Source organism: Erithacus rubecula (genome assembly GCF_903797595.1).
Source record: "Erithacus rubecula genome assembly, chromosome: 1".
Classification (NCBI taxonomy): Eukaryota; Metazoa; Chordata; class Aves; order Passeriformes; family Muscicapidae; genus Erithacus; species Erithacus rubecula.
The window spans coordinates 25,244,720-25,355,343 of NC_136658.1; the positions used below are offsets into that span (position 1 = coordinate 25,244,720).

The window sequence follows — 110,624 nt, forward strand, 5'->3', positions numbered from 1 at the left end:
GCATCAGGCAACAGAAGTCCCTCTCAGCTGACCCACAGAAAAGCTCTCAGAAACAATCCCATCTGTGGATTCAAAACACTGGGCTGCAGACTTGGCCAAATGTCTTCTTCTGCAGTCTGTCTCTTTATAGAAGAAAAGGTGCTGAAAGAGTCAGATGTTCCCTGGATAGGAACTGTGTCTTGACCACACCAGCAACCTCCTTATGAAGTCTTATCATTGCTTTTACAGCTGCATTTCTACTACATTTGTAGCATGCAATGGGCATGCTCAGGCACTCCTCTGCCCAGCCCTTGGCTGCATTTTCATGTTGTTGTTTCATTTAGAATGATGCACAATAAGCAGCATCCAGCAGAAATGATCTGCTAGTGCTGATCTCATGTGGGATGTGTGCTTTAGGACAATGCATCTATTTGAGTTGGGGAAAAAATAATCTGAAGACTTCTTAATTTTTTTAATGGCAGATGCTATCTGTCAGCCTTAACCCACCTCAGTAGAACTTCACCCAGTATGCAATAAATGAGGCACTCTAGCAGACCATCTTCTGGAATTTTTGCTGTAGTGTATTGTAAGGCCTCAAAACTATAAAACACTCGCAAAACGTTAACCTGGCCAATACAACTCAGGAAACTCTAAGGCCATTTAATTTTAAGTTACTCAAAATTCCTCTAAGAAGGAATTAGAAGAAGAAAGAAAGACAGAAAAGACATAAGAAAGGACAACTATAGCCACCAGTCCTGGTTCCTGCAGTGCTCCACTGATAGAAATTATAAGAGGACATAGGGTCAAGACACGTCCTTACTGCATATCATGGGTTAAATACCCTTTGGCTTTCGTGGGCCCTTCCCCCACGTGGGCCTTCTGGTTATTTTAGGAGCTGGATTAGGGGTTCCAGAGATGAATGCATTGCCTCTGGTGTGCCAGAGATTGGCAGCCACTGCCAGTCTGGGATACAGGCTCTAGGAACAGAGTGTGCAGGGCAGGGCATTTTCCCCCCAGGCCAAGGCCTGACCTGCCCTTACCCCTCACATACACACACAGAATGTTTCAAACCAGCAATGCTTCTAGCCTCTCACATACTTCAGAGAATGTCACAGCCCATGCAACTTAATTTGTATTTATGTTTGTGCCCTGAACATTTTGCTTTAGCACATAGTGCTTACATTACCTCCAGGAACACTGTGTTGCACTAGTTTGCAGTGTCCTGGTATTGCTGTGTGCACTGACTGTGGTAATATTTATGTCCTGTGCCTGTCAGTGTGCTAAGGAATGAAGCTAAATAAATTCTGTAGTGCTTGCAAACCCACCCTGATTATTTTTGTGCCATTCTTTTCATTTCTGTAACAAGTTGTCAGGTTCACACTTGGAACAGCCTGTACTGTAAGATGAGGTATCTCCTGTCATTGATATTTCCACTACTCTTTCTATGATTTGGATTAGGCTTTTAAATAAAGATACTTCTTCAAAGAGGTACAATATATTTGACCTTTCAAATTTGCAACATTGAACTGGAAGATACAGAGCCTTCTTTTCTCCTGGACTGGAAACCAGAAGTCTACACAGGCTAAGGCCAAAGGAGTGGTAGAGTTGAGAGCCCTGACTTCTGCAGCTCTGGTAGATCTTCTGTTGTTTAATAACATCCCTATGCCAGATAAAAGTTGTGGTTAGGGGCTTGCATGCAGGACACCTGTTCCTTGTATGGCTTCTTTGAATGAGATGTTACACAGTGGCCTTCCCTACCCTAGGAAAATTAATAAGATCCCTGCCCTCCTTCACTGTCTCTTCTAAAGAAGTACATGAGAACTTCCATCACTAAGCTGGTTAAAGCCAGCCAAAGCATTCAAATGTTCGTGGTAAAGCAGGGAATGAAGGAAGGAAGGAAGGGGACAGGAACCACAGCACTGCTGCCTCTGCCACCCACACACACATGCTCTGCAAATGAGCAATCAAAGGGCTCCTGGATCAGAGTGGGACTATGCTGGGAGGGCTCTCCAAGCCCTGTGGTTAGGGCAGTCACCCAAGGAAAAGGCAGCTGCTGGGGGTGGCTGCTGGGTGTTCTGCATCCCAGGCTGCCCATCAGGCCACTTGGATCCTGGTTGATTTCCCACTGATCCCAGTGCATCTCTCCCATTCTCCACTGCTATCACCTCTCTCTGGGAAGCCCCAGCAAAAGTGGCAAATGGCTCAGGGCCTCGTGTCCGTATGTGGGCTGCAGGGAGAGAAGAGCCACTGCTGTGCAGGAGATTCCTGTCACACTTCAAATTCAATGTCCACTTCAAATTCAATGCTCACCTCGTCTTTATGGAGTGGTGTCTTGTCTGGGGTTGTGGCTCACCTGTCTAGTCTGGGGTGGGCTATCTGCTTAGGGGACTATTACCCTTGTGCACCTAAACGAGCACTAAATAAATAATGTTAACAAGTCCTATTATTTCTGATACTGCCCCCCAAACACTGCTCTGCTTTTGCTTTGCACAGTGACTGCCAAGGAAAAAGTGTAATATTTTTTGCCCATTTCAGTATTAGCTCGTTTTTAATCCTCAGAAACTGGCAGTGTAACTTTTCACACTGAATACACTATTTGTGTACTTACAACTTTACATCTTGGAACAGGGGAGCCTGTCTTAGATTTTTTTCCTATATTTTTTCAGTTCTGATGCTGACTATTCTGACCTTGCAGCAACAAAACACTAAGGAATAACTACTATCTATCTAATTAAGTGGTCTCATTTTATATATGTGCACCATAAGAGTTAAATAAATATGTTTATAAATATGGTCCATGAATGCTTACCCTGGGGTCAATATGCTTCATACCAAAAGAAACTTCAATTCATACTGATGCAGTTAGATTTTCTGAAGAATATAGTTGGATCAGGGAAAAAGTACTCAATAACATGAAGGATCACACTGCTGAAGAGGCTGGATGACCATTCCAAAGTGCTTACCCGAGGCATCCTACTAAAATGCATGGAAACTTAGATACCAGTTCTTCACACTAATATTGGAGTTATGTCCTGCATATGTGTTTGCTTTTTTGAACTATTTTTTCAGTGGCAATTTTTTTTTCTTTTTTTTTTGTTTGTTTGTTTAACCCATATGAGATACATGTATTTTGATACAGACAATGGTCTTGATTTTGTTGAGTCTCTTCTTCTAGCTGAAATATAGATCGACTCACATAGAATTGAATTGATTAAATAAGAAAGAGCAATGCAAAGAGCCAGCAGAACGAAATACTAGTTCACACAACATGGTATTAACCTGTAGAAATTGTTGCCATAAAATTGAATTAAACCCAAAAGCAAACATCAAAGCACTGGATGAAGGACATTTCTGAAAGATTCTGAAAGGATTTTAGAAGACTGTAAAACTCCCTGGCTAAGATTAAACCAGTGATTCATTACTAGGAGTAAACAACAGACAACAAGGTGAAGGACAGATTGTCACCATCCATAATCCCCCCTACCCCTTACAGCAGCACCCCAAGACTAGACACAGTAAAAGCCAGAATACAGTCAGACAGACTAGGCAGAGAGCCGGGAATGGCATTGGTATATTTATCTTCCCTTGTAAAAACAAAAATAAAGAAATGCATGTAGAATTGATCTTTAAAGGTCTTTCTACCTTTCTGGTGCTTTTTCAATTCAGGGGATAAAAGTTTATTGACACAGGGAAATCTGCAAACTCTGAAGCCATAACTTACAGCCAGGCCTGGGGGGGCTTGAGCTTCCCCTCAGCTTTCGGTGATAATGTCTCACTCTCATATTAGAAGCATAGGGCAAATCTAAAAACTGAAACAGACCCCTAAATGCCTTTTAAAATTACTTTTAAAGTATAAATAAATTATATTGCTATTTTAAAGTATCATTGACTATACCAACTGTGAAAAATTGTTCTGAAGAGCTTCCTCAATAATCAAAATAACAACTCTATCTGGTTTTGAGATACACTTTCTGTGAAGAAGGCAACTTACAAATTCCAAGGACTCAATTTTTAAAATTTCTTGACAAAACAGAATTTTTATTTTTATTGCAATATTGCCTGGACTTCACAATCTAGCACCACATCTTCACCCCCTCTGTTGTGCAAACACATGTGACAGTATTTTTAAAATGTCTGTCTCTAGAAAACCACTGAGGAAGCATCACAGACAGAGAAGAACACAGAGAGAACAATTGCGAAGATTTATTTAGCGCTTTCTGTGCTTGGCACTTAGAAACAGAGTTCCGTGCATAGGGCAAATCTTTATACAGCTTTTTCTTCATACATATTTTACATACCATTTTTATTGCCCTCTTTTATATTCATAATATTGAATACCCCACTAGGCATATAAATACATTTATCTACAACACCTCAAAACAATTCTCAATAATATTTGTATTCTGTTACTTGGTATTTGCATTTTCACACAACTTAAATGCATAGCTTGCACCAAGCTACAATTGTTTTCTTATTTTTAAAGGATTTGAAGAGAAAAAAGGAAAAAAAAGAAGAAGAGAAAAAAAAAACTGAAAAGAAAAATGTTAAAAGGCAATGATCTAATTGATTAAATAGACACCATGTGGCAGGTAGAAGGTTGGCAAATACTCAACCTCACTGGTTCTGAAATGCTAATGGTTTTCTACAGCAACTCTCGCATGCAAGGTCAGCTGCACTCCCGTAGAGCTCTCTTTTCCCACCACTCTTCCCCATGAACTCAGTCTGGACAGTTCCTTCCCACTGGGATGAGTGCTATGGGAGACATACATTCCCCACGAAGACTGTCATCCATTCGGTTCTGCTGCATTTCTTCCAGTCAAGTCAACAGGAGCTGAGCCCCCTTCCCCCATTCATCTTTCCAAAGTTACATTCCCACTTCTGTCTGAGGCTCATTTGTGAGCTAAAACTTTTCTTTCCTCTGTCTCTCCCATTTCCATCTGCAGGATGGGTGCTGGTGAACTCAACCTTCATAAAGAAACAGCTGGTTGGGCAGAGCCATGGTGAAAATGAGAAACCTCTCCAGAAGAAGCTCCAGCCCAGCAGTGCTGTTCCTGTGCTGCAGGGGAAGACCCACAGGTCTCGCTGGTTTCAGAGATGGGCTGAGCTGCTCCTGCAGTGAGGAGCTCTCTGGGAAAGGGGAGGTCTTTAAAGCCATGGGCAGTGCAGCTTCAGAGGATGAAGCCCTGGGAGACTACCCTTCTTCAATACTTGGAGGAGACAGCACAGGAAGTGGGTCCCTCCACACTGAAAGCTCACACTGCTTAAAGTTAATGCATAAACAGTAAATTCAGCTTCTTCTCTTCAGCTTCTGCTTCTGTGCCCTCTTCTCTGCAATGTCCAGAAAAAACAGATGCCTCATGCTAATCTGGAGGCCCTGGGCTACAAGCTGCAATTGCTGTCAGTTGAGACTCTCTGGAAGGTTCTGGGGCACACACCTAGATGGCTTATGTTCTCGTTTATCATTACAATACTAGTTCCACTATAAGTTTGAAGGCAAAATAGTACTGGGATGGGTTCACCCCTGGGAACGATGAAGGTCTGTCTACCTTTGATGCCAAGGAGAGGCGTGGCTTGTTAGACCATGTGCACAGACATCTGTGAGGAGGAGCCCTGAACCGCTCCATACTGCCTGTTGTCACAGGCGGCGGCCGTCTGCTGGTTGCTGGAGGGAGGGCTGATCATGTGCATCCCGTGATCCATCCCCGTAGAAAGGTATTGCCTCTCTCCAAAGGCCCCACTGGATGGGGAAGAGCAGAGTAAAGTGCTTTGGGAGGTGGTGAGTTTCTCTGGGCTTGCTGCCAGCCTGGGGGAAGCAGGGAAATTGTATCCATAGAGGTTGTAGGGATTGTGCAGGGAGAAGGCATTGTAGGAGCTCTGCTGCATGTGGCCACCACCAAACATGTGGGAAGAGGAGGAGGTGGAAGCAGGGTTGCCTGCTTGCATGACATATTGAAACTGGGAGCCAGGGAAGGATCCCAGCTGGCCACTGTACGCCTCCATCTTGCTGTTGCTGGGCAGGGAGGAGGGAGCCGGCATTCCTGAGATCAAGGAGGGAGTCCTCTGAGGCATGAAGGTTTCGGAGGGCTGGGAGGCAGCGGCAGTGCTGCTCTGTAGCCGGTTGTAGCCCCCGTCGCTCAGCCCTGGGTAGCTCTGCAGTGCTGCCATGTTGCTTCTGGCACAAGGAGGATAATCAGACAGGTTGAGGTTGCAAAGCTGACTCTCCCGGCAGCCAACATTGAAAGTGTTGGGAGCCAGATGGAAGGCTGGAGGAGAGCAGGATGGAGAGAGAAGGTGAGAAGATGCGGATGGTGATGGGGTCCCTGTGCTGGAGGTGGTCGGGGACGTTCCTGTGCTGCCTCCTGCAAAACAAAACACATGGGAGGATGTTCAGCACCCAGAACTACATCTGCAAAATGAGACAACCTCATCAGAAAACAGCTTAGTTCAATAAAGAAGCAAGGGTGGTAAAATGGCCACTGGAAAACTCAGCCTTTCTTGGCAAGGACCCTCAGTTTATTAATAGCATCCATTGGTCTTTCCTTCTGCTTTTTTGCTACGACTTTGTTTTTCAACAGACATTTTATTCCCTTTTAAAATGGGAGAGGGAAGCAAACCTGACACAGACTAACCCAAGACACTGGGAAAAGCTGAGAGGAAAGATGGCTCCATCAGTCCCTTTGCAGGCATGTTTATCTAATTCTTTCTAAGGAAAAAAATAAAGAAAATAAAAGTAAAAAGAAGGTAATTTCTCCCCTTTCCTTGTCTGTAGGAAGACCAGCAGTCAGTGAACTGTATGGTCTCACTGCAAATACTCTTTCTCATCTGCTCAGGATTTGCGGTGGGAAGTGGCTGAAAGCATGTTGGATTCTGCACCATTCAGCATTTTTGTCAGCGGGCTCATGGTGCAGAGGTACTGATTCAAGCCAGAAGTAACACTAAAATGTAGGGACACAGTTTCAAGCTACATCCTGCTCCACAGAGCACAGAAAGGAGATGTGTCAGGATTTTCAATCGTGTGTTTAAACCTTAAAAGGAATTCCATATGTCATACCACTGATGTTGACAAAATACTGATATATATGCATGTCAGTACTATCAGTGCATTGACAATATTTATCCTATGTGTGATGGAATTGACCATTCTGCTCAGCAGGGATGCTCACATGTTCTGACCTGGGAAAATAATACTGTGTAATACTACCAATAATGGTAGCAAACAGAAAGTAAGTGTTACGTAAAAGATGATGGCACAGTTTTGAGCTTAAGAAGACATTATTTATAGGAAACATTCTGAATTGGAGGAAGCTTCTTTGAACAACCAGGAAAATCAGATCTGTGCTTAAAAGAACTCAGTTTCCTGATGTGAAACCTTTTATTTCCATTTGATTATTTTCTTTTTATGAGATTCCCTTTCTGCATTAGGGCAGCCAACACTGGAGACTCTTGTAAAAAGAACAAAGAAGTGCTGAAGAAAAAATTTGACCAGGGAATAAACAGACCCAGAGGAACTGGGAGACAGCATTTCCAACAAGGTAGGAGATTACAGATGAGAGGCAAAGGGATTTGAAAAGATAGTGTTTGAATGGGAAGATAAAAGAGACTGCACACAGAGGATCAAAAATAAGGGACAATTTTTTCTTGTATCACCTTATGGAAAAAAATCCAGCAGGATTTTGAGACCAGTCTAGATCTGCTAAAAAGCCAAACCAAACCAAACCAAACCAAACCAAACTAAACCAAACCAAACCAAACCAAAAAAATAAAAAACAAAAAAATAAAAAACAGGAAAGAGCTTAATGTAATGTTGCTTGAAGAAAAGAGAGTATGTTAGTTGTAAAGAGATGCACTAGAAAGACATATTCTGTGTCAGTATATGATGGTAAGAATGAAAGCAAGATTATATCTGACTTCTTCTGACATATCTAGGGTGAAACAGAATGGGAAGGGAAAACGTAACCTTGAGAAATTAATAATATTTGTTATTTTTAAATTTTTTTAATGTAGATTCAGAAAACAAGAAGAAAAACAGCACTAGGTAAGCATAGTTTGGAGCGGTTGCTGTTCACCCAGACAACACTAACAAAAGGCAAATTTCTGTGTTGCTAAATCAAAGCAGTCATTCCCATTACCAGCCATGGGGAAGAATGCTCACCAGTTATTGCTGAGCCACTGACTCCTTTTGTCATTCATTCAGAAGTGTAAAAGAGAATCATTGCATCAAATTTCCATTAAAGTAAATGAGAGAAATTGGACTCAGTATTCACTTCTTGACAATTCTCCAATACTCAAACTTGCTCATGTGTTTTAGCTCCAGAGTTCAAAGGTTTGTTGTGTAAGTTTCTAATTTAGCATTTATTTTAAAGGCTACATTTCCCTCGTTCATTTAATTCATTTAACCTCAGGCTATTTTGGCTATGGTAAGTAAAGATGGTACCTCTTCCAGCCTTTCTCCCTGTCTCTCTGTTACAGGTTGTCAATACTGCAGTAAGGTCAGCAAAAGGGAAGGTTGGCCTCTACACAAATAGTTCCATTGCTATCTGGTTTTAGTTGAAATTGCCAATAAAGGTGAGATTGAACACAACTACAGACACCATTCTTTTGTTAGCCCTGCTGTAAAAAGCACAACCTCTAACAAGGAGAACAGGCAGACAGCTGAATTCATGTATCATCTTGTAGTTATCCAAATACAGAGGTCAAATAATCACAAAACAAATACAGCATAAAGTAAGATGTATTTAACAGTAATCCTGCTTTTGATTCTTTACACCATTTATTTAATGAACAAACTGCAGAAAGTGACTCCCTTGCTGACAGTGTCTGGAAAGTAAGTAAAATTACATACGTATATATGTATGAGTATTTAATTTCCTGTTTGAAATAAAATACATAGAATAAATTATTAAATACAATGTCTTAATTTTGGTCTTCCTTTGCCCCAGAGCTAAACTTCACCAACTCAGTAGAAGAAAAGTGCACACACCAGTTACCTCAAGACTTTATTAATCTGCTGAGAAGCTACAATTCAGTCGTACCCATAAGTGAGGCTTTGGCTACACAGAGTAAGTTTTGCTTGTTAGTAGTTTCAGTGATTGCTTAATGGTTCTCAAACTGAGAATAGCACATTTAAGGTCACCTCCAAAGAGGGATTGAGCGATTCAGCTTTGAATAATCCCTATTTGCAGGCCAACAGGAAAACCCTGAAGTGGCAATACAACAATTAGGAAGCAGAGTAAAAAATATTTTTCTTTTTCTCTGTAACTTCAAAATGATGAGGAGATAGAGGATCCATTAACAGGAGCAAATGCCAAACCTGACAGCTCTCTTTCAAGAATGCTTTGCTACCAATGCCAACCACAAGCATAGGACACATCACACTTCTGCTGCAACAGAGCATAATGCAGAAGCAGGAAGTTCCTAATCATTTGCAGAGAGTAATCTTTACACCTTAAAAGTGGAACAGGAGATAATACAATGCAAAGCTTGTCTCAGCTCATTCTCTTTGGACCAGCTTTGCTCTGCTCCAAAGGACATTTCTTAGCCATCTTTGCTGGCAGCCCTAAGTATGGGCCATACACAACCTGGACTTTTGTGAAGTTATAATTTGGCCTGCAGTTGATACAAAGTCAGCCAAATACCCCTAGAGATGGCAGCCAGCCCAGCAAATATATCCACACCATACTACAGTCTTGGAAAAACAGATGCGTATGTTATTTTAATGGAAGGCATGGATACAAACCAATATCATTAAACTGATACACAAAACTATGTTAGGTCTAGTTTAAGCCTACCGAGACCACATTTAAGCAAGAACAAAATTAATCTCTAGATAGCTGTCCTCTGTTCCTTTTCTCTACCCACCATTTCCCCTGGAAATAGTTGCCAACACCAAAAGTATTTACCAGCAATGCTGCAGTATCTCTCACCTCTGCACTTACCATGACACCAGAGTGCTTAATTACTACTTTGAGCAGCCCCCAGAAGACAACTTTTTGTCTCTGCAGACGTTGCTTCCACATATGTGGGTCACATTTGTATAAATTGAAGGTTCAGAATTTCAAAGGCCCCTCCTTTGTATCTGAAGCCTGCCTCACATGGCAGGTGAAAGTGTCTGCCCTTACAGCGTCCTGCTATTCTGCCCAGGGTTTAGCCAAACAATGCTGTCATTCTGAAAGGAGCTTGTTCTCACAGCATACAAGTGATAACTAAATTGACCTTATCAAAAGGACAGAAGCATTTTCAATGAGCGAACTGGAGTACGATCAAGTGCAGGAAGTCAAAATTTACCAAGTGGGATTGAGAAGTATAGAAAAAGAAGAATGAAATCATGGTGGAAGACAGGGAGACCATGTGGAAAGGATGGGATACTAAGACAAACCTTCCTCTTCTTTTCAGCATTTCATCTTATGACACCAAATAGAAATGTTGTCTGTGCACCGGTTAATAGATGCCCACAAGGCTTACAGAAGAAATTACAGCTTTTCCTTTGGGCATCAAGAACTGCCATTAAAATATCTTCTCAAGTAGCTTATGACTGATGTTTCCTTCCTGTCACATGTGTCCATCTAATCCTCAGTAATAATGCTGTCTTCCTGTATGTTCCAAATAAATACTTGCTTTTGTTTTTACCAAACTGAGCTTGTGTTAGGGACAATTTCAGGGCAAACTGCAGCCCATTTATATATAATCCATAGACATGTTGTGCCTTAAAATGAGGGGTTGGAGTATTTTGGAAACATTCAGCATGCCAGGGCATCTGAAATGCTACAGAGACCTCTTCCACAGAAGGCAGGTCACATAGAAAATTTCTAACACTGCAGTGTAGATGGAAAACACGTCAGACAGCAGCCAGCATTAGCCAAAGGAGCTTTCTGGCAACAGCAAGATAGTGGGGAGAGCATCAGTGCCAAGGGAGTCTGAAGCAATTGTGCACGGAAAATTTTCTGGGATCTGTCTTGCAAATGACACCATACTATTCACTTGACCCACAACTCATCCCAACCGCCTTTATCTGAAAGGTGCACATAAATCAAACTTGGACTCCACTGCAGCATATTTCCCCGCTAATGTTTCCAGACATTGGATGTTACCATCACCGGCAGTGCCTCCATACAAACTTCTTGGTCCTTGCTCAGTGCAGAGCTGCTGTCAGCACAGCATACCTGAACATGAATGCCATACCCCGTGCAAGGGCAAAGTCTCACCAGACAGACAAGAGCTTTAGAGAAGTTTGGGCAACTTGGTCACAGCCTGCAGTTCTCAGCATGGCTGGTCTCACACTGGGTGACTTGGTATTCACTGTCACACTGCAAACAGATGTGGCTGCGTGTCCTCAGAGTTTGTGCCTTACTTTCCAAAAAGCATGGGAGCAGTAAGGTGGTTCATCTTAAGATATTATGTTTTGATGGGTCAGGCAGCACAAAGTTATTCTTGGAGTACAAATGCTTCTCAGACAGCTTATTCCACTCCCACCTACAAGCTAGTTTAGCTCATGGCCAGACACAAACCACGGGGTAGCATGGCCAGCCCATGGGCTGCAGGCTTTGAAGAGCCCACAGGACAGTGCCCAGCCCACAGCCTAAGCCAGGCCATCTCCTCATACCTCCATATGTGAACATATGCTTGGACTGATAGGTGCATGACCTCACCTATCCATCTCCTGGAGGAGCCATAGTCCCTCTTCTGACACCTGTCCAAAATGTTGGCATCATCTGATAGGCACGTGTCCAAGCACCTGGGGGTGCAGGAAAAAGGGACTGTGGCCACAAGTCATTCACCTGGCTCACAACTCTCCTCCTGGCACTTTACTTTAGTAAATAAGCCCTCCTGAGAGGTGGTTTATATTCACTTGGGCACTGAGCCATGATAATGCAACTCTCCAGCTTTCCAAATGAAGCTGGCCAGAAGCTGGTATGTGTCTGGCCAGCAAAGAGCACAGAGGAGCCTGTCCATGCAGATGTACTCCAAGTAATTTCTGAAAGGTCTGGTTTTTGCAATGGCTCTACAGCCTTGGATATCTATGTACAGGGTCTTTCTAAAGCACAGGAAAGAGCAACTCTTTCCAATGTTTTGCAGCGTCCTATTCTCAGACACAAAAATAAATAAATGTAATGGCATGCATGCATGCAGGAAAAGAAATTTGAACAAAAAGATAAATCCTACTCCCATTCTGTGCACTTGTACACACATGTACACTAAGTATGGCATATGAAATTTACTCTCTGCCTTCCAAGTTACTTCACCTTTGGTCGCAAACAAAAATCAATTTTTTTAATTGCCCAGGAATGGGAATCTGAGGGAGTAATGAGGTCAGGATGGAGGATTTGTGCAGATTGCCAGGTGGTCTGACAGATAGATTAGGAGGCCAGAGTGTGCCACTGTAACTATCTGATCTCATGTCCTTTTGGAACCAGGCATAGTACAAACCTGGATCCATTTCTGCTTCAAGCAGCACATGCCTCAGTCCTGCTTGATGGCTTTAGACATCTAAATGCCACAATATCAGGTGTCACTCCTGCTCTCACCTATCAAGACAACTTCTTCCTTGCAAGTGTAACTGGCAGCCCAAGGTCTCTGTTCCCATTCCTAGCTTTCCAAAACTCAAACCTAAAATCTTCAGGAGGACTGAATGGTTATTCATCACCATTAGTACCCCTCTGAGTTTCCTTTTCACCACCTTGGAAAACTAAATGTCTTTGTTGCCTGTTCCTTGTCTTCTTACCAAGAAAGGGCAGGGCCACCTGGTCTGTGACATGCTGGACTCTCTCTTCACTCCTTCCCTATTTTTAGGAATGAAAACTTCCCATTTTCATGGGAATGAGAGCCATTTCTTTCTTCACAGAATTTTTCTCTCTAGAGCCCATGGCCAATTATCAAATTATGAATCCGCTGGTAAAATCTTTAAAAGGCCCAAATGAAACTCAAAACGGATTGTGTGCCAAGTTGCTGGGTTGTAGAGGAAATATAAAGAGTGCTTTGTAGTTCTTTAGGATACAGCTCACAGAGCACATTTTTTAAAAAGATAATTGCAGCAATAGATTTTAAGAGGAAAAGTATGTACTGTATGGCACAAAAGTGAGGAATGAAAGGAAATTTTCATTAAGGATAGCAAATTACAGAGAAGGACTTTTTAAATATGTTTGCCACAAGAATCAGTGGAATTAATGGTAGATCTACAACAACTCAGAATAATACTTTACTTCCCTTTACATCTTACAGACTTCTGCAAAGCAAATAGAACAGTCAGAAAATTAGGGATAAAACTTGCCTCAGTCATCCTCCAAGATAAAATATTTTCAAGACCTAATGATAAAAAACAATCCTTTTTTCTAATGTGGAAAAAAAGTATGACTTAGGACATGTGATTTCCATTCCCATCCAAGACAGCTGAGGAAAAACATTGAAATACTGTGGCAAGTTCAAGGAACATATAATTTTCTATTCATGAGAAAATTTTGTGCTACTCTTTGGAAACTGTGCAAATCTTCAAAGCATCATTGCCCACCTCTAGTCATTCATGTGAAATCTAATCACCACTCATCAGGTAACAGGGACAGGCTCCAGTCACTGGAAATCAGAGTAAACACCTCTCTGGAGCAACAAGAGCACTTCAGGCTCCTTTCAGGTCATCCGGAACTGGCACAGGCTTTGACTTCCAGCTTCTTGTGTCTCATCTGGGAGAGTATTTCAATTTTCCAGTGAAGCACCAAAACTGTCCCCTCTCTAAAGGTAAACTGTCTGCAGCTCAGCCTAGAAGAAGCTGGAACAGTTTGTTCCCTGGTGCTTTGTTTAAGTGAGACAATCTATGAGCCATTTTAAGTATGCAGCAGAAACCAGCACTTGATCCCAGTAACTGTGGCAACAATCGCTCTGTTTCCAATCTCCTCTTCAAGGTCAAAAGAACCAAGTAGATAATTGAGTCCACACCCAGCTATCTGACCACTGCCAAGAGCCTAGACTGTTTACAATTGATTTCGAAAGGGAAGCAGTATCCAGATTATCCTGGTGGCATTGCTGACAGAACTGATGGCTGCCTTTGGGAGGCAAGAGGCCAATCAGATGAATTTGCTCCCTTGGCGTAAGCAGCTCCACTCTTTTGGGAGTCACTATTTTTGGGATCTGGGATCTCAGATAAAGCCAAAATGATCTTAACAGTTATTTACTTCTTTCTGCCTCCAGGCACCTGCAATGCCTTCAGATGAGGTTCTGGAGGGCTCAGTCTTCCTTCCACTTGACACCAGTACACATTTGTGTATTCAGGATTTTGTTTTCATATGGGTGCAATCAGGGCAGCTCTTTGAGCACCACCCCCCTGGGGGAAGAGTATTATACTGAATAAATTACAGGCAGTACAGACAAACCTTGGCAAGACAGAGGTGATGCTTGCCCAGAAAGGATAATGTTTACAGACAGAGAAGCTGGAAAAGCAGCAACACCTCAGCTTGGGGTATCTGTCTCACATCTGCTGATAGCCTGTGCAGACTTAGGGTCCGTCTGGAAACATCCTTACTACAAGAAAACATTTGTCCTTTACAACAGTAAATGAAACATTTGAATCTGTTCCACACCGAGAAGAGGGAGCCTTTTGTGCATATCCCTGTTGACACAAGACTGCAGAGTTAAGTTGTACCCCTCTCAGAAGGACCTGTACTCAACCAGTTTGTATATGCATACTGCTCTAGAGATAGCACTCACTCTCTTACCAGTGAGGAACAAACCCCTCTTTCCCTCCAATACCCTTGTAAACAATTTTCAGTGCTAAACTCAAGAACCACTAATGCCAATTTTGCAGATCCCCTAAGAAATAGACTCTACCTTCAGTCCAAGATGAATGCAGATGCTCATGTTAATGGGAAAGGGGTTGAATCTACTGTGTCTACCCTTTGGAGTTCCTAGCAAAAGTACTTATTCAAGAAAAGAGCCCATTTGAAAAGAAAGCTGCCTTGAGAGCTGACCAGTTTAAGATGTTTGACTCCTGCGAATTTGGTGTGCATGTGTCAAAATAGTAATTTAATTATGAAGTGAATTTTTATGTACTGCAGTGATAGATCAAATAATGCAACTCTCATATTGGTCCTGAGGAGATACTTCTTCCAACCAGATTCCAGGGTACCTTTGATTTCATTTCTTGATAACTACTCAGCTTTTGTATGAAGGATTAGATACTGATCACTCATCTAATATTGCCCCAGTGCCTTTTTAGTCTCACAAAACTTACAGTCACTGGCAGTGATCTGCTCGTGACAATATCCTGGAAAATCAGTGGGAAACTGGATATCGCAAATGAGCCAGACATAGCTCTTTTTACTCTTAGTGACATAATGCAGAGTTACTGGAACTCTGATTTTCTTTTTTCCTCTCTCTCTCTCGCTTTTTTTTTTATTTTTTTTTTTTTTTTACATTCCCTTTTAAAATCAAGAAACTGAGCCACAAATTTTTAATAATGAGAATCTGGATGAGGTTCAATCTAAATTTTGAAAATATATTCCAATTAAAGACTTTAATAGATTCTTGGCTTTCCACACATCTCACTGCCATATGCATTCAATAAGCCCTTTCTCACTAGCATAAGTAGACTGCAGTGTGGGTGATGCCATTCCCCAGAAGGTCAGCTGCTCCTGGACTGCCATTTCAGAGCATTTAATGCAAAGGTTTATCTCAGGGGGAGTGGGGGTGGGGACTTCTTTGTTTCAAAACTGGCTGCAGATCTACTGTGATTGTGTCCAGCATGGTGCTCACTCTTGTGAGGCTGTGGATACTTTTGGATATGTGCTCCAAAAGAGAGGTTTTGTTCTCAAGCCAGGGGATTTCACTAACAGAACCAGCATCTTCTTTCCCTTGACAGGACAGCATGGTGACCACTCAGGTCACAGACCTGCAGGGACTTGCTGATGTGTTGTCCTTCAATGGCAATATGTGCAACTAAAGCTCATGGACCACAAGATTCAGCTGCACCAGGCATCTGCAGCTGGGAGTGACATCAAACTCTCCAGTTTGCATGGCAGCTGAAATCTATCATTGTGCAGATTAGAAAGTTATTCAATCCCTGCATGAAACAGCTGCATCCAGCACACCAAGTATTGATTTTGGTGTGTCTGTCGCTGTTGCTCCTCATAAAGCTTAGCCCAAACAAATGAGCAAAGCACTAGGATGCAGGTCGAATGGCACAAAGGATAATGTGGAAAAAATTGTAATATATTTAGATAATTGTATCACATGGATGCATCTGGAATATCCTGTGCAGACTTGTTTTAAATAAACAATTAAGAACCTGGAAAGGTTCCCACTAAAAGAGAAATTAAATGATTGGCCCTATTCACTTAGAGAGGCACAGAAAGGGGAAATAAAACCCTGCAAAACAATTAAATGTATGAAGAAGGTGGATGAGGGGAAATTTGTCCTTAGCTCTTAACACCCACAAAAAGGGATGAACACTTGGAGCAGAAAACTTGAAGTCTCTTGAATGAGGCTTGTTTGCATGCTTGCAGGTTACCAAGCAATCTCTATTGCCCTTGCTACCTTTGCTCCTATCACTACTGACCACTACAGGATTTTTGGGATTTGTACCTTTTAGGAACTGCACTAATTTATTTAGCTCTGGATAAATTAATGCTGGAAGCAGAGTCTGCAGAGTAATACTGGGATTGCCCTTACTGGAGGGCATATTTGTAGTTATCAGCTTTGAGATCAGTCAGCTCCTCATTTTATAATACACACTAAATTTTCTAAACTGGCACAAGTGGCAGTAAATTAAACACTCTCCAAAAAATCATCACATCTGTACAGTTATTTTTATTCATCAGATCTCTAACCTGGCCAAGTAATTTGGTTGGATTTGTTAGAAAAAAAAGCATCTTGGAAAAGTCAGATAGCACTTTTATTTCATGAAAAAATTACCAAGTGACAGAAGAAAAGCTAAAAATCTGTAGAAATTCATAGCACAGAAACATTTTGCTTGAAAGCTAGGAAGACACTCTATTTATTCTGCTGGTGCCCCAAATTTTTGCCCCAGAAAATGTAATTTTTCCTATTACAGTAGGATGGATCCATCTTTATAAAATCAAAACCGAATTCCACAGTTCCTACAGGAAACTGCTACAGCACATCCTTAAGCTTCACGTAACTTGAACCTACTGTATTTTTTCCTATCACCACAGATAGTACTATTATCTATTCTCTCTCTCCTCACAGGCTAGACAACTATGGCTTGCTCCTCATCTGTCCTAGGCATGAGGCCACTCTTGTGGCTCTCATCTCGTCTCTCTGCAGTAAGCACTCATTCCTCTTTAGCTGCAGGGGACACATCTACTCCCAAAAGTCTCCTGTAGCCCCCATATGATTTCCCAACAAACATTTCAGGGGATAAAAGGAAAGCTTGCATTTCCTCCAATGTTTACTCAGAATTGTCACATATTCACCCAGCTTTGATAAAAGCAGAGGGATCTAGAATTAAAATATCAGTTTATTTAAAAAAAAACCTAAAAGTTTCTAATTCATAAATATACAATGGTATGAGATGACACCATGCAGCTCGTAGCACTGAAGCTCCAGATGGAGAGAGAAGGAAACACTGGGCAAGTGACAGCCATGTAAAGTCTCGGAGGATCTGAGGTTCAATAGCTTATGCTGATGTCAGCTCTTAAACAGCAGTGATTTACTCACCTGTCACCCAGTTCATATGCTTGAAAGCAAGGAGACAAAGAGGTGTAGGCACAATATATCCTGGTTGTCTTATATTTGGAGGGAGGAATCACATGTGGCTTAAAGCCATTTCAGCAATTTTTGCTCCTTCTGCCAGCAATTCCAAGGACTCCATACCAGCATATTTGTCCTTGCCTTTAGGGGCTATCCCAGCAACCAGAAATTAAAATACATAATGTTTGTACTTTTTGCACCTATTTTTGAGACCAGGGATCAGCTTGTTACAGCAATTGCTGGAGAGAAGAGCACTGTGGAGATGGGAATATTTCTGGTTTATTATTTCACATGGCTAAATGCAGAGCTCAAAAACGCTTTTGTAATGAGTTGTTAGGTTTTGAGACCAACCTGTGAACACAACTTCAGTTAAGGGCTGTCCTAGGCTTTATTGTCTCTGGTGCACTGGTGGTGGTCTGCACTGGGCTTGCAGGTTACAGGGTACTGGCTCGCTTCCTGGTTTTTCAGCTGCCAAACTATATTATAACAAGCTAAAAATACATTAAATATTTTCCTTTCCTAATATTACCTTACCACGTAAGCAATAGTTGGACCTGCCTCTAGGACGTTATCTGATAACTGAGGGGAGGGAGGCAGGCAAGCCCGAATAGGGGGTGAGACATTGGAGAGAGGCTGCTCCAGTGACTGTGACCAGGAGGAGAGGCTGCTATGTTTCTATTTAGGTGGGTGATAAAAATATTTCTAAATCCCTGCTTTAACCCATCTCTGACCACGTGCCCCCACCACAAGTGCTCCTCAACACAAGCCCCTGAGCTTGTGCAAGATCTCTCCTGCCCCATGCTGTTCTATTCAAGAAGAGTTGGATGGCCAGGTAAAGACCATGCATGGGGAGTCTAACAGAGCTGACTCGAGTGTGCTCTGTCCTACTTCTGTCCTATGCCATCAGAAAAATTATTTAGCACGTGACCTGGGCCCTGGGCTGCTGCATGTGGAACTGGCAGCAAGCAAGAAGAGATTCCTCTGCTGGATCCCTTCTGATTCTGCCTTGGTGATGGGCAGCCCCAACAGCCACCACTTCTTCCCTGCATCTGAAGGAGAACACACCATCCCCAGATGGATTCACCATCTGGAGGAAAGTTTGGGCGGTGATGTCAAACTTGAATATGAGAGGCTGGAGAATCTACAGAGGGCAGGCATTTGGTTTTGATTGTTTAACTTCGCTGATGTCACATTTGAACATCATTTTGAATTGTTTCTTTTCTTGCATGTACATTGGGATTTAAAAATAAAAAAATAATCAGGCTGCTGCCTTGATATCTCTTTCTCAATGATCACTGTTTTTGACTAGAAATAGCTGCACTAAAGTGAATGGGAAAGACCTACCACTGCAAAAAGCAAAATAGCAACATGGCCTGAAAGTGGAGATGAAAGTCCTACTTAACAAATTAGATATGTAAAGGGCAGAAGCTATGAAAAAAACACAGCATGAACACTTGGCCTATCCAATAATTCCTCCCAGATTCTTACTAGCAGAAAATGTCTCCAGCAAGGCCACTGTGTTTTAAAATCAAGGTAGCATGACCCCGAAGGGAGACATATTCTTGGTCCCCTAAAATTTCCAGGAGGTAACTGCCCCTGAGCTATGTTTGCATACAAACAGCAAATGAAAACTATAAATGGAGATAAATGTGTCTGACACAGTTGAGTATTTCCTTAGTCTTTCTGTGCTCTCTTCATGTTTAACTCATGCTATGTAATTGGGCTGGTTTGCCCAGCCCTACAATCCTTCCTGCTCCTCCTTCTAACTCTTAGGTCTCTGGCTCTAGTGAGACCAGGGAACCCAAGTAGTTCCATTACACCTCATAAGGCCTTGTCTGTCCTCTGTTTCCATCCCCCTCTCTGCTCTGTGTCCTCTCACTTCAGCCAAAAACTCAACAACATGTGTGACATCCCCAATGGACATGCAGCAAGGTGCATTGCTGCTTTTATGCCCTCTTCTCCTGCTCTTTCTACAGCTCTTTGCAATCCCTTTGTCCACTCACCTTGCTGCTTCTGCATGGTGGTGAAATCCTCAAAGGTGAGAGTGCGCACGGGGGGCCTCCAGAAGGCATAGGTCTCCATGATGGCCTCCAGCCCCGTTCTGTGCAAAGAAAAGGAAACAAGGAGCAAAAAAGTCAATCAGCTGGGGATACAGGCACTGAATAAAGAAGGCCCTGACATTGCTTGCCAGTCTGCCAGCAGCCACTGAAAGGTCCCTTGGCACCTGTGAATTTCTTGAGTGAGTCTTCCCGCACAGGTTCTGACCACGAGAGTACAATAGAATTTCCCCAACTCAGCATTTAAAAAGCTCCTAAGAGACTTTTAATGCCTTTTTCCTTTCTAGCAAGAATCTCAAGCCTTCTGCCTGCTTTCCAAGGGACACACGACTGTCAGCTCCTCTAGGCATACTCAATTTATCATTGAGTGACCCTCCATAATTTTTGGATATAAGCTGTCATGTAAATAAAGGAGGACTGGATTCAGACTATGGAAGCAGAGAGATTTTGTAAATTGTCTTTCCCCTCCACTTTGCAGTTCTGGATACTGTTCCAAAGTGTGACGAGAAGCCATCAAAAAGGGAATTGTCTTGGTTTTGGACTGACTGGAAATGCATAAGATGCTCTTTCTAAAAGATCTGTGGAATATCTGCTTTGAGTCCCTAACTCACCACAAAGACATAGCAAAAAGAAAAACCCAAAAATTGAGTGAGAATTTTTCTTCTTGAATGGCTGGAGTCTCAGATTTGTTCTTGTCACCACAAACTCCTAGCTCTGCTGGAAGTCTCTTAGTGCCACAGGCTCAGTGAGGACATAAGTGTATTATCAAACACACTAGAGTGTCTTCCTAGGAAAAGTTCTCCTCAGTGGAAGCTGCACACCTCTCTCTTCCTCATTCCTCAACTTCCCCAGCCTGTTTTCCCACAGAAGGTTACAGCCCTTGCACTGACTGAATACCAGCAGAGATTCTTTATCAAATGCGAGAACATATCCCCTTTCAATGCAAAAGGCACAACATCCCCAGAGCCTCTCATCAGATGTTGAGCTGACACTGGAGCTGCCTTTTGCTTCTGAAAATGTCTTTCTGCACATGCCCCACTCACTCAGTTAACTTTCCAAAGTCTCCCCGGAAGCTTGGATGCTTTAAATACATTGGAGTTGGCAAACCAAACTCTGTATTTTAAGAGGAGGTTTAGAAGAGAGGTTGTTGCATGGTGTTTATTAGCTGCTAAGCTGTTAGAAGTAGAAACAGAAGACATCTCTGCATAGCAGTCTCACACTAGTGCTGAGCACATTACAACAAAACTATTTGATTAATACAGTGGCCTCTGCCAGCTCATGGAGCTCAGAAGCAACAAGGACAGAATTTGAACCCATCCGCTAAGCTGGGCTCTGTGTGCAAAAGCTGCCCTTTGACTACTGGTACCACCCCCAGGATTTCCTCTGCTCCCTAGGTGTGAAAGTCACACATGTTCAGACTCCATCTGCTTCTTGACACACACAGCCAGGAAGAGAGTGGTACCTTTTTTGCAGCCTCATGAAATGATCCCCAGCCCAAACACTGAGGGAAGACTTGCTGGTACTGTACACCCAGGGGGCACAAAATGCCCTAAGCAAGTTGCAATGCAACCAGACCTGTTGTCGAAAGGACCTGCCTTGATGATTAGAACCACGTAATATATCAGAAATGCATATTGAAAGTTTCAGCTGTGCTACTCCAGCTGCTCTGTGTCTGCCACAGGATCGTGTGGGGAAGCAGGGAGGCCAGCTTACTGAAAGCAGGGGACACACAGTCTGGCTCAGTCATTAGATTCCCAGGTACACAACCCCACTCTGTACCAGCACTGGGCTTCTAGCTCTGGTCTAACAACTCCCTTCCAGTAAAATCCAGTCCCCAAGGGGAGGTGCTTATGGAGACACTAAAATCAAATGAAAGGTGTTACCCCTGCCTCTCTCTCATTATCAGCTCAGCAACTGACTCATGATTCACAGTTTCTAATTCTCCATCTAATACTTTCTGCTGTATCAATACAATTCTCACAGGCACCATATAATTTCTACTTCTAACAGAAAAGGAACAGAAAGAGAATAGCCAGAACATAATAAATCTGGAGTAATATACTGCTTTCAAGGGTTGGACTTAACTGTGTCTGTGTGCTGATAGACAGTAAATGGCAGCACTGAGAGTGCCAGAGCAGCTTGTAAAGCTGTTTTATTCCTGCCCTGTATGTCAGGGAAAGGAAAAATGCCTACACCAACAGGGACCTGCCTCCTCCTGCTCCAGGGGAGTAGTTCTACAACAGCCCCTGTGCTGTGAACACAGCTCCTGTCACCCTTCCCTTTCCACACTGTGACTGCTGGCAGCAACAGTCCAGCCTTGTCCTGCAATGCTGAGGGCAGCCTGGTGTCACAAGTACATGAAGAATGAATGTCAAAACTTCACAGCTGGGTCTTCCTGCCCCGAGTGTGAGTCCTTTACTCCCCACAAGTTTGCATATGTTGAACATGTGTGTAAAACATCCTCTCTGACCACGTGGGTGACAGAGCTCAAGCTTATGTCCACTTCTCCTATGCACAAATTTAAGCCTCTGTATACTAGACCAATTTTTTCCCCATTAGTTTGTGGGTTTCCTTTTTTTTTTACTCTTTCTTTTCTGGGTTTTGGGGCTGTTTTTCTCCATGCAGAAAAGAATGCTGTCGGTGCTTTTGGAATAGCTTGTAAGCAGAACACATATTTACTGAATTTTCACATCCTTCCAGGCATCAGACAAGATCCATGAGACAGCAGCTTTTTGTGCTAACCTGCTAGGCACCTAGCACACTACATATGGAGTTTTGCAGAGGAAAAAGATGCAGTCATACTAAAAATGGCTCATGGTGGGAAGGCACACAACCTTTGTGTACTGATTTTACAACCCTATCTCCAGTCTCTCTTCTGTCAGAGATATATTCCTACTTTTGAAAGAAAATGTTGAGGTGATGAGGTGGGAATCAAGAAATTTAATCCCTGTCAACTTTAATAACTGTCTCCCCAATAGCATTTTATGACATTGGTGTGCTCTCCTAGTCAGCAGAAATACTGGAGTGCTATTCTGTGTGTGTGTTCTACCTCCTAACAAGGAAAAGAATCCCCACCTGGCCAATGAAGAGATATTTTGGGACAATAATGAATGCTGACAAAAAAAACAATTGTTTTCAGTGTTTCTGAAATGTCAGGAAATTTGGAGGGCCTTTGCTCAGGGTTGCTGATACCAAGTGTGCTGAACATTATCCATGTGGCATCTACTTTCTCTTCCAAAGAACTGCACTGAAAAATTAACTTCAAACTATCTATCACGTCATAAACCCTTCCCTCTCACACCATCTTTATGAAGGAAGTTTAAAAAAAAAAAAAGTATCAGAAGAGGTCTCACTGCCAGCATTTTTTTTTAATAAGGTCAGTCCTTTAAAAGATATCCAAAATTTGCTCTCTCTTTTTCATTCTTGCTTTTATTTTTAGTGCTATAAACTTTTAATAATAGGCAATAAATGAAACAGTTCCATTGTCTGAAAAATGAAATGAGCTATCTGTGCACCTCCATAATCCATCCCATATGGCTGATCTTGCCATTCCCAGTGCATGTAGGATTCAGGACATCATTTCATTGTTTGCTGGGGAAGCCAAACTATTGGCCTAAGTTTGTGCCTTCCTGGCTCTCTTATCCTAGACAAAGCTCAAAGAGCATTTTCAGCACAAAAAACTTTTATTTACCTCAGCTGCCCACATCTGAAAGGAAAGTGCTGTTTTTTGTTTCAGCCTAGAGTTTTTTTTTTCCATTACCCTGTTGAGTTTCCAGGCTGTTTTCCTTTCTAGCTTCCTCCTGGATAAGGAGCTCCTGCAAGCATCCCACTGTCAGATGAACTTTACCCATTCTCTAAAAATAGTCTCTGTGGCATTAAACCTGCACCCTCACTACCCAAATATTTGGCTAGCTGAGCTCCATATGTCAAAAACTGGTTTCTCAATCTCTTGAAGTTCAGGAAAGCAATCAAGTAACAACCTGCCTTATTCATACATTATGTGGGTATCCTTTCACCACCAGGAAACTTCTCTTTCAACATCAGGAACTTCTCTTATTACATTTCTATAGATACTTTATGTGCTTCTGTAAAACATGAAGAATGCCCAAAAACCAGGTAGAGGGAATCTCTAATAAACAGGAACTAAGGCTTGGCCATCAAACACAGGCTGCCTCTGCAATTCAACAAGGCTTATGGTTAGATTCCTGAACACCATTATTTAACATGGTTTGAGTGCTCAAAGACTGCAAAACATCAGCAAGCAGCAGGGTTTAGCAGTCTCTTGCATTGATGGGGACCACAGTCATAAGGAAATAAAGGGGGAGGCTGCAAGCTGATGGAAGTGAAAAATCTGAAATGGAAGCTTATTTTAAAATCAACAGTCACCTCCATAATTTCTGCAGCAGGAGACAACAGTGGAACAACAACAATAAATAAGTGGAGGGAAAATATCCATCTCCATTTAATAGAAGAGCCTCAACATAAAGCAGAAAAAATATGTCCTAGGAAAGAAGTGGCTTGAATTGCTTTTCTTTCACCATGCTCTGCTTTTCCCCTGGGAGTTCTTTCCTCCATCATATGCTAGCAAACTATAACCAATGTCTGACTCAGTATCCAATGCCACTGGAATAGTATGTCCTGGAGCTGCCTCAGAATTCTGTTTCTCTTGCTGCTGCTACACCTTTATTTTTCTTTTAAGACCTTATGCATGAAACCTCTCGAATATATACTACTGACTTGCTGATTCACAAATGGCCCTTCTTCAAATTACCCTATTTCTTTTTCAAAGGAGACCTACATTTTCAGTGGCGCCTTCTCCAGCCACAGTCTGATGCACTCCAGTAGATTGAAGCTGTGGCAAGGACATGGGAAGTTGCAGAGTATCATAATTGTTTTTTGACCAGTGATCCTAATGAGATCACAAATTCACAAAGTAGAGAAAAGCCATCCAGCACAGTTAAGAAAAGTCCCATATGGAGAGTTCTTTCACACACAGCTTAGACTTTAACATTTTTCTCCCTGGGAATATCTGTGTATGTGTCCTTTGGGAAGGAGGCAGCTGAGCACACGTATCCTCCCCTAGCTGACAACAGCAGTGCAACTGCAGCCAGACCCCTGCTTGTGAGGCAGACGCCTGACTTCTATATATGCTTGCAAATACCTTTGCCTGGTTTTTTCTTCCTAAAGCCTCAGGCTGCTCCCTTTGATGTGTAATACCTTAAAGATTTTAATTCCTCTTTACATCAGCAGAGAGCCTTACTGAGCCCTCCCCACAGCTGCAGCCATGTAGCAATTTCCTGCCCTTTCTTAAATCAATGAGCTACAAAGATCAGTAATTCCCAACCTTTTCAGGAAACTGTCCAAATTCACTGAGCTAGGACCTTATTAATGCCTTCCACATTAATACAGCCCACCATGTACCTGGATGCAGTTGGGTCTCCCCAGCCCAGCCCCCAGTGCAGCTTCCCCTGCCCATGGGGAAGATCTCGTACTCAGGACACACACTGCTTTCCCCACGCACCAGAGGAGAGCAGAATAAAAGTCACTTATGCCTCAAGGAGAGCTGATTATCACAGCGGGGGCAAATGAGAGTAGCAACATTTTTACACACACTTTCAGTAAGATGAGAGCAGAGGAGCTGAGCTATGAAGTCTCTAGGTCAGTTAAATGTCTTTGTGACCATAGAGAGCATAGCACTAAAGTGAGTGGTGGAAAACACAGGGCAGTTGCCCATTCATGAACACTGACCTTAGCAAACCTCCTCACAAGGGAGGCAGCAGTCCTGGTAAACACACACAACAGGAGCATGCAAGTAAAACTGAATTACAGTGCCCATGGGCACAGCAAATGAGGGCTATGCACACAACCTTTACTCTACTCTACACACTCAGAGCTTTGCTTTACAACCCTAGGCTTCTTGTAATGTAGTCATATGTCTAATTGTATAATTAAGGTTTAAAGCCTTTTTTACACTGATTTAAAGGATACCTACATCATTCAGACATGAAATATTTAAATCTGCTGCACATTCTGCTGCAAGACTCACGAATGGCAGAAAAAGCTGAACCACTTTGGATTTTCTTACTCTTTTTTCCTAACTCTGTAATATCTTTTACTAATACAATGGGGAGATTGATTAAAGCTTCATTTTAACTACTGTGAGATTAAAATATTATTTCTTCTAAATAATATTTAAGGTGTTTTACTTAATTTTTCCATAAAAATCATGACAAAATTAAGCAACACAGTCAAAGTGAAACAATTGGCAATTTCTGGAGAAAAAATGAAATTATTTGAAACAAGTACTTTTTTTGCACTTTTATCCTGCATACCTATGAGAAACTCTTTTTCTTGTAACGTAAAACAAGCATTTGAACTCCAAGTTTTGGCATTTCCTGTGAAAATTAAAATTCAAAAATGCCTTCCACCAACTCTACATGTAATAAAGACTAATTATTTTGCACAGGGTTAGGCTGTGACCTATTTGTCTGTTTTACAATCTGCAATCCCCCATTTTTCTATCTATTTATCTTCGTTCTTCACTTTAATTTAAAAAAAAAAAAAAAAAAAAAAAAAAACCTTTTTCAGCCTTAGTCATATGCCTTGTGCACTCATCAGGGAAAGGAAGGAAGAGATCAGTGAGGAAACACAAAAAGGCTTATGTTACCTGTTTCTCCCAGAATCTCTGAAACCTTTGGCAAAGGGGTTTCTGTCAATTTTTAATCTGGTGATCTGAAAGCAAGAATAAGAGAATTAGTTAATATCTTCAATTTTTTTCTTTCAACAAATGAAAATTATGGATGATTAATTACCATGATTAATTACTATTCTTGCCTAAACCACCTGGACAATGACCTTTCATACTTACTTCCCCAGACCTCTGTTAAATTTACCCTTCCTTTATCCATTAACAGATAATCTGCTTATCAAAAAATGGCACCAGGGACAGAAATCTCTGTAGCATTTAGAAACCTGGCACAATGCTGGGGCTGAAAAGTTGTTCCTGAAGTAGAAGCACACCAGGTGCAAAACCCCAGGAGCTGTAATTTATCAATGGCCATGTGGTTTGGGAAGCAGGCACTCTGCTCAAGTTTGGCTGCTGAGTTAGCTCAACCCCAGATATCCAGCAGCTGGATGCAACTCATGAACCTTCAAACAATGCTGAAGAGAAAAGGCCAAAGCACAGGCTACAGCCACCAAAGACGTCAGGTGGCCACCCAGTCACACATACAAGTTGCTCTTGTTCTGGTCAATGTCTGTCTTCAAGAGTTTTCTGATCTGGAATTTTTTTTTTGTCCTCCTCTAAATAAAGGAGGTAGCAGTCAGATGGAGTGCTTTGGGGAAATCTTCCTTCCTGCTTTTTTTTAAAGCATGAATTCCATGTTGATAAATAAAGAATATAACACAGCCTTGACCTTGCAGCCCGTGGCATTATACTCCCTGTTGGTTATTTCACAACCTGGTGTGGCACAAGGGCTTCCCTCTGCCAGCCCCAGCTTGTCCTAGAGATTCTATGTTTGTAATAAGAGTGAGATCTCCAGATCCAACCAAATTTGAGGTGGTTTTGCTGAAACTGCTCAGAAGGAACTAGTTTAATACAGTCTGATCTGAAGGGGATTTGCAGGTGTTTTGCTTCTGTCAGAACCAAGCCCTTACTCTGAATATTAACCTCAGATCTGGAATGCAGCTCCTATTTTTGCAGAAGCTTAATTTGTGAACTTAATTTCCGCTAGCCTGACTTTGCAGCTGTCCTGGGACTTGTGTGTACAGAGACAGATATGTTCTGTGGAGGATGGAATTACAGCAGAGGGAATCCCTGTGGTGGATTTGCTAACATTTTACAATTGTTTCCAGAGACGCTTCTCCCAGTAAGGCAAAGTTCTGCAGCCACTGGAGGACATGCAGGCAGATTCAGGGGATTTAAATTTGGTTTTAATGAAAAGGCTTCTTCAGCCCACCAGAATCTCCTTACTGGTGTTATAAAAATGTGATTGTGCCCCTCAAGTTATTTTGAACAAAATACCCAGACATTTGCAATTCAGAGAGACAAATGTCAGTGTTTCTTTACTGTGAGGCAGCTCATAGTACCAGTCCCTGACAGGATCCCTCCCTTAGCACCTCCCTCCCTGTGCAATTATGTCTTATAAGTCTGATGATTAAGGAAGAATGACAGGCTTATTTCCTTTAATTTCTTCTCCTTTCCCTATCCTCTTTCCTTGTCTCATCTTCAGTAAAGATTTGTGGAGTATCTGCATTTGGGCAAGAGGAAAGAAAATTTTCCGTACTGCAATGATAGCAAACCCAGTAGTGTGTTGCAGTATTTTTGATCCATTTTGGATCCTTACTTAAATCAGTTCAAGGGGACCAGACTGAGAAAAAAAAGTTGGGAGTCATAGGAAGAAAAAGAAGCAGTCATGGGAGAATTGTCTGCACATGTGCTCTCTTCTGCATTGCAAAATAAAAAAAAACTATAACTTTTCAGTAAATTGTTAGAATTCACAATTATTAAAAATTGGTTAAATATTGTGATCCTTCTGCAGCAACATCTTTTCCTCATGGTATCTAAAGTCAATACTAAGTCTCATCACTGGGAACTATGCAAGACCCGAATCAAACACAAATTATCATAAAATCACAGAATGGTTTGGGTTGAAAGGGGCCAAAAAGATCCCGTTTTTGTCAAACCCACCTGCCATGAGCAGAGGCACCCTCTAGATCAGGTTGCTCAAAACCCCATCCAACCTGGCCTTGAACACTGCCAGGCATCCACAGCTTCTCTGGGCAGCTATGCCAATGACTCAAAATTGTCACAGTAAAGAATTCCTTTATAATATCTAGTCTAAACCTACTTTCTTCTACTTTTAAGCCATTCCTCCTTATTCTGTCACTACGTGCCCTTGTAAAAAGTCTGTCCATCTTTCTTGTAGGCTCCCTTCTAGTACTGGAAGGCTGCAATTAGGTCACCCCAAAGCCTTCTCTTCTGATCCTTACTTACAATAGGAAGCATTTTGCTTACCCAGTCTCCATGCTGCTGTCCATCCTCTCAAAATGTAGGAGAGGAGATGACTAATTCATTTGAGGACTAATGCAAAAGAGTTGTTAAGTACCTCAGCCTTCTCATCAGTTGTTACCAGCTTTCCAGCATTTTTTATCAGGGGGAGGTACACCTTCTTTAATCTTCCTTACCTGTAGAAGCCCTTCTTGTTATTCTTTGCATCCCTTACCAGGTCTAGTTTTGCCATGACCTTCCTCACTCAATCTCTACGCAGGGTACCTGTCTTTGTTTCCACTGCCTGTGCACTTGTCTCTTTCCCTTTCATTTGCACATTAGGTTTCTGTTCAGCCATGCTGGTCTCTTGAATTCCTTGTCTGAATTCTGGCTCCTGGGGGCTGCTGGCTGTTGGCCTGTATAGAAGACTACCTTAAAGATCTTCCAGCTCTGTTCCATACCTTTTTCCTAAGGGCAGGCTCCCAGGAGATCCTATTGACCATCTCCTTGAAGAACTAGTTTACTTTCCTAAATTTCAGATGTATAACTTGATTCCTTACTCCGCCCCTATTCCTCAGGACATCCAAGGATGAGAATTTCAGTTTATGTGTAATATATGCATTCAAAGGCTTATTTTATGAACAAACTGATGAGATTGGACTTCTTCAAAACTTTTTCCTTCACTGCTGAAAAAACCCAACTGCCTTGTCTCTGAGATAACTGATCTGGAGTAGCTGTACTGCCTTCAAATTATAGCGAGGATAGGATACTGTAGTTTTGTACCATGAGTTAGCACAGAAATTTAAACACAACACCTCCTTACAGTTGATCTTAGTTACTTATTTTACAGTAAAAGTTACAGCCATCTTATCTTCAATGTGGTTTTCTGGCTAGATACTTCATGTCTACACAATACCTCAGAGCAAGCATTTTCTTTTCTAGCCTGTAAAGTGTAACTTTTCTATGTTTTTCAGAGAAGTTAGTGTCTCAGTCACAAAGAAGACACTGTTTTTTTATGAATGTACAACATAAAAGGAGCATAAAGGATTTACCTGTTGATTTTGGTAGGCTGTTACTGTGGTGAAAACAGTCTCAGGGAAGTTGAAGGTTTTCACCCCATCTCCTGAAGGAACTGGCTTTGTAGGAGAAAGATCACTGCTGAAATCCTTGCGGATGACATGAACACGGGGCTGATACTTATGCATTGAATGTAAGATTATCTGAAGAGAAAACAAAAGGAAACGGGTTTGTTTGCCCTCAAAGTATTTTACACAACATTCAGATGTACAAGAAAACAGGGATGGAGTAAGAGCAAATAGGGAGAAAACTATCCTTTTCTTACAAGCATGTGTGAGACAAAGTTTGTGCTGTGAGCAAAGAGAAAGGTGCTTTATAGGGTCAGGCGACATTTTGAAGAAAAGCACTGAAATAGCAAAAAAAGCTCCATAAATCTGGAAGCAGACACAGACACGTGTGCCCAACAGGACACAGGAGCATCAAAGCAGCAGCAGTACCCTTTCAAGTCTGAGAGGAGCAAGGCTGGGACAGCAGGCACAAAGATTAACTTCTAACTTACATGGCCTTGATCATCAAGCTCGTTGTTGGTCAGCTTGAGCTTGTCAAAACTGACCACCTGCCTCATCCAGGTGTCTCCAGAAGCCAGGGAGTCAGGGTGGATGTAAACCCTTGGGGGCACTGGGGAGTCAGCGTTGCCAGCCACCATCCACTTGGAGCTGTGATACACATACCTAAAAGAGGAAGGGTAGGTGGTTAAGGAAGGTTGTTACTCACTCACTGCAGGATTATGCCCAGGGTTCCCCCTCCCCTGCCACCCTCATGCACCCCAAGCTCATTTGCAGTCAGGGCAGAATGTCCTTTATTGCAACCTCCTACCTTCTAAATGAAAGCCAGATTACCCCTGAGCCACTTGTTCAGACTTGATTCCTTATTAAAACCACCTTGCAGTTATTTTCCCTGTAAAACTCTGCCACATGTGACTTCTCAGCTCCTTAACCCTCTCTGGGCCAAAGTAAGAGACTGGAAAATATGGGTAAACAAAGTCCTCTTTGAAAATATTAATAATTACCCCGCAATTTCTGGAAATCTGCATTATATGTCATACCAGTCTTTGGAAAACACATGTGGCTTCACCCAGAAAGGGCAATAGCCAATGAATGCCAGTAAAATAATTGATAAAACAGAATTCCTGGTTTGAAATGCTGCAAAACAGGAAATTCCATATAATGTTACATACATTGGATTAGAGGAAAAAATATTTTTGTGTTCCTGGTCTTTTATGATTTTTTGGTGTTCCTAATCTAGCTATCCTACATACATCATAAATTTTTCTATCACAGAAAGAAGACACTTTTTTTGCCTAGACACTTTTTTCTCCTGCCCTGCAGCTCCTTCCCTCTAAAGCATTTCACAAACAGTTCCACTGACAACTCTGACTTCTGTGCTGCGCCTCATTGGGTCTCTACTCAGATCTGCTAAGATGTTCCTGTCTTTACCTACTGTGACTCATTGCCTGTATTTTCACAAGAAATTCAGGGTGGGGGGAAGGAAGAGGGAAAAAAGGAGAAAAAGAAGAGGACTCTTTTCCTTTCCTGTTAGTTTGCCATATGTGTCTGCACAAGCTAACCAGGACAGAAACAAAGGGTAAGAAAATAAATGTATTTTCCATGTCAGTATTGTTAGAATCACACTCCTAGAAAGTGGAAACACGTTCAGCTGAGTATCAAACACTATCTTGCTGCTTCCCTGAAAAAGAATTTTCTTGAGAAAAACTGTACAATTTGGGAGCAAAAATGTGGTATTTAGCCTTTGAAGCAGTTCAATTCTGAATCCTTGAAATGTGGTCCAGTCAAGACTATTTGGAGAAAAGATGTCCTCTCAGGGGTCTTTTAATAAGAATACATGTATCATGTCAGTCAGGAGAGTTTTCTGGGATGCAGAGTATCATGAGTTTTCCAGAATATTTTTCAAGATCAGAAGCCCATTAATATCAGAGAAATCTCTTCTTCCTGTCTTTAGCTCAGCAGTGGAAAGTTTCTCAGTGAATCCATACTGTAGGTAAGGGATCAATATTCACTGAGGCTGCTGTGCTGGACAGTGAGCACTTTTGAAACAGAAATTACCCAATCCCATTCAGGCCAGACCTGAGGAGCCTGGATTAGTTCAGCTGCTTCTAGACTGTTCCTTTCTTGAGGAAGTAGTTTTAGGGGCTGCAGACCCCTCGTTGATAACTCCAGTTATCATTTTCCTCAGACAGCCATTACTAATTGTGTCAATTAGAAAATGCATGACAGAGATCTCCTCAACTAAAAACTGATGCTTGAAAAAAGGAAGGTTTCATCCCAAAAGTGCAAGAGACTGTATTAAAACTCTGTGTCTAAAGATTCTGGTCAAATTACTTCTGTTGGTGTAAAAAAACAGGGTCTCCTCCAGCACACCTTTGCAATGTGTTTAATGGTGGGTGTCTTTCCTACACTATCATTGACAGCAAGCTCTTACAAGATTCCCAGCTGTGCCCATGAAAAGCTTACCTGTATCTCTTGTTATCCACAGGAACAATGTCCATGGCAATATAATACTGCTGGTGGGGATCCAAGCCTGTAATTTTCACCCTCATGGCTGGAAACATTCTCCTAGGAAAATAAGAGTAGAAATAAGGAAGAAAATGGTGAATAAGGAAACTGAAGAGGATCCTTGTACCTTGCTCTGGCACCAGAAACATGCTACTTTACACAGCCTAGTCCTTGGCATGACTCCTCTGGGCTTGGTGTGAGTAGAAAAGACTGTGCTGAGAGTGGTTTGAATCTTCAAATTTTTCCCACTTAGAAAAAGGGGTAACAGGATAATAACCTGCAAGTAATGATAAAATACTCACAGTCAAGCACTCTGTTCCCAGTTCCTAGCAGACAGTTTTGCTGTGCTTCACACAAATTGTCCTCTCTGAGGCATTTCTATAATGGGCAGTGTGCCTTTTACCTTGTGCTTTTCCCACTGGCCTTCCATCTATAATTCTTCTCTCACATTCCATTAAATGCAGAAGCACTTTAGTTCTCTCTTCTTTTTTTTTTTTTTTTTTTTTTTTTTTTGAGACTATCACATTTCAGTATAGAGCTTGACAGTACTGAGGTAACATTTAAAGCAAATACATAATTCTGAAAGTTCCTCTCACTCTCATGTTTATAGTTATTTAAGAAAAAACATCCCTCAAATTAATCTGCTTATTAAGAATGTATTTCACATTCAATAGAAACATTGGTATTATTATCATGGTTTCCTTGAAGTCCTGGTAGTGTTTTGTGCAAACTTTTTAATAGATGTTGTCTTTTCTGTGCCATATGATCCAAATCTATCTTAAACATTTTCTCCTGATAGACAAAGTATGGAATTCTAATCAAAAAGAAGCAATTCCCAGTCTTTTTCTTCTTGTCTGAGCACAAGTTAAGCTCTGCTAAACACAGTCACTGTTGTGGAAGTGTTTGCAGCAATTATTTCAGAAGAAAACAGATCAGAATAATTTTAACCTTAAAGCACATTAGTGTTAGTGTGGCTATCGTATAATTTCTTCTTACAAATTTTATAGTGGCCAGTAGACCAATTTCTATTCTACACCTCCCTCAAAGAGCATGCTGGGGGAATTACTTATGCCATATTATATTTGCAAGTAATGTGGTATTTTTACACCTTCATAAAATCTGAGGAGCTGAACTGAATGAAGTGCAGAAGGAATCGAGCAACACTGAAATTAGAGCAGACAACTGAAAGAAATCCTGTATTGTTTCACTGACTGTTAACTCAGACTGAGCTCTACATGAGGGACTACTCAGCCTTTATCTGAGAGAAACTTAAGCTGAGTTCTATAGGATGATGTTACTCAACTAAATTACTTTTGCCTAGAAAATACAGATCTTTGGTAGGACAAACCCCGAAAGTACTGGATGCTTATACAAAATCATATTCTGCTTCTCTGATAAGTTGACATATCCTTGCAGGATGGAAGTATGTGGATGTAGGGAGGATATTAAAGAGCAATTTTAAAACACGATGCCAAAATAGTACAAAAGCGTACAAGAAATTATTCTAGGAGCCATCCCTACAAACCATTGTGACAGTTTCCCTTTTATTTAGAGAGAAGTGGTGAAATGTCAGAAAGAAGATTTAGTTCTCTTTTCAACATTTTTGTTTCTCAAAGTATTGCTAGTGAACACAGCCTGGAGGAGGAAGAAAACAGAAAAGCTTGTGTCAGTATCTCCAGACATGTCTCTCAAACCTTGCACGACAGGGATGTGACCATGAGAATCTACTTCATTCTTTCCCAGCCAAGCCACATAAAGCCACTTGCAGAAGAGGGTGGGAAGGAGGAGGAGGTTGATGCTCAGCCTTTGCCCTACCCACAGCGCTTTCATTTCAGGCCACACTAAGATAAGATCTGACCTATTAGTCACTGCATCTGCTCTGGAAAGGGGCATTTATCATGGGGGGTGGGGAGAGCACCGCCCCACAGCTGCCACAGCACAGCCAACACGAGTAATGAGAGATGTAAAACTGTCAGAAAAATCGTCTGCAGAACCCTTCAAGGAGAGAGCAATTTGTGCAACTGATGGTGTGAGTTTGCTAGTAGAATGGCTAGAGAGGAGGTGGGGAAGAAATAATGGATTAGTCTTCAGTGGCTTGAGGGCATTACCTTGTTTCTGCCACAATGCCTCATTAAATCTGCCAAGCCAAATGGGTACAGGATGTGGCATTTTACAGTCCAGCTCTCTTTAATTAGAGAGAGGTGACTTGGGAGGAGCTAAAGAGGTAGGTCATGTTTCAGAGGGTTGATGAGAAACCCAGGATTAAATCAGAGTCTCTTTTGGTTTAAGTCGGTGCACTCTGTTGGGAAAATTGAATGTGCTGTGTGTCCCAAGAAGCTCTCTCCAAATCTGCAGCCCTGTACAAATCTGTGTAAAGTTGCAGTATAGACTGTGGGGTTGTTTACTTATGAAATACCTTGTAAAAGATCACCACAGACCATTCAGCAGGCTTAGAGGTTAATCTCTAAAATTATTGGAAAGAGGTCAGCTGATCCCACTACTTTCTCTAAGATTTAAGTGTAGTTTTAAAGTTTTTCAAATTATTGCTCTTTTTCTTTTTTTATGGGTATAAAAGTAACTTAGATTTCTTTGCCATAAAGATGTGGCCAGGAACCATTATAACAGGTCTATGGCAGCACTGCTATGTGGAAAGAGGAAAATTGAAAATGCAGAGGCTAGTACTGGAGACTTAGGGATGTGCTTGTGTATAATACTGGTAAAGTCTCTGCTCTCTGCATTTCCTCTTGGCTGGCTCTTGGTTGCCCAGAGGCACCAGCCTTATACAAAACAAGAGGCTCAAAGGTTTGAAAGAAATTCAGGCCATTTGGATATGGCTGTATTAATAAAGAGTCAAGAATCTTTCATCAAGAAAGGTATCAGCTTCATAGCAGCTACAGACACGAAGGCTGTCTGTTTTCATAGGGAACATGTGATAACATCTAATATATTTTAGGAGGAGGTTTTATATCAGCAGCAGTTTTGGCTTATCGAGTTATTTATATTTTAGCTTTACCACTCAGCAGGAAAACAGTCTTCCTAAACTTAGACTCTGAACTTACACACAGTATCCTTAAGGGGAAATACGTGATACAAAATAAGTTATTAGAACAGCTTTAGGACCACTTAGAAGTGTTTCAAAAAGCATTTTAGTAACAACCATGGCCACAGTCTACTCAATTTCTGTTTTCCTCCATAATGAGACTGAAGTTTATGAACATCAAATGTGAAGAAAACTAATGGCAGATGAATATCCTAGGACTTAGTTAAAAATTACTTGCCAGTGCAGGAGTGTACTCATATTAAGAACCATGTTTAGGAACTTTCAACCAAAAAGAAAGAAGTGTTTGGGTTGTGGCAGCTAATTCCATATCTTTTCATAGTGGTATTTAAGATTTTGTTTTAAAATATAGCTCAATTTTACTTTGTGCAAACTGGTAATAAGAGGAGAATCACAGGTATATCCCCAAACTGGAATATTTTTTCCCAACAGAATAAAGCTTCTGTTTCTTACCCTTAAGTTAGGAACTTAGATAAGAGTAGATTTGTATAAGGGTGACATCAATTAAATGCAAACCCTAAAATGAAGGGATGTTCTCTTCAACTGTAGCAAAAGAAATAGACAGAATAGTCATTCCCCAGGCATGAAAATAATCAAATTGAGAAACTGCAAAACAATCTGATTGAGGTCTGCAGATTAAGTATGCACAGTGTTTTCAAAGTGTGAGTTTACAGGGTAACCTGAAGTTATTCTTGTTATTTCATATCTCATATTTCCTTGCATTTAAGACTGATGCCAAATGTGTGTTTCTTTAGAGAAACAAATGTGTGAGGAGTGAAGAAAAGGAAGGCAAAGCAAGGCAAGGAAAGGAAAGGTGATGGAGGAGTGCCCTACTGTTTCCCTCTGCAGCATGGGATCATGTAGAGATGTGTGTTTTGAGACAAAAAGCCAAGGGCAGGGCTTGATAGCAGTTTATGAAGGAGAGGGAGACCAGCAGATCTTCTCAGTTGCTCCCAAAGGGGACATTCTTCCAGAAGCTGGAGCAAGCAGCTCTAAAAATCAGTTTGGTAGCTGTGGCCTGCCAACCCTTGCTCTGAGAAGTCCTCTCCATGGGCCCCTTCAGCATCAACAGAGCTTCATTACAAAATCTCTGCTGCTCTCTCTGAGGAGCACTTTGGGACCTTCTTTCCACTGGAAAGAAAAAATAACCTGGCAATGTAAACAGCCCTAAGTGCTTTCTACAGACAGCTCAGACTCATGATTTCAGGGAGGCAAAGAGACTGCAAAGTAACACTTGACCTTTCAGGAGGGACAGAGAAGTCAGGAGAGGACAAGGTCAACTGTTTCACTCACTGATGGTTTTTTCAATCTTACTACCAATCCTGGCCATCAGCATTTTGGTTTGAGCCATCCTGCAGCACAGATATGATAACTGTGATGTGACAGATGAGATAATTTCCCCTATTGTTGAGATGAGATCTTGGCTCTGTTACAGGTAGAACCTGTTTTCCCAGAACAAAGCCTCTTGGATGTGATGGTATGCACTCATAAAACCACTTCCATAAACAGTAGACAGCTGTTCCCTTCCAGAGGAGAACTCCGAGCACTCCCTATAGTGCATTCCCCCAGGAATAAGTGTACATTTTTTCTCTACTTTGAGCAGCATTTCTATGCATCAGTTAACAAACAGTTACCCCTGCAGCTCAGGTGACCATGGACATTAGATAGGGATTGTAGGGATGTGGGGTAGGTTTCAAATTCCTCCACTGATGCTGCCAGTATGATAACTGTTAGTAAAGGGGCATAGAGAAAAAGAGTTTAAAATTATTTTAGGACTAGTTGTTCAAGTCAGTATGACCTGGAGCTTAAGATAAACTATCTTGTCCATAGTCCAAGGTTGCCTTTCAAACAAAAAAGAGAGAAAGGTAAATTGCAAGTTTGAATGACTGTGGCTGACAGTCATTTGCATATTTTACACAAAGAACAAAGGTATCTTTTTATAAGCATCTGATTAAAATCTAAATAACAATGTTTTGATGGAAAGGAAGAAGGCAGAGTTATAAGAGGACTGGAGAAAATTTAGGGAAACAGACAACAACAACAAAAAAAGCCATCTATAAAACACAGCATCAAGAAAAGAAAAACAACAAAGCTGAATTAGAAGCAAGTGAAAGTAGGAGTCTGAAAGTCAAAAAGTGCAGTGTGCCTGACACAGGCAGGATATAGCCCCAGAAATATGTTTGAAATGAGAACTTAGGTTAGAAATTAGCATTACACAGCAAGAGCAGAGAGACATTGTGGGGACAGGCAGGAACTAGGCTTTAAAAGTCATAGAAAATTAAGGAAGAGGCTGTAGTTACAGGCAACTCTAGTCTGTAATTATAATGGCTTTCAAAACAAGAAGGCCTTATGAGATTCAGGGTTTCCAAAGAGAAAGCAATAGGAACAAAATCTTCTGTGGGGAAGGAAGCAGATGCAAATTACTCTGTGTGTCTCTAACAATTTGAATAAGTAGTAGGAAATCTTCAGGGAATAACACCAGTTTTGCTATTTATGCCAGAAATAAGAAAACCTAATCTCTGGGATGCACCATGTATCATGCAGGACTGCTGGACTCAGCTCTCACCCATCACAGACACATCTTCTCTGAGAGAAAACTGTTTAACCTGTTGAACTGCTTAACCATTTAATTTGCAAATTCTATCACACCTGAAAGGACTGCCCTCAATGAACAGGTGTATTACCTAAAGAAACTGCCCAGCTCTTCATTATACTTTGCAATGATTAGCCAACAAATGTAGTCAATAGAAAAAGAAAAAGCCAGCAGCCCTCCAATACTGTTAACATCACTTCTGGAGAAGAATATAATCAAGCAGAAGAAAACACATCTATTTAGTAATTACATAGATTTTCTGTGGGCAGTAATGTGACAGTTTGCCATCAGGATTCAAATAATTACAAGAATTTTCTTTCAAGAAGAAAGAATATTATTTTGGACTATAATGAATGTAAGTCATCACCTATGAAAAGAGGATAATAATGATTTTTCTCTGTCTGCTTTAACATCCGCAGAGAAGACGTTGTTGCACAATAGCAAAGGATATAACTCCTGTTACTTTGCCTCTTGCATTTGAGGCAGAAGGTCAAAACCAGCAGCCCGCTTTGTACAGATGAAATATGCTTCCTTTGTTACTGAATTCTAAAACTGGGAGCTAATCTGGCTCTGATAATCTTTTTCAGGGATCATATGGGTTATTTTTCCAGTGTAACTTTCCTTGAATTGTATGGACTTTCTGGGACTAGAGAGCAATAGCGCTCACTTCACAAGAATGTAAAACAACAAGTCGATCTGTTCTGGCAAATTTTGAGCACAAATATGAAACAACACTATAAGCAATAGAGCACCGTGGGTTTTCCCCAAAACTTGGCTAAAATTTCCCTGCCTCATCTCTGCGGCACAGCCGGGACAGCTCCTGGGTCGCCCCCGCTGTTTGCGTGCCTTGACGGGCTCTGTCCGTGGTGCTGATGCCCTCCTTCTCTGCGTCAATTGGAAGTAAAAACCCATTTCGTGGAGGTAAGAAACGGCCTGGTAGTGCAAACGGCCTGTTAAAGCCTAAAAATCCTAATTTGGGACATCTAGAAATATACAACTACCTCTAGGTTGTGCCTGCAAACAGACTCCTAGGCATTTTAAAGTAGTAGTGAATAGCGGTGAAGATCTTCCCCTTGGCTAACCTGTTATGGTGAGGTTTCCTTTTTAAAAAGTCATGCTAATTTGTGGTTCTTTCTAACCTCTGCTGTCGTGTTATCACTGCAACAGCAAAGAAAAACATTAGGCTTGCACATTTTTCATACAGGAAGTAATTAACACTGCATCTATTTAGAGCTGCAGGAAGACATTCATTTGGTGCAAAGGTGAGTTTGAATTTTACTATATTTGAGATTAAATCAATAAGCTCATGAAGTGCTATGGAAACTTGAAAGGAAACTCAAATGGCTTATCCCCAAATTCATAGTTATCTTAAATTCAGTACAGCCAACAGCACAATGATTGTCTCTTGATTTATTTGCTCAAAGGAACAACTATCCTCAATGGTTTCCTGCAGCTGCCAGTTTTCCTTTGGAGCCACTTATTCAAACAGTCATATGAAACTTCACTTGTCTTAAGAAAACTAACAGGAGATACAGCTGAGAAACTCAGCGGTTTAATTTTTCCCGCATATTTTCCCCTCTGGATTATCAAGAAGGAAAAAAACACGTTTCTTTCTAAAAAAAATAAAATTAAATAAAAAATTGTTTGTTTGGACATGATTTCTTTTTTAACTAGACAGAAAGCCAGAGATGTCTTACCTGCCTGCTTTCGTGATGATCATCTCTGTCCCAATGTCATGAAATCTTTTCCAGAGGTCTGCACACTGCAGCTCTACCTGGATCTCTTCCATGGATGAAGGTGGAGGAGGCTGAGGGCCTGAGCCACCAGATGTAAGGTCAGAATGGGAGCCAAATGAGCAGGATGTCCTTTCTGCCAGCACCTCTGTGTCTGACCCAGTGCTCTGTTCTGAGTCTGCAAAGAAAAGAAGCCAGGTAAGATCCCTCAGTTCTTCCTACTGTGAGGGGTAAGAGAAGGGAAGAGGGGGAAAGTCAACACAGGAAGTGCTAAAGAATACCACAATGGCCTTTTAGATGGCATATATATGTATGGGGTTTTGTGATTTATAGCCTGACTTGGAACTTTGTGTTTCCAACATGATATCTGGCTTCTTTTGTAAAATTTCAGAAACAGTGGAAAAAAAGACCCTGAACATAAAATATAAATAGTAGCAGGAAATGGTGGGAGTACAAAGCAAAAATGAAAAACAGAAATGAAAAAAGTTAATTCAACCTGTTGTTTTAAGCTAAGATGGCCTTAGTGGAAAACTGCATTCCATTTAATTGAATATTCTCCTGCAGTACTGTTAAAAGAGTTGGTTATTTCTAAAAAACACACTTTTTATTCCCTTTAATATCTTTGCCATCAAAAAAATTAACTTTTTTATTATTATTTTGCTATTTGGCAACACTATTCTGGAAATGTGTTTTACTTGCTTCTATAAAACTTTTTTTGAACAATGATATTTCCTGGAAAGATATCCATGAAGCTTTTGGTGAGGAAAATGCTCTAGGCTACTAAAGAACAAAAAAAGAAAAAGTTATAGGAAACATATGTAATATATTACCAAGGAAACAACTGAGAAAAGCTGCAGAAAAGATCACATGACACAATTACCTGTACAGGGGAGAAGAAGGAGGTTTGCTAAAAAAATAAACAAACAAACAAAAAAAGTGAGGTTCAACTAGTTTAAAATTCTGGGCTGACATGTTGAGTCAGGTGGCCATTTCTTTGCAAAAATATTTTATGTATTTATTATACATATACTCAGTCCTCATTTTCATACAGAGGGTTAAGCTGAAATTTTGCAAATAGCAGTGTTTCACACCCACATTGCATCAAAATAATTCATTCATTATTGAAATCAACATTCATTCATTAGTTCATCGATGTAAAACAATACATTCTGTAAAGCAATGTGCTGATGTTTTGAACCTTATTTTTAATAAATTTGCACTAGTATTTTGTAGATTATTAGGAAAAGAATAAAAATATGTGAAGCATTCCATCAAATGGCTCAGAAAGAGCTCTGTGGATTTCAAAGCACACACAGAAGCAATATTTTAGAGTGTCCTCATTGATCACATCAGTAAAAGCATTCCAGTGAATGAACAAAACAGCTGCTTACTCTGCACTTGAAGAAAGAAAGAGGTATCACTGTCTCTGCAAAGGAAACCTAAGGAGACAAAAAGTAACAATCTGTGCTAAAAACATGATTAAATCATGGCATATAAAATTCCTTCCTTACCAAGAAAATACCAGAAACTCTTTAACAACCCTGAAGTCGTGTAGACTGAGTCTGAGGTTTACAGTGTTTCTGAGAGACAGTGTCTCCTGGAGCAGCCTGCACATCAGTGCAGAGGGCTACAGTTAGGAAGAAGGAGGCAGTGAAGATACCACTCACAGAACCACCATCCTCACCTCTTGCTACATGGAAACATTTCTGGAAAATCCATTTTGCTGCGGTATAGACATAATGTGTTTGACTGATAGTTTATGAGAAACTTCCAGCCCCAAGTGTCATCAGGAAGCATTTCTCTTTTATAAGAGCCTTAGATGATGTCACTGGGCACCAGACATTTTGTTTGAGGGAGTGTTTTCAGTAAGCTTTGTCAGTTATTTAGACAATCTGCCAGTATAATGTAGAAATTCTGCAGGACATGAGAAAGGGTCAGTTCACTTATTGCTCCCAATCCATTTTGAAGGGAGATTTCTTTACATCTCATACATAGACTTCCCAGTTAGGCTGAAGCAATATTAGGTCCCTCTAAAGGATAGTACAAACTTATGCATAGAGGACTGTTACATGGAGACCAGTCCTACATCCAAAACTAATATCCTACACACAAGGTGATTCAAGATCATTTGGGATAATCTTCTGGGGTTCTGTGGCCACAGGACAAATAATCAATCTGAGAGTACAGAGGGGCTGACACATTTGACCCTACTTCACTACCCCAATGACACAGGAACAAATCTTATCTTCTAGCTCAAATTATTCTTCCTCAAAGCATTGAAGAACTAAGCATGAGTAGGGATCACTATACTTAGGTCTCCCTAGGCACAGCTGATCAATTTGTCCTTCAACAAAAAGAGAGAGGATACTTCACAAATCACAGTAAGATCTGTTTGTATACCTGCTGATGTCCTAAACCATTAACCAGAAGTCTTACATCTTCTTTGAGAACACAGAATCACAGAATCAATTACGCTGGAAAAGACCTCTGAGATCATCAAGTCCAGTCTATGACTGAACACCACCATGGCAACCAGACCATGGCACTAAGTGTCACGTCCAGCCTTTGCTTAAACAGGGACAGTGAGTCCATCACCTCCCTGGGCAGCCCTTTCCAATGTCTAATCACTTTTTCTGTGAATAAATTCTACCCAATGTCCAATTTAAAGATAAACTATGTTGTGAGTCTAAAGGAACTGGATCTAGGGAAAAGTGAAGCCCTCCTTCTGAAATGAGGTACTAAACTGTAGGTATGAATTCAATAAGATGAGACTAGATCACATCATCTGTGCTTGGTTCAGGCACTCAGAAACTCTCCTCTGAGGCAGTATGGTAAATGGCCAACAGATGGCACTTGGCTAGGTGCTGCTACCACTTCATTCCAGCACTTCCTGTACAGCCTTTCAAACTGGGCATGTGGCTGGAGCTTTGGGAATCCCTGCAATTAACTGGAATAGCATGCTGCAAAAAATTAAGTATCAGTGGCTTAAGCCCCTTCTCACTGATTCAGACTGATATAATCCCACTGACTTTACAGATTTTTGGAGGGGTCTTTAATTATGGAAGTCAAAAGAGATCCATAACCTTGCATATAATTTTTCATGCTGGCACAAATCAAAAATTGCAAAAGAAATTCCCTAATTACTGATAAGTCAGTATCTACCCAAACATGTGGTACCACTCAAAGGAGAATAGAACTCTTTTCCCCAAGGATACTACTTTGTGTTCTGAGTTATGAACTATTACTACTCCCAAGTTAGTGCACCTAACAGTAACTATCTCTCCTTCTAATTTTGGAAATGGAGAGTCACTAGTGTTTTTGCTCTTAGTTTAGACTTGATAGGCACTGAGACACGTTTTGTGTTTTCTTCAGCTTTTCCTGAGCTAAATTCATCTGAATGTTGTCATCCAGTTGGAGATGCTTAGTCCAGACCCTGGGAATTCAGGGAAGGTTAAGTGCATCTGACATATGAAATTCAACCCTAGTGACAGCCAGGCCCTGTGACTTTTAACTAGAGTTGTCTCCATGTGCTAGGATTTGTATTTAATCAAGAGACAGGTGTGAACATCTGTAAATTAGCAATCTTTAGAGAGATGCAGGGTGAATCAGTCTCCATGTGTAGTAATTAATTGTGCCAACAGGCAGCTAGCACAGCTCAAGCCACTCTGTGCACATACTTGCTCACAATGAAACAACCAAGAAAAAGATCTGAATATTCTTCTGGCCTTCAAACTGGGAACTTGATTTCTTCACACAGAAGCTTCAGTGGGGTGTAACTTTGCTGAACTCAAAGAAATTACTTTTACTTTAGATTGGTGTGAGCAGAGGGAAAGCAGGCAATAGCTCCTGTGAGCACCCAGAGATGCAGACTGGGGCTGGTACTACATATGTGTATGTATATGTGTACTACATATGTGTATGACTGAAGGACAAACAGAAGGATTTCTGAGGAAGATAAAGCTACATGTAATTTCTTCTAGCTCCAAAGTAAGATAAGAGTATTTGTTTCTTCTTTAAGAGGTGCCTTAGACAAAAGCCCACATTCTCAACTCAAGGTCCCATCAGAGGCAAATGCAGATCCCCCATGACATGGCTTCCTTTCAGAGTTAGGGGAACTACTCAAAATAATGTCCCAGGAATTCTGACTCTCTTGCACTATATCAGGCAGCAATCCTACTGTGTCTGGATATGGCATAGGGATATGGTTCAGGGGTGATTATGGTGGTGATAGTTTGACAGTTGAAGATGATTTTGAAGGTCTCTTTCAACCCTGATGAATCTATAATTCCTGCCACTTTAGGCATAAGTTCAACAAGCAGCAATTAAAGTAGTTTCATAGTTTTCTCTTGCTCGGTTGCAGTCCTTGAGAAATACTTCACAGCCAGCTCATCCAGCACTGACCACTAACAAAAGTGGGAGTAGATGCAACTGAGATTACTAACCCTACAGTATTTCACTGGACTTTCAGTTGGGACTGTCTGAGGTCAAAATGTTCCTTATTGCTTTTACAGGAACCCACAAACTTGCACTTTCTGTTCTTAACTGCTTTTCTTCACAAGATCGTTCCTCTCACCTGTCTTGAAGCAGGGGCCTTCCTCTTGCACCATAGCTGTGGAGGTGAATGTCTCCAAAGCTGCTGCTGACTGTACAGTTAGTTTCAACCTGCCTCCTTAATTTCCCCATTCTTTCAAATCTCTTCTAAAACTATCCATTTCCATTCTTGCTCATTCTTTATGTTCTTTTTTTCTGATGTTTCAACCAATTATTTCTGCTGTTCTATGAAGTGATGTGTAGCCAGAAAAAAACACAAACATTTCAGTCTTTGTGGAGACAGACATTGTAACCACAGAGAAATGTCTATGCTTAGCTCTTCAAAACTAATAGGTTTTTCCCTACAGATAATACAGAGGAATTACTAAAGCACTGTCTCTTGTTACAGGCAACCTGCTGGACAAACAGATTGACCAAGTGGTTTTTTCCATGGGACCTGGACTGATCTGTCAAAGCCAGACAGGCCATTGCAAGAACTGCATTTCAAGGACATTTAAACTATCTAATGGGAAAATATGGTAAATTTTATGGAAAAAAAATTCAGTGTGTTCAAATGTGCAAAAAAATTCTCCAACGCCTGAAGCATAAGTCTCTTTCACTGTCACTGTGCATGCAGTTCCTTTTTCTACTGCCCTGCTGGATGGCCTCCAACCATCCCTTCTTACCACACTGACCATGCATCCAGCTACTTACTGCAGTTTAACAGAATTGGAGGAGAGAAATTCTCTCTTTTTTTTTTTTTTTTTTTTGAGTCTAACCAGACAGAGGGTCACTTTCAAAGCTTCCAGGGATAACTTTGGCCATTTCTGAGTTTAAAGAAGAACATAAAGTAGTTCAGACTTTTTTTCTTTTTTAATGCCTTTTGCATTTCTACTATCTCTGTATCACCCTAGAAATCCTCAACTTATAATTTTTTCTGATCTGCAAATCCCCAGGCTTCTTGTTGTCAGACAGGAAGGAAAACACCATTCTGACAAGCATGGTGACTCTGAGGTCAGCATCTGCACTGAGTGCCCCAAGATGATAGACAATAACCCCAACCAGCACCAGTTTCTAGCACCAGTGTCCTGGGATCAGAGTCGTCCCACACAAATCAGAAAGGTTCTACTGCCTGACTTCTTTCTATGACTCAACTGGCTAGTATTTCTCATGTAAATTTCCTGGGTTTTCATCAGTTTTGTACAAGAGGCAAACTGGTATGTGAGATATTAAAAGACTATTTTCCATGCATCTTGATAGATGAATCTTCAGGAGAATTTTTTCTGCAGTTGGAGCACATCAGGGATACCGCTCCCCTTACTTAACAACAAAAGAAAGAGAACTCAGTTTAGTCCTTGGCCATATCATTCAGCTCATGCACTCAACAATGTTTAACTTCAAACTCTCAAAAATGTAAACTACAGGAGTCGCAACAATGACAAAACACTTACATACATAAAACATCACCTACTCAGAGGAGCCTAACAGACTTATTCCCTTTCTCTCATTATTTTTTTCTTCTTTTTTCAGTCTTTTTTTATTTTTAGGGTTTTTTCCCTGTATGTGTAAATATCTAATGTAGACCCTGTCAGATTCCATTAGCATAAAGATTTCTCTTGGGTGGAATGTGGCAGCTGTTACAAGCTGTTAAGGGTTTGGTCTTTTACTGTTTATTTTTGTTTGCAGGGTTTGTGAATATTTAGTATAACAGGTGGTCTTTCCCTCTCTCCTGCAGTTGATTTGCTGGCCATTAGGACCTGCAGACTACAAAGAAGGTATAAAATATAGGACATGTATAGACCAAGAAAATCTAAGGAACCTTTTTGTTGTTCTTGCTTTTACTTTTTTCCAATGAACTCAGCTGAAATTAGCAGAGTGGACATTTTGCTTTTGCTGCTGGTTGCAGACTGATCTCATGGCTCTTTTTAGATTTATGATTTTCAAACTGGCTACTGCCACCCCACAAAATCAGCAGCCTAAGAACCATGCATAAAGCAGTGTGACATTACTGGAATGTAGAAACAAAATGGCACAACCCCATAACAGTGAAAGAACAGAAACTAACTAAGTTTCTGTTGAACAGAACACAAACAGTTTGTAAGAGTGGAAATTTATCTGGCTGTGGTGTGGCAGCTGCTGGTGCAACTACTTCAGGTACACAACTGTTTTCCCTGATAACAAATACTTGGGGAGAGCTGAACCAAAGCTAAATCAAAGACCTTGGTAACTTCAAAAACACACAAGAAGTCTGGCTGTGACAAAGGCAGCAGGAGCAGCAGAGGTGAAGCAGTCTGGAGTTCAACAGAGACGTTCAAATTAGCACAGTGTATTTTGCACAGCTGATCCGGCAATTGCTCTTGCTGTAGGCAAAGGTTTCTAAACACTTGGTGATTGTAACCATATGGACATACTGCACACAACAAATAACACAAAGATAGTTCTGCAGGTGTTCTTATAGATTATCTTATCCCCCTGAACTTTTCCATTCACTCACAGGCTCCAGTACATTAATTATCCCTTCTTGCAGCATTAGCCCATTATTAACTACACACATCTAGAATTTATAACCTGTTTATTACTGATAACAGAGTCATAGAATGATTTTTTGCTCAAAGGAACCTTTTAAAGTTCATCTAGTGTATCTCTCAAAAATATTTATTATTATTCTGTCTGTGAGTGCAAGTTGCAACCAACATCAGGATTTGCTGACAACAGTACAAACCTGTCCAAACCAAGAACTTCATCTATATTTGTGCTGCATTGCAATCTCAGGCAGCCAAAAGAAGCATTCAAATTGTTCATTTTTAGCCTAAAACCATGAAGTCATAACAAGACAAAATGGCATTCATATCAGCAAGACTCAAAAAGACAAAACTGGAAGATGTTGCAGAGAAATGTGGCACAGACAAATGGAACAACCTGATACTGTCACACGTGGTACCAATAGAGACAAGCTAATTCTGAAGTGAAGAATTCCTCTGGCATTTTAACATCAAAATCTTCTTTATCCTTCTGATATATAGTGCTATAAGGTGTTTTTGTAAGATGACTTGAGCCAACAAAACATGCAAAACCCACTCAAAAAATGCTGCTCTTACCAAAATAGAGTTTAAGGCCAGTACAGTTATCACACATCTATATCCCCATGGCAAAACACAGCTAGTACTAGAATATGAAAATAAATAGAAAGACACAAAAAGATCCACGGTGGCTTTGGCTCTAAATGCGAGTCTTGCATCAATTTGACTGTGCACTGCCAAGAGCTGACTACCTCTGCCGTGTTTTATTCCATGCAAGACTGAACAAAGAGACACAAGACTCAGCAAAGAAAAAACCACCCTGATTCAGAGGTATGCTCCAGCTGCTCTGCTCCACTCCAGCAATGCAAAACAGCTGTAAACCTGGTTTAACCAGAAAGTGAAATTGGGTTTATGACTCCTCAGTATTGGCAAAGAAGTACAAAGCAGCTAGAGTTTACTAGTATACTCAGCCCTGGGGGTTTGCCCTTAAAGGTTAACTTTTGCTCCAGCCAAAAGAAAGAATATCAGCCACAGTTAAACTTTAAAGTGGATTTTTATCTCACAATCTATTGTAATTTTTCAAAGAAAGTTGAGAAAAAGAAAATGAATACACTACACCAACGTTCAGTTTAGGACCAGACATCCAAGACATCAGCTCCAGGTTTGAATTGCATCAGCTGAAGATGGAGATGCTGACCGCTGGGCTCTGAACTCATCCTTGGCAAGTACAAATTCTCATTACAGAAGCATAAGCTACTAGACCAAGATTGTTCTGAGTATTATAACAGCATAGGCTTTTTCCACAGACTTCATAAAAAATCCCATCATATTCTTTGAGTAAACCTGCCTGCAATTCATCATTCCATGCTTTAGACTATCTATCACAACTAAAAATATCTCATCGAATAGATGTCAACCAGAAACCTGTTCTATAAACCTTCCCATCTGTGGATGGTGGTATCTTGTTTGTTTAAAAGAATTTTATATCATAATTTTTCCCAGCAGAGGATTCTGGCAATCATATTTCGTAAGAACAAAATCCTCTGAACTAGCAAAAGTTGGACTCAGGGTTTGATGTTGTATTATTGTCTTCTGAACTAGCAAAAATAGCTTGGGCCTTCAGTATGTCAGACTAGCTTTGAGGAAAATGCAATTTGAAATTTCAGCATAGAAGAAACCAAGAGATTCCTAAAATTCCCTGAGGAGACTCTCTGCAGCTGTCATTCAGATTGGATTTAGGACAAGGAATCACTAGTACAACCTCACAAAAAGACTGCTGAGTAGGGAATATTTATAAAGACCATATTTAAAATGTACAGGGCTTAAAAAAAGCAGGAAAGTAAGATTCAGTTTATTCAGAAGAAAAAATAAAAGAGTATAATATTGAAGAAAATAAAGTAGAATGCAGAGAATGGCAACCCTTAAAAACATGAGAGGTATAACAGAGAAAAGTGGGATGTTGTTAAAAGAAGAGAGAGGTGAAATTGATGACAACTTAAATCTGGCCAAGATCCTGAACTGTACTGACTACAAAGAATTTGTCTGGCCAATGTCCAAGAGTTTGTGTAAAATTAAAGAGTGGAAATGCACTTGAAAGTTAGAGCAAGCTGAAAAAAAAAAAAAGAGACCAAGCATTATAGGCTGTAGTCTGTAAACATAAGAGCCATTATTCTTATAAATAAAGCCATACAACAAATATTTAGAGACCTACTCAAACTAAAATGTTGGCTCTAAATAACCACAAATTGTGCAGGAGTTTGAAACTAGATCCCAGCTCTGTGGCAGCCCTTCCCTGGTAGAAAGGGGCACCAACTCTGGGATAGTCTGTTTCTGGATTCTGCGGTTTGGACTACTCTCTGCCAGACAGGAAAAGAAAAATCCTTAAAAAAAAAAGGAAAACATGACACAAGATTAAGGCTGCAGAGGTATCCATTCTCCCTGAGATCAACGTGAAATCCCTGGGAAATTTAAAATGACTGTGAAGTCCAGAAAATATTAACATTTTTTCTAGGCATAAACACAGCTCAAACAGAAGAAGCTTAACATTTTAAATATTTGCAAACTGGTATTTGTTGGCCTACAAGCCATGGTGTCTTAGTTGCAATATAGAATGTGACCAGAAATGTGTATTCTATCACCATCTGTTGAAGCCAGGTGGGGCAGTGATCCTTAGCTCTGTGGCACATATTATCTGCTAATGGGCCATCTTTAAAACCAGCTGGGGCAATCATCTTTATCTTTTCCACAACCCACCCTCCCTCCATGAAGATATCATCTGCTAATGGGCCACTGAGTCCCACTGTATGACTGATAAAATTACATCATCCCATTGGGAGATGCTCCAGCCTGAGGGAGGAGCCAAGCTTTTCCTACCTAGATAAAAACTGAGATTTTGGACACCAAGGCAACCTTATTTCCACTGGATTCCAGAGGAAAGCTGGACCTATCCACATGATTCCTGGACTTTCGGAGGAAAGCTGCACCCTTCTACAGCACCACTGCTTCAGCTGAACCACATCTGCCACTGCAGGACTGCAGCCACCATTTAATGGGGCTGATACCAACACCCTGACTGACAGGGTGTCAGGTTGTATTCTGACTCTGTCAGTGTTTCTTCTTTGTAATACTGTATTTCTATTTTAATTTTCCTAGTAAAGAACTGTTATTCCTAATTCCCATATCTTTGCCTGAGAGCCCCTTAATTTCAAAATTATAGTAATTTGGACGGAAGGGGTTTACATTCTCCATTTCAAAGAGAAGCTCCTGCCTTTCTTGGCAGACACCTGTCCTCCAAACCAGGACGCACACTATGTATGTTTCCCTATACCATGGTGGTTATCATGACAGTAGTATCAGGGACCAGATGGTATCTTAATAACAAGAAAAGTCCTACATTTCCATTAGTCCTTTTGAACTCTTGGCACTGCTGTCACACAGCAGTGAGTCCCACCATATAACTGTGGGCAGAAGAAGAGAAAGAGTACTTTTTAATTGCCTTTATAGTATGACTGTCCATTTTCTGCAGTGCTGTAATGAGATATATGCCACTCTATGTATTTCCTTTCTAAATGAGACTATTTCAAAAGAAAATCATTAGGAGATTTCCATGGGATCGCTTTCACAAGAAAAATGCAGCTCCATTAAGCTGAAGTTTTAAGTTTTAGTTGTTCTTTTCATTCACAATCTACAATTTTCTTTTGGGAAAACAGTAATTATCAGGCTAGTCCTGTTGAACTCATGTTTGGGTTTGTAATAGTTCAACAAATCATTAAAGTGCATTTTTTTCATCTACGTGCTGCATTAGTCAAGCTGTCTTTCAGACCTCCCACATCCTTTTCTGAGCCAGACTTGGGAAGACTATCTGCTCTTGTACAATTTAGATTGCCCTCTATCTAAACTTCTTGATTGTAATCCAAATCCTTCCAGATTTCATTCATAACAAAGTTTCTCCTTGACTCTAAACACTCCAATTGCTAGCTTGCTCAGTTTGTCCTATTTTTATTACATACATGGGTGCACACACACAAAGACACATTAACATATGTATAGGATTGAGTTACTAAAAATGTATTTGGGGTTTAAATCAGTGATCTGCCAGTGGCTCACACAGAAGAAATTACAATATTTTCAATGGTACTTTCCATTGGGAAGTTTCTTGCAATGTAATGTTCTGTTTGCTGTTTTGATCACCTCTGCAGAGTGACCAGATATTTTCCTAAGCAATTACTCTGGGGAATTTTCACAAATGATAAACATATTCTTGCTATTATTTCCTTCACATACAACTGACTCGCATCCAAACCAGCCAATTTTCTGACTATGTAGCCATGCAGATAGGATTGAGAGAAAAGATTCTCCGGAAGAACCTGAGCACAGTTCTGATTTTAATAGCTTCTAGTGTTTCAAGACCAAGCTAGGAACAAAACTAATTATTTTTAAAGTAACAACATGGGGATGGAGTTGGTATGATTTCATGGGGAACAGAATCATGAGTGACTGAATAGGTTACAGGGCTGTATTACAACAGTGTGGTGCATGGACCTGGAAAAGATGTGTTATGAACTTCAATCAAGCCTTTGTTGTGGAAAGCAACTGTGTCATATAAACACAATTTAATTTGAAATCTGAAATATCACATACACATGCCAAGGCATAAATTGAATTTCCCCTGAGAATTTTTCTAAAATCCCACAGCTCCCATGTACTTCCACGGAGGAAAAGCAGCACAAAACTGGTGACTTAGCCTGAGGGATTAGCCTCAGTGAGTGCATTCTCTCCTTTTCCCTCAACATTCATGCTCCTTAGATGTGTATTTGTGGCTTGGCTTTTTCTCTTTCCTTTTAGCAACTGTCTTTAGCTGAAGCTCCCTAAGTCACATCCTAACACACTCTGCCAACCACAATCCCACATGTCCAAGTCCCCACATGCCATCACACACACTCATTCCAGGAAGTGCTCGCTGCTGTACTTTGTTCTTTCCGCTGAGCCACCCTGATTTACGCCTGCTGAAGCCGTGGTCCCAAGTGTCATAACACCTACACTGCACAGTTGTCTCACATCTATATATCCTATTATCCAAACAACAGATGCACCAGCTTGCATTCACACACATACTGCAACATCTGGTGATCACAGGCTTACTGTAAAAACTCCATGGACTTCATTCATCTTTACAGAACTCACAAACACTTCATCTGTACAACTGAAGAGGTGCATAACTTTTCTCATGTCACTGAAAGAAGTAGGGGCTTCTAAAGTGGCATTTACAGGCACACAGAGGGAAATACAACCAATCACTTGTACTAACTCTAAAAGCACTTATTTAGTCCTGAAAACAGGGCATGAATGGCTCTGTCATAAACACTTTACAGGTGTTGCACACAACAACTAAATATACACCTTTGTATTTCTTAGTCATACCTGCACCTGTGCCTGCATGCCTTACGCATGTGAGGCTCACTTTTCCACTTTCTGGTTAGAAGCTGTGCCAGAATAAAACTGATAAAAGGAAATGGTGAATCATATCCAGATAGCTTAAGCATCGTGCTGCTTACGACTGAAACAGATGATGGCACAATTCAACATTTCTGAATGTTGGAAATTTCCAGTCTGCTTTCCTTTGTTTCTCTCATTCGCATCTAATATAAAAGATACACTCAAGAAGAATGTTGGCAAAACCTTCTGATAGTTTGGTATTTCATGAAAAATATTTTAATTCAGAATGGTCATGCCTGCGTGACTCTCGGTTCAGCACACTAGAAACAATAGGATGCCCAACTGTGATGTCCTCTGGGAAGTGCAGGGTCTGGAAGCACCAAAGTCACAAAGGTCTCAGGTTTGCCTGATTCTCCCACCAGTGATGTCAAAGCATCAGTGGTGACCTCAGAAAGTGGTTGGTTTCTGTGACCTCAGATAGTACCCTTTAGGGATGTCAAAAACAGGGCTAGTAATTTTCTGTGTATGAATACCCACACATTTTCAACCATGCAGAACTAAACTATTTCATAACCCATTCTTTTAAAACCTTTAAAAGCATGTACTACACTTGGAAAATTATATGCATATTTTGAGCTTTCTGAGGGTTTTTCCAACCATCTTTTCTCTAAAATAGTTGGCCTTTTGGCAGTGGAAAGAATTGCTTGCTGTATCTTGCTGCATATGAGTAGAAAAATATGAAACATTCTAATGAATTACTTCATTTAGAAAACAAGGATGAACATTTTCATGTGGAAGGGAAATCTACAAAATTCTCAAAATTTTCAATCTCTGCTGCAACTAAAAATGTAACTATTTCATACATTTTTGAAGTAGAAAACAAGAATTTACATCACCATTAACTTCTACTTTAGTCTCCATGATATGAGTTTAAAATAACATCAACAGATACACAGATAGCACATTGAATTTGCATTCTCCACATGTCCCCCACAAAGCCCTGTTCAACCTCACTGCCACCCAGCTTTAGACCTTTTTCACTGAGACACTCCTCTCTCACTTAGGGGTTTTTGTCATAAACAGGCACAGAGAAAGCTGAAAGTGTGCTACTGCAGAAAATGCAGAGAATGGAAAGTCAAAATCACTCAAACCAAGGCTCACAGATGAAAACACCCCCATGGACACCAATACACCAAGAATTCAGTGCCTGTCAGTCCTACCAGTACTTGTTACTATTTAGCATATTCCCCTAAGGTCTTAATGAAAAAGTGTGTGACTTTTCTGACATACAGATGATTCTTCACATCCTTCCCAGACACTGCTGCAGATTTATCTTACTGCTCAGTTCAAGAAGAACACAGAGCAAAAGCAGAGTTTAATTTGTCTTTGGAGTGGGGCAAAATTGCACAAGCAGCCAGATAGCACATTCCTTATTGGGCTTCTAAACGTGCTATTTCATCACTTAATTTATTATCTCTGGTGCTCTTGTTCATCCTCCCATGCCCTCCTTATTGCTGAAATGCTGCCATCAGTGGCTTAAAACTTCCTTTCAGCCCTTCCCATACTACAGCATGAAGTGGTTGGAGAGAAGCACTGAACTAGTAAGGGATCCACTAGTTCTCATGAGGAAAAAGAGAAGGAAAAGATAGTCTCAGAAGAACATACTTTCCTCCCTCTCTCCCCATCTTCCCTTCAATCATACTCTGTCACCTTCTTCTTGTGTGGCAAAAATTGATGTGAAAAGCAGCCAGGGTTTGTCTCTGATGCTGCTGAGTTTGACCATGTGGCTAAGGGAGGAGGCAGCAATTTCCTCTCCCAGTACAGTTTGGAAGCCCCACAGCGATGCTTCAAAGTGAAACTCTGACCCACCCCTTCCAGCCTGGAGCTCAGCAGGGTCTGAGATGCAGCTGGGCTGCTCTTCAGTGAGATATTCCATGGAAAGCAGAGAGGGAGAGGGAGGGAAAGGACAACGCTAAAACAGAAGTACAACAAATGTACAGGGTAAGAAAGGAGAAGGTAGAGGCTGGGGATTAGGACAGTTTATTGGGTGGAATTGGCTTCTTGGCACCAAATGCTGTAGAGAGAGGATGGTCCAGGAGGCAGTACACCTTCTCACAAATCACCCCAGCAGAAGGAATGCCAGTGAGCCAGGCTAATGTCCTCGATGCCATACCATTCTTCCCTTTCCATTCCACAGCTCATGTCAGTCTGGTTTTGTACTGCTGGCTGCAGGTCTCATCTGCTCAAGCAGATCAGCTCATTTCCTCCTGTGTGCATCAGGTAAGGATGGACTTCCTAACCCATCTCAGCAGCTTTCTTGTCCACAACCATTTCACGATGGAGACAAACATTAACACAGTAGGGAAATGTGGGGTTGCTTCAACAGAACATTCTTTGTTGCATGAAGCACCCAGAATCCTGATTGGCACTCTGACTCCTGAGAGTCTGGTTATTGCATATATTTTATGGCCTTTAGGGGTAAGGAAACTAGTACTAAAATGCTTTCACCCATTTGCACAGATCAGTTGCAGGCAAGTTCCCATGAGGAATAGAGATTTAAAAAAAACAAAAAAACAAACAACCAAACAAAAAAAAATTTAAAAAACACCCAAACAAACAAATAAATAAAGAAATAAAGTAAAGAAAAGAAAATAGAAGCAGCTGGCTGAAATTAAATGGCTATCTTCATGGCTGAATTTCAAGATGTCATTGCAAAATGCCAGTTTTGCAGCCATAGTTACCTTTCTGCTGCTAAAAGCAAATCAGGATATTTAGAGAAAAATAGCCTAATGAAATTTATTGGCCTCACTTGAAAATAGGAACAATGGGCTTTCTCCAGAAGGCAGCAAAGCAAATCTAACACTGCATCTACTACATCCCCTGCCTCTCTATAACTTCCTCTGCAACCAGGACAAGACCCTTATAAGCTCATTATATTGAAAATTTCACAGAAAAACAGCTAACTTGTGAATTTTACTCTAAAAAGTATGCCTTTTTTGACAGGAAGCCAGAGCTTGAGAATAACTAATTCCTCTGTTTACTGAGGGGGAGGAGTTGAGAAAGTCACATCCATGGGACATGTTTGGCTTAATAACTGTGATGTTTCTAAATCCAGAAAGGCATCTCTGTGTCAGCTTATAGGGTTACTCAGCAAACACAACTTTGTGTTTTTTCTTGAATAAAAAAATTCTTCCACCGATTGCCAATCAGAAATATACTCAGTAAGAACCTCTTGTGCCGAGAAGCCCTTGGAGCACAGGGTGAGTGTCCTGTGCCTGCTATTTTTGGGATAACCTATAGTATCCCATTGCCCTCATCACACTCACCCAGCCTCACACCCCCAGAGCTTGTTCTTCTGAGCTCCCTTGTGTTTCCAGCAGCAAAGGCCACGCAGCCCTCTCTGGAGGGACAGGTGGCAGACTGTGCCCCATTCCACAGCATGACCAGGAGGCACCTGCTGTCCCCTGCATTGAAACCTGAGCACAGCAACCCCCTCGTCCTGGAAAGACTGTGACAAAGAGCTTCCCTCATTCTCTCCTGCATGTAGCACAGGGTTCATGCACCAATGCATGCCTCCTGCAACCAGCTGGTTTTGCTGCATCATTGCTGTCATCCTGCTACCCTGCACATAACCCCTCATGCAACAGTGAGAGTTCTCCACTATACAGAGACACAGGGATATGAAAATGGGGTTCAGGTCAGTTCATCACATGTTGTTTCTGCTTCCTCCTCAGGGGTGAAGCCCTTTCCCTACTGTAACATGGGATCCCTCCCATGGAAGACAGTTCCCCACAAACTTCTCTAACATGAGTCCTTCCCACAGGCTGCAGTTCTTCACAAACTGCTTCAGCCTGGGCCCCTTTCCACAGGCTTTCAAGTAAAGACTGCTCCTGCATGGGTCCCCTGTAGGGTCACAAGTCCTGCCAGTAAACCTGCTCCAGCACAGGCTCCATTTTCCATGGGTCCACAGGTCCTTGGCAGGATTTCCTACGGGGTCACAGCCTTCTTCCAGATATCCTCTTGCTCTGACATGGGATTCTCCATTTACTAGAAATGGGTCTTTGCTCCCCTTTACCTCTTAATCTCAGCTCCAGCACCTGTAGCACCTCTTCCCATCTTTCTCCACCAACCCTGGTGTCTGCATAATTGTTTCTCTCTCATATTCTCACTCCTCTCTTCCATGGCCACAATTACTTCTGCACAATATTTTTTCCCCTTCTTAAATACATCACACATTACTAATGATTACTAGACAAGAAGATAATTAAACAATTTCATGCAATGTGAACAAATCCTTTGATTTTTTTATGATAGAGCTGTAAGATTCATCACTACCAGTAGTTATAAGATTTGTCAATATTTCTACATTGTCCGCTTTTTTTTCTGGAATCTAGCACAATTTTGTCACAGTTACATTTTTGAACATTTGCAAGGACAAACTTGGAGTCCCCCACTCTAGCTGTAAGGAGGACTGGCTAGGGCAGTTTGGGAGCTGGCAGGGAACTAAAGAGAAGCTCCAACTGCAAAAAAATCTACATGCAATGAGTACTGCTTCTGTCCCATTTCCACACACCAAATGAGTTCTGCACATTGTCAGTGTAAGGACTGTGTGTTCTCTTTCACCCTCAGAGTGAGAGGGGCATAGCACCCAGCTTGAGGAACTAGAGTGTGTGTACTTCCAGCTATAAAATGTTTGCTTAACTGATATAATGAGCTGCTGGGGCAGAGCAAAACAGCCTTCATGCTGCTTAGCACCTGACGCACTGGTCTTTTCTGATTTTATTGAATCTTTTACAGTATGATTGATATTTCACATTTTATCTATTTCTTTCACAATCCTGAGACAGTCTATGCACTCCTCGTGGTTTACTGCATGTGATTTCCTCTCATTTATTTACACATCAGATTCTTATTTCAAAGGTTTGAAAAGCACTCAAAAGAATATGCCAGAATTGTACATCTTTTGAATAAAAAGTGTATTACAGTTTATACAAATCATTCACACAGGCCAGCACAGTCTGCCTACGAATGCCAAGCTTTTAAAGTTTATAAGGCAGTATGGTTGCCTTAACAGTACAAAACATCAGAAAGCTAAAACCTCTGTGGTAGCACAGACTGTTTTAGTACAGATCCCAATATCCCAATAAATGCTTTGTTTTCCACATTGAATTTAAAGCAATTTCATGCAGAATTTCTGACAGAAAACTATTATATTCCAGTTTTTTCAATGAGCTCAAGCAATTTCTTACTTATTTTAGACCGAGGTTGTTTTGAGGGGATTTACACAAGGGTTACAAGTGTGAAAGAGTGAAGACACACTGATCTACTTACATATAATGTCCTCCACCTCCTGCCAGGAATGTTGCCCTGTGCCTGTGCTCAACTGTGCTAAAAGCATCCTCAGAAGGACTAGGCTGAATCACACTTATGACAATTGCTTAAACCTGACCATTTTCTCATAGAGTCCATGATTAATTCATGGTTGCTATCTCAAAGCAGCAGCAATGCATTAACATTCACCACTGGGCAGGCTCCTTACTGCAAAAACACAAAACCTTCACCCAGAACTGGACTCACTGACAGTGCCTCAGGACTGGCAGCTACAGCAAGAGGAGCTGGTCAGCGAATCTTTTCCCCTTGCCTGTATTCCTTCCTAGTCTTCTATTTTTCGTCACCATAGGCAATGGCTAGTGGTAGCCACTGGCACTCCCTAAGGCTGCACTCTACCTGAGTGCTTGGCAAAGAAAAGACACTGCAGGCAGTTTCCTTTCTCTGCTCCCAAAGTCAGGGCATCCAGCAGAGGACATTACAGGAGAAACACGGGTGAATTTTGGGTTCAATTCAGTGGTTGTCTCAGGAAATGTAATCTTCTGACCTCCTAAGCCAAACACTCTAAGTGTTAATTCTTAACATCATAAAAGCGTGTTTCTTTAGAGCCATAGCTCTCTGCTCCCAGCAGATTAAGATGGAGCAGATAAAATCTGTTAGGGACACTAGGAGCAAGAAGAATGCAAGGAGAAAAAGAGTACAAGAAGAAAAATGAAAATGACCTGGAAGGACACTGAGATGGAAAGACATGATGTGATGAGGTTATGGGGAGAGAAATAATTTATGGAAGCGGAAAGGAAAATAAAAACAATAGGCCAAAGATTTAATGAAATAAAGCAGTAGTGGAAAAATAAAGCAAAAATAAAATCTGCCCATACATACTCAAAATAATTCAGTGTCTGCAGACTTAGTAACCAAGAAATTAAATCACTGAAAACATTCTCAAGAATTTCCTATGTGGCTTGGGAGCTGATGCAAACATTCAGAAGCCACCTCTCCAGTCACAGGGAAGGCTACAATCTTTTTATTTACTAAAATTAAGGCTTTGACTGTAAGTTTCCCTAAAAGGTCTGTTGACTCATATCCACCCATGAAACTCTTCAGCCCATCCTGAGTTCAAATGTCTTCAGAGGAAACAGGTAGAAACTCTGTAGATTACAGTAATGAGAAGGGGGAGGTAGCACAGGAGGAGAATGGGAAACAGCTAAAGAAATCAGTGGGAGAAAAGATTAGGAAACAAAAAGACAGTAAATAAGTATTCCAGCATGGCTTTAAAAAAGCATAGTGCAAGTAATAAAGCAAAATAAACATAAAAACATTAAAAGAACATTAGAAAGGCATAAAAACTTGAAAGAAAAATAAAAAGAGGAAAGAGATTATGGAAAATGCAAGTCAAGCTGAAATTCAGAAATTATTCTGGCATGCTAAAGAGTTTGAACACCTCACCAGGGCTCCCCAGTTATAACTTATATTCCTCTGTGAGATGTCCACATTACATGGAACAGACAACCATATGCAGGTGGGTCCAAAGACACATAAACTGGATTACAGAGGAAGTCTATGAAACTTCTCTAATACTAAATCTTAACCCACTACTGCATTTCTCTGTGTGCTTTAAATTCAGTAAAAATGAATCCCAGCTCCCACCTCAATCTCAACAGTTACATTATCTACTTCAATGGCATTTTCCCTCATTTCCAGCAATACTAGGGATTTTAATTGTTCTCTATTGTGCTCTTCTTCTGCACAGATATAGCTCAAACAGCAAAATGTAGGAGAACAAGCTCTGGAGTGTAATATACTAGAGAAAACACTCCTGCATCTCCATCTCAAATTAGAGTGCTCTTGCTGAGGACCTTGGAATGGACTTACAGACAGCCAGTCTTTCCACACCACTCTGTGGAAGCTCAGATAGAAGCAATTATGGATTGATTGAGAAAACATGCAAAGATTATGTGCAAGATGACAGATGACATCCCATAACCACTATCATATCATTTGGCCCCAAACTTCACTACCAACAGAGGCCTCTGAAATCAGAAAGTACACATAGGAACCCAGGGATTAAAACTGCTGAGCTAGTCCAGTTTTTGCAGCTGTTAATCCAGCAGAGGAACAGGAGGAAACATTTTGCACAACCTTCAAAACTCCCCTGATAGTAGAGAGAGGGCAGGTCCAGATGCCTCACACAAAATGAGTATTAATAACAGAATTTACTGCATTAACAACAGAATTTACTGCATTTATATCCGTGTTGTTTTTCCCATTTCCTCATCCACCAATACCTCTTGATCAAAGGAGGTTGAATGGCTGCCAGCAGAAGACTTGGCTGGGTCCTTTGTTCCTGTAACATCCGTTTCTTGACAAGAAGCTTAAAATCGTGATGCCTTACCAGGATACAGGCAACCAAGACCCCTCCAAAAATGCCACCTTCTTGCACCATACAGGGACTCTCAGCAGCAGAAATATTTAGGAGACTTTGTAAAACACAGGTGGTGACTGAAACATTCAAGATGCCAAAAATTATCCTAATATATCCATACACCTTCAGCACAGTGCTGAGCCATGGACCTGAGGACCACAATGACCCTCTTCACCCTGCACAGCCACCATAACCAACAGTACCAAAGTAACCTTGGAAAGGGCTCTGGCCCCAAGGGGAAATTGTGGGATGAATACCTGACATGCAGTTTCTTCTTTGGCTTTTTGCTCAGCCTGGGCAAGGACTCTGCAGGGGCCAAGCAGCATTCCTCCTGAAGTGCTACTCTGCCAGCCTGGGAGGACACAGGGTGGAAGGTGGACATGAGACCACATGGACCAAGCTCTTGTCATCAACCTAAAGGAGACTGGCTTCAGCCTCAGGGTTGGGTGTGTATTTGTACCTGCAGCTAAGGACCCACCAAGAGGAGGAGGGTTGCAACAGGGCAGGACATTCATAAACACTAATTAAGTAGCACAAGATAAAAGCATTTTTTGACTCTTTGTTGTTCTATTTTACCTGAGAAAATCATGGAAAAATGAAACTATGAAGCTGGTAAAAAATTGCTGATGAAATAATTTTCCTTTAGAAAATGCTATTTTGTGAAAGTAGAAGCATATCCAAGAGGTATTAATATTGTTTCATATCTGAAACTATGTCTAATTCTCTGTTTCATTTTGATTAGAATGTTTTCTATACATTTCCAAAAATTAACATTTGCAAAAATGTCTATATTAAAATGTCAATATATAATTTTCTGAAATGTCTTGCATATTCCCACTAACTGAAATATTTTACCCTCTGCTATGTGCAGTGATGCAGGAAACAGAAAAATAACACAGAGACCTGGCATCTGTAAGAACAGAAGAAGATGGAATGATCCAGCCAATGGAAGAAAAGGTGAGCAGCTCTTGTTCCCTTTCCACAACTCAGTTCTGGAGGTGCCCTGCTCTGCTGCAGGCCCCATGTGGTGTGGGAAGACTGTACAACCCCACACCTCTTACAGTGCAGAATGTCCAGACAAAGCACAACTGCTCTGAAAAACTGAAGGGTCGGCAAGGACACCTTGTGTTGAGCACTCTTCAATCATCTCCGGGTCAGATCCATACAATTTCACCAATGTTTTTGCAAGAAGTCTAACCTTGCAAGCTAGCCTGGGATGTGAAACCTAAAATGAGTACTTCCAAGACGTTCCCTTCTACATTATCCTTTCAATTCTAGCAACACCTTTCTTAATAGAAAGTAATCTCACTATCCTCTAAGACCAGCCCTCCATAAAACAGAGGTATTTGCACAGTGCTCCAAAGATGACAAGTGTTTTTTAATTTTAGCACAGGCTTTTGTTTATTTGTTTGTTTATTTGTGGAGGTGGATTTTATAAGTAGTAGTTTTGCTCTCTGACTAAGATTCAGTCTTAAATGTCAGGACATAACCACAGAAGAAAACAATGTTTTAGAAAGTACTAACTCAATTCTACTAAAACCTGTGCAGCATTATCTTAAGACAGAAAGTATACCCAAATGTAATTCAAAGTCTAAATAAAGCACTTTCTTTGCCATTAAGGATGAAAAACAACATTTCAGTGCCATTCATGGCTGTTTTTTCAGATCCCCTAAGTGTTGAACCCAGCTCCTTAAAACTCCTCCTATGGAGCAAGCAGGCATGAGCCAGCTGAAAGTCATCTGCAGCAATCTTCTGTCCTGCTGACTTATTTTTGTTCAAGTTTCATGAGGCTGGTTTTTTTTAGCATGAGATTTCAACGGAACTGAAAATATCTCGTAGCACAAACTCTGCAGCATGCTGTGAGTAATTTACAGCTGCCAAAACCATCTAAATCAAATCCCATGAGGGATTCTTCTTTCTTCAACCCATTGCACGTTAGAAAACAAAAATGGCCAGCAGCCATTCTCCTCCTCCTCCTCTTTCACTGAGCAGATTCCTGCAGCTGGAACAGTGTCATTAGAAGCTGCACTTATGGACTCCAGGATAGAACAGAAACATGGCACAGTTTACAAAAAGCAGTTAAATTCATAACAACAGCTTCACCTCTTATTTTCTTTTTCTGTTTTTTTCTTTTTTTTTGTGAAGTGAGAGAATTTCAGAGGCAAACACTGTGGTCTGGAATCTGAGCATTGCACAGTGTGGTGGCCATACAATTATTTGTAATTGCAGTTCATCTGACTGCATCCAAAGGCAGTCAGACATAAATTAGGATTTAATATCTAACCAGTGTTTTGCCTGTACAATATTTGAGACTCCCTTTTTTAAGGCAAATACTGAGAGTTCCATAAAACACCATGCAAAGCAAATACACACACAGAGCAATTCAGGTTTTCCTCCAAAAACACCACAGGCAGCATTAAAAATGTATGCCCTGATTTATTCATTGAGGAAGTTGGTTTTGAAGAGGGTTTTTCCCTCATTGTTAGATTTTCAACCTCCAAAGAGAAGCTTCAGGACTATGCATGATGGCTAGAGCATAGAAGGTAGGGAGTTCACCTTTCATAAAATGCTGGAGAACACCTGGATGAAAATCAACAAAAGACACAAAGTGTTGGATTAAATCCTAGAACATACAGAAGACAAAGAAAGGAACTGTTAGCCAGGCTGACAATACACTGCTTGAGATATGTTACCAAATAGAAAGAGAAAATGAGAGCGAGAATTAGCAAAAAGAAACTATACTATGAGAGATATTCAGAAAGGAAAATCTGATTGCAAAGAGACTGGGTGAATTGTAAATGTCATGTTTGGTCGAGCAATGTCACTGGTGCACAAAAATCCCCACCCAGTATCATCACTGACCTTGCTCAGCGCAAAGGAGCCAAAGGGAGGCATGCACCACTCAGAACTGTGTGGGGCCTTGTGGAAATGCAGATGGAGGTGGCAAAGAGGATAAACAGAGACAGTGATGCCCACAGGGTCTGCTCAGATACTGTTTGATATAAAATAAACTATGGGGATTGTGTTGAGAAAATACAAAATAGTTTCCAGGATTTCCTTCCCTCCACTCCTCCTAGCCCACCTCCCTGCCTACTGCTTGACCTGACTGCTAAGACCAGGAACTGAAGTCTGGGTTTAACTGCACATTTAGTTACTATACAGTAGTTATTCCAGACAGCTTTTGTTCCTGTTAAATGCCAATTATAGCTCTTCTGTGAACACTGGCAAAAAGTGTTGTGCTCTGAAAATCTGTGTGGGCAATATACTGCATAGCCTGGCTTATGATTCCTAGTTTCCTATTTTTTCCAGTGTGACAGTGTTTTCCCTAGCTGTAATGCAGTATGCAGGCTCTCCTTTGATTTTTTTTTCCTCTTCTAAAAGACAGAAAGATTTCAGTATTTTACTTGGAAAGCTGAAGGAGTGAAGCTGTCCTCCTCTTGTAGAGCAGTATGTGATAGTCCACTCACTCAACACTTCTTGTCCTGTCCCCCCCAAAACAAAAAAATAAGGGCTCATCTTTCTCTGCACAATGCAAATATGTTAACATGAAATGCTGGCTGGGTTTCTGTGTGGGATAATTCCCATAACCAGGTCCTATGGTCTGCTCCACAACAAAATGCAAACTAGATTGGTTTGGGTTTTTTTAAAGAAACTTCTCATTGTCTTGTGTGTCCTGCAGGCCAAAAGCAATTTTCTCCAACATTCTCTGTACCACTGCCTGCACAGTTTGTGGTAGAAGTTCATATATTTGCATGGTCCTATTCAGAGATATTTTCAGCACACCAGAAAATGAAAAACATTCTAACAGATGAGGAAAAAAATAGCAACATATTAGCTAAAACCTACTTTCAATTTAGAGCCGTCAGAATCCACAGCAATAGTTAGTACAGCAAATGTTTCCAGCTCAAGTTCGGGTTTGCTCAGTAATTCATTTCTACAAAGTCACTGTGACCTGAACTATGCCTTGTTGATGCTTCCCTTAGGCAGAAATAATTTTGCTCTTCAACCTTCCCAACTCCCAGGTTTCCACTATTTTTATGATAACATAATTTTTCTTTCCCTGATGACCTTTTCTTTCACTGTGAAAATTTCTGTACAGTGGTTTTCATGTCTCCTTTATCATGGCAGTTAATTGCCAAGTACATTCTGCAGAATGTCACATTTAACCTCCTCCGTCCAGCTTCATGCAGTCTGGATAGATTCCCATCTTGCTTATATTAGTACCCGTTTTATCACCAGAAGCTTGCCTGGGTGTTGTCTATGTTTCCCTGTGGCTTTAGAAAGATTCTATTAGAAATAACTATTTAATCAATGAAACTAAGTAAGCCAGCACTAAGCCTTACTGCGACTTCTTCAAGCTAGGTAAAGAGTAAATTATTTCACTTTACCTTAAGTAACCTTATTTTTTAAGACACTCTTAAGGAAACTGAAAAAATATCCATGCTACTTTAAAATTGCTACCTTTACAGGAATTCTTCAGGGCACTATCTACACAGGAAAACTATACTAAACCAACAAAGCTGGTAATTTAAAGTGGATTTCCTAAAATGCTATAAGGTACTTAAGGGGCAATCCCTACTCAGAATTAAGATGATGCTGACCTGATTTCACTTACTTCATTTCTAAAAAATAGATACCCAGGATTTTCATATAAATTAGCTAATGCTTTTTCAGTCTTAGAAAATACACTTGTTTCCCTATATTTCACTGTTCTGTGCAAATGCAAATGTTTGTATATTCATATGCCCTGACATATATCCAGCTCAAACCAAAGAATGCAGGAGCAGCTCTGGTACCCATTTTTTCCTTCTCCAGTTCTTGCCCTCTCCTAGAAAAACGGAAATGCTTCTGCATTTTCCCAAGTAACATCCCATGCCACAGTAAAGGAATTGTAAGGCTGGAGTCTGCCCACCAAAGCAGTGAGTTCATGGGACAAGCCTAGAGAAATGTTAAAAGAACATGAGTTGATGTTAATTTGCACCAAATCTGAGTGGAATGGAAATATCCCTCTGCAAATTGTCCAGTTCTTGTTCTAACCTACAGGCCTGAAGGAAAAGAAGGAGAATTCTGTTTTAGGATTAGAGATAATGGTGCTACCTGTTTTATTTATACAATATGATATTTCACACAGTCACATGCCAACATTTTGAACCATAACTCTATTCTGTGTTTTTTGCATGTTTTAATCTTTTTACAACAGACATACCCAGAAATCCTCACTTCATTCGTGATCTCTGCTACATGCACCAGGCATTTTGGTCTTAAATTTTTCTTCCTGGTTTTGTATTGCTAGAACCAAAAGTTCACCTTCAGTCTCCTATTTATTTTTTTGTATTTGACTCTTCTCTCTACACTGAGTAGTTGTAATTTTTCAGTCTCCCAGCCTCTGGACCCTTGTATGTCAAAAATAATTTAGGATGACCAAGTTTGGGGTTTGGGGGTTAGTTGGTTGGTTTGGTTTGGTTTTTTGGGGGGAAGGGGTAAAACAACAACTGAGTAGAAATTAACATGCGTTCCTCAGGTGGTTGTTGGTTGCAAGTGAATGCTCTCCCCTGTTATTTTCTTCTTACACTGACCTGAAGAAAAGTTATTCCCCTTCCATAAAAGTTCAAGTGTATGCAATTGTAGCAGTATCCTGATTCCCAGTTGTGGGGGGGAAGAGCAGGCTGAGGAAAAATTCAAACATATGGAAATTACATTTTGTCCTGTGAACAGAGCAAACACCAGGATCTCCTCCAGAGACTGAAGATGGAGGCAGCACCCTGAAATACAACAGCAGTGGCCTGGTAGCCACCAATTCAGGTTACAGGAGCAAATAGTGAAAGCCCTGTGTCTGCATGAATGACAGCAGGGTCCAGAACGCCTAAAGCAGCTGCAATTCTTATATTACAGCAAACTATTAGCACGCACCAAGGCTTCCTGGGAGCAGGTGGGAGTGCTTCCATAGAGATAATCGCTCTCATAAAAATAGTTTGCTTGGTGGGGGCAGAAGATTAACACTTTTGGTGGGTAACAGTTTAAGGGTCAAATTGTGTTCTCAAACCTGATCCAAAAGCTGATTAAAAGTCCACAGGTATTTGTATTTTGAAACAACCCATTTCAATATCCCAACACGATTTTGGAGTAAGGGTCCATAGGAACACAAAATATGCAGAAAGCAATGGGCAAAGGAGACAATTCTGACAGTTTTAAATTATCTGAATGAGTCAAGCCAAAACCAGCAAGAAAGTCTACATTAGTAAGTGCTAAAAGTATCAGGGATTTACAGGCATAACACTCTTCATCAGAAAACAGCAATAAATATTTGCTTGTAGCCTATAAAACTAAGAATGCCAAATTATCAAGATCAATGCACTAAGATATATTAATATAAATACAAAATAACAATTACTCATGTCTAGGACTCAGAAGTAAGTCAGCAACATGTAAGAAAGCTGAAGAACATTTATGTTTATTAGTAACAGAGGAGGATGCTACATAAATTCAGATCAGCCCCCTAGGAGTAAGCATATTCAACTTGGCAGGCCAAGGCCACTTGTGCATAACAATTCTGAGAGACTTGGCTGAAGAGATCTCTGACCTGCTGTGATGGTCTTGAATGTTTGCTGGAAATGCAAGGGAACACTGAAAGACTAGAACTGTGTCAGTGTTAAGTGAATAGGATGAACAGAGGAGCTCTGCTGACAAGTCTTGATATTTCTTCTGGGCAAGAAAAACACAAAAGTTGGGAAGGGATCCCATTCATTAAAAAAGCCAAATAATAAAGCCATACCATATATTTCAATGGAACATAAATCTTGTTAAACAGGGCATACTAAAGCAGGCAAATGCAAAGTTGTGTATTTAGGAACAAAGACTGGGAGCCAAATCAACAAACTGAGGCTTGTGTTTTGGACAGTGGTGTGCCTGAAAAGGGATAAGGTGCCACAGTGACAAGAATCCCATGTGAACTTCCAGTGTAATGCCCTGGAAAAATCAAGTAACTGTGTTTAAACTGGGGAGTATTGAGTGGGACTTGAGCTATTTAAAATCTAGATTTTCAAAGCTTTTAAAGAAGAGGTACTACTACTGGACTACTGTATATGGTCCTGTGTATGTATTTTCTAAAGGATGGTTAAAAGTTCAGTGGGATAGAGAAAAGAAACAGCAAAATTACTACTGATACTGAGAAAAATGTTTTCAGAGGAAGATGCAAGGAGTTGTGCCTGCTTCATATACCAAAGGAAGGTAGAGTGAGTTTATTACAGTGCAGGAATATGCTTACAGTATAAAACATGAAATATAAGACAATTCTTTAATTTCCTGGAGGAAGGCTTGACAAGAACCAATACAAGAAGACAAAGTTCCTTTCTGAGGGAAAGAAGACACATGTTTCTAGCAGTGGGATATCTCCTGCTGCAGGTGGTGCTGAATTCTGTTTCCAAAACTTTCAGAGGAAGCCTATGTGCTTTTCTAGAGGATATTCTTTAGCTGAATAATAAGTTGACTGAATAAGATGCTGCAATCTCTGGTAGGTGGAAAGGTAATGAGGCAATCTAAGAGTCTCTTTGGTCCTTAAACTCCATATATCTAAACTCCTTATCACAATTCGAAGGTTGGCAGGGCTCCATGGATTTTCATCAAAGTCAGCAAAAATGTTGTTATGCCAAAGACTGTTCCTTTCCCCACACCAAGATACATAAACCTACAGGCATCTCAGGTGATCTCACTAAGACATAACTCTTTTAGTCCTTGCATTGATTGAACTATGAGGCTTTTGTGTTAAAGCATTGAATAAGGAAAGAGCTTTGTCTTTGGATAATGATGATGCTGATGATGACTTCAAGAGGGTTTCACAGTCCCTTTTCTGTGTGACACTCTTAAAATTTAAATAAATAAATAGAAGCTCAATATGTCTTTTCCCTATCATATGATAGCAAATGTAAAAACAGTGAATACCACTTTATATTGTAAAACAAAATACAAGCTGCTAATGTTATTTATTGGTAGTAAACTGTAAAACATTATAGCTAATCAGCATAACATGGAAAAAAACCTACAAATGTCGCTAGGACCCATCAGAAAGATATTTGGTCTGTGCTCCTTGTAGTTTACAGCATATCCCTACTGCTAGTGAAAAAGGTGATCTGCAGTGTTAAAGTACAAATACTTCTGTTTGTATTTGTTTAAAAAAAGTCACTATTGGGAAAAAATGTTATCAAAGCTAGAAAGCCAAAAGCATTTAACTTCCCTCCAAAGTGGATGCAGACATCACAGGAGGGATCAGTTAGTTGCCCTACTCAACTCCTCTGAGCTTCAAAAGCTGAGGCAATTTGAATCAGAAGTAGAGCTGGAAAAAAAAAAAAAAAATGCAGCTTCCTTTTTCTTCAGTGCAGATGGGTCAAATTCCATAATGCCGAATTCCATAACTCCCTTCACCTTCCCTGCCAGTGGCAGGAATGCAGAGGATCTCTGTTGACAGGAGAGATGTTATCAGGAGTACCTTCTGCACTCACTTCCACACTAAACAGCTCTTGAATTTGCAGTAAATTTGCAGCAAGGCCTGTGAGAGGAATCTAATGTTTGCATTAGTTTCCAAATTAGTTTTCTTTGCTATTTCCTTTTGCATCCTGGATTGTTAACTGGCCCATCCTATACTCTCCTCTGTAGGCTCAAAAGGAAAGAACAGGGAGATGTATTTCTGTTTGCACATTAGTCATGCTTTACATCTTGCAATGTTTATGGCTTTGATGTGCCTTGTTAAGGAAAAGCTTATACTGGGCTTTGTGGGGGCAAATTTGCCACATACTCCCACTTCATGATTTCAACCAAACTTACTCCAGAAGTTCTGGTTTTAATATCCTAATGCATTTTTTCAGTTCAGAATCACAGAAAAATCAATACACAGGAAAGCAACACCCTCAGACTATACAGAGTTCCCCTGTTAAATTACCATCTTCAAGCTCTCTTGATCAGGTCTGATTTCCTCTCTAAAGCCCTTTAAAATCTCATATGAGCCCTGGATATCACTGCAGAGCATATCCTGCTTTCAAACATGCTTTCACAACTGCTCCCAGTTTCAAGATACTTAATAACAAACAGTACTTCCCCCGTCTGGGCAGCAGAAATCTCTCCAGCGAGGCAGGGTGCCTTCCTTGCCTTGACTTTCAAAGAGAGCAAAAGCTTTGGGGACACCCAAAGACTTTTGTGCTGCCAAGTTACCCTGGATGGTGAGGCCCCTTCCATATGTAAGAAATAAAACTCCTGGTGATGCCATTGTCTTGGCAGTGGGTGCACACCATGCACAACACCGCCTTGAACAGAACCATCTTGAGCATTGGCACTCAGGTTCAGGCAGTGTTTTAAACCTTGTTCTTCATTTGATTTGAGTGGCTTGCACAGATTGGCAGACAAACAGCTGCTTTTTGTGTAGGCTTTCAGGGATGATAGTAATTAACTCCCCTGGCCAGGCCAGAAGAGTTTTTAAAATAATGATGTCCTCCCTTCCCTGCTCTCCCAGTATCTTTCTCATGCAAATGCCTCCCACTTTAGTAATCAGTGCCTTCTGTTAATGGGTAATTCCTGTTCACTTGAAGTTGCATTTGTGCTCCAAAGGGCACAGGACACAACAGTCCTTCCAGATTCAGAAAGCTAGCAGTAAGTTGTTTAAGATGGAAGAAATTCAGAATTGTTAATGAATGTTAGGGCAGTGGCATAGTATAAAGCACATATCAAGAAGGTAAAGTAGGGTATTATGAAGCCTGAAAAGCTATCTGAAATTTTGAACAATTATCTCCTCTATTAATAAAAGGGGATACTGGCTACTGCAACAGGCAGTAGTGATCTGTTTATGAAAGTATCAGCTAAAAACACTAGAATAAAACCTTGTAAGTTTTACTATTGCAAAAGCAACAGCTGGAAAGCCAAGAGAACAGATTAACCAATTTGAATGATATCTTTAACTGTTAAATGATTGACCAGCTTAGGTCAACAAGTTTTACAAGCAATTAAAAAAATAAAAATCAATAACGCAACTGGCAATTACAAAAAGCCCCTTTGTAGACCAATAATGAAAGCTTCTCTAGCTGCTGTATGAGAATATACACCATTCTGCTTGTCAGGCCAGAAAAAGGGGCAGCAGTTTTATTAGTCAAATACCTCCTTTTCATCTGAAAACTTGCTGTTTGAAGATGGCAGATATATTCTGATCAAAGACTTCTAAAACAGTAACTTGAAAGAGTACCTATTCCATACAGTTCCATGCAAGAACAAGCTTCTTTCATATCACTTCCCCTTTTTTTAAGAATTTTTAATGAAATTTAGGACAGAAAACTGTAGTCAGTCCATGAATCCAGCCCTTGGTAAAGTGATGAGGATTTGCAGATCAGCAGTTAGTTTAAAGCTAATCACCCTGTTAGATGCTGGTAATGTTTAAGAGGTAGTAAGATCTTGACTTGGGGGATGCTCTTACTGTTGTCAACCATGTGATGCAAATTCAGGCACTGATGTGTCTCCTATCAGAGTTATTTGAAAAAAAAACCAGTAAACTCATTGGGATAAGAAACCTCTGCAGGCTGCTTAAAAGGTGAGGATAAAAGGCAAAGGTACTGGTAAAACTTTCCAACTTAAAAAATCAAGAATCAGTGAAGAAAATGCCTGGCGAATCCCTTCAGTCTGAGATAAACAGAAAGTTACTTAAAAGTTTTGTTAAAATATGCATAAATCCACGGGGATTGGACTGGATTTTCTGCAAGTCTATTAAACAGAACCAACCCAAAAATGCATAAACCAAAGTATTATGTAAGGGAAAGATGATGGGCAGGCTTTTGAAAAAGCAGATTATATGTCAGTTTCTCCAAAAGGGACAGCAAAGGACATATGGTAATATGCTAAGAAGAGATGTTGGGTGATTTGAGACCAAAAGATTTTATTTATTGCTCAACTCTCCAAAAGCCAACATCTTTTAAACTTCTTTAGGGGCTTCTTTCCCACAGAACTAAAATGAAAATGTAAATAAATAAATAAATCTATGCATACTCTGAGAATTCTTGAAAAATGCACTTCAAAGGAGGAAGTGAGTATTATAGAAAGTCTGAATATAAACAAGGCAGCAGGAACAGATGGGTTTATGACCAAATACGGTGTCCTTAGACTTATTTATAAAGATCATGCTCAATAAAACAGTATTTTCTCTTTGAGAAATAAACACAGTAAAGTTTTAAAACCCAGAAAATTTCAAAGCCTGAAAATTGTATGTGTTGGACTTCTTACCTCTGGATGTGGAAATAATTAAGCAACAGGACTTTATAATCATGGTAGAAACAATACAATTTTGAAGAAATGTCAAGGACTGGCACTTATGCTCTATAAAGGTCCTACAGCTCATCTGTTTGTGGATTGTTGGATAGAATGTCTTCAAGTGGAAGGCAGTTGATGAGGCCCTGCTGACAGCTGACAGCTGTTCATTTTGGCCATGAGAAATTAAGGAGAATTCTCAAAACTGAGCAAGTGAGGGACAGATCAGAGGCAAGACTTGCAATAACTCAGGGAAACATTGAGTACAGGATGCCTTATACTGCTCAGCTTTCACACTAAAAATTATCAGATAAGAGAATAGGTAGATGTCAGATTTCTGCATTTGCAAAAAAAAAAAAAAAGCTCAGAAAATACTGTGGATTAAAGATTCAATGAAACACCTACATGTCTCAAGTCCTCAGAAACTTTAAGAAATTAAGTAATAACAGAGATTTCTCAGATGGACTAAAAAAAAAAAATGTGAAAAAGAGTATACTCCCTCACATTCTTTTCCTGTTTCACCACATACTTGTGTGTGTACCAGACAGCGCTTTAAAGACTTGAAAAGCTGTTGTCATTAATTTCATCTGGCAATAGACAGAGCCAAAAACAAATAGTTCCATACTATTAAGGCCTCCCACAATGGGAAATCTTACAGGGCTGAAAGGGTAGCACATTGTTACACAGCTCGGCTGAAATAAGAAACTCAACTGAAGGAAGTTTTATACTCGAGGACAAAGCCATATTTGTAGACTAATACAGAATGAGAGTGGTGTGAGGAAATTTCTGAGATGAGTACTGCATGACAAAGATTAAGAAAGAAAAAGAAATTAAAATTACAGTTACTTCTTTACTTGGCCTTCTTTGAGATAATAGGAAAATACTTTTTTCCCTTCATCTTTTTCTCTCTTCCATCTTGGTTAAAAATAAAGAATTCTTCACTCAATCCAATCTATATTTCTCTTTGCATTATGACAGTTGTCATCATGTAGATTAACCCTTTTGGAGGCAGGTATCAAATATTTAAAAATTTGTGGTAATGAATCAAGAAGTCCTCTCTTCTATCAGCAGCAGCAATCAGCAACATTTGTATAAAACTCTCATCTGACCTTTTTGCACTTTTTAGCAACTGATGTGGATGAACTCAAGGAAAAATGGAATAATTTCTAAAACGCATGTCATTTTAAAGAGAAATAGATACCTCAGCATAGGGAATGAGAGAGAGAACACAAATGCTACTCATTTTCCAGGTGTGATTTAGTCAAAACCAATTTTATTAAAATAATGTTTCTATCTACATATCTGTAGCAATTCATTGTATATTCTGTGGGGTGATATTTTCTCCTGGAGAACCTCTTGAGATGCAAGCTGCTTTCCTGTCATCCTGGTTACACCAGGGACCTGGGATGACAGAAATGTTCTGGGTGGACTTGGTCATAGCCCTGGTCCTCATAGCAGCAGATCCTTGGATCTGCTGGGCTGCCCACTGCCTGCCCCTCTTGTGGAGCTCACTTGGAGCAGAAGGAAGAGAGGATATCCCTCTTGCTGTGAGACCCTACGTGTGGAATGATTAAACCTGGAAGATATCAAGTCTCTTCCTTGAACCGCCCTCTCCTTTCCTCCTTAAAGCTTGCTAATTCTGGGACACCTTGCCACCAGATGGACAAGCCCATCAGCCCACATTTCTAGAAATTAGTCAGAAGATGAAAAAGTGTCTTTAAATTTGACTTGTCTTCTTTACTCACACAGAAGGCAGAAATTCAGCAGGGACTAAGCCCAAATTCATAGTCATGATATTTTTTATCAGTAATATTGATTATTTACATATTGCACATGTACTATTTGCATAACTGCTTTTCTTTAAATTTGTTAATAGGCATAATACTTCCATTAAGTGAAATGTATTATGTGAATACATTTGTGAATCTTGAGTATCTTGTTTTGCAATTTCTGCATGTTCTAGCTTCATTTGAGCTGGCATTTTTTAGTTGACTAAACAGAAAATTATCTTTCTTTTTGGTTTGGGGTTGGTATTTTTTTATTTATTTAATGGAAGGTAAATAGCTTAGGAAGTATCTGGCCTTATGATCATATGCCAGACAACATCTGAGGAGAATTATCAGCAGTAGTGTTCCTGTAGACAAGATGGGTTAAAAGAATGAGCATGGTGAGTTTTCTAGCGAAAAGCAAAGAAAAAGGATTCTGAAACAAAAGGGAGAAATTGGATACTTGGCAAAGAGATAGTAAAAAATCAACTGAACAGAAAGAAGCTGAAAGCAGCCAGGAATAAGCAAGAAGGAGCAGGGTTGATGTAATCAAATAAACTGTTATTTTTTTGACTCAGGTAGATACATCCTTGACAGAAAATGTGTCTCAAGGCAGAGACTTTCTTCTGTGCTTTTCATCCCAGTTTATTCTCTGCAAATCCAGAGTGACTGGGAGAAATCCTAGTGTCTTCACAGAACAAGGAATTAAAAGTCTATAGATGTGTGAAATCAAATGCTCTATAGATGTGTGAAATCAAATGCAAGCCTTGAGCCCATGCTTCAAACTCTTGCAGATTACTGACAGGCACACAGCAAAGGTGCAGACCAGTCTGACCTCTGTATGGTTTGCACTGTGCAATTTTTACCTTTATTGAAAAAAAATAAAATGAATTTATCTCAGATTACACAGGTAATGCTTATCTCACTCAAGTTCTGTCTAATTGACTACTGTATTCATACTTCTGTCTTGCTGGGTCAGCCTCATATTGTATCAACAAGGGAAAATTCCCTCAGGACACTGGAACTGATTTATACCTACAAGAATGTGGATTTTGACGTTTTTTCCTCTTTATGCCACTTCCCCTTCACAGTAATTTTTAAAGGCTTTTCCTGTAACGTTCCAGGGTTTCATGTGCCTGATACTGCAAAGGCAGATCCAACTCACTTCAAAGTCAGTCCAACTGCAGTCATGGCTTGCATGGTACAGGTTTGGCCTGCTGAGCTCATGAAAGCAAAGTTTCATCTGTTTTGTGGATTGGGCTCTTGACCTGCCATAAAAATAAATGCTATCTTCTCCTGTTATTAAATGGTAGGCTGTTTCTTGTTACTACTGTGGTATACACGTCTCTTCCATATGCCTGTCATTAAAAATAATAAATTGGGTTCCCTTATCTCATGGAGATCTCTTATTTTGCCCTCCTGTTTTGGTCTCCTGTTCATTTCCATGCAGTCTTGCCGACAGACTCACACAGTTTAGATTAAAACAAAATACACAGCCTTTTCCCCTCTGACAGCAGAGACAGGCAGTTTACACCTTCATCTGATGTTCCACTTAACCAACAGCGCTCTCTGATTGCACAAGGGAAGCAAGACAAAAAATTCTGCACAGTATAAGAGGAAATAAATTTGTGTACAAAGATTGTACTCCCACTACACTTCAACATTGTTGAAACATTAATTGATTGTTTATCATGCTGCCATTTTGTGTTAGTTTTTGTTCATTAATTCTGTGTGCATTTTTCCTGGGCCATGAAGCTGCAAGTGTTTATTTGCACCTTGCAAAAGCTGACCAGGATCTTGAGTATTTTAGAGATTGAACATTTTACTGTTAATGATGTTGCTGTTCTGATGAGTTATCAATTATCACTAATATATTTGCACAATCACTTCACAGACATACTGCTGATACTTAATAACAGTCACAGTCCTCCAGACTGCATTCCTCACGCTTCAGAGAGTCTGATACACTTTATAGTGATTGCACCACAAATTATTTTTCTGCCTAGCTCTTCAGCAGGTAGTTGCATCAAAACCAGCAAACCTGCTTCTGTATGCAAATTAACTGCAGTAATTTTGTTTAGTGAAGGATGAGAATTCACAGGTTTTGTTGCACTAAAGATGCACTTTGTCCTATCCCACTCCAAGCACCTAAACCACGCCACTGATTTTATACTGTTAACATCTATTGCAAATGGTACTCACATTCTTTTTTCTGGATAAGAAATCATATAAAGGCACTTTCTATGTTGAGGATTTGTCCTCTTTTATCCTTTTGTTATGGTTAGCTTTATTTGTTTGTCCTAAATTATTTTTCTGTTGAAATAGGTAATTTTTAAAGCCCTTACTTTCTCTCTGTTACAAAAAGTTCATTATGTTACATTTCAGACTACTCTTTTTACTAAAGCAGCATCAAAATATGAAAAGTAAAGCCTCTTAAGATATACTACTGATCACTGTGATCATCTTTTTCTTCAAACTAGCCACCACAACGGTATCTTCTTGTCAGGAATTACATTGTGTCTGAAGTTCTGCTAGTATAACACATGAAGATGTGCTGATGAACCTGATATGAATACATTAGACATGTGTGTCTTCTGAGATGCTCTCCAAGAATATGTCTCAACCATACCATGGCCATTTAGACTCTTTGAAAAAAACAACAATCAACGGACCAAATTAAATTACACTGCTCAGTGATTTTCGCTTACAATCAACTAAAAAATTTGCCAGACAGCAAAGTCAATGTTTATTCACTACTTTCATTTCCACACATTGTTTTCTTGCTCACAGCTCTACTTGTGTGTGTTTTCAGAGCGTTTCATACATGAACCCTAAGTTCAGTCCTGCTACAATCCAGTGTAAGCACTGCTCCTATTAATTGTAATCCTGCTGCCATTGACTGTAATATGCAGAGAAGCTGGCCTAGTCACAATTACATGGAGAGACATTTGGAAAATGTATAAATTAACTTTATCAGTGGTTTTAGCTCTGTTTATATTGAATTCATCTGCTGAGCATCTCTTTACATTCCCTCCATGGCTTTTCCATGCATTGTTCCAATCTCTCCCCAGTGTTCAGCTAGAAGGACAATGGGAGAAAGTAGTTCCATATTTCCATCTATCTGTACACAAACAGGCTCAGTCTGTGCATTCTTTCTTTTCTTATTTTTACCCCCTCAAAAGATCTCCCAGGGCAGAAAAGGAATGCTGGATCAGGCCTGTCCATAGTTGTGTGTTCCCCAGCATCCCACAGAGGGATATTGTTGCTATTATTTTAACAGCAGATCTCTTCTGTTGTTTCTATTTTAATGGCAGATTTTAAAGCTTCCGCTGACATTGGTACAGACCCTGAAGCTCAGCTAGAGAATCAGAGGTGGTGAGCAGATGGTGATACAAAGGAAGAATATTGTATCTATAAATATTCTGATGAAATTCATATCCAGTGTTCCACACAAGAGCCAACTAACTATACTGAACTCTTATTATGGGGTTTTAATTAGTCTTATTTGGTAAATGGGTTCTTAATCTGAGTTCCCTAATAGGCAAATCTTTACTCAAAGAGTGTAACTATTTATGTCAAGACATTGAAAAAATTATGAAAGGTTAATTGGGTATTAATTATTAATTAATTATATTCATTGATATTATTAAAATATTACCATTTACTAAATAAGGTAACATTTCATTATGAGTTGCAAGGGCTTCTAAAACAGCCCAAGAAAAGGGGCAGTAAGTAGCTGAGGTACAGCAATTAAATGCTCCTGGATAGTTTGGCATAGTCAGAATTAAAGTAATGTTACAGTACATGAGTTGAATGTGCAGCAATTCAAATCTCCTTATGGAAAAATGAAGTGCAACATCCTTTAAACCAAGGTGCCAAACACTACAAACTACCCTATAGATGTCTGTGTGAATCTGCAGTCTCAAAACCAGCAGTTGTGAGGTTCAATATTCTGTTTATACCTGCAGGCTATAATTTGTTTGCTAATGGTGATATACTGATTTTTGTTAGCTACTTCTTTATATGTATTTTGGGAAAGAAGAGGAAATGTTTAAAAGAGCTGTGACAGGAACAAAGCAGCACAGAGAATCAGCATCTCTTAACAGCATATTCACAAGCTTCTTGCAATTTGGGTTTGAAGTGGCACTCAGATCTAAAAGTTGAGGAATTAAGCTATACAAATGACAAAAAAATGTGTGAAAATGTGGAACATTATTTTTTCATCATCTTTTCATAAGCACATAAAATAACTCTAGCCTAAAGCATCTCTTCTGAACATTGTGTTGTAAAGTAAGAGGACAGATTGTCTGTCAACACATCAAACATTTTAGCTGTACTTCTTAGGAATTTGGTCTCACAGAAACAGTTGTGTTTACAGTTGGTAAATCTTCCTTTTTCCCTTAATATTCTCAACGACTGATCCAAACTGACTCACTGGTTAACTTTTAACAACTTTTACAAAAGGACAGCAGAGTCGAATTACAACTCCACACATTTTGGGAAAATCAAAAACAAATTAGCACCTTCACTGAAGAGGTCTCTTGATTACTTGCTCTATGTGTTGAGCCCAGGAGAACATCCTCAGACAGGAGCCAGATGGGGAAAATATTCACCTGCACCTGGGATGCTGTGAGATGTTCAGGGAAATGTATGGGGAGCTGAAAATGTTGGTAAACAACAGAATACAGTCACTGGGGAAGGGGCAAGAAGAACTAACATTTCTGGTGACATCAGAAAATTATGCAAATCATTTGTCCAGCTGCTTGCAAGAGGGCTGTTTCTTTCACAGAAATACCCTTTAAAAGTCTTCAAGAGTTCAGGGCCCAGAAGAAGAGCAAAACGAGGCTATTGTGGTGGAAAATGCTTATAAAATCTTCCTGAAGTGCTGGTATGTGCTTGTTCATATTTTATTTTACAAGATCTAAATAATGACATCTTGCCTGTGCTCTGCAAACAACTTCCAGTAAAATAGCTGCACCAGTGTGCAAGAAGACAGAATGAGAAATAAAGATTACCTCTCTTCTGCATAACTTCCTTGAAAATGAAGTCCAAAACCTGAGTAATAGCAAAACACCTAAAAGAGAGAGAAAAGAAAAGAAAAGAAAAGAAAAGAAAAGAAAAGAAAAGAAAAGAAAAGAAAAGAAAAGAAAAGAAAAGAAAAGAAAAGAAAAAGAAAAGAAAAGAAAAGAAAAGAAAAGAAAAGAAAGAAAAGAAAAGAAAAGAAGAAAAGAAAGAAAAGAAAGAAAGAAAAGAAAAGAAAAGAAAAGAAAAGAAAAGAAAAGAAAAGAAAAGAAAAAAGAAAATTTCTTTCTCACCTAACAGCTGAGTGCTCTATCACTCCCATTCTTCATGTTTGGTCTAACAGCTGTTTGTGCAGTGACTTTGCCAAGCTCTGTAGGGTGACAGCAAGTTTGCTGTCATCCGCCTCTAGCACAAGGTAGAGGCAGCCTCTTAAGGCTAGGCTGGATTTTTCAATGATGGTCATGCACACCAATGCCATATTTTAAAACCTGATGTACATTTGACAGCATGTAAATAATTTAAGCACACTTTTTCTACCACACACATTTTCAAATGCATTTTAGGTTCTTAGGTTCAACTAAATGTCTAAAATGCATCTGATGTATTTTGCAGCTCCCAGTGACTTCAGTGAGACTATTTTTCTGAATAAGGCCATATAAGGAGTCAAAATTAATTTTGTTTAACATACTGTCTTCTGTTGACACTATACAAGGTGGTTTAATAAATACTGCAATTTCTGAATGGACCTACCTAAAGTTCCAACATCAGAACTGCTAAATGTGCAAAGCAAGACCATGCATGAGGGAAATAAAATCAAAGTCCCACTGGAGTTCCATGGCAAGCAACAAAAAGACTTGACAGTTTTACATTGAAATGAAAACATAGGTTGAAAATAAAGAATCTGATTTTTTACCTCACAACTGAAATAATTTCAATATATACTATTTTAATAGATATTTCTGCTTAAAACTACATACTTAGAAGATGAAATACAACATTCCTCTCAGAAGGGACTTACTAAAGTTACACATCACATCTAGCACATCTATAATTGAAGTATTAAAAAATGTACTTTACTCCATAGTCTCTGTTTATTTTGTGCCAGAGACAGAACTTTCTGTAGTTTCCATTTCTCCTATAATTAGGCGCTGCTCCTACAAACACATAAATGTGAGCTCACCTTTCCTGCTGGGAGGGATTTGGATGGGAGACTCACTGCAATAAAGGACATGAATGCATTTTGGCAGGATCAGGGCCTCAGATAGCAAGGAGGAAAGGGGCTAACAGAAACCACCTTTTCAAACATAAAAAAGGGAAGGATCCCATGAACAGAAATTAAACTTTTATACACTTATAAGTGCCAGACAGAGTATTTAAAAAGAGAAGAAACTGAAGGACATCAGAACAGATTTTTTTTTTAATCCAAGTAAAGTGTGTCCCTTTAAGGATTTATGGCATGGCACAGACGAGGGCTTGCTTCATTTGGCATTGACTAAAATAATGTTTTCTTTTGCCAAGAGATTCAGTGACTGAACATGCAACTTTTTCTTCCTCACAGCTGTTTGCTCGCACATTATCAAATATTTTCCCTCCAGCTTTTGCCCTGGCCTTGCTCACGGGAATGTAAATGATGCAGGAATTTCGGCTGCTCTGCTTCAGTTTAGCAGAGTGATAATCTTAGGCAAATGCTTTCAATCTGTCTTCCATTAAAAGAGTTTTTTGCACTTCTGTTTAACACAGTGAATTTTTTGAATTGCCTTTTAAAAGAAGATTTCACATCCACTTTTGCCTGGAGGGAAACTCGTGCTGCCACAAATATATCTGCTGGAAAAAGGGGAATGCTCTTGTTGAGTGATTCTCAAAGACACAAGGCAGTTCTACCTTCAAGTCCCAAACATTACCTACTTGCTGAAACTTAATTGGACAAATCTATACATAAAGAAATGCTTCTCCCATTAAAAGCAAGGCCTTTTTTTGCTGCTGTATACAAAAACATGCACGAAAATTCCATGGCAAAATGAAAGCAGCTTTCACTACCAAACCATGAAACTTCTCTTGCAAAGCACAATTCTCTTACTTTTAGTGTTACTAGTGTAACATTAGTATCTAACATTTGCTGACATTAAAAAAAATGTAAGTGCAAGATGGGAATGGAGAAGAATGGTATTTTTATAATACCTAAGATATGCTAAATGTTTCAATACAGTGTTTTAGTGTTACTAGAAAAAGATTATACTACATTCCTATACAAAAACCATATCAAAATACTAGTATAATACTAGACATATATATATTATATAATACTAGGAATATATAATATAGGCATAAAACAATAATTTAAATTATATATAATATATACATGTATATATTTTAGATCTATCTAGAGACAGAGACTTATATATGCACATGATGTGGATAAAGCATATAGTAAATAAAAAGAGATTCAAACTCTGTCCAATATTAAATAGCCACTTTTTCTGAGTTGTTAAGAGCAGCTAGAATGTCTTCACTGAAAAAAAATCCTCAGTTCTTAAAAAAATGCTCAAACAAAAGCAAAATAAAGAGAAGAAGAACTACATTCACTAAAAATGGGGAATATTAATTACAAATCACCACTGCTGTTATGCTTTTGTTTAAACATAGGAAATGGGTAGGCTAGAGTACCCAGTGGCTTGCTGAATTCGGCCCCAAATGAGTATCTAAAGACTCATCTGAAGAAAATCAGGCAAACAAATATTTTCTAATAACTTTTAAAAGTCCTGTCCTCATTAAAAAATGACCTTTTTTATCTGTGTCAGGTTAGTCAAAATGTGATTGAAGAAAATAAAAATGTTAGATATCCAGTTTGGCAAATCCCTTGTACAAGGAACTCAATCACTGATTATTCCTCTTCCTTCCTTATTAAATCAGGACACATTTTGAGCCAACAATTTGAGCTGGGAATCCTGATGCGTTTACTTGATCTACAAACTCTGCAAACTAGGCCTACAGCTTCAGATTCCTCTGCCCTCACAAATAAGAAATTACTGCTACCTATTCCCTTGCTTATTATTGAGATATACAAGAATAAAAGGGGATTTTGACAATATCTTAGAAAAAAAGAGGAAACATAGTTCAGGAATTTCTAGGGGGTTTACCACAAAATATCCCTTTATGAATAGATATCTCACCTGTAATTCATTGTACAACGAAAAAACAAACAAACAAACAAATAAACAACAAATCAGAATCCTCAATACCTCTGTTCTGCTTCACAAAACTCTACTTCCATTATTTCTTCATTATATTTAGGGTTTCTCCTGTACTGAGATTTGATTTCCTACTCAAACATCATCGACCATTCTTTCAAATTTAGAATTAAATATTATCCAAGTCAGACCACAAGTAAAATAATGACACATCCCGGTTGAAGTCCCCTAATGATGGAGATCTCAGGGAAGAGTTAGGAGCATTTGACCTGCTCTGCTCAAAAAGGCAATTCTGGCATAGGTAACAAAGATTCACAGATGCACGTATTTAATATGTACAAGGGAAAAATTTAGCCAATCAAAGTGTAAAGGGTTGGTCTTATTAAAGGAGGGTGACTGACCAACAACACCTTCAAAACATTATTCTTTGTGTAGCTGCAATGTCCTGAGGCCCTGGATGTGAACTGATGCTCTGCTGGGCTGTTAAATGTGAGCAAAGGACAGCACTGGGTTGTCACCAGGAGTCACCATCTGAAGTACGTGCAAAGAGCCAAATGCCAACAATGAATCACCTCCTGCTTTAGAAACAGAGTTTGACAAACACCTGACTTACAGGAGAAAAGTCACGACTCAGACAGGTCAAAAATAATGCAACTGTGAATGTGGAATAAAGAAAACAAAGGTAGCAGAAATGGGTTGGGGTGGCAGGGAGAAGACTAAAAAGGAGATGTTTAATTTTCAGGGAAAAAATGCAAAATAAATATTACACACTTCATTAGATGACCATAATAATGAGTTTTTTCTTCCCATTTGTCTGCACAGCAAACATCATTGTAAATGGTACAGCAAATAGCAACTATCTGAGACATAATTATTTATACTTGAATTCAGGACTGTCAAGCATCATCGTGAATGCTCAGTAATTTTTGAATATTCACAAATAAAATGACTGAGGGTCAGTTCACAAACACGTATTCTCATTCAGCTGCAAATAATTGCAGCAAGAAACCGTTGCTACTATTCATAATTCTTCATTTAAGTCTGTGGGTCCTAGCCAGAATGGCATTTCAAAAAATTTCTGTTGTGTGCAGAAAAGCTGGTCCCTCTTCATTCCAGCCATGCCCCCAGGAAAAACACACAAATAAACAATATAACAAGTACAAATTTTGAGTAGAAGGGGATGACTAAATTATCTGAAGTACCTGATTATAAAAAATTTAATTATTACCTTATCAATCTGAAATGCGTTATGCGTAATTTAATTAGCAATTAGAAATTGCCTCTAGGAATACCTATAGAATAAATAACTACACTCACTGCAATGATGCCTAACATAGTCTCTTTGGCACATAAAAATATTCTACATACTGATAATTTAAATATTAATACTATAAAGGAGTGAAATAAATGGTTTATATTCAATGACTGCATAAAAAAATAGACTGTACTCTATGTGTAACATGTATTGATTATAGAAAGTCCAAAGACACAAATAAAGTAGAAAAAGTTGCAAAGAGGATTTTAAATATTATTCAAAAAAATCCTCTGGATTTGACTACACTTTCTCTAGAAGAATCTTTTTAACTCTTCCTGAAACTCCTAACTTTTTTGCATTAAACCATGGAGAAGAAACCTGCTCTGTTTCATGAAAGTTTCTGCTTAACTGAGAGCTCTTCCCTTTCCTCTCTCTTACATATCTAAACTATACCAAATTTTTACACTTTCTCATATAATGTCCTAAGTTGCTTTCAGAAACCATTTTGAATAGTATATTTAATGTATAGGAACCATGCTATTCATTATTCTGGAAAAGAAAATAGAAACAACACAGGAAGGTACCCAGATGCAGGGAGAAAGTCTGAAAATAGTTTCTAATTTCTTCTCATGCTGAGAGCAGCTGGTGAGTAGGAAATTAAGCCCTGAACTGCTCCCTTTCCCACCTCATTCTCCTTCCCAACAGTGATCCCTCTCTCTGTTTTTCTATCAGTTTCCTGGTTTTCTACTCCTTTGCCACTATTGACTCATATCTTCCTGATTTCACCATCATTTCTTTCCCAGGAGGATAATGTTCACCTGTGACTCAGCATGAACACAATCGGTTCATTCCCTGTTGCATTGCATCCCTTGTCCTGGCCAAGTGAGCCCCTCAGAAGGATTCAGGACACCCCATCCTCATCCATCTAGGCTACAGCACTATTACTCTTGATTTGCTATTTTTCTACCATTTCTCAGCCCAAGGACAAGTCAGCACCTACAGAAGCCTTTGAACATTCCAGTCCTGAGGGTGTCTGAGAGCACAACCAGGAGCAGGGCATCTAACACTGCAACATAACAGAGGCAAAAAATGTCCCAGATATTTTCCCTTCCCCTTGGAGCTGAACTGCTTTTCTGTGGGAGGCTGTAACCATACTGGATTGCTTTCTTATGTGTGCTGTATGTACTCAACCCAACCTCTTTTCATTTTTTTCTAAATTATTCCAGCATTACCCTGGATAAATGATGCTCAGCACCTTAATGTAACTTGAGTAAACAGTCTTGAAATGTTCTTAATAGCCAGCCAAGTCACAGTCGAATCTTTTATTCTGAGAAGCAGACTGAAGTGGTGTTTTTTTTCCCCTAAAGTTGCATTATACTAGCTATATTTTCACAAAAGCTATTAATTATTGTCTATTTCTGTAACAGCACACTGCTGGGCATTTCTAGAGCTGCCCTGCTCAGGCAATTTCCTGAGTTACGGAGTAAACAGAATTGCACTGTACAGAATAATCCAAGGAGTCTCTAATGGGGCAGTGTGGGCTTTCTGCTGCATTGCAGGGACCTGCACAACAGTCCTGTGATGTTACAGTTTATGTGGCTAACAATACTGAGCATTGAGGTGAATAATGTGACTGCATTGCCACTAGGCACATGGAGACTTTGCTAGACTTGTTTGATGGTAAATGAAGACTTTTTTTTATTTGCTCCAAAGGGCTTGGCACAGGAAACCCCCAAATCCTATGATAATAAATCTTCTGTTTATCTTTTAAATTCCAGAGCAAAAGAAAAACCATTAAGCACCCACAGTCATGGGCCGAATTCTGTATTTTCATAGCTTGCTACAGTCTTCTGGCATAAAAAGATTAAGCTTTATGAAGCAAAAAAACAACTTATCGGTGTAAAAATAATAGCCTCATTGCCTTGTATGGAGCACTGTATTATTGTATTGCACAATTAAATGGCAGGAGCACTTAGAAATTGCCAAGACAGGCACAATCCAGAAACCTGCATCTGATCCAATCTGTCTTCACACCATCAGGCATTTGTCTGAAGAGCAAACATGATCCAGCTGTAGGATAAAATGATCACCCAGGTATTAACCTCACTGACATGATTATTTAACTCCTACAGATTGACATGGTATTGAAGCAGAAGTAAAAGGAATCCCCCCAGAATTCTTCCAATCCTACTGTTGTGCTGAGAAGGAGCCTACTTTCTGTCTATCACAGCCTGTTTAGGGTGTCTCAGAGCAGAAATCAAGGGAGAGGTTAAGATCTCCATGGCGATTACACATTCTTAATACCACTGAAAATAAGGTCACAGAAGTTGCACCCTTGAAAATGAGCACCATACAGTCCTCTGAAGTGCAATACTTGGCATGTCAAAGACTCAGGCCCTCCTTTAGCAGTGCTTCCACACAGCCTTCACGCTTAGGATACATCAATTGAAAATTTGTCCCAATTCTTGCATGATGTTTAATTTCAAATTAAGGCAGCAGCAGACTCCAGCACAACCTTAATGCTGAAGTTTGCTTTTTAAAAAGACAGTGAGAGCATTTACATTAAGTCTGAGAGGGTAAAAGGGAATACTCAATAGATCTTCTTCCACTATTTTTTCGCCCTGGTGAGAAGGGCTGCTTAGAGCACAATTAAAATTCATTTTCATTTTTTCTGTGTAAAATGCAAAGCTGAAAGAGGGTGCTGACAGGGCAGAACCAGGATAATTTCTTCATCAAATAAAGTGATTCTTGTTAAAGTCATTAAATATGCTTACAATAACACCTATGAACATTTAATAATTGACCTTTCAACAGGATTCTCAGAGCAGGACTGAGGAAAATCCAGTATGGTGATTGGGTGAAAAATAAAAATTCTATCTGTGAATCTCCATCTATTCTCAAGCTTCCTTCTTCCTCACTAAATTCAGACTCATAGAACTGACCTGCAGTAATTTCAGGGGTAAATCAAGAAGAACCTATTTTTAAAGTCTCCCTAACCTACACATCATATGCACCATACATTTCTAAATGTATGTTCTCATTGGAATTGTTTTCTCTGCATAGGCATCCAGATGTTGGTATCACAAGAAAGCAGCACTTCTGATACCTTATTTAGGGATATTGCTATTACTACTGCAGCTTCTTAAGAAGTCTGTGATGCATAGTTCTTCATTCTTATTAAAAGCAAAGACACTTCAACTTTCTCCTTGGTTTTGGGGGAGATTTCTGATCAGGGAATTCTCTATTTCCTGAAGCTCCTAAAAGATGAAGCTCGCATTTGTTAATTCATTGGTCATGGAAAAATGTCAGTGTTAGCCAAAGGTGCATTCAGCCCCTGAGTGAAGTCAAAGAACTGTAAGTCATTCATAACTATTCTGTGTGCTCTGGCCCACTGATTTTAAAACAATTTTTGCTGTGGCTGCATTCACATAAATGTGCTGATTATTAATATGATTTGTGCCAGCTTTTAACCAGTTGGTTAAGCACTCTTAAGAAACTTTAAATTGATTCTTTCAAAGGTGGTTTGCAATAATTTCTTCCCAAGCCCCTTTCCAAGAGCTACATATGTGAACATAGTTGGAAATGTCCGTTTAACAATACTGGAAGATTTCTTTCCCAAAAAGCAAAAGCCTTGAGAAGAATGAACAGGTGCAGTGGCAGTGAAGTGAAGCCATCTGCTATGACAGGGACTGAGTTCTATCATGCAAGAGTTTAACTGAACTTCTTTTATATAGCTATATCTATATCTATACATATAAAATTAACCAAGAAAATACAGCTTAGTAGAAACGAAAACTTCATTAAATCCTGCAGAATTTGTCAAAGAGCTTTGACTTCTGGGAAAAGACAAAACAAAAAGCATGAGTGTCCAAATGCTTGATTTGAGTGTTACATTTAAAAAAAGGCTGATTCTTTATTTGCTAATTCATTCTATGATCTATTTTAACACTACTTTTCAATTAATTAAAACAAGGAGGCTAGGGATCTATTTCTAAAATGGTTATATAACTTCAAAACCTTAGGTGGTTTGATAATACAAAAATAAATACTCAAAGACTGGCCAAACCCTAAGTTTTCCTGATTCTCCATAAAGTAAAAAATTTTAAAAAGCTTTTACTAAGCTAAATCTAAGTGAATCCTCATGATCTTCCCTTTTTTTTCTGCTGAGTCCCGAAATGAAAATCCTCCTCAGATTTCCTCCATTGCTGTGAATCAGTATGTATGGGCCTAAACCACTCACTAGGTGAATCCTTCCTCTCTCTAAAAGCTGCAAGGCTGCATTTGCAAGTACACACCAAACAGTGGACAGCCCATTGCCACAGGATTCTGACTCAGACAATCCTTTCGCCATCTTCACAATACTCTCAGATCAATAGCTCAATTAAGCAAAGGGTATATGAAAATATTATTGTAAATATTATTTTAACAAATGCTTTTATCACTTCTGGGATTGATTTACTGATTCATTGTTTTCTGACCTTGAAGAATATGCAATTAAAAGATGCCCCCAGGATGTAAATTGCTACCAGAATTTCAATGGGCACCCATTTCTTCTTAGTTTCAAAAATTCTCAATCGGCTTTCAAAGATATTTCAATTTAATTTTACCATACCACTATGTTATCTCTCCCCACCACTTCTCACCAGATCACTACAGCTTTTAACACTGGAAATGCAATGGCGTTGTATTTTGAGACAGTAGATGTTTTGCAGGTGTAAAGGTTGCATTTGTAACCTATTTTCAATTATATTGGAAATAAGCAGCAGAAAGCTACACCTCTGGGGTTTTTCCCCCTCTGGAAAAAAAAGTCTCAGCATTGCTGAGGAAACTGTAGTTTGAATAAAAAACCATAGAAGCAAAAAATTTTGATGTCCTGCTATACAGAGCTGCTCTGGACAGGATTAGGAATGCAGAACTGGGAAGATCCCACTTTCCTGCATTTTCCCTACACACAGGTGACCACAGCTACTCTTCCCAAAGGACCCACACATCTCCCAAGCTGACAGACACTGCCCATATGTGTGTACATCAATGATGCCTTTTCTGTCAGGATTTATACAGAAGGTCCCATCCCATTACTGCCAAATAATCACACTATTTAAGAGGATGTTAGACAACTAAGAGCACAAAATCCTGTAACTCCATCAACAGGCACTAGCACACTCAAGCTCTCTGGGAAACTCTGTTGGTCTCTGAAACATTGTCAGGTTTAGAAAATTTAAGTTTCTTTCACTGAATTTGATTTCACATCACCAGTGTAAACTACAGGTCTCAATATGGATACTTGGGATTATTAAAATCACACCTGAATGGATTTTACTAATTTTACAAAAAAGCACAACATAAACGCCATCTGATCCTGTCTCAATATATTCAGGAATTTTTCCAGTACTCTCAGACTGGTTTTAGTGCATTATTTAAACTATTGCAACCTTAATAATCTGAACCAGAAGGCAGGAAAAAGAAGCATTAAAAAAAAAAGAAAGAAATTTTGATCTTTGAAGACCTAAGACTACAAGCAAAGATTCATTCAGGAATCCAATGGATTACAATAGAAACAGTGATCTATGTGGATAGAAATGACTCAAATGGCACCAACTGCATTGCAAAACAATGTAAATGCTCTTTCCTGAATGCAGCTCTCCTGGAAGGCATCTTTCAACTTTTCCATCTGAAAAAAGCATCAGTTTTCCTAAAAGACAGATAGGCATAAAGCAGGACACTTCTGCCTAAGGAGAGGCTAGCTGGGCTGATATTTGATATAAGCGCTCCGTCCCAAATGGGAGGAGGGAGAAGTGATTGATGGTTCGTAAGGAATTACTTGACTTTTGCTTGTAACAGAAGCTTTTTGGATTCTCCCAAAGTTCTTGTCAAAGCAAGAAACATCTTTTAAAACAGCAGCTTTCCCCTTACCAGCAGATGGAATAAACCTGTGTAAAAAATGCTGCAGATTTAAAATACATATAAAAGAAAGGAAGAAATTGTTTGATGTACTTCATTTTTTCTAATGCTCTGCTGCTCTTTAAGGTTTGCCTCTATTATTCTATTACCTGCCCTCTTAATACAGTGTGAGTAATTCATCTCTCCACAGGAGGAGTTTCACAAACCCAGCAGCAGGAGTTCCCCAATTCAGTAAGACGCATATTACCACAGGAACAAATCCTTGCTCTCTGTCTCCTCGGGCTCCAAGGTCAGAGGTGTATGAACTTAACAAAGACAACCCTTTCCCGAGTCCCCCGCAGGGCCTGGCTCTCCTGGCTCTCATCTGGACAACTCCATCTGCCTGCTGCAATTGTCTCCTCTGGGAAAGACGAGAGCATTAGCTCTGCTGCTGGGGTAAGGAGGGAACAGAAGTATTGCGATGGGCAGGTTTCAGGTTTTCGTATTTCCTTCCATCATGTACACAAAGGAGCAATGGATCTGAGCTCCGTATCCCGTCTTAAAGAGGCAAACTGATGATACAACAGGTGGAATGAATTCCTACATCCCAGTTACACACAAATTCGTTAGAAAGACGAATCAGAATGCCCAGTCCCGAGGCAAAGCTGACACTGTCTTACATCTCATTATCACATAGCACAGCTCATCTGTAAGCCTCAAGAAACATGCAAAGGACGATGTATGCCAAAGTGCTCTGCCTCGGGAAAGAGACGAGAAAAATTGCTCTGGCAGCTCTTGAAATCCTAGTCACATCCACCGAACACTCAAACAAAAGCTGAAGTGAGAAACCAAATTAAGTCTCTCCCTCTTCACGGGTTTAACAGCCACTGCTCCAAGTACAGACTTCATCAATATAAGCATTCAGGAGCAAGGGCATTTAAAAAAAAAAAAAAAAAAAAAAAAAAAAAAAAAAAAAAAAAAGCTAAGTAGAAGGGTCAATCGCATTTTCTCCTGCTCTTAAAATCTTTTACCTCTCAGGAGGGTAGGCGGCCCGCGTGACTCCCGCATCCCCGCCGGTGTAGGGGGTTTGCCCGTGGGCAAGGAGCAGCAGGAATCTCGCGGCGGCAGAGCGGGTTTGGGATGGACATCGACGCTAACCCCCGGGAGACACAGAAGAACAACACGCCGCGCTAAAAGAGCTGAAAGTTTTGTCAGCCACTGAAGGCTTTGTCGAACTCCCGGATATTAATCTTAAGGATAAGCACATATAATAAACACATTGTGGGTCTTAAAATGTGTGCCGTGTTTTTTCTGCCTTTGCAGAGGCTCGCAGTAGTTCGCAAGTGTAGATTCAGATAAACATAAGGAACGAATAGTTAAACTCTCAAAGATGCCTTTTTTTTTCTTCTGTTCAATTTGTTGTTTGGAGGTGGTTTGTTTTCGGGTGATTTGAAGTTTTTTTAACCGGTAGGTGCACTTTTAATATATGTAACCAAAAATACCGATGGGACGGACGTGTAATACAAAGACTGCACCGGCAGTAAAATTCGTTTACAAAATCGCTTGTGTGTTCGCTTCGTGAGGAAAAGGCCGGTCCCAAAGCCGAAAAAGTTTATCTGTTTAACCGCCGCACCTTTTCATTCTGCCTCTGAAGAGCCTGCGCTCGTCTCACCATGAAGAGATCCTGACCGCCTGAAGGAGCAGACGTATTTTTGTGAAGGCAAATACGTCCTCGTTCCCACCCACTCCAAAAAATCAGAAAAGTCTTAAACTTTCGACGAGGAAGGGAGCGCGCTCGGCTCTGCCTCGGTCGGTCCCTGCGCCCTTGGGGAGGCGAAGGGACGGGCCGACGAATGCCACTGCCGTAAACGACGGTAAACAATATATACATCAAGGAGGCAACGTCTGGGGGCCCCGTGACCTTTCCGCTGCTCAGGTTAAATCTATAAATACCCAGAAGACATCCGAGCCCATTGTTTTCCTGCCCCCTGAAACCGAACCTGCCAAGGCGACGGAGGGGCATCCCGTCACCCTTCTCCTCCTCCTCCTCTGGCCTGTTGGCGGCGAGAACGGAGTGCCGGGGGAGGATGCGGGAGCGCGGCCGAGGGCGGCGGAGCAGCGGGAGAGAATTCCCGGAGCCGCTGGGCGAGATCTGCCTCCCCCGGCCCGGCCGCAGCCCCACGCACGGCGCGCCCGAGTGCACGGGGTGGGGAGAGAAGGTGAGAGCCGCTGTAATCCCGAATTCCTTTTCATAACTTCGTGGTTGAATCCGCACATGATTAAAATCCAGATTTATCCCCCTTTTAAATGAGTCTCGTAAAAAAAGCACATTAACTCTGGCGACAAAATTCATGGCTGAGACATAAATAACTCGGATGCTCGGGAGATGTTTTATACAAACCTGGGGCATTTATCCGCTTACTTTTCTCACCTTTGCCTACGCCACAGCCCAACCCGGCACCTCCCAGCCTGCCACCTCTCTTCTCCTAGGAAGATGCAGCCCCGGAGGGAGGGGAGGTCTCTCGGGGAGGCTCGGTCTCGCCAATACCGTCACCGAAGAGTTTGGGCACGGCTGTAAGATGGCACGTAAGAGGTCAGGGATTCCGCCAAAACGGGGAAAACATGTAGCGCTGCCTCCCAGGCTTCAGTTTGTACGCGTCCAGCCCAGATCCGCATCGACGCGGGGAGTGAAGCGGGGCCGCCCCGCCGCCTCCTGCTCTCACCCCTGCCGAAGGACGTGTCCCGCGCCTGGAAGAGAAATCCTCACACTCGCCTGCACGCAAAAGATCTGGCAGAAGGAGTGCGAAGCCTTACTATACTGGTGATCGCGTTTAGCTCCCCGCACTGAACGGTTTTCAGGCCCTCCCGCGCTGAAATAGAGGCAGTTTAGGCGAAAAGATGGATAAATGGGGCTAGACCGATTTAGGTTATCCCACGAAAATCAAGACATAATTTCCCAGCACGTACTGTACGACTTGTGGCCTCTCCGCAAGCACCCCCGTACCAGCAGAAGGCACAGCCTATTGCTACTCGGGGGCAGCGGCTTTGAGTGTTGAACCTTTGGGACGCTATAAAAATTCCCTTTTCTAATTTTTTTTTCTATATCACTGGAGATTTGGCGAGTTTAAAATACTTTAGGTGCAAAGTTTGTTCTTAATTAGGTCCTGTAAAGATGGAATTTGGTGGTCATTATAGAGCCGCTAATCAATTTTCACCCAGCAGCAAAAGTACACCGCGGAGGAATAAGGTTTAATGAAGTGACTGTGCAAATTATAGTCGCGGACTTTATTTAGAGTCTATCAACCTCCTAAAAATGTTTTTGATTTCCTTTGCTTTATGAAAAACATCACATTTACTTTCTGAGGTTTCAGGCATCAGCAGCCATTCTCTCCCGCTCTCCAATGTGGCTCACGGAGAGCATTCCAATTTTCCAATCCGAATTCACTGAGAAATAGGCAAATTAAACTTTTAGACTGTACAAAAATATATCCCATCGCGGCTAAAAGTTTATGAGAAACAGTTAAAAAAAATAAAAAAAGAAAAAGGAAAAGAAAAATAAAAAAGAGGTTAAAAAGAAAAAAAGAAGTCTGGTGCACAGATATGCTGTTATTAGAAAGCGGATTTTTGTCTTTGGTCGCGTATTTACTTTTTTTAGCGGGAAAGCCTCTGAAACGGTAGGATACTTTTTGACTGGTTGATCGCTGCTGTCCCCTCTCCGCTGAGAGAGACGACCCTGGCAGATTTCACCTACTTCTCAGGATCCGCACCAGAAAAGGCTGCTGCTGTTAAAAGCAAATTTAAATGAGTTTCCTTGACGGCGTAGAGGGGAGAGGTCTTCATGGTCTTTAGCTCCCTTCAAAAACACTTCAAATAATTTTTTTTACAGCAAATGTTTTTGATACCTCGATCTAATATTCCTTCTTTTCCCCTACTTCTGTTTTTGGTTTTGTTTTGTTTTGTTTGCTTGTGTTTTTTTTTACTCAGAGTTTTGGGCAGCTTTTGCTAATTGATAGCTCAGGGAACGCCACGCAAAATTATTAAAAATAAATTTTATAAGGTGTTTGCTGTTCCAAGTGCAGCGGAATGGACTTGGCAGGAGTGGAGGATATTTCTGCCCTTCTTCTTAGGGGCTGCACTAAGAAATCGTTTGACCTTTTTGCCCCATCCAAACATTAAAAGCAAAGGCAAATCACCTAAAATTCACTTTCTCCCCACACTATAATTTTGAGACCGGGGCCGTTGCCTCCGTCCCTTGTGAAAGGCCTGGGGAATGGGGCGTGGGGACGGCGAGAAGGGCGCGGGGACAGCTCGGGGAGCGAGATCCAGGCGCGTTTTCACCCTTGGGATGGTCGCGGATCCGCGGCTGCGTTTGCGGAACCGTCTTTTTAGGCCGGAGAGACACGGCCGGGGGAACAAGGGGAGCCCGAGGGTTTGGCTTGAGCCAAATTATAGTTGCGAGCTACTGGATCCCTTTTAAATAAAAATAAACAAATGAGAGTTTAAAATTTAAAGTACAGACACCAAGAAGAAAGTGTCCCTCTCACCTAGCCCTGTCCCGCCGGCCTTGGGGCGGCGGGCCCAGCGCTGCTCCGTACGCCGCGGCTCCTGGGAGGAGCCAGGCTCGGGAGCAGAGTTGGACTCCTGGCAGTGCCCCTTACCCGCTAAGGTCCTTTTCCCTGCCGGGAGCGTTGTCCCTCCGGAGAGGGTAAGTCCCTCTCCGCATCCCCCCGCTCCTCCGCTGCGGCTTGTGCGCAGCGTCCCGGGAGCGGAGTGAGGCCGCGCCGTCCGGAACCCAGCGGGATCCCGGGAGAAGGATCCCGAGCTGCGGGAGTATTCAGCGGGTCCCTATGGTTCCAAGGAGACCGTCACCCTCGTCCCAGAGCAGCGCTGATCCTGGGTGCCCACATCCTCCTCCTACTCCAAAACCTCCGCTTACGGCGGCACTGTCTCCGCCAGGAGGACACGAGGGGTGGCCGGGGACTCGGAAAAGAGTCGTGGGGTGCATCTCGCACCCCACTCCTTTGCCCCCGACTCACCCGGCAACTCCACCATCAGGGCTCAGCGAACTCTGGGGCAAAACAAAACGCGTGTCCCGAGACACCAGTGAAGGACTATCGCGATCGACAGGCACGGAGGGAGTGGAAGGAGAGAGGGATAAAAAGGAAGCAGAGGGGGCACGCCGTCCCTCGCGGGATATCACCGAGCTATGTTTGAAGTGGCGGGGGAGGGGAGGAAGAGACGCAGCGAGTAAGACAAAATCCCCATAAACTGTAAGGGAAAACAAAACAAAACAAAACAAAACAAACAAACAAACAAAAAAAAAAGCAAAAAAAAAACCCCACAAAAACAACAACACAAGTAATCTCCGCAAAATTCCCGCTTCCTTTTTTCTGTACTCCCAGTCTCGGATGTTTTCCGGGACGCTCTGCCCAGCGGGCAGCTCCCGGCAGGACTCAGGGCAAGAGGCTGGGAGGCAATGGGTAGGAGCGGGGGTCCCGAAGAGAAAGGAATCGCACTAACCGGGGTTGAGGTCCAGGCACTGAGTCGGGTCTTCATTGTCCCCCAGCTGGCCATTAGGGCTGAGGCTTTCCATGGACAAATCCAGCCCCTTGTCCTCCCAGTCTCGCAGTTTCCTCTTTTTATTTGTCCCGATCAAGGCTTCTACCGAGAAAGCGTGCGCTCGGGAACTGAGGGCCACCGCCGATCTTCGCCTTTCACTCATCTTATCCCCCAGCCCAGACCCTTGGGCAGAGGAGCGACCAGTGGCTGGGAGCACACAGCTCGGGGACCAGAGGCAGAGCCTCTTGCCTCTTTCTCCCCCCCCCCACCCCTCCCCAGCTGCACCCCCAGAAGAACCAGCCCTCAGTCTCCTGAAGGCACTACATGAGGCTGCAGATACTCCGCAGGCAGAGCCAGGAGGGTGTGCTCAACCCAGGTCCCAGCACTTGCTCAGAGGGGCTGCAGGCTGGATTTTTTTTTTTTTTTCTTCTCCCCTTTCCTTCTGTCTCTCTCTGATTGATCCAAACTTCTGGGATTTTTTTTTTTTTTCTCCAAGAGTTAGGCAGGCTGCGTGCGCCTGTCAAGGAAAAAAAAAAAAAAAAAAAAAGGAAAAAAAAAAAGTCCCCGGCCAATAGGAGGGAGAGCTCGGGAGAGACCCAAAAGCTGCGACCCAATAGGGAGGGGAGGGGGACTCGGGCTTGAGGGAGAGGAATTTTGGCCATCTGAGTCCTGGAACACCGGCCGGGAGAATTAACTGTTTGAAGAACGGGGAGCCAGTAGGAAACCCATAACTCCAAACACCGAGAGGTAACTACTCCCGCACTTCTCTCCGCCGCACCCAGGTCTCCCAAACGCTGCTGCTGGCTAATCCCCACGCAAAGTACCCGAGAGGTACTTTACCACTCAGCGGTGCCGGATAACAGGGTGTTTTCAAAACTTAATTTATGCTATGTATTACTTGCCCTTGCCAGTGCAATCGGTGTTTGGAAGAAGCAGAAGCTACCTCCCGAGAGGGTTGAAATTCCACTTCAAAACGACGCGTTTCCGTGGAGCGGCGGGGCTGAGCGGGCCTCGTGGGCTGGATGGGAGACGCAGGCACCCCCGGGCATGGGGAGTGCCTTCTTTTTGGGAAGCGTTTTTTACCTAAATAAAAAGTTTCCCCACCCTTCCTTTCCCGCTTCTTTTTGTCACTCTAGCTACAGCGAAAACAAAGCCGCTGGGTACGTATCCCGGCTGGCTGCCTGGATAATAGTCAGCATTTTATTTCTGCTTTCTCGTTCACTCTGCTCTGACATCCTCCCGGCTGAGGCGGGTCCGCAGCTGCTCCCACGCCCCTCGGTCACGCGTGGCGCCTCGCAGTGAAAACAGCAAGGGTTGCTTTTGAGAAGGTGACAGAAGCGTGTGTTTTCATTAGCTGGTGGGACCCTGGAAAAATAGGTGAAGTCAAGCGAAACTCTCTACACAGAAAATGCAGTGGGAAAAGCCGCGGGGGGTTAATTCGATACAAGTTCAAAATAAAATATAAATAATTATAAAGTATGAGAAAGGATTAGCCACGGACCGTGGACCGAGCCACGGTAGAAAAGCGGGCAAGGAGACACACAAATTTTCAGGAAGGGATTATATTTGTCCGTTGTTGCTCCCCGAAGGTGCAGAGCTGCTTAGGGCAGGTTTTTCACAGACGGCCTTTTCCTATGGGGCCGGAAACAAGTGAAAGGGACATGTGTGGGAGTGTAGGGGAAAAAGACACTTCCTTTTGCTTCCAGAGTGAATCCATGGTGCCCCACGCCAGCGTGGTACGGCGGATCCCTCCAGCCCTCTCTCCCTGGCTTAAAGCGCCGATTGACAACAGCCCGTCGGGGTTCCACGACCGGATTTCACATGAAAAGAGGGAACGCAGCCATTTCTTCGACAAATCCTGGAAAAGCTAAATCCTGTTATCTAGGCCGAGAAGCAGGTTTTGTACGTCTCCATCACCCGCCCTACACCCCTCATCCCTCTCCCCGTCGCTCCTTTCCTCTCCTCTCCAGTACATTTCCTTGACAGGTCACTCTCTGCGGTCTCAGCGACGGGTACAGCGGCGCTGCCACATGGGATGGATGTCGTGTATTCCCCACGCTGGCACTGCCCGCTCCCCAGCCCCGAGGGGAGCCTTGCCGGCTGGAGTAGCAACAAGAAGGGGGCGACCGAGACAGGGGCTTGGAAGAAGCCGACAGCGAGAGCAGGGACTCAGAGGAGAACACATGTGTTTCCAGCGGGTCTCCCAGCTGTATGTCTTTTCCCAGGCAAAGGAAGGTTTCAAAAAACAAAACAAAACAAAACAAAACTCCAAAACCAAAACAACAAAAAAAAAACCCCAAAACATTCCCCAAAAAAATTCCCCATCCCCCCCTCAAAAAAAAAAAAAAAAAAAAAAAAAAGCCAAAAAAACCCCACACCAAAACAATTCTTTTCCCCTCTTTCCAAAAACCTCGGAAACGCTTGTCTGTAAGGCAGGCACTGAGGAAGGCTTTTAAAGAAGCTGGAGGAAGATTTTAGCAAAAGAGCCCAAGAAAACAGTCGATTATTTATAGCGTTTTAGTGAAAAGAAATGGTGCTGGAAAGGCAGGGAGATTTAAGTGAATTTTAGGAGATCATGTAAGAACTCAGAAATACGTTTTCCAGAGCACTGAGTGTGGTTTTACTGGTGGACAATTTAAAGCAGCCCCGACCCCTTTTGGGTCTCTTACCTTGGGGCTCTCTCCTGTGCCACCCGAGGTCTGCGAGCTGTGCCCGAGCACTGCGCGCCCGGCTTTGGCAGCCGAGCACAGCCTCTGCAGCAACGACAAGAAACACAGCGCAGTCTGCAAGCCAATACGGCCTTGAGCTGTCAAACCCCAAGGAGCAGACCCTTTTGCCAGGGGCGAGAGAGCAGCTCCCCGCGGACCTGGACACCGCTCCCGGGACGGCGGGGATTCACGGCCCCGACGACTGCTTCTCTCCCCGCTCCTTGGCCCTATCTGGTGTCCGGGAGGTCTCGGACAGCTCGCCCTCCCTATGCCCGTACTCGCCGGGCGGTGCAAAAGCGGTAAACGTAAAGGCATTGCTGCTGCGCCGTGCGAGCCGAGGGAGAGGGCAGACCCTGCAGCGACCTTGCGGCCCCACTGGATGTGCGGGGGAAAGGGGAGGGATGAGGGGGGCGGAAGGGACAGAGAGCCAACGCTGCCCCCTCGCAGGGTTCGCTGCCCCCTGCGCTGAGAGAGTTCACCCAGAGCCGGGGGAAGGGATTTCGGTTGAGCCTTTGCACCAAAATCTGACTGAGCAAAACGCATCCGCGCTGCTCCTCCAGCACCCGGATCCCGGGGCTCCTGTCAGTCGCAGCGGCAACGACGCCAGGGTCCCTTCTCACCGCGGAGAGCTGTGTAAACCTCGAGTCTATTAAGGCCTGGCCTAATCTGGATTCAGATCCGACTCCGACCTCCGGCAGCCAGAGATTAATGCGTCCCTTTGCCTGGTCTTTATTCCAGACTCTTACTCGCAGGGGTAGCTCCCATTAAATCCAGGAAACTGCTCCCTGGAATAAAGTGGCAGGAGCAAGGGTCGCCGGGCCAGGCCTCGGGGTTTATAAAGAAATCATTCACTTCTGCTTTCTAGTTGTCGGGGAGAGAGACTGAAAAATATTTGTTTATATATGGAAATATTTGGGGGGAAAAAAAGAAATAAGGGGAGCCGGCTGCTGGGTGGGAGTGCTGTCCAGATGTGCTGTTTGCAGGGGCAGGGCCAGTTTCAAACCCTGCTCCACAGCAAGAAAAACCTTTCCGAAGGTACTACATTCAGATCTAGCCCGTGGATTTATTACTATTTCTCTTTTTAAAAAAAGTTAGTAATTGAAAACAACGTTAAAACGAGTTAGTGAATGCGGGCCGAAGGCTGTCTGATAACGTGAGCGAGTGATTTACAGGGCTTTAATACAACACCCATTATCTTTTAACGGATCGGAGGATTTCGAGGCTGGCTATCTAGTAAGAGGCAAGTTTAAAGCAAGCACAAGTCGCCGCTTGGAAACACGAGCGAGGTGATGTTCCCGTGCTGCGCGGGGTCAGTTGTTATGACTGGGGAAAAAAATACGCCTGCAATTTATTTTTATGGTCTGCACAAACGGTATTGTTGCGTATATTAACTAATTCATAATTATACCCCTATTATGCTGTTGATTCGTTCCCCCCTCCCCTTCCCCCGGTTTTCTCAGGCTTTGAGAATTGAACCACCGCAAAATATTTACAGTCTCAAGTGTTTTTGAATGGGCTTTGTTTGTGTTTTACAGAATAAAAATCTCTATTAGTGTTTAAACAAACACCATGCCAGTCTCTTAAGCCTTCCAGATGTTTGCAATAAAATGTCAGGTTTTGCCTTTGGGACTCGAAATAAAATTTAACTACCTTCACCCTGTAATTATTCTCTTAGCTCTCCCTTCCTAAATTTATCTGCTTTCTATCAGGACAGAAAAAAAAAATCCGATTATACACTTGGACTATAAAAAACAGCCACTACTTTCCCTCCATTTTACCAGGACTTCTCCCCTGTTTGTTTCGGCGTGTATATTGTTTTTGTCTCTCCTGTTTTCGGGGCGGCAGAAGGAGATCAGGCAGAGCAGAAACGCATCGGAACGTTTCCTGGGCTTAAGGCAACAACGTGCCCCTTGTCCCCGGGCCTCTCCCCCATTCAGCCCCATCCTGGCCCCCGTGCTCCCGGTGGGAAGGAGAATCGGTAACATAAAATTGTCCCTGAACTTCCACCAGCTCCGGGCGTCACTTTTCTCCAGCCACCAGTCAGACCCTACTGCATTTCGGAGCACGTTGGAAATAGTCAATTATGATGAACTATTGGAAATAGTCAATTATGATGAATAATTCACACAAAACAGGTTCCCCTCGCAAACAAAGACCAAAGTCCCTGCTAGAGACCCTTCTGCCTTCTCAGCTATTGACTTGGAACAACACAGGCAGGATTAAAAGCCATGCATTTTGTATTTACCACGCCAAACTTCAGAACAACCCGGAACGGTAATCGGGGGACTAGATGATCTCTCTCTTCATTTGCAGACTACAGACCCGCTTTGCCTGCTTGTCAGCAGGCTCGTGGAGTTTCTGCAGCTTTCTGCTCTCGCTCCTTGCGTGAAACCCGCAGACACACACGGGCGGGCTGGTCTGCTCCGCGCTCCCTGTGTGCTGCAGCCCCCGGGCACAGCCTGGGGGCGCGCCCGCCCGGGACACTCGGCTTCACACCCACGGGCGCCCCGGACCCAATCCCCGCTGCTCCTGCCGCCAGCTTTTTTGTAAGATATTTATTTTTCCTCCCTCTTCTGCAGATTTTCTCCCTGCCTTGTGCTGAGGTCTCTGCTGACAGGTGAATCCTCGTGGCTGCAGCTCTCGGAAGGCGAGAGGCAGGAGGCAGCTCCAAGGAGGGCAGAGGCTGGCAAGACCACCGGAAAGCAGGGATGACACCCCCCCCCCCCCCCAAAACCAAACCAAACCAAACCAACAAAAACAACAACAACAAAAAAAATCAAACCCAAAACAAAACTCTGCACCGCTGGACTCCGAGAGTGAGAGACAGAGGTGCCCAATCAGCCATGCCACCCGCTACATTACCTTCCTGATAACCTTATTTGCACACACACACTCACACCCCCAAGAAGAGGTGGCAAATCGAGCCTAAGTCGCTCACACAGGATGGTGGTGCCGAGGAGAAGGTGCAGCTGGGCTCCCCTGCCCCCCCTGCGCGTTCCCCCGGCCTCATCCGCACTGAGCTTTCCTCGGGGTCTCCTTCTTCGTGCCCCTGCCCCTGTTTGCAGGTGGACTCTGGAGTGGTGTTAGCCAGCGAGACGGGACTAAGAGAGATTTCAAAGAGATTCATAGGTCTAGGTTGGGTTTTTGTTTGTTTGTTGGCTGGGTTTGGGGTTTTTTCCCCTATATAGAAATCACCCTTAGGGAATTTCGGAGTTCTAGAGAGTTAGGAGACCTCGGGAGGAGCGGGGAAAAGCCAGCAGCGAGGCTGTATCTAGACAAACTCCAAGACAAGAACTTTAACCAGATCCACTGTTAGAGTTTGGGCACAAGAACTGGTCCCGAGAAGGTCACTGGCCAAGCATCTCCATCTGCCGTTGCTCAGAACTCCTATGGTTCTGAGCCCAGATTGGGATACATATTCCTCCCTTATCAGCCCACGAGAAGCACCAGAAAATCCTGGCCAGGATCGGGCGTGGGAGATTTCAGTAAGAAAGGTGACTGTTCTCTGCAGGGAGACTGACTACTTTTCCATCGTTAAAGTAAAATAAATCAGTTTAAAGCTGGTAGCAAACAGCATTTTGACAGCAGCGCATTGAAGAACTGCTTCTTCGCGATAATTGCTGCTGTTATAATTTGGGATAGTTTGGCGTTTGGGAATTTGTTTCCTTTTTGTTGGAGTAATGTTCCAGCCCCTGTGCAATCCTCGGCTCCCACACCCACAGGACAGAGTGTGATGAGTGGAGAGATCTGGAGGCACGGGGCCTACGGTACCTTGCAGCAGTCTCAGCCTGAGCTGCCTCCGGGAAAGAGGAGAGGGAGAAGCCAAGCATGTTTTATCCTTCCCCGGGTCCGGGCAGGACCCGCCCGGCAGCCACATTGTCCCTTGTCCCGCTCTTGTCCCCAAGCTTTACACATGCCGAAAAAATGGCGTTTCTCAGAAAACGCTGTGGGTCTTGTGCACAACAGTTTTCATACGGGGCTTTGCAGGCGGACAACCGGCCCCTTGTTACCGAGACGGGATCCAAAGCCCGGTTTTCCAAGGAGGAAAGCAGGAATGCGCAACAGCATTTCAATGTGTGTTCAGTCAAAAAAAAAAAAAAAAAAAAAAAAAAAAAAAAAAAAAAAAAAAAAAATTTTTTTTTACTCTTCAAGGCACGGCTCTTTGAACCAAAAGACGTCTCTGTGCTCCCCTACATTATGTGCTATATTGTAACAATCCCGTTTAGGGCCGAACCTAAAACGAAGCAGACCTTAATGGGACTATTCAAAAGATAGCCGGATGTAACTCTCCCACTACGAAAAACAGAAGTTTATCCTCCCGCGTTATTAGTGTGCACCACTATAGAAGCAGGAGAGTGATCCCCGGCCTCCACACAAGATAGGTTCGTGGAATAAACCGGGAACTTCAAACACGGCTTATTTTGACCCACGTGAAACACGACTGCTGTGTAAGGCAGGCACGCCAGACAGGCGGCTCCAAGCCTCTCGAAAATGGTCGTGATCCACCGCACCCCGACCCAGGCTCTCTTTCTGCATCTCAAACCTCACCCGCTCTTGCTCCGCGCCCGGAATTCACCCAGATTTATTATTAAGCAAGCTTTTATTAGCTTCTAATACTTTTTTTATTAGTTTCTAGTAACAAGAAAGCTGCCGGGGACTGGCCTTTCTCAGGGCGAAAATTTGGGCGGGCGGGAGGAATTTCTACTGGTATCTGTAGTCCTTTTTTTTTTTTTTTTTTTTTTTTTTTTTTTTTTCCGTGTGATCTGCACGCCTGTCAGCGATTTCTCCTGACTGGAAGATAGAAACCTTCAAATCGAAAGGAGGGCGACGAGCGATTAAGCCGTGGGATACCTCCATATGCAGCTGAACCTTTATCCTCCCTCAGCGCAGGTTTCTCGGCTCCCCATGGCCCAATCCGCTAATTCCCCGCAAAGCCGCAGAAGCCTAGAGATATTCCCCCCCGCTCCCGCCTCGGTGCCGCATTCCTGTCAGGGTCACGTTCTATCGTGGTTCATATAAGTGAAATTATCTTCTCTCTCCATCCCCTGGGTAGACAGGACCACGAAGTAGCGAGCCCGGCAGTGTGTGCGGTGCATCCCTCGCCACAAGGCCTCGCTCCCTGCCCTGCGCTCGTCCCTGACGTGCCCCTGTCACAGTGGGCACGGAGTCGCCCCGGGACAAGGAGCGGCGTGTGGCACACTCGGAGGAGGAGACCGAGGGCCGCAATGCCGCTTTCAGGCTCCCGCAAAACAATATTTTGAGGCGGAAGGTGAGCAGCAGCCAGTTCCCGTCCGCAGCGGCCGAGCCGCAGGGACATCTCCTCAGCAGGGGAGAGCGGAGCCTCCCGGCCAGCCGGACCTAGGGCAGGCAGCTCCGGCCGCGCTTCCCGAGGCTGCCCGGCGTGGGCGCAGCAACTGGGAGGTTCCGCGTGAAACCAGCACGGGAAGCTCAGCCGCGACGGGCTCCGGCTTAGGGAAAGAGAGTGCCGGCAGCAGGCGCCGGCTCTCGCCTGCCACGGCCGGCCAGCAAGTGAGGTGGGAGAGCCAAATTCAGAGCGGACAGCAGCTCGCCCACGGGGGAAGGCAGCGAAGGAAATCGAGAGCGGGGTCTGACAGCTCAGCACGGATCGGGGCTTCATCTCTTTGGGAATGAGCAGTCAGCGAGGGAGGGAGACTGGCCGCAGGGCAGAGGGGTTTTCAGCCGTCTGCATCCAGCCGTTCTCTCGTGCGTGGGTGGCAGGAGGCTAAATAGGTATTCCTGGCTTTGGGCTGCAGTCAGGCGGGGCCAGCATGACGACAGCGGCCGCACAGCAACCAGACAAAGCCAGCCTGTGCCACACTGCAGCCGCGCTCGGGGAATAGGAGTTCTGCCATTGGAAAACAAAAACACAATAGCAATTAAGCTCTCATCTGAGTGTGACTGCTTGTTTGTTTGGCAGAGACTGACCGGAACCCGGAGGCTTTCCCCTTGCCAGCACACACATTGGTCTCCGTTTTTCTTCTTCACCATCCCTACGAGAGGCGTCCCACCCAGAAAAGCTCACCAACTATCGGGACAAAACTGAGGTTGTGTGTGCCTCCATATCGCCCGGGGAATGGGTGCGCAAGGGGGACAAGTATGGCCTCTTCTAAAATAGCAAGGCCGAGCAATAGCATCTGAGTCAAAAGTGCTTCCGTAGCAATCCTGACTGGAAGTTGTCTTCCTTACAGATGTTTTGTGGCATACTGGTCTATTCGTTAAGATCCCCCTGTGCCTTGGTAATCCTGCCCTGCCGCATTTTACTCACTCTGCGTTGATGTGGTTTCTCCTCTTGCCTTTCAGGATTATAAAAATCTATCCCTCTCCTTTCCTCTCTTTCCCCTCTACAGTCGAGTTTCAGAGAAATGTTGGTTAAACCTCATCTGCTGTTTTCTTTCTCTTGTGATGGAAATTCGGTTTCATCTGTGGACTCGCCCAACGCAAACATTGTATTAAGAAGTATTTCAAGGCATTTTATTGTTGCTCTGCAGTGCTTTGATGTGGTCTATAGGCACCGATTGTTGATGTCTCCCCGCGACTCCTAAGTGCCAGCATCTCATTTCTATAGCTTCTTCCTCCTCCCCCCACATTTCTTCCCTTATTTTTAAAAGGGTTTTGAACGGATGCAACAGATCCCACCACCTCACCCTCAAGTCATTTCGGTCCCATTTCCCAGGGGAGGGTCACTTCTAGCAGTACGGGGCTGTCCCCTGCCCTGGTGACCACAGATTTCCCTGCCCGCAGGCTGCAGTGGGAGCGGCCCTGTGCCTGGCCGCCAGCCGGCAGGTCTCCTGCCCCCCACGGGCACCTCGCCCTTCCGCTGGCGTGTGCTGCTCTCCTCGCACCCCTCCCCGCAGCGGGGGAGGCAGCGAGCAGCCCTCACCACGCAGAGGACCGGGGACTGCGGCAGCAACGGAGCCTCCACTGCCGGGGCAGCCCGGACAGTGACACACCAGCCCGGGGAGCCACCCTGCGGGACGTGTGTCACCCGCCGCCCGGGCCCTCTCGCCCCTTGGCAGCAGCGGCATCAGAGGCAGTTTTCTGCTGCTAGCGGCTCGCGTGGGTCCAGGAGGCCTTTACAACTAAATCTCGCTCGCCTGCGGCTGCTGCGGAGCCGCTTCCACCCGCGCTGAGGGAGAAGGGCGCAGCCTCCGCGCAATGCAATCGGGGAGCCGCCACGCACGGCAGAAACAGAGCCCGGGTTGAGCTTCCTCCAGGGCGGGCACCCGGAGAGCTCTGCAAACATCCGCACAGGGTACGACGGGCTCCCAAGAAAGCCACTTCACACTTTGCATAGCCTGTCGAGTCAGCAACCTGATCCGGGTCGGTATCTTTGGAATGGAAAATCCAGGCAGCAGCGGCAGGGATTGCCCAGCAAGACAATCACCAGCAGTCAATGCCACTGATTCAACACGGGCCTGTGTTTTCAGTGGGAGGGTGATGGGGTCAGCGTCTCTTGGGTACACCACACAAACACACTCCCCTTACCCTTCCTCATATTTGATTTTCCTTAGCAAAATAAACTCCTGACCTCCGCACGGGTGGGTGCCTCCCGGGAGTCAGGCCATTAGGCAGGTGGCTGTGGTTCGGTCAGGGAGGGGGAGGCCCGAGGGAGGCAGCTGTCATCTGCTGCTTCCGTCCGGCCGATCTTAGCGCTGTCCCTGCCATCACCATGGGCCCGGCGGCCGTGACCCTGGGGACAGAAATGTCCGTCCAGGCCTCTCCGGGGAAGGAGGGAGCAGAAGAGAACGAGTCGCCCTGGCGGGCTCAGGAAACGGGTCGGGTTGGCTTTGGTAACTCCAGCCCAGCATCGTATCCCTGAGCTGGGTGCATTGCAACAAACACGAGGGTCCTTTTTATACGGGGCAACTACATTTTTGAGGAACGCTCAAAAAGAGTTGACCATGCACCAGTGAAAGCAAAGGGCTCTCATATGTCGGACAGGCAGGCACTGATCTCTTGTCTGTGGTGACCAGTGACAGGACGCGAGGGAATGGCCTGAAGCTGTGAAGGTATGTTTAGGTCAGATATTAGGAAAAATTTCTTCACCCAGAGGGAGGTTGGGCACTGACAGGAACGTTCTACCCACGGAAATAGTCACAGCACCAAGCCTCACAGAGTTCAAGATGCGTTTGGACATTATCAGGCACATGGTGTGATTCATGGGGCTGCCGTGTGCAGAGCCAGGAATTGGACTTCGATGGTCCTTGCGTGTCCCTTACAAGTTAGTATCTTATATAGTTCTATTATCTCCTTCCCGCTCTGAAGAAATTGGATCCGTAACCATTTGCCAAGCCGTGTCCTGACCCTCGCCACGGCTCCAGCGGCGGATTTTACTAGCTCCTGGGCTCCTTGCAACCCGACGTGTGTGCGCCTCTCTCCGTGGCATCGCGCCCCTCCGCCAACCCTGGGCAAGCGCAAAAGGGGAGAGAAGGTCCCACCGCACGCTCAGTCAGCCCCGTGTGCACTGGCAGACTTCTTCCTTGTGAACGAGCGGGGATGTAAGATAAGCCCTGAGCAGATGTTCCGGCGGCCAGGCTCGTCCGGAGAGAAAGCCCCGTCCTTCCCGCCGCCTCATTCCTGCGCTCTCGGCGCTCGCTCGCTCCCGCCTGCCGGGCCTCCCCGCGCGGCCCGATGACCTCATCCCCGGCATGTTTGCCATTACGCTTTGAGTTACCCAACCATATTTTTTTCAAAAATTAAAAAATATAAATTGCTGCTTTGTGAGATCAAAGTAACGATTTCTGGTGCATCTGGAAACTGGAGAAAAAAATTTGAGCAGCAACAGTTGCACAACTTCAAAGTGTTTTTTAACAATGATTTTTCTTCTTCCTCTCCTCCCCAGTCTTTCAAGCATCAGATAAAGACAATGGGCTCCATGGCTGTTTTCCAAAGAAATAACCTGCCTAAAGTGCCGCAGAAAATCTCAAGCAGACAGGAAACACCTTACACGGTTTTCTTTCGATCAAATAGAAAATAGTCTTTCTACAAGCCCAAATCCCGTCCCTTCTAAACGGTATCTGAGGACTGTGTTTTAACGTGTAGGTAAACGAGTTTCAGGCGCAGGCTGCCACTAAGTCTTTATTCTTTTATAGAGGTTTCTAACAACCCAGCACATCCCCCGTATAACAGCAGCCGAGTGTAACCCAATAACTTTCAGGGAAGAAGTAGAGGGCAGCGACGAGAGAAGATTCCACCAGCAGACACCCTCGGGCTGACAGGGGATGTAGTGGATGGAGAGAAGCAGGTACCGGAGCGGCAGAGAAATTATTATTCCGTTTATTAGTAGGATATACCTGCCCCGGTACCCCGGTGATCGTGGATCCCAAGAAGGCAGCAGGGTGGGTGGAAAAACCGCACTCTCCTCAAACCCCGTTCTCCGCCGGGGTCACTCCTTTGGGCTCGGTAGCCCTCAGTGCCATCTCTTTAGAGTTTCCAAAAAGAAGACCCAAGATATTTCCCTTCCCCACCCCGTGTCCCTCAAGCCCCTTCGTTCTATGCGTGGGGACGGTGCCCGCAGCAAAATGCTGAGGCTGTAAAGGGCAAGCCCACAGAGGCGGGGGCTCTAATGGCTTCGACCCTGCGCTCCTGACCCGCTGCCCCGCCCCCCCCCACTTGTCCCTTTTGCCCCCTTAACTACTTCAGGACTGTGCCTTTGAACTTGGAGCAGAGAAGAAATCCCCTTTGGCAGGGCAGTTTCCTGAGAAAGGGAAAATCCGGCCGCTGCTCTTGCCTGTCAGAGATGTGTCTGGAGCCCCGAGAAGAGAAACCTTCACCAAGTTTTTCAAGTTAGCGGACAAGCGCAAGAAAGCAAAGAGGGAGAAGGAACCACCCAAAGAGCCGCGGAAGAGAAATAGCTGTTCGGAAAAGCAAGAGAAGCCAGGCATCTCCCGCTAACCAGCTAAAAAGGCCGAGCTGAGTCAGCAGAACCAAGAAAACCGGATACGACCGGGGCAGGGGCTCTGGGCCTTTAGCTGCAGGTCTAAGGGCGTTCCTTCTCCTCGCATGCCTGCTGCACCCGCGGTGGGGCTGAGCGAATCTCAGCTCCGCTTCGTGGCCGCGGCCTCGCCCTCTGCCTCCCCTGCCCGGGGGACCCCGGCGAAGGCCCCGCCGACAGATGTGACACCTCGGGGTCACACCTTCCCCCTACGCCCTGACACCGGGCATGCGAGTGGGCTTGTGCAGTGTAGGCTTTATTGACCCGATTTTATTGTAGCTGCATCTTCTCTGGTTTTCGAATCGGGTTTTTACTCCCTCTTTTGATTTTTAAACTCACGGCTCGGGCGGACGCCGTCTAGCCGGTGTTATGCGATTAATTCTCTTTGCGGCTGCAAATATTTGCAGGCTCCCCATTCCCTCTTTAGGTTTCACGACTGATCCCCGGCGAATTGGTTTCCAGGTCTGCACGGCGCGGTTTAAAAGCGATGCTTCAAAGGCCGCGTTTTTGTTTTAACGTCGGCATTGGAAAACAAATTTAGCAAACACTTCTCTCCCCCCAAAGGACCGTCGCGGCGCACAAGCCCTAAAACCTCGCTGGAGAGAAGACACCTCAGCGGCATCACACGAAACATGAAAATCTGATGTGTCACCAGCTCTTGGGAGCTTTACAGAACAGTCCCTTACGTTTTGCGGCCGTAAACCCGTGCGGACCTGCAAGAGCTCGACTCCTCCAGTTTTCACGCACCCCCTAGAAATAATCATTGTAAAGAGCTACAGAACAAACTTGTCGGTTGGGGATCTCCGCAGCTACAGTTTCCTTCTACAGCGTTCCCCGGATAAACGCCGAGAGGCTCGTCCTTTCGGAGAGCACCTTTTCGTGAGCGTATCGCCATATTCCAAAACATGTGTGTCTAGAAACAGAACTGGGTTGGCGGCATTAACTCTTCTGGTCCTCTAACCTTGATTCCAGATTTAGAAATTGCTGATCTCCCGTTTGCAATGGCAGATACATCACAGAATAGTGGGATATCCCAGGGGAAAAAACGATTTCAGAAATCAGTTCATGTTTATTTCCTGAGAAAAAACAACAACCAACCAACAATAAATTGGTAACTTATTTCAAATATGCCTAGGAGTACGTACGCTGGCTCAGCTACAGCTTTCTATGGATGTGTTCGTGTATATAAATAAAAATATACTTTCTTGAGAGAAACCCTCTGACTTTTGAGTACTGTGGTTGGGTTTTGGGTTGGGAGCCCTAGGTGCTCAGGAGAGTGATGAGATTTTCCTTGTCTAATTACTCAGATACGAACGAATTCGGCGGAGAGAGAGGGTTGAAGGCAAACTCACCCCAAACAAACTGGACAGGACTGGACAAATACTTGACAATCCGACCTGGATTTCCTCTCTCAGAAAGGTCAGCCCCAAAGAAAGATAGACGGGCAGGGACAGGAACAGATTTTGTAAGTCAGAAAAGGAGCTTGAGTTCAGCCTGGAAAGTGCTGGCACAGTTAAAAGAGGAGTTCACTCGGATTTATTTGTTTGGATGGAACTATACATCGGTTTTGCAAGCATTGCTTTGATCGAAACAAAACTGCACCTACACTTCCCCGTCAAGTTCAGAGGAGGAAGAAGAACGCGCTGCAAACTGTTCTTCCTCAGCTGAAGATAAAGATCACACTCCAGACTAGACGGTCTGCCAGCTCAGACACAGCAGAAAGAGTAGTCACAACCAGGGGCTCATACTCACCCCCTCTGCTTTGACAGCGGGTCCTGTGGACACCAGGGACAACACTTCTAGATGCCTTCAAACAGAAAGCAAGCACAGACATGGCAGCCCAGCGCTTCCGCACACAAAAAGGACGCTCCCCCATACACACACATACACACAGCGACACACGCGTCTTGAGAGGCAGGCGAGCCCCCGGGTGCAGGCTCCAAGCTGGGATAAGTTCAAGCAGCGGCGCGAGGAGCCTAGGCAGCCCCGCTGCTTTCCCGGGACCGGAAAAGAGGGGAAAGCTGCAGGGACCCGGCAGAGCCAATTTGTGTCGGCCGCGGGGTTCCCAAAAACGCCTCCCCAGGCGGGGAGTCTTCGGCTCCACCAGGGCTCCGAGGAGGCCGTACCTGGGGGGTCGCTGCGGGCAGGCTGCCAGACAATTCCCCCCTTCGCTTGCCCTCTGCCTTCACCCCTTTAGGGTACGCGCCGCACACCAGACCCATGCCCACAGCACTCCCGGCCCTGCACGATCCTCCCGTATGGGAGGCTCTAGACGTACCTTCCTTCTCTTCCCCCCACCTTTAGATATATATATATATATAATCCTCCCCCCTCCACATGATCTTCACTCTTGATCCGTTTGTCATGGCAATTGATAGATCCGTGTTTACCCTATTTCCAGCAAGAGCAATCAAAGGGCATTTTTAGCTCTGTCTTAAGGACATACTTCTTCGGAATCGGCTTTAAAAGGACATTTGCCTAGACTTAGCTTAATCTCTCTGCCCAAACATATCTCCCAAACCATCCTGTACCGTTCCAGTGTATTAGAATGTGCAAGGAGTCAAATATGTGTAAATACGCCTTTCCCGGATGAAAGCTGCCCAGCTCGCAGGAATCGGAGGGGGGGTGGGTGGGTGGGGGGGAAAGAACTAAACCATATGTGTACAACGCCACATTCTGCATTGCACTATAGATAAAGAGTTTTGCCACATCGATTCAATGGAAGTCATTAAAAAGAAAGCCAGTGAAAATTATATCCGTATTTGGGAGTCAAATGCTTGTTTAGAAATTTTATTTGGGATACGACAACGCCAGGTGAGAGTTTGCGAGGCACTAGGAGAATCGGTGATGTATGAGCCTCAGTCGACCTGAATAAAAGAGGCTGAAAAGATACTCGGCGGGGCTGATCCCTGGGACCTCCGGAGAAGACAGGAACGTAGACTCCCCGCTCGGGGTGAACACCATGGGGGCAGGGAGAGAGACTGGCTGCTCCGAGATGCAGGAGTGATGCGCTACCCACTCTTGGCATTGCCCCGGGCTCCAGCACACGGAGCCTCCGACGAGAGCGAGAGGGGATCGGAGGGACTCGCCAGCCTTTGCCGAGACTAGAAAGAAAATAAGCAGCGGGATTTATCTACAGCATCCTTCACGGAATGGTGTCAGACGCGCAAGGCTTCATTTCTCAAAACGTACCAACTCACTCACTAATTGTTTCTATTTTCTTTCTCCTCCTAACTTGGTTTTCGTTATATGGAAATTGCTGCAATTTCCCCCGTGGAGATGCTTCGAAAGAGCGAGCACTGCAGCTCGCCGCTGTTGCTTTCCGCGCTTGTCTCGCGCATTGCCTCTGGGGCACGTTCATGTGAACCTGGAGTTTTGCCTCTAGCTAATCCCAAATACTCAAACTGTAGGCATTAATACATGACGGTGTGCTCGGGAACTCCCAGATTTATTCCCTACCTCAGCAAAACACGCTCGCTTTGCCGGTAACAGGATGAAGACATTCATTGCCTTGCTTTAAGCCCTCCCCGAAAGTCCGTGGATGGGAACAGAACGTGTAATTCTGCCCACCCACGGGCTTGGAGCCTCCAAGGAGGACAGCAGCTCCGGACTCGCCCCTCTCGTCCATCACCTCTCTTGTCCCGCCAGGGTTTGGAGACTTGCGGAGGCGAGGCGATGCAGGGCCAACGCGAGCTTTAACACCGCCCCGCAAGTCTGAGAGAGGCTCAAGGTTGGTGTACACGGCCAGGATCAGCCGTGGCTTTCCAAACTCCGCATCTCCGCTTTCATTTCGGAGGTAGCCCCAGCAGAGGCAGCAGGAAACGAATAAAGGAAAAAAAGCGGAAAAGGTTGTGTATCGGAGCTCGTACTGCAACAAAACGGCGGGCAGACGTTTTTATCTGCCGGTACGTTCATTCTGTTTTCCAGTTAGCAGCATCAGGTGTATTTTACCCTCCCGCTCCCATTGCCGACTCTCGAAAACAAAACAAAACAAAAAAAGAGTTGTCCCGGGCACGCTTCTCCCTCTTTCCCCACGTTACGGAGGCGACGGCTCGGGCCAGCATTCGGCTCGTATCGTATTTTCCGCGTTAA

General features: G+C 42.4%; 1 protein-coding gene across 1 annotated transcript; it reads right to left on the bottom strand.

The window, feature by feature from the left end:
- Positions 1–4,167: 4,167 nt before the first annotated feature.
- TBX15 (T-box transcription factor 15) lies at positions 4,168–94,199 on the bottom strand. Its single transcript, XM_079321086.1, has 8 exons — positions 93,831–94,199; positions 39,655–39,868; positions 32,265–32,366; positions 30,293–30,464; positions 29,769–29,936; positions 26,395–26,459; positions 19,674–19,771; positions 4,168–6,338 (listed from the first exon to the last, which is right to left on the bottom strand). The coding sequence occupies exons 1-8, from the start codon at positions 94,030–94,032 to the stop codon at positions 5,554–5,556; spliced, it is 1,806 nt and encodes a 601-aa protein (XP_079177212.1). The 5' UTR covers positions 94,033–94,199; the 3' UTR covers positions 4,168–5,553.
- Positions 94,200–110,624: the final 16,425 nt, after the last annotated feature.

Excerpts from the sequence above, each read along its gene's own strand:
- TBX15 (XM_079321086.1), bottom strand. The coding sequence starts at position 94,032 with ATGAGTGAAAGGCGAAGATCGGCGGTGGCCCTCAGTTCCCGAGCGCAC. Across the intron at positions 39,869-93,830 it reads GTGCCTGGACCTCAACCCCG|ACTCAGAACAGAGCACTGGG; the intron begins GTTAGTGCGATT and ends TTTTCTTTGCAG. Across the intron at positions 6,339-19,673 it reads CACCATGCAGAAGCAGCAAG|GAGGCAGCACAGGAACGTCC; the intron begins GTGAGTGGACAA and ends TTTGTTTTGCAG.